This window comes from Passer montanus, unplaced genomic scaffold (assembly GCF_014805655.1).
Source record: "Passer montanus isolate IOZ18808 unplaced genomic scaffold, ASM1480565v1 scaffold8, whole genome shotgun sequence".
Lineage (NCBI taxonomy): Eukaryota > Metazoa > Chordata > Aves > Passeriformes > Passeridae > Passer > Passer montanus.
Genome location: NW_024373256.1, coordinates 9,675,218 through 9,784,878, shown reverse-complemented (window position 1 = coordinate 9,784,878; position 109,661 = coordinate 9,675,218). Strand labels below are relative to the sequence as shown.

The window sequence follows — 109,661 nt, the reverse complement described above, 5'->3', positions numbered from 1 at the left end:
TTCTCATAAGAATTGTACAACTATAGCAAAATATACTTTTATTTATTTTCTGTTGAGTAAAAAGAATAAAAATTCCTCAGTTCTACATGCATTGTATCCAGGCAATCCTGTTCCTCTGTGGAGTTCCATCACTGAATTATGTCCAGTGAAGATTACAGGGCTCCTTGAAAAAGCACAGTTTGCACAGGGAAGAATAAAACTTAATATATCATAAATAAAAACTACTTCTACAATGTTATATAGGTTTAGGATTTAGATTTTGGAGCCAAAGCCATTGCTATACTTATTGTCTCCTTTGTAATGGGTATTGCCACAATCCATTACTCAAAATTATAAAGGATTTCTTCATCATAGGAAATGGGCTGAACAACTCAATTTTACAAATACCTGGAAAACAGAGATTATGGTAAAAACAATGCTGCATTTTGCTGAGTTTTACCTTGCAGTATTTATTTTGACAACCTTTAAAAATTTGATGTAAGTAACTGAAACTCAGTCTTTATCAACATGTTAGGAATGCAGTGTATGGACTCTGTAAATTCCACCAGTGCCCTTAAATTCCACAGAGTGGGATTCCCTACAGAGTGCTCTGCAGCAGGCTTGTATCAGAGAACAGCTATTTGCTAAATCTTTTCTAAATATATGTAACTTGGGCATTTTTGTTAGCAGTAGTTGATTTGAACAATCTCATTGTAATGCGTCTTAATCAGGAGAAAACCCATTTTTGCAACTATAAGTCATTTTACATATCGAACCAATCCAGGTTTACAAAGCTCTCACATTAGGCTGAAATGCATTTTTCAAATGGAGCAGATTTCATTATTAAATCAAACCTTCCCACAAACAGAAGAGATAGGAGGAACACTAATAACACATCCATAAGTCTTTCATTAAAAGCTGACATAGATATAACAATGAGAATTAAAGCCATGTGGTTTTTTAAAAATACTTTTATTTTCAGAGTATAAATATTTTTGCAGTGAAATTATAGTCAATTATTCAGAAAACTGTTGTAAAGGTGATTTTCTTGTAAAAGCGAGAGAGATTTCTGCATTATTTATATACTCCTACGCATGATAAATGGTGTCAGGCTGTCTTTTTTATTAGCATGTCTTTCCTACAGTATTTATGATATGAGAGGATTAATAGTATTGGCTGCAGTCAAGTGCAGAGAGCACCATGAAGGCTTCTCCTATGTATTTTAGCTAAACTATTGCATTTTAGGACAGACTCTTAGGCTAACAACTGAGTTTGCCTTTTCCAGTAAATCCTTAAAAGATTTTCTATTGCAATTTGTCCATGCTGGTAAAGACTTGAATGCTGATGGAATTGTGTATGTGTATTTTGTTTTGGTGAATAAGTGGTTATCACAATTAATTAAAGGTAGTGAAGATTTTGCCAGAAAACTTCCATCCAAGAATTGAAAGATCTTACAGCAAACTATAATCACGTTGTTGTCTGTCACTAACCACTAGTGATTCATGTAGGTCATTGTTTGAAAATGTGATTTTTACATTATTCATCTAGTCAAGCAGTTTCTTATGGATAAACCTTATGCTACAGGTAAAAATCTATTCTACAATAGGGAGTAAGAATTACATTAATAATGGGTGTGTATGAAGAGTGTAAATACTGAGTGAAAATGTACACTTGTATAAATGAAACATATTTGTTGTGCAAAGTGTGAAATAACACCTACAAGCAATATTTTTGAATGGAAGTTTTAAAGACAAAATGCAGTTTTCCTAGATGATTTCTGGATTATGCTACTCATTTGAAAGTGTTCTGCAGCTCAAAGCAAGTACCTGAGATTTTTCTCTGAGATTACATCACAACAGCTCTTTATTTGGTCCAAGTACTGAAATAATGCAAAAATAATTTTCCAGTTATCATGCAACATGCTTTTTTATATGTTTCACTTTGGTAAATCATTAGGCATGAAAAGGTTAGAACGGATAATTCCTTCACTTTTGTATTGGTTTCACATACTTCAGACTTGCTAATTCTCCAGATTCTGCAAGAATCACGGCCAAAATCTCTCGAGTTTCATGTTATTGCCTGTCACCAGTACTATTTGCTGTGTTGAAATGAAACCAAAATCAGCTTAGGCACACTGAATGCGTTAAAGGGAATTCTGTCTGGGTTTCCAGTTGATTTAAAAGCAAAACAGCCTATTCAAATCAAGACTCTTATTATAGATTGAGATTTGGGTTTTAATTCACACTGATCTACGTGACACTTGTAATTTATAAAAGTGATTTTTAGGGTGAAATATAGAAATCGGGACTCCGAATAAAATGTTCTGTCAAAAGAATATTTTGCTGTATTTCATTAGAAGTAAAATGGTCTCACAAATCTACTTATTTAAAGGGATGCTAAACTTATGGTTGTGCAGATCAGTTTCTGATTTCAAAGCCTTGTAGGGATGTCAGGTTATAGAGACACCTGTTTCTGCTGGGGTTTTTTATGACTCATACCACAGGGATTTTTACAACACAAAATGTTTTGTGTATACTTTTATACTGTAGAAAGTTTTGCCAATATGATAATAATGACATAAAAATTTTACTGCCAGTAATTTTACGGAGACAATTACTGACTGTTTCGTCATTTAGACTTTATCTTTGATCATGTTACTTCCTGTGAGTTAAATGTCTAGTTGTTTTATTTTTTATGTGATATTAGCCTTGTCTAATTCAATTTAGAATATAGAATGTTTATAGGTGGAAATTATTTCTGCATGATAAATGCATTATGTTTTCTATATTCATGCTCAATTTTATTTTGTCATTTGGAGTATCTGTAGGTTGCAGGAATAGACTTGTGCAGTTTATAAAGTAGTGCCATATATAAAATAAGCAGCCACAATGAGACAATATTAGAATACCCCCTTTTTCAGGATTTCTTCTGATCTTGTATGTAAGAAAAATAATGTGCTGATTTTCTTTTTTTTAATCCTCTAAGGAACATAGTGACTTTAAGGATAATTAATCCCTCCTTACTCTGGGTGTCTGAAATCTAGGGACCATGATGAACAAGAGGACTATCAATCAGTGAAGAGTAATGGTACTGTCAAAGAGTTATTCAGCCTCTCACATGATAAGCCTCTAAGGTAGGTCGGACTCAAAGAGGAATTTACTGTGTTTTGAAAGATTCTACTCTGAATCTGGATTTTCCTACAAAACCAGACACCATCCTTAGGGATGTTAAGCTGTTAAGTCACCCTACAGACATTAAAATGTGTGTTTTATAGAAAAGAGGTATTTCCTTTGCACCTCCTAAAGCAAACCATAAGTGTATATATATATATATAGCTATATAGAACTGAATAGGTACTGGTTAGGCCTTGCTCCTTAAATGATCATTTGTTGCCATGAGGCAGAACCAGGTACAATGCATTACCTGCATTCTGAAATGTTTGCTCATTATTTTAATCACTTACATTTAGACCATGGCTAACAATCTATATGGCTGTAAATCTAAAAAATAAGTAGGAATAGATATTTCATTTATAGGACTACATATAATGCACTTCCCATATTATCAAAAATCACTTAACAAAGATTTATTAAATTTTTACAATTTGTCACTTCACTAAGAACTAAACTAGTCATGCTCTGTAGGAATGCTTTCTAATACTCTCCTCAGTTTATACTCTGTGAAGAACTTCCCAGCCAGCTCTGTAGTATTTTTTTCCATAGAGGAGGACTATATCCTTTCAGTTCCATTCATCGTTACATTCCATTTGCTGCTTTACTAGGATGTCCTGGTTTAGGGGACACAGGATTAACAGTGTTCCAAGTATTGTAACAGGAAAGTAATACATTCACAAAAATTCTCATTAAAGTCCTTATCTTCAAGTTACAAAAGACTGCACTTTTTAATGATTAAAAACCACATACTGAAGCAGCACATACTTAGAGAATGATTCTGACAGTACTTGGGTTGCATGGATTTAGGAAGATCCTCTTTTTGCTATCCCATTCTTGTGTCTTGGAGCTCTTTTACTGCAGTAATAGATACTGAACTATTACTCAGGAACATAATATGTGTTTAGCAATGCCTAACTAACACATCTCTTATTAAAACAATTTCAGTATGCAAATGTACAGTTTTAAATGCAGAAGATCAAATTATATTTGGGGTTGTACAAGGTGAGTAAGGCTACAAGTGCAACTTATTTCTTGCAATTTATATATTGCAAGATTTATGTCTGTTTCATAATAATCTGTGAGGATTCGTAATGCATACTACATTATTTTTAAAATTCAGAAGGAACTGTATGTAATTCTAATCACAACTGGAATACATGATGTAAGAGCAGACTAGGTGCATTATCTGACCTGAGATAAACATCAGAGCTTGTTGGGATGAATTCCTGTACAGTGCTCCTGGTGCACCACCTCAGAGCCATTACTTCAGAAGAGTTTCCCCTCCTCCAAGTTCCCTACAACACATTCTAAAATGAGGAGTTTCAGAATCAGGGCCTGCTTCCGATATTCATCCTCCAAAAAAACACACAAATAAACAAAAAAATCCCCTGCTGGCCTATTGTTTTAAATGAAGGGGTTCTTGAAGTGCCTTTGTAGATTACTTTTGCAATGATGTTTGACACCCAACCTAATCTAATAGAACCTGATTTAAAAAGTTAAAAAAAAATCTGCTTTAGGCAGGAAAATGAGTCTAAAGTACTAGATAAGTGATCTTTTATGATATATGTGCTTTATTCTACCCTAAACATTGAATCTGTCAGACCCAATATAAGACAAATATTATCAAACAATATTCTCTTCCATTTTATCTTCATTTTATTAGCTCCTTACAGCACAGACTAAGCAAAATATTCTTAAACCTCAGAAGACAAATCTATCTGTCTGTTTTCTGTGTTTGCCATATGTGATCTATTCATCTTAGGAAATATCCTCAGCTTGGTGTGAAGCTGAAAGAATGTTGATTCTTTAAGCAGTGTGATGCTCCTGTAGGCAGCCACTCAGCTCATCTGGGACATTTCTCCTTGTTCCTGCATTCTCACAGGCTGCTGTTTATGATGCAGGCCTGCATAAATTCCCATAACCATCCATTAGTATCCTGCTTTCTTCGTGCCACAGTCAAGGTGCAGTAGTGTCATAAGATGTGTTACCTGCTGATTATCACAATACAGACTTTGACAAAACAGATATCTGCTGATTGACACAACACAAACATCTACTGCTGTTACACACCCTTTGGAGGAATTTCATTGCACTGCAAGAAGCTTTTAACTTCACAAAAGACTTAAACTGAAATGTACACATTATAGACCATCTTCTCAGACTGCTCACATTCTGAATCTTAAAACTGCTCTTAGCACCAGTTGCTTAATAGTGGAACTGTCTCCTGTGTCAAGAGACCTCTAATTTCAGTGCCCTGTTTTATAAAGGCCATATCCCACCCCTGAATTTACATGTACATCACTGTCTGGTCTGTTGTCAAGTTTTAAAATTCTAGACTGGAGAATCAGAGGAAGCAGAATAAGCCACTAAATATGTGAATTTCATAAATAACTGAGGGAAAAATAATTAATTAAATTATTGAACTTATTTAGTTAATTGAAAATATCTAACATGCCAACAGCAATACTTCTGTGCTATTAGCCTCAGAGTAGCTCAACTTCAAAAATAGTAACCCCTAGTTGACTAACATTAATATGGTGAATTAATATGCTACCAAGAAAATTTAATATTTTCAGGGAAGCCAAGCATCTGCACATAAACAATGTCTGCCTTTTAGCAGAATGTGATTTAGTGTCTAATACAGAGGGGGGAAAAGCCCTTGCTCTTTCTCCTTCAAAACATACAGGAGTGTGTTTACTTTCACCAATACCTGCATGTGTGACACTCTGTCATAAGCATTCAGTTGCTGTAAAACTTTTTATTCTTTCCCATAAACATCCTGCACGTGCATCTCCCATGACAGTGCCCTCAGTAAAGGAGGAAGAAGTCCTAAAAGACTGTCAGGGTATTCAGTCATGAGCTCCCAGTGGGAAGCCAAGGCAAAGGACAATTCTTATACCACGGGCAAAGGTACCTACATTCCACAGTGCCAAGCAACCATCAAATCCAGAAGTTCCTAGTCCTTACCCTTGCCCTACTTCAAGCATCTGGGAATCATTGAAGTCTTGCAAATAACTGAAAATATTACCTGACTGGTCACTGATCACATCTTGCTAACATGTACATTTGATCTTATCCTAATTTCTTGTCCCTTTTACCCCATGTTGTGAGACAGGATATTAAAATAAGTTCTTATGCCTTTGACAAAGTGTAACAACATTTGCCAGACAAAATGTCAGAATTTTCTCCTAGATGTGTTATTATTATTTCTCTAGAGTCATAAAAATTGGCATACCACAAATGTCACTGGTGCCTTAAAGTCTGTCTTAGTGGGGAAAGGGACTGTAGAATAGTATGGCTACTTCTGTAAGGGAAAAAACTCAAAAAAATTTCTGAAATAATTGTTCAATAAAATAAATTATACAAAAAAGTCATTACAGTGTAGGATCTCTTCCTGCAATCTAGAAAGACCTTTTTGCTTATGTTTTTATCATCTGTGATTAATATACCCACATCCAGGTTTTGCTAGTAAACTCTGATCCTACATTGCTGTGTTATCTCTTTGTTTCTCCTTGTTTATATTATACTGCATTGCCTTACAAAAAGGAAACTAAAAGTGCCATTTGGGATGTATGGCAGGATTTTTAATATTTGTTTTGGCAGATCTTAGTTCAAATACAGATTTGGTGACAGCATCAAGAGTCAAACACTATCAGTTTGTTGTAAGGCATATATGCCCACATCAGAAAAATAATCAGGCAAGAATTTAATTAGGCAAGTGCTAAATCAAAGGATACTTTAATACACTGTATTTAGTTTTCAATAACTACAACAGACAAAAACATGGAGACAAGATCTCAACATCTACAGTTAATGTGAAAAGACACAAGCAGAAAAGACTACATCACTAAACCAAATTCTGCCTGTTGTGCCATGAATTTAACAGATTTTCTTGTGAGTGTAGAATTCATACTGCTATATCTGTACCACCTGAAAATACAGACCCACAGAGCAGTGGTGTAAGTTTACAAAGGAGGCAGACACATTGAGGAATTTACTACAAATAGAAAGAAAAATTGTCTATAGCAATGAAAGCTCCGGTCACTAAGAATAGAAACCCTTTTTTCAGCAGAACTGTTTTTGGCATTGACCAGTCATTTTTCATTTTTCAGCAGCACATCAGAACTTTCTACCATGTTTATCTCTTGCTCAAATGAACTAATAAACTCCTGATACCACTCATAATATCCCTTATCAAATTGTCACGCATAGCTGTGTTTGTTAACTTGCAACAAGAAAATGTTTATCTTTTTGCTACAGTCAAAGCAAGCGGCAGAATTGAAAGTTGATGTAAGGAGCAGCTGGCAAGTGGCCTGAAGTCTAGAAACTTTGCTTTGCTCTTCTATTTTTTTGTTCCCATGCCATTTCTCAGCCCAAATCTTTCTGTATTCCTGATGCTAAAGATTGGCAATAATTATTTACAGCCTAAAAAATATTCCAAAATCAGGTACAGGACCTTGAATTTATTATTTCTTCTTTCCAACCTTTTAACACCTGAGTGTTAAATGCATACATCAGGACTGGGAAATGCAGAATCATCATACAGAACAGAAGCAAAGTCCCTGTCTCCCAAATATATCTAAAACTCAATGTTTCTGCTGTAATACTGCAATACTCTGGTCCCTTAGCATAAAGTACTTAATTATCTTCAAGTGTTCTGTAGGCAGAATAGGAAAATATATTTTTCTGTTCTCCATAAAAAATATGAAAATATATAATAATGTCAATACCACCCAATATCATGGTTCATTAGAACTGTTTTTTGGGGTTTTTTTTGGTGCAATGAGATAAAACTGGCTATTCCAGGAATTGTAATATACCCTGTGGATTTGCTATTCAAGGATATATATAATATAGAATACTCTTTATATAATAAAGAGTATATACATAAAAGTATTATGAAGAACAATATATAATATTCTTATAATATATAATACTCTGCTGGTATTAACTCCTAGAGAAATCAGTTAAAACTGTGTCATTAAAGCATGACTGTTTTGTTTGCCAACCAGAGTTGTAGCAGTTTTTCATTATTCCATTATTAAAAGTTATAAAGGAAATTCTCTTTGGGAGTTGGTTGAGATGAAACTTAAGATGCCCAGGTTCACCATCTCTTGCTATCTTGTGGGTGACATCTGAGAAAAAATCAGTGAAACTCTAAAATAGCAACGACAGAAGCGCAGTGTGCTGTGCCCGCTGAGCCGCCGCAGCTGCAGCACAAAGGACAGAGGCGCAGGAGGGAGCGGGCTGCCCCAGCGCCGGGCCTGCGGCTTAGGGACAGCCCGGGAAAGGTGGCCTTTGGGGGGACACTGCCTCCAGCTGTGCTGGGACAGCCCGGGAAAGCTGGCCTTTGGGACACTTCCTGCACACTGGGGTGTGACAGCCTGGTAAAAGTGGCCTTTGGGACACTGCCTCCAGCTGTGGTGTGGTGTGACAGCCTGGTAAAGGTGGCCTTTGGGACACTGCCTGCACGCTGTGGTGGGACAGCCCGGTAAAGCTGGCCTTTGGGACACTGCCTGCACACTGTGGTGTGACAGCCCGGGAAAGGTGGCCTTTGGGACACTGCCTCCAGCTGTGGTGTGGGGGGACAGCCTAGGAAAGGTGGCCTTTGGGACACTGCCTCCAGCTGTGGTGTGGGGGGACAGCCTAGGAAAGGTGGCCTTTGGGACACTGCCTCCAGCTGTGGTGTGGGGGGACAGCCTAGGAAAGGTGGCCTTTGGGACACTGCCTCCAGCTGTGGTGTGGGGGGACAGCCTAGGAAAGGTGGCCTTTGGGACACTGCCTCCAGCTGTGGTGTGGGGGGACAGCCTAGGAAAGGTGGCCTTTGGGACACTGCCTCCAGCTGTGGTGTGGGGGGACAGCCTAGGAAAGGTGGCCTTTGGGACACTGCCTCCAGCTGTGGTGTGGGGGGACAGCCTAGGAAAGGTGGCCTTTGGGACACTGCCTCCAGCTGTGGTGTGGTGGGACAGCCTAGGAAAGGTGGCCTTTGGGACACTGCCTGCACACTGTGGTGTGACAGCCTGGGAAAGGTGGCCTTTGGGACACTGCAGGCACGGCCGGGTCCTGCTTTGCAGGAAAATCCAGAGGCTAGAGCAGCCTAATTGGTGTCATTTTCCCACTCACACAGCCCCCTCCGGGATGTTTGCAAGGCTCTTATCAGGAATTTGCAGCTGTGGCTCCATCTTTACTTACCTCTGCTTTTGGGTGGGTTTTTTGACTTCTTGGAACTTTCTGTTTATTAACTAGATAATCTGGAAAGGAGGAGGTAGGAATGGAGCTGGTACAGAAAGATACGGTGTTTAAGGCCAGAGCTGACTATTCCAGACCAAAACACATTTTGGAATCAGGTGGCAGCTGTATTGCTCCTTCTGACAGGTGAAGTGCTGGCACATGCCACCTGACCCCAGCTGGGCTCCAGTCAGGGCATTTGGCACCTCCCTGTCATTTGCCAGAGGGCAAATCAGGGCCCAGACCTTGAATCCAGGACCTCCTGCTGAAACATTCACCTCCTGATGCTCAGACTGGAACCAGAACTCTGGATATATTTTCATTTCAGATATGTTTGAAGAAGGAATTTGTTTCCTTTTTTGTTTTAGACACACCCAGAATTTTAAAATAATAAAATGGTGACATTCTTGTACAAGTTAGAATAAATCTATAAAATAAGATTTTATATGAATTATCAAAATACTAAAGTTATATTTGAGTATGAGCCCAGATTATATCACCAAGTCCACGTTTGATTCAGGCTACAGTCTGGGGATCCTGTGGGCTCCCTCAGTTCTCCATGTTGCCAGCTGCAGTCATGGGATAATTTTCTCATGGATTAGGTCAGCACTTCAAAAATGACAAGCACAGACTCCCTGGATTTACATAGGAAGATCTTATTGCTTCCTCTGAATCAAAATTAACCTGCCGCAATCTTGTTTGGTATTTACATTGTTCTCACAGCTGAGATCTCCAAAAGCCTCAGATGGTGGTCTAGCAAGGTCTACAGGAGGCTGTAGATTTTGTTTTTAAAGGAATATACAATCTGTCATTGGAAAAGTAAGGAAAACTTTGAAGTGGCTCCTCCTTAAAAAAAAAAACAACCCAAGACCCAGTAGTCAACAAAATTAATTTTGGTTAAGAATTCCAGTTTTTCAGTAAATTATTTATTGGGTAATCTCACCTGTTAAGTCTAACTACTGAATAAATTAATAATCTCCAAACATTTCAGCTTCTATTTTAATTTCTTAACTATAAAATAGGTCATATCTTGATGAAAGTATTATTATAAAATATGTGGTTTCTTTCAATGATTTTTATTCACTTTCATTGATTCCTTGTGTTGCTAAAGTGTATGTACACAGTTTTTTTCCAGCTATAGCTGAAATTATGTCAGCCATGGACTTCATAACTGACATTTGCACTTGTTGATAATACAATTATAAAGATCCACTTTAGTGAGAATCTTGGCACTAATTATTTGAGTATGGGAATAAAATTGTATACATTCAAAAGTTAAGGAAAAATGAAACCATTTACACATCTTTAATCAGCCATAAATAGCAACAAATTAACAAAGTCTGAAACTGTTTAATATAATTGAGAAATGCAGTAGTGACCATTTATTCCTGGAGCTTATTTTTGTATGCACTTCTGCTTCCATAACTAAGCATTCAATGAAAAGCTCCATTGCAGGCTGTGATGAGTCCTTCCTTCCCCTTTACTTCTGGCCACATTCTGCTGCTTTATTCTATATTTTATATATTTTTCTACATTTATATTTATTCTATTCTTTATTCTATAGACTTATTTACAGCATGTGAGTAGTGGCTTCTCTCTTGCAGTTGCTGCTCCCTTTGCTATAATTCTTCCCTTTCCCATCTTTTTCTCTAGCCCACTGTGGAATGAGGTGGCTTTATCTGAGCTTTCCTGAGCAGCCTCCTTGTGCCACAGCCCAGAGCTGCTGCCTGTGCTCAAAGCCTGGCTCTGGAGTCACCTCCCTCCAGGTGACAGCACAGGAGATGCACAGGGACCCCTCAGAACGGGCTGGAACAGAACTGACATTCTCTTAATTTGGTAACAAACTGGATCTAACACACTGGAAGTGAAATAACATAGCAAATAAATAAACACTATTTCAATGGATCAGCCAAGTTCTGTATTCTGCAATCATGTTTTAAATAGTGCACATACAGTTGAGGCAGTGTTCAAAACTTGAGATAAAAATGGGCTTGTTCAATACATAAATGAGATTAACGTCTCTTATTCAGTCTATTTAATAATTGCATGTCCTTTCTTCTATTTTTGTTTCTCTATTAGGAGACTGTTGGTAATCAAGAATTTTATATATAATACAAAACTAAAATGCTGTTAATACTCTTCCATTTTGTAAAAGAATCAAAATATTCTCATATTACTCATTTCTTGGCACATAACAAATACACTAATATCTTTTCCACTGTGGAAATTCTACTTGAAAAATTACCTACTTGCTACTGTTCTAAGTTTTAGAGCAATTTGTTTGGTCCTGTTAATGTCTCTTGGCCCTACAATTAAAAGAAACTAAAATTTCTAAGAAGAGGCTAATAGAAATTTGTGCTTTGCTAATATTTAAGAAAACAAACAGAGAAAAAATATTCTCTTTTACAAAATGTTTGACACTGAAACCTACTCACAGCCTATTCCCAATGCACTGTTTAGCTGCAGTGGACAGTTTTACAGATGGGTTTTGCAGTCCTTCCTCTGAGGCTATATCAGATCCAAAGATTTTTGTGACATACTGTTTCATACCAAAATGATTTAAATACTTTAAATAAACAATTTGAAGCAAGTATTTGAATTGAGAAATTTAAGTACACATCTCAAACTTTATGCTTGACTCTCATTTTCTAATGCTTATTCTTCAGTGATAAAAATGTGTGAAACAAAATGCCAGTTATATGCTATTTGCTGTTGCATGCTTTAAAAAAATAAATTTCTATTAGATACAGAGTATTTACCTAGGAGAGTCACTTGGAAAAAAAAAAGAATGCTGAACATACACCTTGGTACTTGGCATGTTTAGAATAAAAACATGCAAAACACTTCTATGATAATATTAATAGTTCTACTGGTTTCATGCCTTGTATGTAACTGTAATTATAAAGGCTACATAAGCCTCAAGCCAGGCTGTGTTACACCTTCCATTTATGTCAGAAGGTGCTAGGGATCATCTTGTGATCAGTAGTCCAAGTAGGAGCACTGAAATATTGATATGAAAATTTCATATTAATGTAATGACTGTTTTCTATTCTCTGTCTATACATTAATTTGAAATGCTGTTGCATCTTGCAGTGTTTTATGTTGAAGGACGTAATCCAGCGTGTTTTCACCCGTGAATACAAAATTGTTCAACACTGCTCATTCCCTCCTTCTAGAAAGGAGTTTTCTTGTTACTGTAGTATTTCTCTGGGCAACAAAAGTTCTGAGCCTCAGTCACATCAGCAAGCCTGCTTTGTGACCTGGAGGACGTGACTTGACCTGTAAGATTTTGCTGCGTGAAAAATGAGACCCATTCCTACAGCAGAATGAAGAAGAGCATCTCCCTGGAGATTAAACTTTCGTATTAAACTGCTATAGTGAATCCACCCAGTTAGTTTCTTTCCTATGTCACCAAAAATTTTGAAGGGTATTTAAAGATATTAGCAGACCCTGTCAGAGGGACCATGCGACACCATCTATAATTTCTGTTGAGCGAGTCAGTGAAGTCAAGAGTACATTTAACACAAAGCAGTGACAGCACTGTGTGTGCCCCACACTCAGCTACTGAAATAAATGTTACCAGCATTGCACATGTCAAACTGATGATGTATTGCTCTGCAAGACCAAGACAACAACAAACCATGTTTACATGTGTATGTTCTGCCTTCTCCTTCCAGAACTGGAGGATTGCAGGCTCCAGGGGAACCTGGCACCCAGCAGGAATAAACTGTGCCTGGGACATCCCTGGCCATCTCTCCCTTCACGGGAGGAGCCACAGGGCAGGACTGCATTCCCAATGGGCTGTGACTTCCTCAGAAGCCTCAGCAGCAGGTATGGCCACACAAAGACCTCCTGAGTTGAGTAAGCATAGAATACCTGACAATCCACAATGTCTTCTTCAGGTATTATCATAATTTTATTTTGAGACTGAATAAAAACATGATTTTAATATTTTGGGGCATTTAAATAAATGTACTGAACAGATCTATGAATTTAATAAATGGCCTGATGTGTGCTTCCAAAAGCAGTAAATATTCTGAGGCTCACTTACTAACTTGAGTTAGCTTGCAAAATATCTGTCATATTTTCAGCTACATAAATGCTAAATTCTTACGTAAAAAACAAGTTAGTTTTACCAAAAAAATGAAGCTCTCACTCTTAAGCCACACCAGACCCCTCTTCATAATCCCATGCAGTTATCAGCATGTCTCTTGGATTTATGACTTATGACATTTATTTACCAACAGGTGGTTGCATATCTTGCCATTTATATTTTAAGCAACAGTAAACACAACTAAAAATAATATAAGACAAACAAAATAAAACTCAGTGGTGTTTTTAAAGTGTTTTTAGAGAAAAGCTGTATTTATAAGCTAGGTCTTCAAGTAGTTCTCACCAGGCCCAGCAATACAGAAGAATACTGCAAGAGCAATAAGGATTTTTAGGGGCATTATGATAGTGTAATGGAAACACATCTGCCCCCAAAAGTCCCTCATTTTCCCTGCGGTTAAAAGCCATGCAGGATGTGGTGAATGCTGTGGAACATCAAGAATGAAACTATAAAGAAAAGATTTTTAAGTTAGAACAACTTTTCAACAATACCTCAGGATTTCATCATTTTCTGTTAGTCCACTGGAGAGTAAAACTGTAGTTATTCAAGGATCCTCTAATTCATTAATTCTGGATGTAGAAAATGGTTCTATCCATGCAATAAAGTGAATTTTGAGGCAGCTATCTTAGAAATACTATTATTGGGAAGCAAAATACATTTTGCATGAAGCCCAGAAAATACAGGACAATTTTCCTTCTTTCAGCTCTCCAAAAGGAAAAAAAAAATAACCAAAACAAAACCCCAGGATAACCATCATTGACCTGCATTTCTCATTTTTAAGGATATTTCAGTGACAGAATGAACATTAGTTTATAGGAGAAAATGATACATAATAGAATTATAGAACATCTTTCATTTTAAAGAATTTTACTATATTTTCCAATGAACAGTCTGGGCAGTTTTCCATATATACATAAGGACCAGTCAGAGTAAAAATACAAAGTGGAATCCCAATTTAGTAGGCTGAATTATCCATATTTATAAATATCATTAGTGAAACAGGTAGCACATTTGAACTTTAAGTTATGCCCATTCAATTGCCATGCCAAATGAAAAGTTGCTATTTTAAAACAATCCACACTGAATAGCACCTAACAGGCATGTTCTTCACAGATTCTTTTAGTACAAAGCATAAACTATAACAATAATATTGTTGAAAAAAAGCAATTTTTCACGTTACTTAATACTATGTTCTGGGTAATACATTTGCCCTTTGTTCGTGTTAAAATATGAAAAATTAAATAAATTATTTTCTCAGGTTCCAGAAATGTTAACATTATCTCACTTGCATTTTTTTATGGATGTAAATCCAGTGAATTCAGTGGAGATACTTCTGACTTAGAGCAGTGTCCAGGCACCTACTGACAGAGGTGTGTGTGCTTTGTGTGAATTGAAATGGGCCTTTGATTACAAAAAAAGCTTTAATACAAACAGCAGCAGCATCAAAGCAGAAAGCCAGATTTTGCTGACCATAAACCAGACATTTTTAACAACAGCAATGTGTAACATCCAGAAATGCCCTTTCAGTACAATTACTGCATTCACTTGTTTTTACTGATGCATGTGGGCCAGTCCTGAAACATCCTGAAATTATTTTTCTCACCTTGTCCTACAACCTTGCCTTGCCAATACATGCCTTGTTGTAGATGACAAAACACATTTTATACTTTTTGGGGGGATGTGTATGTGTGTGTGTGTTCTGTTTTAATTCTTGTCCTGACCTACAAATGAAAATCTTTACTTAAAAAATTAGTGTCTAGATACTATTTTATATTGATTCATATAGAAAGGCCATGATTGCAGTAAAAGATTTGGACTGACTGAAGCTGAGATATTTCAAATAGCAAAAATGCATCAATACTATATACTTTTGAATTGTAGTCTCCCCCAAGAACAGCTAAATTAAAATTAACAGTATTAACTGAAAATATCAAAATAGTTTTGTTTAAAAGTTTTTCATTTATATCAACAATGTAAGTATTCAACATACTAGGAATCAGATAGGACCCAAATTTTCAAGACTTATTTTGAGCTGAGCTAGGAGTAGGTATGCTCCAAACAGGAAAAAACCCCAACAAAACTCTGGAGCCTATCTGCAGAGAATTACGATTCCAATATTAAAAAAAAATGTTGGCAATTCAAGAGCCTTATATCCAGCAGGCAGTCAGAGATCAGGGGGAGCCTTCTGGAACCAACTGCTAACGTGTAGTCCTGTCAGCTACCTCACAAAGCCAGTTACCTCACTAATGCATGGGGCTTTATTGCTGCTCATATTATCTTTCTTTACTCTGTAGGTGTTTGTAAGAAAGGTCCTGAAAAAAATTCCCAAGCTGAATAAAGCCTATCCATTCACACTGGAATACAGAATCAATGCCCTTGCCCCAAACCTTGTGAACAGGAACTATTTGGGCATTTTGACAGCAGGCAAAACCCCCTGATTCTTTGTTTTTCCATGTTTATACCTTTACCAAATTCCCTACATGTTTGCACTGTTTGGGACTAGCATATGGCATTGCAGCAAGGGATTAGTGTAGTTATTAACTGATGTGCACTGTGAATTGGGCAAATGATGCTTTAAATGCATTGATTCCACCAGAAGCTCAAGCCACGTGGTCTGAACCACTTTTCTACCATGGCTTCCACTACAGGGGCAGCTTCCAGGTGACAGCAGTGTTTATTCCCCAAATCTTTTAAAACCATCTACAAAATTCCACTTTGTTTTGTTTTTGCTTCATAGGCTTCTAAATACAATTTCCAGGGCAGGTAAAATTATCTTTTGAGTGATGTCTTTAGAAAATATGCCTGAAGAGGCTGGTTTGTGTTTGCACAGACCTCCCTTGTGGCATGAGGTCCAGCTTCTCCACAGGGAAGCAGTGCTGGTGTGTAACACTGCAGCAGGGAGCCAAGGACAAGGCACAGTTTAAAAACCAGACCTTGGGGGTCTGTGTTCTTGCCCTGGAAAACTCTGGATAGCCTCCTACGAAAGGACAACTGATTCTGTAGCCTTTAGTAAGGCAGAATTTTAATTGTTCCAGGTCATGAGTTTCCAAACTCGGGGTCGTTATCTCTCTGTCTCTTTTTCTCTGGCTGGGTCAGAGGGGAGTCACAAAACTTTTCTGTTGCAACACGGGATCAGGAGGTGGCAAAGGTTGAGGCCTTGCTTCAGAAAATACAGGCCCCAGACCAACCTCCAAACCATGCCACGGGATCTGGTGGAGATCTGATCTTTTCACTGCTTTCTATAAAATTTCAAAAGTAAACAGATTAGGTCATTTAGTGGTCCTCTGCTGATTCAGTGCATTTGTGAGCTAGTTTTTAAAGGTTTGCTTAAAAATGCAGAAAAGTAATTCTAAAATGTAGTTTTAAATTTATTCTAAATAGAAAGATAGCTAGTAGGACTTTCAATTTTGTAAATTATAAATGTAATAAATAATTGGGGTTGATATTTCTAAATATTTTTTATTTCAATAATTAATTACATTTTTATCTGAAGAAAATGTAATTTTTATTACAAACAGACCATCTACATTTTATCTTCTGTAAATTTCTTTTTTCATATCAAATAGCAAGATAGATTGATCCCAGGTATTTAATTATTAATACTGTGGATACACAGTGCACTTCAGGAGTCTCAGCTCTGAGGCCAGCACCCCAAGCTGCATGCAAACCTGCTGGGAAAACCAGTGTGAGGGAAAGAGATCAAATTTTTATAACACAGATGTTTAGGAAATCTATCAATGTTTTGTCTAATCATCATTAATTTAAGTAAAGCATACAAAATGAACATACATTTAAAGTTTAAAAAATATGCATGATATCTAAAGCAGCAGAAAACTGTCGGTTGTACTGCACACCAGAGACAAACAGGAGCTCTTTCTGTAAGCTTATTGATGGGAAAAAAATGTGAATAAAAATAGTGCATGAGGAAGGCCTACAGAAGCGTAACTGTGTTCTTTAACACTGCTCATTAATCATTTAAATAGTGCATTAATTCTATAGCTAGGTTATTGGTGCTAGAAGCAATGCAAGTGAATTTTATATATTCTCAGTAGAGAGCCAGATAGAATCTATTTTAAAAAATAATCTAAAAATAGATGATTAACAAAGTGTGATCTTTACATCTTACTGGAAGTAGCTGCACAAAATTACGTTTTAATTTAAGAGCTTTTAAGTAACAGTTGGTAAGAAGCAACTGTGGTATTTCAGCAGAGCAGAGCTGATCTTTGCTGATGTTTGGATACGTTTCTCTTTTCCCTTAAAGCAAGATCCTCACATTGATCCACTTTCTCATCTCTGATTCTGTGCTCTTACATTCTCAGAATACTAGAGAAGCGACCACAGGAATTAAACCAATCCAAATCTGACAGCTAGGAAGACTGGACAAGTCTGGAATGTATTCACAAACTAAGTACTAATATACGCTAGTATAAGTAAAAAAAAAATATTTCTACAGTTACATTTTTAACTTAATTGGCTTATGAAAATTTAATCTTTCATAAATGCTGCTTCTGAACAGTATTATGTTCATGGAAAATAGTAACTGAAAAGCATATTAACACCACAGTTCTGACCTAAGCTCCTCCAAATCAGATTTCAGTCTTAAACAAGTGAGGAATTTGTTGCACTGATGTTTGGATACATCCTATTTCACTTTTGTTGCAATTATATTGCTAGAAAATGTAAAATGTGAGAATTCTATAGAAAAATTTTGATAACTCATCCTGGTATTCATTTGCATATATGTACAGATCCTGCATAAAGTCACCAGATAAATCACATGCCAACAACTTTGCTTTAACAGTGTGTCACTGTCTCACTTCAGGAGAATTTCCAGGCCTTTTTGAAACAGTCAAATTGATTCAGTCTGTATAGGTCAACTCTTAAAATTAACCTGACTGCAGTAACAATGTGATCACAATGTGAATGTCTGGATGTTTATGTGCAGCTGAAGCAGGTGATTAACTGGCATTAAATGTCAAAACTATGACAGACACCTTTACACCAGCTGAGCTCCCGCATGTATGTTATGTGAATATGCTGTATATGTGAAACATTGTATAAATTACAATTTGTATTATGTGTTCATTCACTGTTAAATATCTGTGCAGTATATTTGGAACCACGAGAAAGTTCAGTACCTCTAACAGTGTTTTCAACACTTTCTAGAATCCCATGAGAAAAGTACAGCTGTGTAACTTTTAAGTAAAAATAATACTTCAATTCTTTAGGATATTGATACCAAAATGTAAATAGTAACATGAACTTAAACAGGTTTACACTGCCTTACCCACAATAATATATTCCACAACTTTTACCTGTACAAAAATCAGCAGTCTTTAAATTGAATCACAGATGAAGACCGTGCACGTGTGGACACACATAGACACACAGAAAGCAACGTTCAAGAGATACATTATAATGAATATTTTGTGAACAAAAAAAGGAGGCGGGGATTGATAATACAAATGCTACCAGGGTTTAAAATTTTTTCAATGTTTAAACTGCCTCTCTTTTCTAGGAACCGTCTTTTCTCCCAATTCACCTGTATTGCATGACCACCCTTTGAAAGGTGACTTTTTCTTCAACTTTTGCTGTTTTTTTAAGAGAAATACACCACCAACAGTTAGAAAACTTTTCTGTTTAACTTTCAGAATTATTTTATTTTCTATCCACTTTTTTATTGCTGAAGACAACATTAAAGCTAGAACATGATTATTTATTTAAAGTGTATAATAGCCCTTTACTAAGTGCAGCAGAAGTTTACTACTAAGTTTACTGTCCAGTGTAAGAGCCATAATGTGCTGTTTTCTTTTGCAGAACAAAGTGACCACCAAAAGCGGGACTTTGTGGGCCAGTTGGATAAAACATAAGCTCATCTCGCCCCCAAAACCCCGACTCTGGAACCACAGCCTTCCAAGATTCAATTTGTAAGTAAAGTATCTTTGTAAGATATGCCAAATCAACTGATTCATTGCTTATAGAGTGGGTAATTTTCAGACTAATCAAAAGAGAACGTTATAGCCCAGTCACAATACATCCTCCTTCACTTTCTGGACAGCAGGAATTGCCAACAGATACGAATTGATTTTATTAATATTTTATGAACTATTTGTCAAGAAGGTAAGAAGCACCTTTTCTAAGTGTCTATAAAATGACACAGAATAACAGTTATTCGACCCAGCACTCAAAATATCTATTAAGATTTCTTCTCAAAGTATGTAACAAGTTATTATTTATCTGTTTCACTGTATTTCAGACTAAAGTTGACACATAGAGAAATTTCTGTCATTTTTCTAAATTTGTTATTTGTACAATATACTAGAAATTATTTTCACTTTACTTGAAAACAGGTATCTTCCTACTAACAATTATAGTCTCAAGTATTCAGCTCTACATCATCACCTTACTACCCTCAATATTATGTTTCATATGATCCTTCACAAATGAGAGGAAAAGTAGAAATTCGCAGACAAAAGGAACATATATTCTAAATCTTCACTTTATAATTCCAACAGAGCTTCTATATAAAATCCATGTTTAAAAGCATTATAGTTTACACTTGGATGGCTGAAGTAGGTTAATGCTGTCAGTTACTTTAAAAGATAGTAATTGCTGTCCTTGAAAAGCCACTATTATATTCATTCTATTTTCGATAATCAAAATGTGGAGCTGAAGAATGCTGTCCTAGCTGAACTGCCTTAAAATCACCAAATACATGCTGAAAGGAAAACGCAGAGAAGTTGATGGAAATTCTGGCTAAGTAGAAATGTTTAAATAATTCCTCTTTCTACAGACCATACATTTTATTTACTGACTTATTTACGGCTGTGATGATTTAGGAGGTTTTTCTGGCTTGCACACGACCTGATCAGACGGTTCGTATGGACACCCCTCCGCACGCGCATTTGTGTAGTTATTTGTGCCTGGCCAAAGTCGCCGCAGAAGCCACGCGGAGGCAGCGGGACGGGAGCGGTGGCCGGACCCCGCGGGGAGCGGACACCTGTAGCTCCCGAGGGTGCCGGGCGAGCCGCCCCTTCCCCGCGGGGCGCGGCGGGCCCGGCGCCCCGCTGCTCCCCGCGGGCGGGCGGGCGGCGCGGAGCGGGGACGCGGAGGGAGAGCGCAACTCACCACTTGTCAGTGCCCGCGGCGGTGCCCCGGCGAGCCGGGACCGGGAATGGATCAGCGCCCGCAGCGAGCGGGGATCCATCCCGCGCACAGGCAGCCGCTCGCCGGGCAGGTCCCCGTTCTTGAAAGGAGACAGCCCTCCGGTCCTCGCTCCAAGCCGGCTCCTTCCGTTGGCAAAATCCTGACTCATTACATAAAAAGATCACTCTGCCAGGCGCCCTGAAACATTTCTTCATCACGGTCACGCCACAAGCTAAACAAGAGGCCACATCAAGGGGAGGGGGAGAGGGGGGAAGCGGAGAGGAAAAAAAAAATCCCAGAGGGTTTTTTTTTTCTTTCATTAAGATCCTTTTCCTTGAAAAAAAGGGGGGGAAAAGTGCAGGGAGGAAAAAAACCCAAAAAACCAAAAACCAAAGAGCAGCCACTAGGAAAAAAAAAAATTAGGAAAAAAAAAAACTAGAGAGGATTCACTCATTGTTGCCACAAAGACACCTCTCCCCTTCCCACTCCTTCTCCATGCTCATTCCTCCAACAGTGCTACAAAGACGTGCCGTCTGCGCCGGGAGTTGTGAGCCCGAGCCGTGAGCTCCTCAACTCCGCGGGGGCCGTGCCAGGAGACCCGGGGCGCACAGTCCTCTGCGAGGAGGTGTGGTGAGTCCAAGACCGTCCGAAAATTATTTTTTTTCCTAGAAACTACCACCAAATATAGTAACAGGGAAGGGGTATTCCTAGAAATTCGGGAGACGTCAGAAAGGGAAGATTTGTGAAATTCAGCTTCACTTCCTGCAGAGGGCTCCTAGCACAGGGATAAAAAAAAAAAGGCAATAAAGTGCTTTTCATGCTTCTCTGATCAGATAATGGTTAAAAAAAAGAACGGTAAAACACTTAACTCACATTTCTCCGATACAATCTAATAGTTTTATATGGGAAGAATGCTAATCAGTAACCTCCTTTCCTCATTTTCTAATAATGTTTATTAGATATCTATCGCCTGTATTTATTTTCTCCACATCCTCGTATCAGACCTATGCACACAGCAAATAAAAGAAATATGCATATGAGTGAAAAACGGGCCAAATGATAACCCTCCCACATATCACAGAACACTGAGTGTCTGTGTGTTATTTTAAACAGGCTTTTGCCGTTTGCATCTTTCATGCTACACCGATGTGAATAATTCATGTCCCCACTGTAGATGTGTGCAATATTGTTACTCGCATGAATCGGAATTTGTGGGCTGGCTTTTATTTAAGGGCTGTAACACTGAGTACTGCTGAGCACTGTCAGTCCCCGTGGATTTAATGGTATCTTAGGCTCTTAATTAATTCAGTTCAGCAATTCACAGGATCAGGCCCTGACCGACAAACGCAGACCTGCACGCTGTCAGGAGCCACATTATTCCTCATGTGTCTCCTAAATCTCTGTTTGCTTTGTGCTAGTGTCTAACACCCAATGTGTCTTGACTCATATCTTCTTTAAAAACACTATTTGATATGTTTCATAGGAAGCAGAATTGAATGTTTGCAAAGCAGAAACAAATGAAGATGTTATTAAAATCTTAATTATATAAAGATGTCAGTGCATTTGTAATAAAGCATTATTTATCCAGGAATAGCAAAGGTTGCTATAAAAACCACAAAGCCAGCTTTTGGGGGAAGATAATAGATTTCAATGTGTGCAACTCTTGCAGGTTAATTGGATTTCCTTAATGAAATTCCCCTCAGCCACATGAAATCCTTGAGTTTGTTCTTTGAATTTCATTATGACTTGCAGTCTTCTCTGCCCCCAAATCAAATGCAATAAAAACAGTGGAGTTGGCTTCACTTCAGTGTTTTATGAACACTCACATTTAATCAAAACTTGGTTACAGACACCTTGTCTGTCTGCAGCTTTGAAGGAGAATTAGCTGAGTTCACCTGACACTCCTGAGTGTGCTTTTACTCCTAAGTGCGTTTTAACTGTTATTGCAGTGCTCAGTAAACAATTGTGTCAAAATACAGACATAGGTTTCACTGACATGCACCCACAGTGTTTCGTTAGTAATAATGCCTGGTTAGAAGTAGATTTACTTTAAGTAATCTTCTGGAATTCAAAACAGCTCTAGTTAATTGCAAAAAGGCCTTTTTAATCTGGCTGGCTTACTTATGGCACACTGCTCCACTCTGCCTGTCACTCTCATTTCCTGAGTGAAAAAGTGAAGGGCAGCTTCAAGCTCAGGATCTTTTAATCATTAAAAGAAATGGATGTGCTGTCCTCTGTTGGTCATACTGGTTGTCACAACTAAAATTGAATTTAAAAGGCAGCAAGACGCTGTTATAGTGAAAAAAAAAAAAGAAAGAAAGAAAAAGAAATTAAATTTGCTTCACCTTCTGCCTTCACCAATAACACTGCACAGTGCAAGGGATTTTTTTTTTAATTATGTAATGATAGAAACTGGGTTATGGAGAGGACTTATTTCACATGACTGTAGTACAAATTCTGCCCTGGCATTGCCCGGCCCCGGCTGCTGGTTCACCCTCTGTGCCCGGGGGCCCAGTGGGCTGCAGTGCCCTTGGGGCTGCAGGGCTGCCAAGCGCGTGGCCGCGGAGGAAGTTTGGGGGTTAAATTTCACATGCCCCGTCTGGTGTGGGGACAGGCCCGAGTGTGCCCGTCGGTGCTCAGGGTGCTGTGGTGCCCTGGCAGCCGGCCGGCCCCTCTGGGCACGGTGGCGAGGGCAGGAGTGGGTGCGGCACGTTCCGCTCGGCTCTGCGGGGTCCCGGGGAGCCCTGCTGTGGGAAATGCCCTCTCTGAGCGCGGCTGCAACAGCGATGTGCAGCGTCTGGAGAGGACTGGGGGATTGTAGCAAGGGAGATTAAAGGTGTACAAAACCTGGCCTAAAAGGAGAGATTTTTAAATTTGGGCATTGTGTTGTCTAAAAAGAAGAAAGTTGAAGGCAAATAGAGCAACAGTGAAAAAAGGTTTAACATCAAGTAAATGAATCCATTGTGGCAGTAGACCCGTGTTATATGTTAATTATTTCTGCCTCTTAACTGCTGCTGGAGTTACTATTTCTGGGCTGCACAAGTTTCTCCTAGGCTTTGAGTGCACAGATAGTTTTCTAATTACAAAATTAATTGCAAGTAGATAACCACAGGATGTGTCTTAAAATGTTACTTAGCAACATTGTTATCATGCTAAAAGTTCAGCAATGTTACTTAACAAAATCTAAATTCTGTCTGCAAACTGTGGAAAAGCAGGCTTTGTGTTATCTGTCATCTAACACAGGCTCACAGGCCTCAAACCATTGCTAAGAGGGTCAGACACAGCCACAGCTCTTATGCATACCTGGCTTTGTCCTACAAATATATTATTTCTAAAAAACAAGCATGAATTTATGAAAGCTTTACTCATCAGTGGCAAGGTGGCTCATCTTCACCCTCCCTGAGACTGTAGTAAACAGAAAGCAGTATTTATCAGATATGTGCTTTGTCCTTGAGTTTGATTTTTTGCATTTAGTTTTTACAACCCTCCTATGAAAGTAGTTTCAGGGACATGGATGTACCTCACTGTCCTTTGTATCCCTAAGTAAAAAACCTAAGAATATTTACAAAATCCAGTGTAAATAGTTAAGGACATTTATTTCTGTTCATACAGCAAATAGACAGTTTATAATCCTGACAACAATGGTGCAGAATATGAGAGGAAGATTTGTCAGGCAGAGAACAAAATTGATCGTGTGGACACAGTGGTCAGTAAAATTTCAAATGGTAAGTAAATGTCAACCATGAATCAATAAAGATTTCCTTCAATTAGTCATTATTTTCCTATTTACACTGTTAGTATGTGTTTCAGTGCTGTCAACCCTTAACTGTGTGGGCAGGTTTGGTGCCTGGTCCTGACAGTGTCACTGACTTGGACCTCCTGGCCACTTTCGGTGCTGCTGAATCAGCAAAGCACCCAGTGTTTGTTTCAGCTGGAGAAGGGAGCACTGCTGGGGCCCTCTGAGTGTAACCACTTTCAGTGTCACAGGGAGTTGTTTTCGATTAGAAAATAGAAAATGTAAAGTACACACTAATCAGATTGCAAATAATTCTTCCAAGTGGTTGGTGGTACAATGAAGAAACCTTATGGTTAACTACTCAGAAGAACGAAATTAATAAATACTTAATTGCATGGTGGCAGGGTGGGGGTAAACCAATGAAAGGGACCTGAAGGATTACACGATGGTCTTGATAGCTGCAGCCTCTGGAGAGGGTTCTCTTCAAACAAGAATTTGAAGGAGCTGGAGGATCTCTTCAAACAAGATGCTGCAGAGGCTCCACTTGTTCCTCCCAGGAATGACTGCATGATAAGGTAGGCACCAGCACTTGCCTCAATAGTGCTGTGTAGAAAAGGCGTTTGACATGATTTCCACTAGGCCTCAGCAGTCACCTTGGCCTTTCACATTTCAAACCGTGTTTTGTTTCTTCAGGCTGAGCTGAGCATCTCTTGAAAGCAGGATTAGGCTCCAAGAAAACACGAAGAAACACTGTTCTGTTCCTGCAGATGTCAGAAGGGCTGTCATGCAGCCGCTGAAGCACAAGAATGACCGAGGTGGAGGCAGGGCTGGCACGACATTCACCAAAACCCTTCGCTGGAGCGGGAGGAGCCGCTGCCGCCGGCGAGACCCGAGGCTGGGTACCTGCGCTGGGGGAGCCCGGGACCCGCCCGGGGGCGTGGCTCTGCTGGCTCCGGCTCTGCGGAGCCGCCATGCCCGGTGTCGGGCGGGTCGGGCCGGCCGCTCCGCCGAGGGTCCCGGCTGGGCCGCCGGGCCGGGGCTCCGCCTTCGCGTAAAAAGGAGGGGGAAAGCTCCCGCCTGCGCGGACCCGCCAAGGCACGGACGGGGTTCGAACCCGTGATCTTCGGTTTACGAGACCGACGCCTTACCACTTGGCCACCGCGCCTGCGTTAAGGGCTCTTCCTGACGCCCTTCTATCGCTGGCGCCACTCCCGCCGCCCGCCCACGGCCCGCCCTCGCGCGCGCCTGGGCTGCCACCTGCCGGGGCGCGCGGCCCTGAGGCGCTGAGGGCGCGGCTGAGGGGGCGGAACGGGAGCAGGGACAGACGGAGCGGGACTGCCGCCGCTCCCGCTCTCTTCTGGCTCTCGCTCTCCCTTCGTCTCCCTCTGTGCTGCCAGGAGCGTCCCCTCCGGCTATGGAGGCGTTCTGTGGGCAGAGCCCTCTGCAGCGTCCGCCCCGGGGCTGTGAGGGTGCGGTACCGGGAGACGGCACTCGAGAGGCTGCTTCACAGCGGGCCAGCACGGCTTGGAGAGGGAGAAAAAAACGGGATTAAAATTTTCCTCCTCCAAGAAGAGAAGCAGGAATGCAAAACGTTTGGATAACTAAATGGTAAATACTAAATTAAACACACTTGCTGCCTGGTAGCTGTTCCCTCAAAAAGCTCAGTGTTGTGAATTGCAGAAAAGATACTAGATATTCTCTAGACGGGATCTCCTAGATTTTTACAAGTGTGACGTGAAAACAAAGGTTTTAGTTTTCATTGAATGCGTCTGTTTAAAGTCTCCATGAAACTGTTGCTTGATATCCAAGTTTTATATTACTTTTGGTGTGGTTTTGGTTTCCTTGTGGAGGAAACGTGTGAACATATTACACAGGTGCCGTTCTAAAGGTTTAGATCAGAGTACTGATTTGGTAGTGCTGTAATGCAGGTGTATTACAAAGTTGATACAGAACCAAAATAACTTGGCTTGGAAGAGACCTTCAAAGGTCCTCTAGTAGAACCACCCTGCAGTGAGGAGGGAAATACTTACATATCCTTTTGGGATGTTCTTTGAACTGTCATCTTGGAAAGTCATGCTTCATGCCTTGAATGTATGAAAATATTTTAGTTCTTTAAAACTTATAATTTGTTAGTTTGTCTGTGATAACTCTATGCCTGCCTGTATTTGAACAGAGTGATTTGAATTAGCTTGCTCTGCAGTGAAAAGTGTTTAATTTAAGTTACCTTAATGGATAGTCAGCCCTTGTTAAGTGTGTTTGCTGCTGCCTTGGATAAGCTTTGCTGAAAGTGCCCTGGTTTTCTAGTCCCTGTGGGCAGAACTGATGGCCTGGCAATCTGAATGCTTGCTGGCATTTATCTGCCAGTCTTCTTCATCACATGCCCTCATCTGGACTATGGAAAGCTGGGAAATGAGAATAGCACTGTTGGATTCTGCTTTTGTCTTGTCAGTGTAAACACTGCAGCATTTCAAAGTGTGATGGTGAGTAGGAGTGGGAGCTGCCTCCCTCATCTCTCACACCTGTGATGTTTATGAACAGGGTGACCTCAGAGAGCCACTTCTCTCCCCTGGCTGAAGGAGTTAGTATTGTCAAGCTGGCAGCAGAAAGGAGTTCAGTTTTAATTATTCATGTTTGACTGATGAGATGCCATTTCTGGCCTACTTGCTTATTACAAAATACGCTCTTTTATGTGCCACACTTGCCAGTTGTAACTTGTCATCACAGTTCCTGTGCAGCTCACATCTGTGTTTATGAATGGTTTTGGATCCTTGTGAGCTGAGAGGTAATTTGGTGGTGAGTGGAAGGGCTGTTTGAATTGTTGTTGGAATTCATGTGGGTTTTATCTCTTCAAACACAGTACATTGTAATAAATGTATTTGCTTGGCATTGGGAATAGTATTTAATGGTAAATCAGCTTCTCTTGATCAGGTTCTTCCTTAACTGTATGGCGAGACAGAAACTTCAATTTGAATTCATAATGATCTTCTAACCAGATTAAGAGGAAATGCTTGATAAGGTTTAAAAAATTTGTCTACTCTGACCCTAACTTCCTTAGTGTGTCTGGATAAACTGTTTATGTCTAAACAAAGTGTTGTTTAACGGTGAGCTGATTTATCACAATAGTTGTTATAATTAAAAAAGTTAACTTGCTTTTAAAAAACTGTAATTGCCTTTTGGTGTCTGGATACTTTTGTTTGGAAGTGTCTTTTATGCTGGCCCTTACCCTTGTTTGAGCTGGGTGTTAAAGCCCTTCCTCCATGCTGAATCCTTGTGCATGAAGGGCTGTTCTCTTCTGACACAAGCTTCTTTTAAACACAGCGTGGCTTTGCAAAAGGGAAGTCTTAGAGGACTCTATTGCTGAAAAGATACTGTCAGTGATTTTGTTGGATGGAGAAATAATCACCAGGTTTTTTTTTCTTTCTTCCTTTCCTTAGCCTCACACATGAGATGGAGGTGTTTCTTTAGGAAAGACTTTGGTGTCTGTTTCCATGTGCAAAACAAGGCCTTTCAACATGTTCCTGACTCTTCTGAGATACATACAGGGGAACAATTCGATTCATGTAGATTTGGTGCAATTGAGTTTTATATAGACTTGCTATGGCATGCTGAGGAGCATTCCAGCTCCTCAGTTGCAGCTACTTGAGCTTTGACTTTGTCTTAGCTGTATGTAAGAATGTTTCTGTTCGCCATTTTAGTTTCTAATCCACAGCACTGGTCTTGGAAGGGGTTCAAGAATGATGGCAGAATGGCCCTGCAGTCCTATTTCTGCACCGAAGACTGGAGACTCACAGGTAATTTTTTTACATGAAGGGAAGTATTTATCTTAAGAATTTCTCATTTCATTTATGGATAAACACTTGAAGAAACAAAAGCCCAAGCCCTGCCTGTGGGCTCTCAGAAGCTCTAATTTGTTACTTTGGTTTTGCGTTAGGAATGTTTTGGTAAAGTTGCTATGAAGACTGTACTTTGAGGAGTGGGGAAATCCATGTGTCTTCTTTGCCATCAAAGAAACATCTCCTACTTGAGACACTACAAATACTCTAGGAAATATGTCCCTCTGGCAACATCTGTACAATAAATCCCAAGCCAGTAGGCAGGAGCAAATGGCATTGAAGAGTAAAGACAAATGTGCTGATGGCCATCTGTAGAGCATGTTTGAATAAACTGAGTTGTAATTGAAAGTCAAGGTTTAGTCTGTGGAAAAAGTTCACTCAGCATAATCTCAAGCTTTATCAAGCCTTGTTTTGTGTTTACATTAAATAGTAATATGAACACAGCTTGTGAAAGAAGGTTATGTGTTTATATTTTGTCACTGGAAAACAATCAAACCCCAGACTGTCAGCTGGCACCAAAACAAATGCTTTATCTCTGTTATACTCCAGCTGTATAATATCCAGCTGTAATTTCTTTAATGCACAAATATATGGTCAAAAAGTGCTGCACTTGTTTTGCAATATTTGTGTTTGGTGTATGATATCAAAAGTTTGTGGCACATACAGCCTACAAACTTTTACAATGGTTAAAGTTCACAGAGAAAAGGTATGATATGAAATTTAAAGTGTTTATTAGTAATTTTAAATTTTTTTTCAGTTTTACTCACTTAATTACTACTTACTACTTTATGGAGTTTTTAATATTTGGCCAAATATCAAAACTTCTGATGTCATCAGTGTAGAACAGACATCAATGAGGAAAGGGTGGGTGATTAGTACAGGACTGCCTTCACAAGGGGAAGTGTAACACTAAATATTTGAATGAAACAGCTTCATCTTTAAAAGAAGCTTGTGCCAACAGCTCGTAGCTCATACTCCTGAAAAAATTCATTCAGGTGTTCAGAAGCTGAGCAGAATGCAAATCAAAAATACAGAATCTCATACAATCTCAAATACAACCCAACACAACTTGAAAACCTTGGAAGAATTTGGGAAAGTCATGTATTAGAGTGCATTACAAGAGGTTTGCAGTGAGAAGACAAGGGGAAGGGATCCAAACTGAAAGACAGTAGCCTTGGGTTGGGTATTAGGAGGAAGTTCTTTACTGTGCTGAGATACTGCAGTGAGTCACTCAGAGAAGCTGTGGCTGCCCCACCCTGGCAGTGTCCAAGGCCAGGTTTGATGGGGCTTGGAGCAATCTGGGATGGTGGAAGGTGTCCCTGCCCAGGGCAGGGAACAAGGTGAACTTTAAGGTCCATTGCAACCCAGGCCATTCTATGAGTAAATGATGCTACATAAAAAAATTGCTAAAAATAATGGGAATCCAAACCTAAACTTCAAGGGTACAGAAGTCTCTGTTCTTACAGATTTTGGCTCTGATTTTCAAGGCAAACCATAATTCCTTGGGGGTGCAGATTCATTCTTACTCCTTTCTGTCAGTAAGAACATAGGCCAAATGTATCAGACTCATAAAAGTCAAAATTATATTTTCATTTTAAGCAGTAACCATGGACAAGTGAACACAGTTTTCCTTTTTTATTTGAGACACTTAGCAAAAATGCTGAAATATCAAACATTTCCTCAGTAGCTACAATATTGCCACTATGTACAAAATATTTGATAAATGTAGTACACATATAAAAATACAGTATGCATTACATATATACAGTACAATGTGCAAAACATATGGCATTCAAACATATGGAATTGATTTTAGGGGTGCAAACAGCAAATACAAAGGCATCATGGTTCTAGAAAGGCAATACATAAACTGACGCCCTGATTGCCATAATTTGCATTTAGTAAAGTAGTGCTTAAATGAAGAGGGCCCCAGAGACAGGTGTTTATCTTCTTCTTTTCACAAAATGAGATGCTAAGACATAATTATGAATAGGAAAATAAGAAGAGAAACACCTACTAGGGTTAGCGTTATTTCTACTGCAAGCAGTACTGTGAAGAAAATCCTATCTGGAAAAAAGCCTGTGCTATTAGTTACTACAAATTTCTCAAACAACAAAAACAAATCTGTACTGTTAAACATCAAAAACAGCTTTGAAAATATCTACATCCTTAATTTTAAAAAAGTATGGATAACACTTTTGGGGACTTAATTTCCTATGTTTTAAAATACAAAGTGCCTCCTTTGGCAATATAAATGGCAATGCTTTGGTTCCTATTTAAATTTTTATATTATTATAATTTATTTTAGCCTGTCTTTTGAATATCTGAGCTGTATAATTTTATAAAAATAGTGTGATTATATAGTTATTAACCATTCCCTGCTTTTTTTGAGAACTTGCTCTCATAGCTAGAATGGCTTTTTTTGGCTAGATTTCTACAAATACATTTATGCACTTTTAACTTAAAAACACTTTATATTCAGTATTGGACACTACAGAATGATGTAGGTGTCTCTTTTTTGCACTTTATTCCTAGCAAACTGGTATAAAAGGAATATTTGAGATTATTTCCGGTTTTATGGATGCTCTTTATTGGCCATGTGTGTACTATATGTAACTCAATTTCACGGATCTCACATGAAATTCCTTCTGGGGTGTGGTCTAGAAGTCACTGAAAGGTGATTTCATAGACCACAATACCAAGAGTTTCAACAAAACATTTACTAGAGATAAGTGGAAGATTTTTTTTTCCAGTTTTAATAGAGTTTGCTTTAAGTTTATAATACACTTAAGATGCCATCCAAATAATAATTGTTTACATCTGTGAACTTTCCTGTGTTTTGATTACATAATGCCCTTCCAGTTCAATGTATCCTGTGACTGCAGTTTCTCTGCCTTGTGTTCTGATTACAGTGCCTACGCTTTTGAGGCACCTGAATGTCTGAGATTATGTAGCAGAAAAGTTTAATGTTGACACTTCTGTTTGGATCACCATCTTCTCTGAACATGACTCTTGTTGGTGAATTTAGAAATACCTGGGAAATAAATGTCAGTATTAAGTTGTGATCATTTCTAAAAGCTGTGGCCTCAGCTTTTTGAAGTTCTGATTATGCAGGTCTGCAAGCCCACGTTGCTGGATTACATTTTAAATTTCTGTAGAGAACAACTGCCATAATTTAATTTTATTGTCAGAGAGAGTATGACAATGCTTTTTAAACTATTTTTAATGTTAAGCAAAATTTTGCCTGTGAACTTCCTTGCTGTGACTGATGCTGAAGGGCACTAAAAGTGCACAGTAAATTCTACTGAACACAGGATGTGACTCTTCTTGAGTAACAGGAGCCTAGTAAAACATTGTCTGAGCTCTCTCTGTCTAGATGTGTAAACAATCAACTTCTGATTTTCATACTGATTAAAAGGTATTCTTAATTACTTTGAAGGACCCACTAACACCACATTTGATAGGATGCATTCTGTTAGTATACTGCAGCCATTAAATGGCAAATTTAGTGCCAGTGCATTCCTTTGCAACTGTTCTCTTAATGAGAAAGATTCAGTTCTGTGCAGTCAAACTGCACAGTCATGATTAAATTTCTAAGATGTATTTGTGCTACAAAAATTTTCATGTAAAACATGCACACACAAAAGTCTAAGCAAAACCTATTTCTGCCATAAACAGGCATACACAACTATGGCAAACATATCACATTTCAGAACAAAGTCTAAAGCAAACCATTTTATATAAGGTTTAATACATAATTCTGAAATGTACAGAAAAGTAATCACACATTCCCTACACTAGAATATTTGTACTTCAGAAACTAAAATGATCCCTTAATTTTTATTTTTTTTTTCAAATAGACGTTCAGAGCAGAAAGCTATACCGTACTGATAACAAGACATCTCAACTGTTTGGATTTATTTCTGCACAAAGATTCCTATGGATTAATTAACATTCTACACTGCCAATAAGGGTAAATTTGTAGCAAGATGACTTTGCCAGTTTCAAGCTCTATTTACATGCACATCAAAAATGACAGTACAGTTGCTCTAGGTTAATTTGTCCTCTAAAAATTAATTTACTTGCCTCTCATTTAATCAGGAGGCAGGGTCAAAAAGGGATAACTCTAACCACACATATATTGTATGATGTCTGGTGTATCACACATAATAAACTGACAGTACTGCAGAACACTAAATTTCACTCAGAGTTGTTCCTATCAGACCAAGAGTCCTTGATTCTTATTCTCGTAACAGCTGAGGGCACTTCGTATCTGAAAGTATCAGCTCCCAAGATAGGATGATGAACAGGAATGCAAAAAGTTGAATGTTAAGTGTTCACTGTTACTGAAAAGTCCTATACCATCAAAGCTTAAGGCAGACAGTCCACATGTAATATTGTACTCAAGTATTGTAGGCACAGCAAGAGGGAATAAGGAATTATGTCTTTCAACTGCGTGTAGTGAAAATCTCCAAAGATTGTTTTCTTGTACTTAGTTTCATATTACAGTAATTCTTGGCCAGTAAAACCAGTGAAGTTACATAATGATTTAAAGTGCTGTAATTGATATGATGCAAACGTACGGTATCAGTTCAAACTCTGAATCAATGATGTCATCCATTATTTTATCTGAAGCCAATGGAATTCTGTCAAATCAGTAAACCAGACTGCGTTATATCTGGAGATGCAAATTTTCAGTTAATTCCATAACATTTTCTGACAAAAGTACTTGTTTGATGTTAGCATGATTGTGTTGTGTTTTTCTTTTTGAAAAATGTGGTGAAGGTTGCTAGGTGGATTAACAGCTACTTACTGTTTTCAGTATTTCTTTGATAGATATCATTATTCTAAGAAGTAGACAAAAGCTCTGGGGCATTTTTTCATTCAATCCTACAAAACTTTATTTTTGAAACTTGTTGGTGAGGAAAGAACCATGCAATGAAATCAGTTTTCAGACTAGAAAACATACAATATTTCCCCATTTCAGGAAACAGGGAGTGTTTCCTTTTATCTTAATTTAGGAATTCCCTAATAGGAAATTCCAATTTTGTGTTTGATTATTAGCCTCCATCATCTATGGCAACATTTAACAGCTATTACCTGAGAGACAATCACAGAATGTCAAAGTGTATTAGTTCTACTTGAATTTTTTGTTTTTCTAACTGCTTTCAAAATAGACTCTGAAAACAACAACTAAGGGCTTTAAAACAAACAAAAAAAAATCATGTGCTGTGCTGTGAGGTAAGACCTTATTTTTTGCTGTTCTTTGTTTCAGATATGCATATGCCTTCTGATCACAAACAGTACATTCTGATCCTGGTGTTCAGGATTCACACTGAGCAGCTGCTCTGTTGGTTTCCCTGATGTTATGTGGTGGCAGACAAAGCTGTTCAACAGACCAAGTGTTCATTATGAAATTATGGTTGTCCTGTCAGCACTGTCCCCTGCAGCTTGATCTCGTCCTACAAACATCTTTTACTGAGGGCATTGGGACTATTCTTGCATAGATGCTTGCAGGACTGCAGTATACAACACTATTAATTGAACTTTTCTACTTCCTCAAACTTTTCTAGTATGCTGAGATACTGGATTCAATGGTCTAACAAATATCCTCAAACACAAAGCAAAATAGGATATTTACTTCCATTATAATAATCTCTTATTTGAAGACCACTGTGTTCCCCTCTGTTCACAAAAATAAGCTATATAAAGTTAAAAGAGTATACAAATAACTGTCTGATATACACATTAAAACCTAGCTATTAAATCCAGAGCATTGCTATAGAAAATTCAGTGTTCTCAAAATTACCTGGCATTAGCTACAGTGGATTTCTTGCAGTTACACTTAATATCCCTTTGGATGCAGTTAAATTCCTCCCTCATGATTAAAGAATGGGGGAAGTGTTTTAAAATCCACAAAAGCAAAATATAAAAACAATTTGAACAAATTAAGAGACTAGATATATGAAATTTCACTGAACCAGCCAGTGCTTCTACTTGCCTTTGCCCTCACAATTAGTTCTGAACCTGGCTCAGGCTTTCCACAGGAACAATGAAGTGCAGTGATACCTCCCCTCCCCCAGACATTTGCTCACTGGGTCAATACAGAGAACTGACATCCCACTCTAAGTTTAGTCATGTTTTGCTCATTTAAGCATTACAAAGCCAGAGACATAACTTCTTTCTTAAATATTTGTGATACATTTACCTTGGGGTACTTTTAATCACGAAGTACAATCATCCTTTCTTGACTTGTGAAATACAGCTTTCAGAGGGCCCTGATCTGCATTACTGATAGGTGCATAAAGTGATTCACTGTTGTAAACTTGGAAATCAATAAGGAATTAGCTTCAAGCATTTGTTCTTCCAAACATTACTGTCTTAGTTTATGTTAACTGCAGTCAGAATGGTATAATAATGGACCTCTGCTGTAAAGAGACTTGCAGGTCGTGTTCTCATTGGCTACAGCTTAATCCCAGTGCAACTGTAGATCTTGTGGATCTAGAAAGTCAGTGGAAAACACGCTCGGGGCAGCAGAACTGAGAGGGGTGAGTCCAGATGAGGAGCTGGGCATTGTAATGTCCAGCCATTCCATATTGTCCAAATTTGTGTCGGGAAGGTCAAGAGACAGACAAGAATTATTAGTAGTAAACTGTGGGTCAGATGTTTCCATGGGTGAATGAGAGTGATCTAAAATGCTGGAGTGATTAAGCAGATCATTCTGGAGATCTTCAATTAAAGAAAATGACTCTCTGTCCTCATTACTGCTTGTCAGTTGAGGAATTTCATTACCTGATGGTAAAGTTCCATCCAAGAGGGCTTCAAGTTGGTTTTCCAAACTTATAGACAAGCTGGTTGTTGGTTCTAAGGACACAGGAGGAGGGGCCATCTGGATCTGCGGAGGTGGGCGGGATATCACTGTGTTCACTGGCATTGTAGTGATGTTGGCTGTCACTGGTCTCATTTTAGATATGGGAGATGGTTCTTCTTTTATTGGAAGGGAAATCTCTGTAATAAAAAAAAAACCCCACTGTTGAATTCAAACAGCTGATGACATAATATCCTCATACTTAGAAACTCCAGCCCACTTTGGGATGCATCCACAGTGAATTAAGTGCACTAACAGTCACTTTGCTATTCCACTCATATTTTTTTCAAAAAGATGATCATTAATTTAGCTTGAGTTGTTGAGTACTCAAGTTACTTATCTCAGTCTACCCACATTTTCTGCAGGTGACCTTGCAATTTGCTTTGAAAAAGAAAAAAATACTCTGATGTTTAGAATACAGCTGATCTTCCAGTTGCCTAGAACCAGTCCCTCTGCCCTGACATTCACTCCTGTCGAGATCATTCCATTAATTGAATCACTTGGCACCACAACATTTCTCACCATTGTAATGCCCTCTTAGGCTACTAAGCCTAATTATGGGAGAAAGCCTCCTTCTTTTATTGCTGAGCTACTCTGTTTATTACTTTAGTTGTATCAGTGCCTTTCTGATAGCTCCCTTATTTTAACTGACATAAAGTTGTTATTCATTAATGTCTCCGTGTAGTTCATGCACACTTTTCCCAGTAATGTATCTTTGCTGTTTATAGTTGATAAAACATGGTTATATTTAATAAAATTTTACTGTCAACATGCTTTAACTCTTACCTTATTCTATTCTTTCTATAATTTCAATAAACATGTTAAGGACTTGCTCAACTTTTCCAATTTTGATGAAGTATGTCTGTGCCAACCTAAGGTGTTATTTTAATAATTTGAATGCTGTTCAGAGATTATTGTAAAGGTCTGCCTGAGCTAATTTGCAAGCATGAAGTTCCACAGAAGGTTGACCATATGTGTTTTGGGAAGTGTTTTCTTTAATAAGGAACTAAGCAAACTTCCATAAATTTAGCTTCATTCAGGCTAGATAGATTCTAACTCCTGTTCCTAAAAGAATTCTCATTTGATTATAGCAGCGCGTTTTTATTACCAGGTTTAAAATCTTTACATCACACAGCTGTCAATGAGCTTACCTCCACTCTTGATAAGAATATCAAAAAGATCATCCATCTGCTGACTGTGTGCACTGGAAATCTGTAGTGCAGGAGAACAGGGTTATTCTCTTCCATGTGGTATTTTTTCCTACACTCATTGTTCCTAGTTTCTATCAACAGTATAAAGTATAGTTTAGTAAGTACTAAACTATAATAAAGACTGAAATCCTTAATATGAAATTGTCTATCTAGAAAACAGATACTTTGGAGAGATATTTGCAGTCTCTGTGGCTGGTTTCAGTACAAAGGAATAGGGAAAAAGTGTGACAAAGACTTCATGAAGGCAACCTAGAGAGTGGTGCAGGAAGCTACATAGTAGGAGAGTTACTAACCCCATTTTGTACCAGCATAATGATAACTGCAGCACTTTGGGGGTTGCAAACCCTGCTCCACTGTCTCTCAAAGACAGCCTGTGAATGTCCATCATGTAAGATGCATTTTATTAGGTGTCTCTGGGGTTTTTTCCCAATTTGCAGATTTATGTTCTTTTATTTTTTAAAGGGGGGAATAAGCTTTCAGGAAATGTTCATCTTTGTTTTAAACAGCCATCCCCTAAATAACTGAACCTTAAGCAAAAGGTAAGAAAACCTCCCACAAACCCACTCATTCAAAAAGTGGAGACTTTCATGAAGGTCTGAAGAAGTGTTTTAAACCATTGCTTATGCTCCAGGGATGGGAAGTTATTTGTCATCAGGAGATCTAGTGGTGAGGCCCTGGCTGACTGGTGGTGATAGAGTGACCTAAGACACCCTGTGTGCCCTCACTGTGGGATGTCCTGCACATGCCAAGGACACAGGGAAGGGCATTAGACACCCATAGCTGTGCCTGAGATCTGCCACCACAAAAACCCAACCAACACAAGGGGCTACAGGGTTTTATCTTCTGGGATAGTTCTGAAGCACACGAAATCAGGAAAAAAACCATTATTACTCATACTGACAAAGCACTACACAGGATTATTCAGCAAGATCACTCAATACAGACTCTTTTCAAGCAAGCACCTATGCTCATGTTTGCCTTTGTGTATAAACACATTCACACAAATTCTCCTCAAATTTACTCACTTTGGAAAATACAAACGTATTTCCTCTCTTAAGTGTGAGGTTTGTGTATCACACATTCTCAAAACAAGTAATCTGAAGGCTAGTTACTGTTAGTAGCAACAGCAGCATTATCCCAATTATCACCAACTGGGAACTGTAAGACTTATTTACATATATGCTGCTTCAATAAAAGAATAATGAAACAGGAGTCCTGTAGTTAAACACATGTAGTTATGAAACTAGTGACAGGGTATGTTAGAAAATCTTGACACCAAACAAAAAAAAAATCAAAATCTAAAACAAGCAATGGTTTTGGCAATTGTAGAGAAAAGCTTTGTTTATCAAGTACCTCGCGGTGCGACGGCTGGATGCTGCGCGTCTGTTTTATGGCCTCTTCGTAACGAGGAGGATCTTTTGTCTTGGACACTGTGTTGTTGAAGAGGGGTTGCTGAACAATGTAAGGCTGGGCTTGAGATGGAGACCCAGGCTGAGTGAAATAACAAAATAATGACTAAATAATGTGATTTAGTGAATTCAGGATCAAGCTGTACAGATTATGGTATTTTGTCACATCAATCCATGTATTAGCGTAATCAGAGGGATAAAATAATTTTCTTTCTCCCTCTCTAACACATATGCACATATCAGCATTATTAAAATCTACAGAACATTCTTCCTTGAGTGAACTGCAATATGTAAAGTCACATGTTATATAAGAAGAATAATATAAACCTGAACTTTATGGAAGAATGTTGGGATAGCCTTACCTTGTTGGGAGCAGCAGGTCCATTCTGCACAGAAGGGACCTGATTACCACCAGGGTGAATGTTAGAGTTTGACGTTTTATTAATAAAAGGTTGTGAAGGTGTTGAAACTGGTGCAGTCTGATAGGAAAATACTGCATTTGATGTGACAGGTGGAAAAACCTGAAAAGGATTAACAGATCAGTCTCAGATTGTGGGTTTTTTATTTAAAAAAAAAAAAAAGGTAACATTGGATATATTACATTAATGAAATATAAAACCTTTTTTTCTAAAATAGTTGCTTGCTTAAATTCCCTATTAATTGAATGTTATTTATACTGATTTTTCCTTTAAAATGAATAATTTCTAAATTCAAAACAGTTAGTTTCCGAAAGAAACTTTGTGCTCTGACACACTTTCATTCATCACTCATTACTAAAAACATTTTCCTGCAATTTTCCAGGAAGCACAAGGAAAGTGTATGGAACAGTTCAACAGCATATCCATGATGTCCCCATCTAGTGGACAGTCTAGACAAATGAGCTTATTTCTGACCTGATACAAACTGTACATATATCCACATTTGCCCTCTCCTGCCAGTTTTAAGACAGAATGGTTTGTCTCTGCCATATAATTCTAATTTTTTTTTTGAAAGTAACTACAGGTATCTATGAAGATTGCGGGAGAGGCAAAAGATAAAACTGATGAACACAGGTTATCAACTGTGAGTTTGGTTACTGGTATATGAAACTTTTTATTTCTTCAACTGGTAGTCCACATATTCACTGCAAACGATTCCCAGCAGTATCCTGTTTCTCATACTTCTGAGTTAAAGGGAGATGAAGAGAAGCTATGAATGCATGAGCACGTAAGGCTGTTTTAAATTCAGTATCACTCCCAAATACCTTTATAACAAAGGTGACAAATCTTAGGTCATGGATGGAGAGAGGTAGATCTAATGCTGAATGCATGAGGCGTGTCCTGATCTGGTGTATCACATCAATATTTTGATTTTGATGTAAAAACTAGGGCAGTAGCAGGCTGCAAACTCTGCTGGGAACTGTGGTCTTCATAACAACTGATCTGAATAGAGGGGAGGATTGGAGGGTACAGATCTTGGTTATGTCCTACAGACATTTTAAGGAACTTGGAGGCAGCAATGGCAGCAAGCTGCCAGTCTCTGGTACAAGTACATGCCTCAGGATGATTGGAAAATTTCTCTATAGGACCTGTTTCATTAACAAGGTAAGATTAGCCCCTCACTAAATACCAGAGAACCTGCACTAAATCTTCTTTTTGGATGTATGTCAGTTTTGACTTCTGGAGGATAACCTCAATGTCCATGGAATTAAACAGACTGAACAAGCAGTCTGAAGAGTATGGATGCTCTTTTAGCTGTGACCCCTTTATTACCCAGCTCTCCAGAGAATGGCAAAGCACAATCATACATCTTCTAAGGTACGTTCTTATCTGCAACAAGAGCCCAAGCAGAGGCAGATAAGGTTACATTGCTCAGGTACAATCCCCAATTCACAGCAGAACATGGGGCTAATGATGCACTTTTGTAAACTGAAATAAGAACTTCAAAGGCTGAGATATGACAGTTACATAACACACTGTAAAAAATGACCCTCTTCATCTTGGAATTTGAGTTGTTTCTGAATTATCTGTCCCTAGGGGCAGGTTGAAAAACCTTGCTGTCCACTGATAAGGATGCAATAAAGGTCCAAAACTAATCTCCACGTTCCTAATAATAGAGGTCAGTCTAGAAGAGGCTCAGAGGAGGAGAAAACCTTTTCTTCTGTGATGACTGGTGCTGATGGATTGGTATCAGTTCCCGTATGAACATGACTGGAGTGGCAGTCACAACTGTACATCCACTGCTGAGGAACATGTGCTGGAATGGGACATTACAGAGCTGATTTGTTTTGGTAGACAGGAAGAGAAGGATCTCTGAATCATACCCTGCATTCCTTAGGAAGAGGTATGGTAGGGTTTTGACTCACTGGAATTACCATCCTCAGGATCTGAGTCCATAGCTTTCTTCATAAGGGGGGATGAAATCAACAAGGAAAGTCAGAAAACCAGAATTAACTGGTTAATTGGAATTAACTGGTTATAAAGGAATAAATCTTTGAAGTTTTAAGTAAAAGCTTTCTCTTAAGAGATTCTACGAGAATCTCCCATTCAGAGCCAGTGGCAAATCAGAGAAACTGACTGGAATATACCTGGTACACACCACTTGTGCCAAGCATGAGGAAGGATGTAGTAAGAGTCATGCCTTAAGTGTACCACTGAGATAAAAAGTCTTTAGACAATGTATTTATTTGCAACTGAAAAATAAAGTCCTGCACGGACTAAAATTTTGGAAAAAGAAGGAGTTACAAGCCCATTGTATCACTTAGAAAAATATGGTACAGATGTTAGGTGACTTGATCATTTGTATATAACACAGATGACACATAAAAGATTCTAAAAGTACTGCCTAGAACTAGATTATACAAGTATTTATCTTAATGTTTATTGCTATCCACAAACCTTTCTGATTTGTTGGGTCTGATCAAGTGCGTGCTGCGTGATGGTATTTTGTTTTGATTGTGGAGCATGCATCTGAGGTGCTGTCTGCACCAGGCCAGAGGAAGAAATAGGAGCAGGTATTTGTGATGGGGTCTGTATTCCAGCTTGTGATTGAGCCTAAAGGATGAAGATAAAATATTTGAATTATTTGTACCTCACAGTAGTTACATAATGTAAAAATCTATTGCACCCCTTATGCAGAATAGCAGTAACATGTATTCTGGGAGGGATGAGTGGGAACTGTTACTATGTTTGGTACTGGGGAGTTCCCAGCTAAAAGGTGATGTTTATTTTGCCAACAGAGTTTAAGACAAAGACAAACTGGAGAGAGCCCAGCAGAAATGCTAAAAAAAAAGGGGACAGAGAGAGCAGATATCAGTAAGAAAGGACTGTAAGAACTGCCTTGAGTAATCAGAAGACAAAACTGATAATGCAAGAAAAAGGTTGCTTTTAAGACCATGGTAATTTTTAATGGCCAGTGAAAGGCAAGAAGTGTGTCTAACCTCATGAAAAACAATTTTAAGTGATAGTGGAAAACTTTCTGGAGTATAGGTGAAGTAAAATACCTGGACAAGCTGCTTAAGGTTGTTACAGAATTCTAGCAGGATTTTAGAACAATTCAGGTGGAGAGCTGGGTGTAGCTCCTAGGAACAGTTCTTGCACTGCAGACTGGGTGCAAATCCTCACCCGAACTTTCCACCCCTCATAAAGGCTGCTGGATGTGCTGCTGCACAGGCTTGCAGCAAGCCTAGGCCCACAGCATGCACAACAGCCAGGGACACACTGCAGCTGGAAGAACATTTGGCTGCCATGATGGGTGGCAGGGGATGTTCCAACAATGCCACTGGGAAGTGCATTACTGCTTCATTCTACCTCAGGCCAACAGGTTACACTGATTCAGCTTGGTCAGATTACTCCTACACCTCTGTATATACAGCCTGTCTTGGTTTATGCTGTATTTATTCACTACCTATAATCAGCCTAGAAATAATATTTGCATAACCATGGTTTCTTTTTCTAAGTCCACAGGAGAGTTTTACAACCTGGCATTCACATTTTTAAATATATTGAAGCACCACCACACAACGTAGTTCACATATGTTTTGCAAACAGGGCTATGTCAAAATAAAGTACTGAGACTGTAGCTCTCTATTACAATTTGGAGTTAACAAAATGATGGTATATGCTACTTTAAATCAAATTGTGCATGGAGGCAGTACATGGTAAGGCAATTGCTTTTCAGGAAAGAGTATCTAGGAACAGAAGTTGCAAAGAAACAAGTATCAGAAGCAGGTATTACAAGATCAGCTCAAGCTTTTCTACTGTTTCCCTTAAGCAGAAACTGGCTAAGCCTGATTTTTAAGTTAATCTTACAAGCAGTACATTTACCTATTTACACTAAGTTATGAAATACTGCCATGCAGGTTACGTGATAAAAAAATAGAAACACCCTTACCTGCAACTTGATATTTCCAACTGGTAACTGCACTGCAGCAGCAGCATTCGGTGCCTGGATGGACAGTGGGAGGAGCAGCTGGGCAGTTCCTTGGGTAGTTAATAAAGCTTGAGGCTGGGCAACAACTGCAGTTTGTGGCTGCCTCTGTGGACTAACATAAAACTGAGAAATGGCGTTCTGAGGTTCAGCTTTGGCCACAGGTATCTCCTGCTTGATAACAAGTGCCTTTTTGGCAACTGGATTCTGGCCAGCGGTGTACACTGACTGTCCTAAGGAATGGCTGGCTGCGGGTACAGACTGACTGGTACTTGAGCAGTCAGCAGGGGCAGTTTCATCTTTGACAGCAGCACTGAACTGCTTCTGTTCCAAAGCAGCTGAGTTACCAAAAGTCTGAGACTGTTGCTGTTGTCCCCTTTTTTCAACCTCAAGTTGCATTTTCAATACTTCCACAAGTTTTTGCTCTTGTTCCAGTTTTCTTTTGAGCTCTTCAATCTGTTTTTCTTTTTCTTGAAGCTTGCGGTCCTTTTCTGCTACATCAAACTCCACGGCTGAGATGCTTCCGCTGCTGCGATTCTGATTGTCCTCGTTTGTGCTTGCTCTCAGTGGTGAAGTACTGAGGAACTGGGATGGTGACATCATGGTCATTTCTGGGAAAGTGTCTGCCATACTCGTGTCGTCTGTGCTTAGACTCGACTGTTCAGAGGGAGAGGGAGATATAGGCAGGGGAGAGCTGATGATTTCAGTATTTACTGCTTTGCTGCCAGCTTCAGTAGATGCTTTTTCTGGAGGGAAGCTGGATGTCGTATTAGCCACTGGTTTATTTACTGTTGTAACAGGAAATGCCACAGTCACTTCCCCAGTGCTACCTGTGGCTCCACTAGAAGTGGTCACTGTCACAGTGGTACTTGTAGCAACCCCATTGTTGTTAAGATCTTGATAGGTTTTCAGACGTTCAATAAGATCTGTTTTTGTTCCAGACACTGGTAATCCCCTCAGTTTCAACTCCATTTTAAGCTCTGCTACCTGAAATAAAATAAAATAAAACAAAACACTACAATAAAAAAAGAAAACACAAAAACTTAGATGCATTCTTACTACATCTTAATAATGAAAATTATTTTCATTTGCCTATTTGCTAGTTATTAAACCTCTGGGTTCTGACAGCATGCATTATCTATGAACACATTTCCATGACCTCCTACTTACTTCAGTGTTTAAGTGGCCAAAATCGTAGCAGTGTTCAGTTGTACAGTGAATAGTAGCAAACTAATTATGTTTTTTCATAAATATTCAACATGGAAAAATGCACCTACAGCTCCAGATCTGAGCTAAAAACATCTGAAGCAAACCAGCAGACAATGGCAGCAGTGCAGATAAAAGCAGTGAACAGCAGCACGCTGAGCCCCTGTGTTACACCATCAGGACAGACAGATCTGTTTCTGAGAAACTTTATCAGGTCAGCTGATGATTTAATAGACCCATCGAACACAAAAGGCTCTCTTGCTAATTAGCAACCAAACAATCACCCTATGTGTCATCTGGTTTCCTTTTCAAAAACAGTATAAGCAGCCAAAATTACTTTCTGACAGAAAAATGTTCTCAGTTTTTTCCAATAAACTTACAGACAAAGTAAAGTGCAAATGTGTTGAGTGTAAATTGATTCTATGCTTCAAAATACCAGTTAAAGAAAAGCAGTCACAAAGAATGACTTCTGTTTATCATAAACATGCACCACAGCTAACTGCAGGGTTGGGGCTCCCTGCATATTAGAGCTACCTCTAACAGAACAAAAGGCCTCAGTAGTATTTCAGTACTCAGCCAGCCTAGAATTTCACTTGGAGGTATTTTGGATTTGGAAATGATGAAAAGTCACAGCAATACATTTTACATCTCTAAAACCCACAGCAATTTTATGTTAAATAACTCCCTAGCCAATGACTCAGCTATTTCCCCCTGTCTGGTACCCTTTGCACTTGAGAGTGTGTTCTAATTTTTCTCTTTTTCAACAATTCATTTCTGAACTCTTACTCAGAACAACTGATTTAGCTGATTCAGTGGTAAAACCACCACCAGCAGGTCTGCAAGGAAGGCTTACGTTAGTGTTACCACATCAGCAGGAATACCAACAAATTGTGCAGAAATAGGTAATTGAACAGTTTTAATCACTGCAAAGCACAATTCCAGGTATTAACTTAAATATCTTTGTAAGTTTTTAGTCAAACATTTAAAGACTGGAAAACTGATTTCAAATGCTGTTGTTTAAATTGCATTTTATAGACTTATTTCATATTAAAAGATTGGCTTTAACTTAGGATATATTATTGTCTTGAGAATCCAATCTTCTGAAATTTCTTCTATTTATCTCTTCGAATCTAAAAGAATCTTCCCTCCCACCACTCACAAACCTTGGTGAAGGCAGAGGGAAAGGAATTAATTGCCCACTAGATGTCCCTACGCTGCTGCTGAAGTTTGGCACATTCCTACAGCTGCTGAATCCTAAACCCCCACAAGCAGGTTCAGATTTGTCCCTCACAGTCTTTATTCCTTCTCATGTATTTCAGAAAGAAGAAGATCCTATGCAATGCCCTCATAGTGCAACCTGAACAGTCCACACAGTTAACTTCAGGAAACTTTGGAATGTAGTGTACATTTTCAGATGTGTTGAACTCCTGTAAGATCTTTTCTGTTCTCTCTTTTACAGTCTTATTTCTGTTTGTATTTTTAGCAGTGACCTCTCAGAGTATGCTTTTATTAGGGCATCTTTTAATTTATACTACTTAACTAAACCTTTTCACTGATACACTGAAATTGTCATGAGGAAATTACTGCTCCTGTGTTTAAATCTGCCTGAGCTGAAATTTCACATGAAGCGAACCTCACAGCTTACCCAAGGTGTCACAGTGAGGAACCAATACAATGTGTCTGAAATTCCTCCTTTACTAATTCTTTGGGAAGGAAATGTCAGCTCTGGAACATATGCATATGAGCAATCAAATATTTCCCGGAGAGTTGTGTATGAAAACTTTTGACAATCTTACTCTACCCAATTAGGAGGAAAGGACACTTTTCATTGGTACAAATCACCAGGCATAATCTCAACAGTAACAGTTCACAAGTTATGAATTACAGTAATGCACAAGAATGGACAAATCCCTCTTATCTTTTACCTTCAAGTCATCCAAGCTTGAAGGTAGAGGACCTGGTTTCCTGCTAGGAACATTACTGTTCTGTCTTGGTGAGCTGGCAGCTGATGTTGGTGTACTGTTGTTCAAAGTATTCAGTGGTGAATTCCCATTGTTGCTCTGTTTGTCATTCAGTGGCCTTCAAGTAATAGGAAAGAGGGACAAGAATGTCAATGCTAAATATATTATGTTTTCAATCAAGAGGCTGTGATTCTGAATCTTATGTCTGTGAAGCTAATGAACAAATTAACTTCTTTTACAAATCCATGCTTAACCTAACACATAACTGTTAAGTATTTTCAGTAAAACAAACCAGACAAGAAAAGAGAGTAGGATGTTGCTATTGTTTGGTTTTGCATTTAAGCATACCAATTTATGCTTCATAGTTTTGATTATTGTCATTGTATCTCTGAAGAACACTACGGACTGCAAACGGTTTACACAAATTAGTCACCAGCCGGGGCAATTAGTTAACTTTTTGTCTGGCATCAGTAACCACCCCCCAATACTGAACTCTGTGGTTCAACCCTTCCATAGATGTCCAATGGTCACACACAGTACGGACTGACATAAAGCAGTTCACTTTGAAGATGATGCATTTTCATCAGCTGTACTCAAGAATCTCATATAAAGATTCTGAAGTAATTGTAAAAAATTAAAAATGCCACCATTTACACTAGGTACCATAAGTCAGCTCTTTTATTTCGTTCAGCTGATTTATGAAGAAATGTTTCTGAAATGTCAGTAAATGGAACATAAGAAGCGTGGGCAAGCAGGCAGAAACATCGCCAGTCCAAATGTTAGGATACATGGTAATTAAAAATACAACCACAGATGGTAGCTTTAACTTTTCTAGCCTCACTTGCTGAAGAAAAAGAAGTCAGTGAAAACTCATTAAAAAAATAGCTGCAAGTCAATTTGAATTTAAGGTTGTGTGACTGTGGCATGATACACTTTAAGGACTTCTAGGAAAGGACAGGTCTTAGATGGTGATAGTGAAACTGCAGATAGTCAACTTCTTGTTTTGTTATAGGATGCTGGCAACTCTTTAAAGATTTATTTTTTTGACTGCTTCTACCTATAAATCAGTGAGTGAACTTCTCACTGTTTTAAGTGCTAAAGATCAGTACTAATGAGGAACTCATATAAGCATTAGAGATGAGGATATAAACAACACACATATCTTATCAAATTTAAAATGACTGTTATGTCTTATTTGTAAACTGCAAGAATGTGGTTTGTGAATTTGATGTAAAGAAAAATAAACAAATCCACAGGAATAGTGCATGTCTTTGTTAAAGACATAGTCTGCAAGCTTCTCTCCTGCTCTGCCTATCTCACATTTGAGTGAAAATGGTGTCAAAACTTTCTTGATTTTGCACAAATGCTTTTGATTTTCAAATATGCATTTGATCAGAAAAAACACATCTGACAGCTAAGATGTTCTGTTTCCATCTCACATAAAAATAACTAGGACCACCTCAAGGCTTTTCAGACTTCAGGATAATTTTAACAAGAGAACAACCTCACCACCTTGTTAAATAAGGTGAGTAATACCCACAGTGATGCATACCATGTAAAGTTTTCTTGGGTTCCAGCAGTCTCTTTAATGTTTGCAAACCATGTTTACTTCTAAAGCCCTAAGCCTATAACTGATGTATATGTTTTTTTTTCTTAAAAGGACACAAACAATGCTTCACATACTTCAGCAGTGCAGGTAGAATTGTCTGGTAGTTGTAGTGTTGTTGCTGTTGGCTCAGGATCTGCAGCTGCAAAAACAGTTGCTGCTGTTGTAGCAGACGAGCATAGTTGGAGTCCATCTGTGGCTCATTTTTCTCACCTTTCTGATCAGGTGGAATATACTGATGATACTTCAATTTTTTCACCCTTGGCTTAGGTTCTTTACATTTCTTGCTCCGATGTTTATCATTTGGGTTCTTTGGGTGGCTTTGCTGTTTATGGATGGAAAAGATTGAAACAAAACCATAAGAGATGTCACTTAAAGCAGTTATGCATGGCTCAGAGATGCAGCATACCAGAGCACTTTTACTGTAGAGAGCTGCTGAAAACAACTGCCCTTGAAAACACCCCCAAATGAACCATCCTTGGAAGGTTAACACACTCCACCTGGCTTATCTCCTACACAAGTAGGGGTCATCAAATTTTAGTTTGTGAATGTTTTTTTAAAGGTGGCACAGCTAAGGGATTCTACTAGTCATGACCTGTCATTGCAAAGAGGCATTTTTCTTAAGCAGGTAAGTACAAAGACACTTCAGCATTTTGTGGAAGTAAAGGCCAGTATTCTAAATTCCATCTGTAAACATCTGAGGTACTTAGAGGTCTAGATCAAAAGCATGGACAGACCCTTCTATAAATTACAGGCAGCAATATCTTCATTAGCAATGCTCAAGTGGTAAAACTCTCTTCCTTTACAAGCTCTTTGAAATTATTTTGAGGGAAAAATTGAAGGCAGTTACCTAATATACAGAAGGTATCAAAGCAGAAATGCTGTGTTGATCCAGCCTGTTCACTGCATAGATGGCCTCTTTTGGGGCACATCTGAATTAAGGTCCTGCATTAAGTAAGCTGGTACATATCCAGTGATTTCAAAGGATACAGCCAAATTTATATTAGAAAGTGACTGCCAAAGGTCATCCCTGTACATTTAACTGAGTTAATTTCATATAGGTAAGTAGAAGTCTACATACATATATTCATTAACACAGCTGAAGACAGTGAAGTTACTGAAATGAAACATTATGGACATCTAAAAGAAATCCCTGTCTAACTGTATTTGAAAGGGTTTTCAATGCTGCTGGCTAAGTCAGTGCAGAAAAGAGAATTGAGTATGTTCTTCTGATCTTCAACAAGGACACAGTAACTTCTCCCTCACAATGCATTCTGCTCATACATGAAACCAACTAAGAAAATAGTTGTGGAAAAGGAGCGATGCTGTTCATCACTTTGGTTACAGGCAGACTGTGAATGCAGTGACTCTCTCTGTTCAACTATCCTCCATACAAAACTACATTAGTCAGCAGATAGAAAGTAGAAACTCTGTATTGCAAAAGCCTATTGTCCTTATTCTTAAAAACTTCCATAGCTATGTAATGCACATTTCTGCCTGAAAACTTTAGTCAGCTGTACTGTGAGGACCTCTTGGAATAATGAGCTGGTCTCTGGGCTACTGGCTGACCTTAACACACAAAGGCTTTGAGTTACCAGCCCAGTATGCTCCCCTGAACAGCAGCAGAAGTTGTTCTTAGCTTCAGGCACTGTAAGCTGACTTGTGAGTTTTCCATTAAACACAGCACTGTGTGTTTGGGACACAGATGAAGAATGTTGTCCTCAGGGGCCACAGTTCCAGGTACCCACCTTCACTAACGTTGGCCCAGGCTTTGCTGCAGATACAGTGGTTGTGGTCAGGGTGGTTGCAGCAGTGGAACGAGTCACGTGCTGTTCAATTGTAGAGGGAGTTTTGAGGAATTCAGGAACTGGAGAGGTTAAAGGTGGATACTAGTATTAAAAAAATAGAAGGAAAAAGAGAAACATTAAAAACATCGACCTCCTGAGTAACTGGAAAAAATGTGAAAAAGTTAAGACAATTTACTATCATGTTAAATTCACAAAATACTTTTTTTGAGGAATGGTGAAAACCAAACTCCTGTACATGTGTACAAGTATTCTATAAGGGCACATTTTGGCACACTTCAAACACAGCAAATAAAATAAAATGGTTTCTTACTTGGCCTTCTTTGTTAGTTAAGAAAACATTACTTTATTACTATAAAATTGAGGCCTTCAATATTTTTTCTCTGTGGAGTCAGATTTTTGTGAATACAAGGAGAGTCTTACCACCCACCGTCAGAAAAGCATTGCTTTCATAAAGGTCAAACTTCAACACAGGCAAACAAACTTCTTGTTTCAGAATGACCACGCAGCAGGACAGCAGGTGTATTTTCACCCTTCCTATGGTATTTTCACAGAACCTCACCTCTGATCTTCCAGGAGGTGCATTTCTTCTGTATCTTATGCCAGCAGAAGTGTAAACCCAAACTTTGCTCAGCTTAATTTTTATTATGCTGAAATTGGTTTTTGATTTTAAGTCTTAAAGAAACCTTATTATTTCCTCCTGTGGTGAATATCCCTCTGATGGAATATAGGCTCTACATAAACCTATCTCAGTCCTTGTGGTCCTAGACACACAAAGAAATTTTTACTCTTTTCTCACAAACAGATTTTTCATTCTCTGATTATTTTTACCTGTTACAGTTAACTCTGCTAACAGTTTTCATTAAGTCTTTCTTGGATATAAGTAACTGAAAATGTACAGGATATTCCACGTAGGGTCTCTCTGCATCCTTACAGTGCATTAGCACTTCTACTGGAATCATCTCTTCTGACAGGTTTGCAATTTTACAGAGGATGTCCACAGCAGCTCCCTGACTCCACTGCTGAACACTGCATCCCAACTCTTCCTCCTCAATTTTCTCTTGAGTCAAGAGTCCCCAGGTTTCCACATTTCTTTGTCATGGGAAAGAGGGGCATTGTGTATTTTTCTTTCCAAGAACTACTCATTCTATTGGAATTGCATTTGTTTCCTGAAAGCCAAACCAACCAGTTCTTTTTGCATAATAACGATCCAACTGTGTGCTGACTATGCCTTCCTACTTTTGTTAGGTAACCTGTTCTTACGTCAAGGTAACAGTAACATGAAACCAGAATGTCCCAGATCAACTCCCACAGAGCACTGGTACCAGCTTCCTTTCAGCCCAGGACTTCCCTCTTTCTGTCTCATTTCTGGTAATCTCCATCCTCATTTTCCTAGTGTTTAACATCATCCAGTAATAAATCCAGCCAGATGACATCAGTTGCACTTCCATTGTTTAAGAAAGCAATTAGATCACCTAGTACAATTCTCCTTTTATAAAAGCCCTTTCTTTATATTCCTATCAATAAACATTCTTTTCCTTCCAAATGAATTCCAAGACTTGCATTATAATAAAGTCCGACGGGTACTTCTTTCTGTTTCATTTCTTCCTGTACCTTCCTTTCATATTTTTCTATGAGATTGTACCACAAAGGGCTTAACTTGATACTCATTTTGCAACTTATGTCCTGGTTCTTTGGTATTTCTAGGATAGCAGTTCCCAAGGTGCCAGTCTGCATGAACAAAGCTCTCAGATTTTTGCTTACAATTAATTTGTAATAGATTTCCATTTTATCTTTGCGTTTCATTTAGACATCCTGCTGTGTTCCCAACCATCAGCTGCCAAGAGGCAACTACAGCTGCCTTCCCATAACCCAGCAAAACGGAATAGTGGGTTTGATCCCTCTGTCTTGCAGCCACACAGAGGAACAGCCCTAATTGCTTTACTAAACAGCAGATTTACCATGCCCTGCTAGTCACTGTGCACATGCCTGTCCTGGGATCCTGTCAGTTTATGGTGGCAGGCTGAAGATACAAATGTCTCTATTTTTATGTCTAGGTTTCAAAGTGTTTGCTCTGGAAAGGATCTGAAATCTTACACAGTGTCTGTTATTTTCTGGACTTGCACAACAACAAAAAAAGGCACCACCAAAACCCCAAATTACCTCTTTCACATTGTGTGAAAATCATGGTGTTAAACACTTTCCTCTTGCCAGAGAGTAAATTGTTTTTCCTTACACTAGTCATTATCCTAACCTACACAAAAAGCTTTTTACAGACTTTCCAATTTTACCTGCAAGTGTTACATGAGGCAACGAACCATGCACATAATTTATTTTTAAATTCAAAAACTTAGATTTAAGGGGTCTTGACTTCTTCACTTGATTACTTCATAAACTAGTTGTTATTTAATTTGAACAGATCCCTCTTCCAAATAATATGATTTCTGTACCTTTTCTGCTAGATGCCAACAAGAATCTAGCAGGTGTACAAGCTACAGAGAATATATTAAGGAAACAGTCATTCTTGTGCTATCAAGCAAAATTCTTCAGCTGTTTTGAAGATAACTATATCATATCTTCTGAATTGTGAATACCCAAACTTGATCTGTTTAGAGCATGACTAAAATGCCTAATCCTTACCAGATGGAAGTAGACTGGGTTAAAGCAAGTTTCAGGTCATCAGTCAACAAGAGCTGAAGGTTCTCAAAATTATGTTACATCCTCTGATGTCTGGAAATGTGTGGAGGAGGAAGCCTTTAAAAGAACTCTGGCTGCACTCCGCTTCATTCAAAACTTTCTTTGTATTTTTTTGTTGTAATAAAATTTAAAATTTATCAGAGGAAATTAAAAGAATAAAGGAGCCATTCCCAGACACGTCTCCTGTAGAGACCTGCTGTGCTGTTATTCTTTAATTCAAAAGGAACAACAAGGTGAGCATCTGTTTTATTCTGCAGAAGAACAACTTCTCATTTTAGATGTGTGCACAGCAGTGGCTGTAATGTGACATGGAATCCATAAGCAAAGGCTTGAAGTTCTATCTGAAGCGCTTTTTCAATCAAGTTCAAGTGCCTTACTTTTTGTTTCTGCAATCACAGATCTCTCTTATGCTTCTTACTTGAAAAGCTTTTGGCATGTATTACTCTGAGTATTTTTATTTAACTCTTCATTAGGAAACTAATTCCTTACTCAGGAATCTAATTTAATGTGGTTTGTTTTCAATTTATTCAACACAAATTATGTCTTCTCTATGTGAAATCCAACTCGTATTTTAATCTGTATGTTAGAGTACAATGAAATAAAATGGATGTGCTGTACTTTGTGTCCAGCATTGTTCCTGCATATGAACTTTACAATACTTTTTCTATCTACTGTGGTAATAAGAAAACCAAGGAGAGTAATACCAGATCCTGAACCACTCAGCTGTCAAGTGTCCATGATCATAAAGACAATATAGTCTTTGGAGCATTAACAAGAGCTATCTCTTTTTTACTTTATTTCACAGTTGACTTCTACATTACTTTCTGCAGTAAAGAGCAAATCCACAGCTCTCTAAATCCTCACACATTTAAATGCTCTGCTATAAAGGTAACATTTTAACTGCCATGACACAGTTACTTTCCTTTCTTTGCAAGTACCTTGAGAAAATACTAAAAACCTCAGAAAAATCAACATAACTGTTATTTTGATTTCTTAAATAGTAAATTCCTCAGGCAGTATTTTAAAACTATAGGAAAGAATATTTAAATTATGTGGGAAACATTTTTTTATGGACTTTCTGAAGATAATGGAACTGACGTCAACTGTTGTTTCAGCTAAGTTTAATTCTAAATGAGTTCAAGACCTTGCCCAGAAGGAAGACAGACATTAAGTAATCAATAACAGCTGGAGTAAACCACGGCCATGACCTTTTAAACAACTTCTGGGAAAGCTGCAGATCTTCTGTGGGTCATAATGAATTTCAGGGAATTTATGGCTTCACTGCAGCCTATGGGAATTTCATCACTGCCACCAGCTAAGCCAGATAACCCTTTGTGGCAGCAGATGTATTCATTCCATGTGAAGCCATGCCCCACCTCTACAGTGCCAGACCAAAAACCATACTGTGAAGATCTTAACATTTAAAAACTGTACCTGTGTTGATGTAGCAGCATTTGGGGTTATAGGTGAGGGTGAGTCACTTGTTTTTGGCTCACCAGGGGAAGCTGCTGAACCCTGGGATTCTTGGCTGGCTGGTTGATCTGGTGACAAAGCATCACTGCTGTCTTCATCAAATGAAAAATCATCCAAAGCTTGAGGGTAATTCTCTTGTCCAACTGCTAAAATGTTTACAGAGAAAGAAACAATGTTTTTTTAAGTGTAAAAATTGAATTTAGACATTCATGCAGAATCAGCTAATTGCTGGACAATGATTAGTTTTCAGCAGTCTAAACATGGTACCTAAGTATTTATTGGGTTTTTTAATATGAAAGCCATATTAAATTATATTCAAGGAATCAATAAAACCAAGTGTGGAGCAGAAGTGGTTTTAGTAAGAGTTTTAAAGGTACGTTCAACAGATGTGGTGTGCACACAGACACCTACAACAGGCTGAGCAATAGCTACAGATGTTTGATTACTTTGTAATGATTTTTATTTTAAAAACTGTATTTTCAAAGTTTCATGTAAAAATAGGATTACTTTATTTAAATTATAACAAAGTTTAGGTCTCATAAGAGCTGAAAGAGTAAGTAGTAATAAACTTAGCATATGTTATCTTCTAGTGAACTTTACCCTCAAGAGTTAAGTTATTTATTTTCCACAAAGCCACGTAGATCACAAACAGAAGCTGTGGGACTTCTACTTGCCTATAATGGCTTCTTTAACACTGGAGTCTACAGGAAGAATATTTTTTTCTACCAGTTCCATAGGACCAGGTCTCTGAGCAATCTTCTCATTCAGATCATCTGCCAACCGAGCTCTCTTCAGTTTCATCTGAGTGGCCTGTAGTGAAGGCTCTGCAAAGGTCTCTAAAAGGATATATTGATTCAAATAATGTTCCAATTGGTCCCCGATTTTATGACAAACAACACTGTCTTGTCTTTGCAATAAGCATTCCACTTATATCAAAAGCAGCCAAGTGTAACAGGTAACAGGATAACAGTCACATTTGTTAAAGGTCCTTTAGGGCCAGGGCAGAGTACAAGGCTGTCAGGTCATTTTAGGGCATGAGTAGAAACTGAAGCAATAGAAACACTCCATGTACAGACCCTATGCTATAATTACCACTATAGGTCAAGAAAAATATGCAATAGCAAACAAATACACTGCTGAGAATACCTTCACTGCCACAGATTGTCTAATATACAGATTTAGAATACAGACAGCCACAGACATTGCAGAAGTAGAGAAATAGAGCAGATAACCCTTTAGAAATAATTCCCATCAGTGTCATTCAGGGAGATAAGTGGCAGCAGAGAGGTCCCTGCTGTGAGCACTCTGAGCAGGGCTGGCAGGTACCTTCCAGGATGTGCATTCTGACCAGCTCCGAGCGGTCCGGCCTGCTCCGGATCTTGTGCTTCAGGAAATTTTCAGTCTTAAAAGAAAGGAGGAAACACCATTAGCTGCTGTTCACTTAAAAACTCAAAGCAGTTTGACAAATCACCCACATCCACTCAATGAATAGTTGCAGTTTCACTCAGATGGGGGGTAGCACTGTCAGAACACAGGCAGTAGAGGGGTTCCTCTTGCTTTATTCTGTTTTCCTAGCAGTTAAGCAGGGCTGATGGATTTCCAACTTCTCCAAACAAGATGGGAAGTGGATCCCACACCACCACATAATCACTATAGTATAGATTTGCCACAGAAAAAACTGCACAAGCATAATTTCCCCAAGTATCCAATCCTTAACTGGAGGTTAACCCACCATGTTTTAACCCCCCATAAGTTTAATCCCCACTGATCTGTGAAGGCTCAGAGAAGTTCCTCTCAGATTTGATATTTTATTTTAATGAATTCTCCCAAAATAAAAGCACACATTTTTACTGTAATGGTAAGAATTTTTCCATGTACTCAGAGAATTCAGTATCACAAAAATGACTCTCCATTTCCAGATGTTAATCACAAGTTTACACAAAGTGGTTTACCCTGGCTCGCTCCAGGCTCTTTATCTGCTCATGGAATGCAGCTGGACTTTTCAAAGCTGTGAAGGGAGAGTAAGAGTTAAACAGACAGGAAGTCATTTTCAAAAGAAATATGCTAACCAGAATGTGTGTATGGGTGTTTAACACCACCTCAGAGCTGTGTTTGCAGGATTACAATTGATTTGTGCTCATTGTATACACCATATTTAGCAGAGATGAGCAATACTCCTATATAGAATACCTGGAATATTTGATTTTAACAGATTATTACTATGTAATGGTTAACTTTTCCACTATTTACAAAGGTGTTTGTTTACTTATCAAAACTGTCCCAAGAAATTTTGTGAGGTAAGGTTTAGCATGCCAAAATACCAATTCAATTTGATTTATTCCACTGAATTTTCTGGCTGTCTATACCTCATACTTGCTGTTATTAGAGAGAACTGGACCTTCCCTTAAGAACTATGTGTTGATTTTAAAATGAAATAGAAAAATGCAGAGGCCTTAAATGTTCATCTTAGAATGATGTCTAGCTTCTAAATAACCAAAAAGAGTAAAAAAAACCAACCAGTGTTCACCTAGCAATAACATAAATTGTAGAGTGCTCCATCTCAGTGCTAATCCACTTAGAGATTCTCCATGTTTTCTGTGCACCCCTCATTTGTTTGGCAACCTTTGTCATTCTACTCTTTAAAAACTGCTGCTTTTATTATTAATGTCAACTCATTTAAGTAATTCAGTTTATTTAGTAAACTAGTAATAATTATTTAAATAGAGAAAATAAGAGCAGAATCAGACTACAAATCCTTGCATTTTCATCACAATAGCTATTTGAACTGAAACATGGTGTAAGCACAGTGAATTCACTACATGCTCACTTAGGTTATCAAAAGGATCCCACAAGTCTTTTCAAATGCTGATCATTTTTTTAAGGATCTCACAGAAATGCTTATCTTCATCATTTTATATAGTCAATTCATAATTAACACTACAGAAATACAAATTCCTAGACAGAAGTCTTACGTGGCATGATGCCCTGGTCCACCAGCTGCTCTCGTGTCCGTCTCTGTTGCAGCCTCAGCTGAAGTACTGACAAAAGAAAACATTGATTGCTGTGTGAGCACGGATCCTCATGGAGTGCACACCCCCATTCCAATGACACCAATACTGCAAGCTCAGAAATACTTTCTGCTGTGTAACCCCAAGAGCCATCCTAGGAACAGCTGCTGTTAACAATTCCCAGGGATCACTTCCAGCCCCACTTTCATTGCAGTTTGCTGCTTCTCAGTCTCATCTGATGCCAGGCCTGTATTTCCCATGTGCATCCACTTTTCCTGTCAGCCAGGCCTCATGAGGAGTGTTGAGCTTACATCAAGAAAACAGTGAGGTAGGAGAGTTTAAACCACAAACTGGAGCCCATAATGGTTACAGAGCCTTGCTGCGTGCCCTAAGCCAATCTTGCATGACTTCACTGTGCTGAAACAGAAATGAACTGTGCAGAGCATTTTAGAAGAAAAGCTCTGTGTGTGTCTTGCTGATTGTTTCTTCTTAAAGTTTATTTTTAATATAAAGACTAATTTCTTAATTAGTCTTTATATTAAAAGGCTTTACAATATTTTTTTTAATATAAAGACTGATTTTCAGCAAGGTTTAACTAAACCTTGCTGAAACACAAGAAACTGAACAGAAGAAGAATTTTATCTGCGTTATTTAAGAACAACAAAAAAGTGTTACAATCAGGAACACACCTTATTCTCTCTCTGAACATCAGAAGGTGTTGGGTTTTTTTATTGAGATATGTGTTATCATAATTATTTAAAGGATAGAACAAATCCAGTATTCTCAAATGTAGAAAAACAGCTTATAAAACTTCAGAGGTAACTTCTTACATTTCATTACATTTAATAAAATGTTTCCCACACGTTCCTGTGTGTCAACCAATGTGACATATATTAAATACTACACCAGAAACCACAAAACCTGGGGGAAGAGGTAGACATAAAAGTTTTATATTTTCAAAGATTATGGCTTTTTGTTGCCGGGGGGAAAACAAGGGGGAAAAAAAAGTTGTTTCTTTCTTCTACTCCTCCCTTCCCCTGGTTTCTATATCAATTTATCACAGTGCTTCATTATCTCTTTGACACATATAGCTACTACCCCAAAGTGAAATTTCATCTTCTGAACAAGGGACAATTAAGAGACAATGTACATTAAAGATGTAATATTTACATGCTGAAATTCCAACTTGAGAGCTGATTATGGTGTATGATTATGGTATGCTGTTCCTGTTGTATTTCACAAGGAAGCAAAACAAGCTAATGCATTGTCCAAAACATCAAAATGAATGTAACTTCTAAAAAATTAAGCTAAGGACAAAGTTCATTGTTTCCAGAATTTAAAAGGAACCAGCTTATTTCCTGTTCTGCAGTACAGGAAGGATATTCCTCTGGCTAAAGCATTAAGACCGGGAATAGCAAGTCCTGAAAACAAGGACATTATTTTCTTGTATCACACAAATACTGAGAGTTCAAATACAAACATTTCAGGGCTGTGGCACAGACTTTACAATTTTCTTTTACAATTTTTTTTCACTAAGCTTTCTCATAAAGCCCATTTTGTAGGTGGAGCTGGTTCAGCTGTAACTACCTAAGCATTGCTAGGGATGTGTTTTCAATATCAGTGGTCACAAGTGGAAAAGAACATTATTACTGAAAATATTATACTGAACATTATTTCTAAATAGAAATTGTGGGAAGCCCTGCTGTATAGTTCAGGAATGTACCTATGATTTGTGGCTTCAATGATGGTCAGGTATTTGGCTTAAGCTTTACAGAAAGACTGAACCATATCCTAAACAATATACAGTGTAAAAAGAGAATATGCAGTGGGACTAGAGCAAAAGGGAGAGAAGAACAGTAAGAATGTACCTGCACATAAACATTACGTGGTCACATGTGAACCTTTAGCATTTTTTAAGAAAAACATGTAACAAACCTTTTTGTCTCTCATAACATTACTTGTCTGCCCATCATCTGTTCATCTACATTGGGAATTACAAAGCAATAAGGGAAGATTTTGAAGTTGTCCCATCTGTATCTGGACAAGTCATAGAAACAGTGAGAAAATTAGCGATATAGAAGATATAGAACATGTAGTTATTCACTCACTAAATAAATATCATGAACTGATATATTACATAATAAGGACAGGACAGCCTGTAGCATGACTAATAGGAAAGCACTGCAGGGGGAATACTAAAGAAGAGATGACTCATAGTTAGAAAGATGGTAAAAGATAATAACTGAAGATTTTGACTTGACCAGAGCAAGGAGGTTAAACAGAAACCAAGCTGGATGAAAACCAGATGTTTGCTTTTGCAATCAACTCCAAAACTAACGTTGAAGAAGTGTTTTATATCTACACTTTTTAAAAAAGATAAATATTGAGCAGTCAAATGCATTATTAAATAATAGAAAATTTTCAAATAGAAAGTGATCTTAAAACCCCTAAACATATTATTTTTTGAAGTTGGAAAGTTAAAAAGGTTTTGCTATTCCAAAGCAAATCCATCAGAAAAAAAAAAGCCAATATTGGTAATCTCAGTAAAAGAGATATAAGGATCTAGAGGATCTAAAATACTTTCAGCCCCTACAGTGACACAAAGTAAAAGGCAGAGCTGCTATAAGGATGAAACAGAAACACCTGTCTGTGAGAGTCAGAGCACACCTGGGTACAGGTGAGGGTGTCAGAGCAGCTGGCACACCACAGTCAGCAGTGACCCTTCCCTGTCTCTGCAGGTACAGACAGACGTGTCTCTGTTCTGGAGGGGAACCTGGTGTGGCTGTGAAGGAAGGAACAGGAGTGAGGGCTGTGAAAAGCTCACAAGCAAATGGGGGCTCACAAGAAGTGGCTCAAAGAACAGCCAGCCTGACAGGAGGATGGGAGTCATGGAAACTGAATCACACGTTTTCAATAAGGAAAATATAATAAAATCTTCAGAGACAAGGATGAACCATATGAGAACTCCACTTATGGCAAAAAATTGCTCATTTATTTCTGTGAGAAACTATCTAGAACAGAACGCAGGTTGGTTTAAATCTAATGTAATTAAAGCTAATACAGACTTATCATATGTATGGAAATCCATACAGCCAGAGATTTCCAGAACAGTGGTAAATCTAGTAAAGCTGGATGAGATAAGATGACACAGCCTAAAAAAAATAAATATATATATACATATATATATATATATATTTTTTTTTTTACTCTTGTTCTAGTGTGGGTCAGAGTTTGGCATTTTTTTCCTTTTTGTTTTTCCCCCTCCCCTTTATTTTAAAGAACCATTTACAGACAAACCATCATGGAATGTGGGGAAGGGAGAATTCAAAAGACAAGAGAAGGAGGTGCTACAAAGCAAAGTTGCCCTTGGAATGGTATTTACTCAAACATTGTGTTTTACAGATGTCCTTATCAGAGTAAATCCATTCAGCTTGCTGCCAGATAGTTTACCTTTCACTTTTACACTTTTAAAATCAGGGAGTTATCTACATAGCATCTAAAATCTTAAGTGATCTCCAAAGTGAAGGCACAACATTAACAAATATTAAAACGTGTTGATAAACTATTAATGTTGTTGATACTGTTCCTCCTATTTAAAGTACATGTGTAAGAGAAGGGTAATGTTAACACTATCGAGCAAATGTAGTTGCTAAAAGACAGTTCAAATATTTTGCACTTCACATTATCTGGCAGCAATCCTCCTTCACACCACTGCAACTCTAAAAATTGTCTGTGAACTGCTTCTGAATAAAAGCCATGCACAGAGAGGTCAGTCCAATTCTTGCTCTGACCGAGGGAGAAGGGAGGATATTCCTTTTTGTTTTCAACTAAGCATACAATTTTAACACTTGAACACCAGGTGGAGAGATTCCAAAATTTCCATGTGTTTTCTTAAGTCAATAAAATGATCATTAAAGCTTGAATAGCTTATTTAATACTAACTGACAAAACAAAACAGCATAATCCCTCCTCACAGTAAGAACATCTGGTTATCTGACTCTCGGAGTCAGCAGAAGTCTTGTGACTGCACTGGAGGTGGAGTGTTTAGCCAGCACAAAAGCTGAGTGCCAGAGGCTGGTGCTCCCTCTCTTCCAGCTCCTTTGAGTGTCAGCACACCAGGCCATCAACACTTCTGAGCCAGGCAATGGAGCACAAAGGGAAGCTCCTCTGTTAACCAGTGCACTTGGTTACGTGGAAGTGTATTTCTGTAAAGCAGCAACTTTTATAAAGGCATTGCCTCACACCAGGAGACCTGCTCAGGTTCAGGCACAGCGTGCCAAAGGGGCAGAGACTGAGGATAACCAGAAGCAGCAGCTCCTCAGCCCCTGCTGAAGGCGTGAGGGCAGAAGTGCCACAAACAGGCACTTGAGGAGACACAGCACGTTCTGTGCACCCTGGAAAGGCAGCAAACAGAGCGCCCTGGGCATGTCTTACTTGCTGTGAGTGGCAGAAGGAGTGAAATAAAGTGTACTATTAAATCACCCACAACAAACAGCTTTTATCAGAGCTAAGCAAGTGATTCCTGTTACGAATCTGTAATGTGTATCCTACAGAAGAGCAGTCTCAAAGTAGTACTACATAATCACAAGCACTGGAATGTAAAGAGGCCAAAAATAAATCAATAGTTGTCCTGCAGGAACAATGCTATCTATGCTGATTGACAAGCTTTCACCACTGCTTCTTGCCTTGAAAAAAAAACAGAACACATATTGTGCACAGTTCTGGCAGTTCCAGCACTAATAATTCCACATCTAACATAGTTCATTACATAGCCTATTAATTTAAGATCAAATTTTAATCTTTTTATAGAAGGTACTATGAAACAGCAAATAGTTGTTGCCATTTCCCAATTACACAGCTGAAACAAACATTTCACCATGGACACAGGGTCCAGCAGACACCACACAGTCCTCTGAAATGGCAGCAAGAGGAACAACACATTGAGATTTTTTTTAATGTTTTGTATGTAATAATCTCATTATTCTCTTGAAGTTAAAATCCAACAGACAGTACCTATTTAAACACTTAAAACTGCAGAAACAAATATTTCACCATGGACACAGGGTCCAGCAGACACCACACAGTCCTTTGAAATGGCAGCAAGAGGAACAACACATCGAGATTTTTTTAATGTTCTGTATCTAATAATCTCATTATTCTCTGAGATAATCCAACAGATAGTACCTATTTAAACACTTAAAACTGCGAATGGAAATGAGAGAATGTAATGTCCAGCATTCCTCCATAACCCCTTGGAAATTTCCAAGAGCAGCAGAAACTCCAGTGCAGGCTGCTAGGCTGGCTGCCATGGAAACAGACAGTGCTGGAAACTCGGCCGTTTCCTTGAGATGAAAAGCTGTTACACCAAAGGCTCCGCTTCTTTCTGCCAGCTGCCAACAGCTCTCCTGCAGCCGGTGCCCCTTGCAGCTGGGCACAGGGGGCAGAGGCAGCTGCACCCTTCACACAAGTGTCACCAGCGTGTCACCGGCGTGGGGCACTGCACTGAGCACAGAATCCTCCGGGCTCAGGCGAGCTCCAGGAGAGATCCCAGCACCTCTGCCCTGGAACTGCGGCCTCACAGGGCAGCAGCTGCACAGCTGCAGCACCTGAGCACGAGTGCTCAGTGCATCCTGCACTGCTGCCTGCACCCCACAGCCCCTCTGCTCCCAGCCTCAAGTCTCTGTTGCTAAACACCATAACTGTATGCCAGCTTAATCTTCCAGAGAGAGGTTTTGCTTTCTCCTGAGCTGAGATTGTTTCTCCCTCAACTCTATGATGAGGTATTGTACTCTATCTATTAGAAAAATGGTTGATTTTTCCCACTAATATTTGTTCTGCAAATTAAAAAAAATAGTAGAAAGAATATTTTGTGTAGTAAGTAAAAGAAAGAGCAGGTGATATGCAAGGTACATAATTCAGGAAGGTTATGAAATATGGTAGTTTGCACATGGTATTACACATTCCACCAGTCCAAAGTCAGAAATTTGTTAATATAATGTTCACTTCATTTATATGGCATGTCAAAGAAGGAGAGGTGAGAAAATCATGAAAATAGCTACCTTGAATTTTTTGGAAATTATTCTAAGTAAGTTGTATGGAATTTTAAGATAAAATACATTTTAAATTGTGGTACTCATTCCCCATCAGCCTGAAGATGGTAACAGAGCATGCTAAATCCTCTTAGTTTTAAAACAAAAATAATTTATCACCAATTCCTCTTGTAAAAAGTATTCATCATCTAATCATGGGTGAATGTCTTCAAAACTTCCACGTATGCCAGGATATAATTTTAAAAAGTAACTATTTTACTTAGTTTAGCTTGCTTTTGTTAAAAAAAACCCTTACTTGCTTGTTATATAATTTTTATGTTCTTTTTTCCATTATTGTATAAGTGATTTTTCTGCTATTACTATATCCAAAATAATTAAGAAAAGCTGAAGCAGCTCTTTTGCATATTCATTTTAAACAATTATTCAGTCATACTTCCATTTCAGCTTATAAATGTACTGTGTAAGTGTAAAGTACATGTGAGGAGACTGCTGAGGGCCATTTCAGATCATCTCTCCAGAATTCTGGAGGGAAGCCCTGCAGGACCTCCAAATCTCTCAAATGATACCACTGTGATTTAAAGCTTTTGTCTGCAGCCAGAGCTGATGCTCAGATGAGTGTTCCAGCAATAACAGCATCCACTGAAAGCAGAAAATGAAAACCTAGATGGCAAAGAGAGCTGCATGTAAACTCAACATCTCAAACAAATATATGAACTGTAACAATATCATTAGCTGAGAGGCTTAAATGACTAGGATATAGGACAATCTGTATTGTATCCTATTGCTATGGAACATGTTGCTTAGAAACCAGCCAGAACATACACAAACCTTCAAACAAATTACTGGGATGTCTGCTGGGATTAATATATATATATATATATATGTATGTGTGTGTGTGTGTGTGTGTGTGTGTGTGCATACAGATATGGAAAAAGCAAAATCAATACTCTTCATGATTCTGTTTACATCTTTAAAATGAGAAAAATCATTACTACTCTCTTGGGTGAGAAGTCTCAACAAACTAAAGCTTATATTTCCATTTTCTGTACAATTGTGTAACCTAAGTATATTAACAATAACATTTTCTAAATCTGCAAGTATTACTCTGCTTAGTGCAAACCTCTGATTTTTAAAAAAATAATCTGCATTTCCTCAAATACTACTATTAGCCAAAAAGTGTACTGTCAAGGGACTCATGAAACTTGGGTTTAAATTGTACATCTATTACAACTTTGTGATAATTTGGAGTGTATTACACAGAATGAGGACAGATGATTTCCAGCCAAACCCCCTCCACTGTCCATGCTATTCCGAGGCACAGCAAACAAAATGCACAGCCAAGCAGATGCTCCAGCTCAGGAGACCACACATGAATCAAAGCAGGAGAAGGTGGATTGCCACTGAGCTGCCTGATTGCAAAGGGGATGTGAGCAATGGAACTGAGTCAGCTCTGCTGCAGACAGCTCCAGACTCTGCAGATGCTCAGTGGGTGAGTCCAGCTGATCCCAGGCATGGGGAAGTTGCTGCATTAGGGAGGATCCACGCTGGAGGCTGAGGCTCCCACGTGTTGTGCTGGATGTGACAGGACAGAAGAATGCCCCAGCAGAGCAGCAAAGCAGACGGTGTTTCAGAGTGTGGTTTCATAACTCACTGTGATCTAACACAGGATTACCAAGGAACAGGCAATGGCCTGTGCCTCCCTCCACCCCCAGCAGCTTCTGCTGCCTTCACACTGGCAGAGGTGCCTCCTGTCAGCTCTGTGCTCGGGCCTGGCAGCACCATGGCAGAAGTGCTCCTCAGCAATCCCCACCCACCTCGGGCTGTGCGACCCCCAATGCCAACACGAGAAACAGGCTGGCAGCAAGCAGGGTGGGAATACACCTGGCTCTTGGCAGCAGCACTCCTAATCCTTTTGTAAAATTTTCAAGAAATCTTATAGATGCCATAGCAAGTTTTTTTAAAAGCTCTTGGTTAGCCACCATCATCTTCTAACTGCATCCAGATTACATACAAAATCAAATTAGTACATGGTAGTCTTGGTTTACTGAAGTAGTTAAGCATGTGTTTATTATAATGGTCTTACAATGTATTTATTATTAATTTAAGTGCTACATTGAAGAAGAAAATTCTGCAGAGTAAGTGCTGATTTACAACATACAATTATGGCACAACATTAAAGAGACTGTTTATGGTAGAGTTTAGCACAGCCCTGCAGGATCAGTACACAGATTTTACAGTGCTTCCTTTATTAACAAAGGAGAAACACTTTTTTTGACAGTATTTTTCTCATTGTCTGTGTCTCAAGGAATATACCTGATGGACTACCACTGATAAGGGGTCATAAAAACACTTCTAAACACCAGATAACACAACTTAGAGCTTTTTCTTTATAAAAACCAACCAACCCAAATAAACCAAGAGCAGAATCTTTATCATGCCAGGGCAGGAGAGGAGAAGAGGTCAAGAGAATCATCAATACTCAACATGCAGCAACAGCAGGAAGTCTGTTGAATAAACAATTCTCATGCAACCTGGATTTGATTGCAAGGGATGAGGGGAAGAAATCCTTCCTGACTACACCTGGTAATCTGTTACTCAGGCAGCATGAAGACAATTCCAGTGCACACCTGAGAAATCCACTCATTCCACCCTGTATCCTGTTTCCAGCACTTGCCAGTCTCCAGTTCCTCACAAACCAGTAAACTTAAAAAGCATAACAAATCCCGGAAAGAAATTGTGTTTCAAGGTGGAAATAAAATTTCCTTCCTGGCTAGTTTTTTTAATTAGAGTAGCCTGCAGGCAACTGGTAACTTTGAAACTCAGATTATGATATGAAAAACATGGTGCAAACAAACTGGGATTCAGCCTCCTTTCAAACCCCACCTAAGCACCAGCCTGATCTGTTTCACCAATTTAATACCGTGTCTTCAAGAGTGTCAACAGCTCATCCATCTTGATACTGAAACAACTCAGGCTATAAAACAAGACCTCCTCAGCTCTCTCCAATGCTGTTGGAAACCTTTCCATCTGCAGTCCAGATATATTCCCAGGTCCTAATACATGCACTGTTTGATGACACTGAATATTCCTTAGTAACTGTAGGCACATTGAAGGCTTTTCACTTGAATTTTCCAAATGTTTTGGTTGCTTACTTGACAGTGCTACAAGATGCTGCAGGAGGTACAGTCAATGGTACAGGAATTTCTGAAAAAGCTGTTTAGTTAGCACTGTGTGGTTGACCTCAGAGACAGAAAATATCTTTGTTCCTTGCTCATACAAAAGGCAATTTTGATCAGACAGGTAAAAATAAGAACTTTTTCACAAAAAAGGCAATATGCAACAATAGTATCTGAGCTGTTTACAAGAAAGGGTAATTAAGAGGATTTCCTCCCATGCTCCAGGATGCTATAATGTGTATCAATAGCCTAAGGAAAGAAAAAAATTCAACTCTGCAGTCTAAACTGCTAATGTCCTTAATTTGCTGAAGACAGTTTTATTGTTTTTGTTTCCATCGAAAATCCCTTTTCTTATAAAGAAATACTAAGTAAAAAAAATTGCACCCTGCAGTTCTCTTAAGGTACTCATCGCTGAAAAAAGCACTGCACTATCTCAGGATTTTTAGATTTATCAAACCTGTGCAATGTAGCTTATGAAACAAAGGCACCTTTTGAATTACTGGATCACCACACAATTACATTTTTAATTTTTGCAAGTTTTATCATTCACAGATTGTATTTTTAAGTATATTGTGTCCTAAGGAAAAAAACATTTGAGAATTCACGTGGCAAAACCAGCCACATCATTTTAGGAAAGAAGAAAGGAGGAGAAAAGAGGAGGGCAAAAAAAAGAGAAACAGAATGGCATGAGCTAATTTAGAAGATACTGTTCTGTAAAATAAGTTGTCGTACAATTTATGTTTTTAAAAAGTAAAATGTGTTACCTGTAGTATTGTTTAAATAGGATTAAACTAATAGCTGCAACTGATTTTAAAAAATATATATAAAATATCTGAACTACTTATTTCATAACATTATAAACGGGAAACCTGGAGCTCTGTTTTAGTCCCTCTAGATGTAAATCAAGATGATTTGGAGTGTTTTCAATAATCCATTCCATATACCACAAGAAAGAAAATTACTGTTTTTCTAAGCTTTAGAAGGAGGAAAGGCTGGAAGAGGAGATCCTGTAGTCAATCAAACTCTCAAGAAGAGGTTCATTATTTTAATCATTACACTGCCAAACTTGGGAGAGATAAAAGAATAAGCAATATTCACTGGGGAAGTGAAAATGGAGAACAGGTACTAAAACACAGAAAAGGAAGCAAAGGTAGTGATTATGGAAAACATATCTTCTTGTATGCACTGAATAATTTAAGCTCTAAAACATTAATGAATTTAGACTGGCAGAGTATCCCATAATTGCAGGTTTTTTGCTACTCTGACAGACCATCATTACTGTAACGTACATTCTTTCATCCACTTTCCCCATAACTGACGGGCTTGAAGAGGCCTGAGGATAATCATTACTGTGGTTACTCATCAGCCCACCTACACTACCCACCGTGCTGCGTTTTGCCATGTTTTGCCATGTTTTTCTGGCCTTCATTTCTTGGTAGCTTACCCCAGATGGGTTTTGTTTCCTACAGCACTGCCCCCCCTGACCCTCTGACCCCCTGGCTCCTTGTCTCTCGCTGCTGTGCCCAGAGCCTCAGCAGCAGCAGCAGGGCTGTAACTGGTTCTGAGCTGTGAGACAAAACCACCCGGGCCAGAGGCCACTGCTGGCCCTGTCCTGCAGTCACGGTCTCCCAGTCAGTGCTTTCCTGCCAAGGAAGCAGAACTGCTCTGCTCCCAGCCACGGCCACAGGCAGCAACACTGAACCTCTCGGTACCTTCCCAATCCCTGTCACACCTTCAGTACCAGAACCCTGCACAGAGATCAGTGCTCTCTCTAGCTCCAACTTAAAGCTAAGTAACAGGGCTTTTAAACTGACCTGTCAGGTAATGAATTTAATACTGAATATGACCTAGCTTTTTGCCATTCTAAACATTATTAAGGTCCAAATTTAAAAAAGAAATGAACAAAACCCCCAAACAAACCCAGCATTTAAATTCTGAGAAAGGCAGGATCTCATCTAGAACTCTTGCCACCACACCAAGGGAGAAATCTCTGAATCACAGACAATCCAGAGATATCTGGAAGAAAAAAGCAGAGTGCTGCAAAAGGAAAGCAGGAATTCTGTCAACTGCAAATACAGTTTGTGTGCTATTGATCAAGCAGCTGGAGTTGAGGCCAGAGCTCTCCTCCTTCAGCCAGGCCAGCGGGAAGAATCCTGCCCACCACGAGTAAGACAATTCCCAGTCTCAGCAGCATTATTGTCTCAGCCTAACAAAGATTACTTTAAGTGAATCTCGTATAGTTCTATTTGTCAGCTTTAAATGACTCCAAATATTCTCAGACTACTGCTATTTTAGAAACGAATGTATTTTATCAATTTAATGCCCAGTTGAAATCCAATAATTTAAAAAGAAATAATGTGGTATGAAAAGTGCACTTCTCAAAACCAGAATAAAATATAATTTAAAGTATGAGGGGAGAACAGAATTCCAAAGGAAAAAAAGACCTGAGAAAAGCACTGTTGAAAATGAGGTAGCAATATGTCTAATACTGAAGGTGTGTGGGGTTTTATTTTGACATGCCATATTTCATGATGTTTATTTCATTATATTTATTTCAATAGAGACATTTTGAAGCACTGTGTGCAATATTTACAGGACAACTTCAGAGTCCTTCATTAATTCAGCACTAAATGATACCCTGAAAAGACTACTTGATTGCTCATTTCTCTTCATACTACAATTCCTATCAAGCTATCATCATCGTTATTTTAATAGTCTCAGGTAAAATTTCAATTCAGCTTTTAGAGGGTTTTTTTCACAGGGAAAACAGTACCTCATTTAATGTACAAAAACTCTTCCTGACCTAGAGCATTACACGAGGCACGCTGTGAACTGACTGTGCCCAGGACTCCTGCATTCTCTGTCCCCCAACCAGCAAGTGACTGACCTTCCTTGAGACTTTTCTGGCTGTTCACCTCAAGGCATTCCTTCTCCTTCAGCGGCTTGAGATCCCCTGCAGGTAAGATCTCGGAAAAGCCCTGCTGCTGTTTCTTGGAGCTATCGATCATGGTGGGAATCCTTTAGAATGGCAACATCCAGCACCGAAAAAAGGCAGGCCGCAGTGGGCAGCGGTGCAGCGCGCTCCGCGCGGGGCCCCGCGGACCCTACGGCAGCAGCCGGGGCATTGCCGCGCCGCCCATGCCGCTGCCCCGACCGCTCCCCTCGGCTCGGCTCGGCTCAGCCCGGCTCGGCTCAGCCCACCCCGGCCCCGCTCGGTTGGCTGTGCCGCTCCCAGCCCGCAGCCCACTGCCGGCGCGGGCACCCAGCATGTGAAGCACAAGTGGCAGAGCCCGCCTCTCCTCCCCGGCAGACACTCCCCCCGCGCCTGCAGTTACGCTCGCTTCCTCTGCACATTGGTGTTTCAGTGTGCAGCTCGGTGGTCAATCATCTGACAAAGAATGAGTCAAGCGGTTAAAAATAAATCCAGCAGTTGCTGGAGAGCATTCGCTGATACCTAAGACAAACTGCTGCCGAGGTCTCGCTCCCTTTGCCCCCTTCCTTCTCCCTGCCCCCACTCCTCGGAACACTGCTGCAGGCAGCAGAAATATTTCATCTTTGCCTGACCGGCACATTCATTCCTCATTAAGTTTCACCAGTAAACAAAGCTGCCCAGCGGCATTTGAAAAAGTTATAGTTATGTTAAGGAATCTTCCCACCCACCCAACCCCAGGTCTGGTTCCAGAGACATTCATCTAGCAGAGGTAACTGGGAAAACCAGTGATTATTTCCATGCCTTTCCCTGCAGTATGAGAGCCTCTGTTCCTTGTTGTAAATATGTGAGCCCCGAGTACTTTATTATTTTCCTTTTTGCATTAGTTACACATCTCATTATTCCCAACAGTTTCAGGAGTATTTCCTCCCACAGCTTCTGATCTGCCATTCTCTGCAGCATATCCCATTTATCTTACATGAGTCATCAACTTCAGTGTCAACCTGGAAGATTTCAGGGAAATGGATCCCCTCTAATTACCTGGCATTGGCCGTAAGGGAACAGCAGACGAGTCTGCATTTAATTTCCTGTACTTAGAGAAAAGAAACTATACATAATGTTAAAGAGTCTCTACATGTCAACTAGGAACTCTGGCAGGTGTATTTTCCCTTCCCTTTGGCCTAAAGATGCTATCATTGCACACATTTTGCACGCCTCTACTTTGTATTTTAAATCCTTCAACCTGAAATTCTAAAGGACACCTCCATTCAGATAAAGTGTTTCACTTCCACAGAATCAGATTTGAAAATATCTATATTTTCTATCTATATACAGAATTTTTAAAATCTTTTCCTCTTTGGATCTTTCAACAAGACAGTCCCTGGGCACTTCTGTTCACCGTGACAGCGCGCTCGCAGGGCAGGTGCCAGCTCAGGGTGAGGCTGCCTGGCCCTGCCAGCAGGATTTGGAAACCTCTCCTGTTTCCCTGCTGCTGGGAGAAGGGAGACCTAGATCTGCTCAGAGCTGCAGACTCCAAGGAGGTGTGAGCTCACCAGGCTTCAGCAACCTCTTGACATGTAAGGAGCTGACAATACAGGCAAAAAACTCTTTGCAGCATGAATGATTTGAGGCCACTCTCCCAGCCTAAAAATCAGTTGTCTGCACATCATTTGTACAAAAATTATCAGCTTAAATTATGTTCTGCTTAAATACAAGTTGCAGACTATTCCAATACATTTCCTTTTGCAGTGATTTTTACTGAACACAAGGAAAAAATACTGTGGAAAAGCTCCTTCATAAATCAAGTTAACTTCCTCACTGCCTGCAGCTGAACACTTACTGTGCATAAGAAACAAAACTACTGTTGAGAAAGTCCACACATTCAGAAAATAAAAGCTGAGACAAGCAGAATACAAACACATACTGCTTAAACTTAAACACACATTAACTCTGACACAGTCAATAAACAGAATATTACACACATTTTTCTTGTACCAAGAGAGAATTGTTTGGATGGATGGATGGATGAATTATATTCTAACAGTGTAACAATACATAACAGCACAAATTGTTTTATGAAAAGGGTACAGTGCACTTCACACACTCTGATTTCCCAATTATTCAGAAAACAGTATTTTGAAATTTAAAAAATTTCATGCTCTAATGAGGAAATGTGTAATTAAAGAAGCCAGAGTAAGGCATTTTTCTTCAAACACCATATTTCTGAAGGAAGTTCTATCCATTCCTATCCCTTTATAGTGCTTTATATAAATTGAGAGTGCCCAGTGCTCAGGTGAAAGCTGACCACAGTAACAGCAGCTGGGGGGAGCAGCTCAAGCCTTCAGGAGCATTTCTCTGGTTCAGAGAGATGAGTTTAGCCAGGAGTGCAATCCACTCCTCCCCCTTTCCAAGGGTAGCCACCCCACAGCACATCAATGTGCTTATGCTTCAGCTACTTGAACTTATACCTCACATTTTGCTTCAATTTCACCTCTTAGTTCAATACAAGCTTAACACAGAGATGACAATTTTAGATCTTTAAGAAGTCTGATCAAAATCTAAACAGTAACATGTAAAATCTTTAGTAAGAAAAGCAGGAATTATAGAATTTATGAAAAATAAGAATGAGGAAATTCTTGTACAGATTAGGAGAGATGAAAGGTCAAAATGATGCTGTGTATTTTTCATGTAACCAAATACTGCCATTGCCAATAAATGCTACACAATATGGAATAGCTGGGTGAGGGCAGACATAACAAATGAAGACAAAGAAAAGATGCATTTGAAGAAGGAAATAGTTCTGCTCCAGACTCAATTATACTATGAATATGGAGATTATCTGGATATTCTGCTCAGGACTAAGTTTCTCTTAAATCCTTGCATGAAGAATAACATTTATCTCCCACATCATAAAAGAATATTCCTATTCCAACAACCTTTTCTTTTCCCAGCAGTCTTGAATATACCTTAATCCAAGCTCAACTGATACCTTGGTTTTGCTGGTTATTCGAGTGTGCAACAATATAGCTCTTTTGTAATTTGTAACTCCTCTACAACAGTTTACATCCCTTCTTACCTGTGACTGCTAAAGCACCACAAGGACTCCTCAGATTTACTCATGCACTTTCAAATCTGATGGTAATTTTTAAAGCTCTTATGAAATAGTAGAAATTCTGTCATTATTAGAACCACTACCCCCACACTGATACATTGAACACACTGCCTATGTTTGGGCAGCATCTGCCTTGAAGATTGTTTTGACAGATAAAAACTGCTTTGTATTTCAGTTACTTTTGTTGTTGGTTTTAAAGGACCCTAATTCCACATTTCTCTGAAAGAAATTGTGACTTTACAGGTGGGAACTTAATACCTTCCCATTCAAATCACCCATTTTGGCCTACCCCAAAAATCCTCTAGAGTAAGTATTAGTGAAACAATAGCAATGTGTTTGTTCCTTGATGACTCTTCATTTCAGCAGTAATACAGTTAATAGAACAACCCCTAAATTACACAATATAGATTAGGGGCAGAAAAAGCTTGGGATCTTACAACTCCACTCAGAGTTTGAAATGATTTTGTGATCAGTGTTTGAAAGTGAGCTGGAATTTGGATTGTCATTTGAAATTGACAGCATTGTTAAAAACAGGCAGAAAACTTTTTCAAATTGCAAATTTTTCATCTTCTCTTTCTGCTGCTGACTATTTAAATAGAGATTGTTTAGTAATAGAGAGAACTATTCATTTCCAAACTAAACATTGGACATAAAACCTCTGCAATTTGAGCATGTACCTGTTTCAAATGAGCTGTTTTTAACATTACAAATAGCAAAATGAAACTGAGAATCACAGAGAAACCTATAATGACCTAGAAACAAAACTTGAGGCTGAGAGACTGGTTTCCATCAAACAACAAAACCAAAGTATCTCTCTCAGCTGAAAGAAAATCTTAAATCCTGAATGCTGTATTTTTCAGTTACAGGTTTGAACTCTGTTACAAACAGCATTAGTGTGTCCAAATCAGAAGATGAAGTAAAAGACACACAACAAGCTCCTGGTTTCAGTGAAAATGAAATCTGTTAGAACTTGCATTATTTTCAGAGGGCAGAAGTACCTCTCATTTGAATTTCAATTAAAGTTGAATATATTGCATAAGAGTGGCTGAAATGAATAAAAAGGCCTCAGAATGGAACATTTCTGTCTGTTTCACAAACCAGAATCTCATTTTAAGAGCAACGTATTGCACAAGTTTTTCACAAATGTTTGCTTTACATTTAAGGTCATCAGTGCTTGTTCCTTCCATTCTTCTGCAGCAGACTCCAAGTGTTCTGCCAACCTTCAGCCCACAGCAGAAGTGTTATTTAAAAAGTGGAAGTGTCTAGTAGATATTAACCAAAATTCCAAAGTACAGGAGTACATGCAGCCCCACGGTACCTCCCCAGTGCCTGCCTGCCCATCACAACAAACCCTTATCAGGGTGAGCATCAGGGATGTGCTGAGTGACATCACTGACTGGGAGCTGCTTCACAACCTTATTAAACACCAAGTAACTAAGCAACAATTGCTTTAACAGTACATTCCAACTCTTCCCATCATATGGAACTCATTCCTTTGCAATCCCATCAAAAAGAAAAACAAAACCTAACCAAATGCCCTGGGGTGTTTAAACTCTTTCACTACCACAATAACATTTTCAAGTGGGAAAAAAGCCTAATTACTCAAATATCTATTTCACCTTGGCTTTACATACACCTTGATGAATATCTCAGTGCTTTATACTGTATTAGGATAATCTAGCTCTCGATCTCAATAATAATTTCTTCACATAGGAAAATAGTGCTCTAACTACACAAACTAAGGCTTCAGTTTACATAACCCCAATTATAATATATTCTATTACTTCTATAAACATGAAGAACATTACTTCAAATTATTAATGAAGGGGAATTGTTTTGGGGGTGTTCTGTTCTGCATATATTCTCCACCACTGTGGCAAAAAAGACCCAAACAAGACAAATAATGGTCACCATCTACCTCAGTCACCCTTCCCAGAAAAATACCAAATGCTTACAGTGATGTCAAATTTATAAGTCTGCATGTTCTTCTACTCCCACTAAAACCCACACAAACTCCTTTTAAGGGAGGACATATGTTGGCAGTGTTCACTGCTTAAATGAAAACTATCTTCCATTTGGTCTTACCCGTATAGACATCTAAATTAATACATGTTTTTAAATGTGTATATAGAGTACATAAAAATGTGCATTTTTGTGTATGTTTAACTATACAAATCTACGTTTAACTGCATATATATATATCCTGTAGAGGACAATATTTAGTCATCCACTGTGGTACCTCTGATTTGCAAAAGTTGCATATAATAAGTGCTGCATACCAATTACCAGTTCTGTTTGCTCCATGTTACCTTCTTGTAGTGACTCTGTCACAAACTGACACTTCAACGACAACATTTGCAGTTAGGACTTAGTTCTAACAAATTTAAACAATTATACAGTGGAATTTAAAATTAACATTCTTTTCTAGCTATGCATTTAGTTGTGCACAAGGAATTTCAAGAGAAAAGGTCAGAATAAGACAGTTTGATCAAGTGATCTCTTTAAAGGAAAACATGCTTTCTGTATCTCCTGTAATCACTCAAATGCCAGGCCCTCAAACAGGATTTCACATATACCAGATGCCTTCAATTGAGTCAGTCACAGGTCATGTCTCCTGCGTTAATCTCTTCACAATAAGCAGATAATTAAAAAAATAATATCTATAAATCAAACTAAAATGATGGAATGTTTGTTTAGAAGTTTACCAGATGGAATGACCCTGCTGGAATTCTTTCATGTAGCCTGTGAAAATGTCAGAATATATTCCATTTAAGAGGTCACAGTCCCTAGAGATCTCTGAGTTTTGGCTTCTATGTCTTTTCACATGCTTTAATATTTGAAAATTGTTCCTTGTAGACACTGACTGATGGCCTGGGAATGCTAGGATTGTGGGAACTGGCAGTACCAATGACAGAGACAGACTTACTGGGAAATCAGTACCTACTCAGTTTGCGCTCTCCTCTCGAACAGATAGGATGGCATTCAAATATTTACAGGGAGACCGAGGGACTTCTGGTTTTTCTACTGACATGTTAAAAAACCAAACAAAACCCCAAAAACAAACTCCCCCCAAAAACAGAGCACCACCAAAAAACCGAAGCATAAAGACAAATATATATTAATTACAATATGCTGCATGTTTTTAGAAAATATTATTTAATAGAATATTTGCAATGGATGTTCCATGGGCTATTAAAACCTTAAGGGAAAGACAAGCCCCAGAATCACTGAAGCTGGCAGCAGCCTCTTGAGATCCCCTGGCCCAAGTCCTGCTGGAGCAGGGTCAGCTGGAACAGGCTTGCCCAGAACAGTGCCCGGTCTGATTTTTAGTATTTCCATGGGTGGAGATTGCACAGCCTCTCTGGACCACCACACACACATTATTTATGACTACACTATAAATGCACACACACATTTCAACTGTAAGCTTACAGAAATTGTGCACTTCTTTATCTAGATAGGCCTTTCAGGATACACTTCCTTTGAGGTCTGGTTTGTGGGGGATTTTTATGTTTGGTTTGTTGATGTTATTGTTGGTGGTGGTGCTGTTAATAAGAATATCTGCATGCTGTTTTCCAGATCTCATTGCTTTCAGTGATTATGAAACTGCTGAATTTAAGATGATTTTCAATTATATCCCATGCCAAGCTATTACTTTAATCAGAACTAAGTTTTCCATTTGTTGTTCTCTAGTCTTTCCACTAGCCATCTCTTCTACACTGTGTCTCTCCAACTTCTCTCAAGAAAATAAATTCTAAGCACAGTGATCTACCTATGTATCATTACAAAAGGAAAAAACACACCTAATCACTGATCTTAGAGCAGTGGAGAAAAACTTGTCATAGAGAGATGCAAGAACAATGTCCCAAATCTCACCTGATTCCCTAATATCCAATTTGCAGTTCAAATCTATTAATTGCACAGAGGATTGAGAATTTGTTCAGAGGCCATAAAACCATGCCAAGAATGCACGTTACCAGTGCTACATACTGAGGGAGTGGAAGATAAGAGATAACAGGCAAACTAATATACCACAACTCTTAGATGCCAGAAAAAATCCCTTGGATCATCAAATTTATTTAAATAATACCATTAGGTTAAGTGGGATGTGGATTTCATTCAGTTATTTTAAGAACTGTGTCTCCCAGCTGACTCGACTGGTCCCTTAGGAGGACTCAATATACACATTTGGAGTATTTGTTTTTGTTTGGGTTTGTGTTGGGTTTTGTGTGTGTGTGCATGTGTGTGTGCTCCATCTTCCCCTGAATTCTCCACAGTATCCCACAAGCTCTCCAACTCCACAGGAAGCTGCAAATCTCACCTGACCTTTGGTGCCTCAGGGTCCCTGCTCCTGAGTGTCCCTGTTCTCACACAGCCAGAGGCACTGCTTTCTCCTAATTGAGATTTTACCAGTCCTGCTTTTACTTTAAGATGTTTATTGTCCCAAGGCTTTTTTCCTACAAAATATCCAAGACTCTTGGTTGTTCTCCCAGAATTAGCTCAATTCTGGTGGAGAACAGTTGCTGCCAGCCATGGGAGGCACAGCACCACCTTCTCTGTCCTCCTCCAGTTCATGATGCACAGGCAGAGGCAATCCCATTCTTGTGCTGGCTGTGAGTTTGGAGGAGCAGACACCTCAGAGCCCCCACTGCCTGGAACAGAACTGCCTCTCACACCACACAGAGGGCAGGGAATGGGCACATTCCCCTTCTGACGGGATTTATGGCCAAATGCAGAGCTGAAGGGCAGTCAATGGCCCAGACAGGTGCCAGCCACTTATCCACTCATTTTACAAGAATATAACCAGGCTCCCACCCTGTGGATGACAACTGCACAAGAGCAACTTACATGTCTCTTTTTCAGAAACTAGCGGCCACTGTCACAAGAAGAGTTTGGCACAATGAGATAGTCCAGGAAGCCACTGCAGAGCCAAGAGAGGCTGCTGTAACACACAAGCTAGGAGCTTTCTGTTTTACATGTTCCTGGAAATAATGACTGCATGGCTCCTCAGACCCAGCCCTTCAGAGCTCCCTCTTCCAGCCAAAGTGGCATGCTCACCGGTTCTGGAAAAGTATTAATTCAGCATGCAAAAAGCTCTGGTCATGCACTCCCTCCTTTTATTGATGGTATCTACATCGCAATCCCTTCCCATCACTTGGCTCTGAAACAGCAGGTTGGAAAGCTGCAGGCAGCATCATTCCCATCCACCCTCCTGCTGTCAGCAGCAGACAGCCTATCCTTCCCTCCCTTGCCACCTCCTGGCTCTCAGACAGAAGCTCATGAAACTGTGGCGCAGTGTGTGGGCAGCACATTGTTCTGACTGGTACTTGGGCCGTGCCACGCTGCTGCTACTCTTGTCTGCCTTCCTCCACCACAGCCCAACTCAACACCCAGGCATCAGTCTCCTCCCTCCTGCTTCCAAAGAGCCTCATCCATGTCACTTTTCCCTCAAGCTGTCCTTCCTAAGGACACAGCATCTTGCCTAAAAAGCACATACTGGACCCAACCTGGCATCCTTCAGGCAGGGATGCAAATGCAGAGCCTGTTTCCCAAACTCCATGTATGTGAGCAGGCCCACTGCCCATGACAGGGACTGTACAGCCACGGCTGTCAGGAGACTGCCAGAACCACAGACACATCTCTGTCATCACTCAGGAGGTGACAAGTGTGAAGAGCAGAACCAATGAAATAAGAACTTTTGCTGCTTTTTAGCAAGTGGAGCAAGAGTTGGCCTCCAGAGAACAGGCATGGAAAACCACTGCAATACACAGGGCACATGCTTACATGATCAACGCAATGTATGTACTGCCTAATTTAATTATCCAGAAAGATGCAGACTAATGAGAACCTGAAATTAGTTTCATTAGCAATACAGTATTGCCCACAGCCATGAACTTGAAAACAGCTCAAATGAAATAGGAGAGCCTTAAAATTATGACAGTCCAGGAGACTGACATACAACATCCACCTCCCAAAATTATCCACTTGTCTTTGTTCAGGGAGTAAATATATGCATGTAATAAGTGACTAGAAAATCTTAAGCTCCTAATGCACTCCAACTGTTTTGTTATTGATCCTCTGCTGGAAGTTAAAACCTCTTTGACAGAGTTGGCACAGCATATAAATGTTCCTTTGTAAACTCAAGGGACAATAATTCCACTGGAGCTTAAGCTAACCATGAGAATTTGCAGCAAACCCACCGAGCTCTGCCCACCCCAACTCTTACTCCTGCTTTGCTCTGTGACTGGGATCCCTGGGGCAGAGGGCAGGGGAGAGGAGGAAAATGTGAAAAAGGAGAAGGTAGTAACAGCTCCAGTGACTGCTGGCTCACGCAGGCATGCTGTGATTACCTCCATGGTAAACAAAACCAAACCAGAGCAGAAGCCTCCTACCCTTGCAGTGACATTGGAAAAGCTGGAAACACAATTTCTGTACTAACTTGTGCAAGTCAGCTTAACAACACTGCAGAACAACACTAGAACAGTTCAGCCTCCTAATGGACTACTGCCAAAAGAGTCATTCAAGTAAACAAAAGGTTTAAAGGATCACTACCAGAGCTCACAGTAAGCATAATGCTTCCTGCATAAAAATATCCTACCAAAAAAATACCCTTAAACATTTCAGAATTTTTTTAAGTGCCACTGTATTTCTGTGACTGACATATCTTATTGTTATAGATTTTATAAAGTAGTGACATGCTAAAATACTCTTGCAAATACCCAATTTTTGATAAAAAGTAAAAATATTAAATTACTACAACTACTTTAAATGCAAATCCATCAAGTTCAAAGTTCACTTTTACAAATTTGCTTCTTTCATCATTTCTACAAAAAATTGTTCCTAAACCAAATTAAGCAAACTTACTAAATCTGAACTTAGAGATGAGCAATAGTTTGGCTGCTCCTGGAGGTTTGACAGGACACAGATACCTACCTCATCCATTTTACAGGAAACTAAGAAACAACATATTTTCCAGAAGTATTCTAATATTGAATTAAAATTTGTAGGCTAGAACGCAAAACATTAATTATGTATTATTTATACAGCAAAACCCCATTATTGAAAATTATCCCTTTTTGTCTGATAATAATACAACTCTCAAAAATATTTCATCAATACTTGTAGTATACGCCAGCTGCAGTTTTAAAACGAAAACTTAGCTTTTAAACTAAAACTTAAAAATCTCCTCAACTCCATCCTAGGTTCCAGAGTGCCTGCTCTGCTCCAAGAGCTGCCCTGGCGGCTGAAGCTCCCGGGACCGACTTCCCAACATCCCGCAGCACCTGGACGTGGCAGGAGCGGCCAGGAGAGTCCCTGGCGGCCGCGGCCCGGTCCCCCCCGCTCCCCGGTCACGGTGTCACTCACCATTCTTGCGCTCGGTGAGGGGCGGCAGGCAGGGCCCGGGCTGCAGCGACAGCCCCCGCAGCTCGTGCGCCACGGCCTCGCTGTGCGGGCTGGGCGCCAGCCGCGCCGGGGGCCCGGGCTCGTCCTCGCCGTCCGCCGGCCCCGCGGGCTCCATCCTGGGCACGCCTCGGCGCTCTGCGGAAACAACGCGGCTCCGGTCACTCTGTGCTCCCGCAACACCGACAGACATCACACACGGGCCTGCCCCCGCAGCTGGGCTCTGGGCACATCCTTCGCACGAACAATTCAGCTTTAGAGTTACGGACACTACCTACTGATTTCCCACAAATATTACGGGGTTGGCAAAAATATGGTCAGGGAATGGATTCAGAGGCAATTTAACAGAAAGCAGGGCGGTTTCCCCGCTCACACTGACAAACATCACCCAGTGTAAGCCCCCACGGTGGATGTCCAGGTGTGCCCCACCCTGTGTTCCCACCCGCATATCAGCACAACATCCCTTTTTACAATGGCTTCCATTAGAGAATGCTGAATTAATTTATTGTGCTAACATACAAATTGCTTTTAATATTTTGAAGCCCTGCACAACGCTCCTTCAGATCACAAGTCATTGTCAGTATTTGTACAGGACTTCACACCACCAAAGGACTATATCAGAACTAGTTAATCCTCAGTCTCTCCAGCAAGGAAGACTTTTGGACATGAATACTTTTAAATTAATTTAACTTCACACTAGCTACTTATTGAATAGCTGAAGAAAAGTCCCAATTTACTATGTCCTTCCTTTCTATCATTAGTGTAGTACTTAATCTACAGTAAAGACAGAAGTATGAATTACTGGTACATGCTTTTTATACCTCACAGAACTATCAAGTCTTTAAATGTCAGTAAATCAATATGGACGACAATTAAGTCCTATTCCTGGATTCTTGGAAACTTGAATGATATGAAATATTAACAACTCAAAGATCCACAAAAATGAGGAAATGTCTTATTATTGTGAGATTTTTTGTTAATTTTTAATCATTTTTCTTAAGAAACACAACTGCTTACCATACTCAGCCTTAAACTTTATATTTTCAGGGTGTGTATTCAGAATTTTGAAAGTGCAATATATGTTTCAATGATCAATACCAAATACTTCAAGTGTTAACATGATATTTAAAAAACCAAGATGACAAAAATTATCATGACCATTGAAGAATGGCCTACACAAGGGTAGAGAATGATGTTCTGCAAGTGTGAATTGAAAAATAAGAAATATAAGCAAGTACTGTTTGACTTGATATGCACCTAAATAGAACAATTATCGTTGTTAAGTGCATATTTTTTATTGTTTTCCCTAGTTACCAACTGGAGCTTTAACATTAAATGAAGACATTAACTTACTGTTATGCAAGATTTTTCTTCTTTGTTCTTAGCTTCTAGAAGCATAATTTACTCAGCTCTCACTCGATTTCCTGACATTACACTCTCCTCAAACTCCCACTCACTCATACAAATTAAGTACATTATTAACCAGGCAGGTCTCTTCAGAGCAGAATTTAACTGAAAATTTAGCTGCTTTTCTGTTCATATTCACAGCATTTTATCCACAATTTACTAGCTATGAGTTGCCTTGGAGTCACTTTTCAAAGAGATTAAGCCACGTGAGCTGTATTCATGCTTTCCAACCAGATGAAATTAAAAGAAACACCTACTTTTTCTAAGGCTTAGCATTTGTTATGTGGCAGGTTAGCTTTGACTAATTTTTTTCCCCGTGACAGATAAGTAAACATGCTTTGAATGGAACCAGCTTGACTTTCACCACATCTACAATGCACTGAGGAATTGCTAACATGTCCGTCTCTTAATTTTTGTTTCAGGCATGTACAGAAATGTGGATTTATTGTCCAGATCCAACTGAGAACACAGCATGCAATTAAATGATGTTGATTGCAGCACAGCAGCACAACTCAAAACAAGTTTGACTTCCCACACAAAATGTGCTTGATCTGTGGTTTGAACATTAATAGATCAGGTTGGAAGGGACCTTCTGGAGGTCATCTAGTCCATCCCCCTGCCTCATGGGATTACCAGCTCTCAGGAACTTGCCTTGTCAGCTTCTGAAAATCTCCAAAGCAGCTGATTTCACCACCTCTGGGTAGCCTCAGTATGAATGCTCTGCCCGCCTGGCTCACACAGAATTTCTTCTCCTGCTGACCATGACTCTCAGGACCCCATTTTCACTGTGGTTTCACACAGTATGTGAATGTCATCATTAGGAAACCTCTAAATCCAAAGTTCTCCAGTGCAGAACTCTAACCCTGATTTTAAACTTTCCAATTCACAGTAAAGTCCCAGATACTGCATCTCCCTTTTCCTAAATCTTTTAGATAGGCTGCTAAAAACCCGGGTATGTTCTCAAATGATCCTTTAACTCTAGAACAACCCTACTGCTATGCTGCTACATAATCTTTGAACAAAAGACACTCTAGAATTCCCAGAAAGTTTGAATTCCTCGAATTCTTTACCCATATCTCAAATCACATTTTGCTCTCATTTCTTTTTGTTATTACTTATGAACTGCTGCTGTATCAGACTACAGAAATATTTCTGAGCTAAGAACAACAAATTCTCTTAACCTTCCCCAAAAAGGAAAACACACATCCCCACCCAACATTTCCAGGGTTTTTTTGTAGGGGGAAAAAAAAATCAATGACCTACATCATGAACATCTGGCATAGATACACCAGGATTCTTACAGCTCCTTACTGAATAAATGAACAGAACTTCTAAAAAGTATTATAAAGATGACAAATTGAAGACTTGCAGTAATAAAGTATAAACAATTAATTTGATTCTTATATCTTGTTTTATTAGAATCTAATAAAGAATTCATTCAGCTGTTCAACTTTCTGAAGACAACTCCTGAACTTGGCATCCATGATATTAATAGTTTGTCTTTGGCATAAGGTTTTCCTTATAGCTTGAGAAAATTAATTTAGGAATTTAAAAATAACTTGAATAAATATATTGACAAACACACAATAAATAAATTAGGACAAAAGACATCTGCAAACATCTCTGTAAACGTATTTTCACACTGCTGCATGTCTGATAATAAACCATTACCATTTTCTAGCACATTCATTTTAACTGCTCCAGATGAATACAACTGCTTTAGCACCAGGTGCAGCAGCATTTACTTCACATAAAACTCAATTAAAGATATGCAGAATGTCTCCCATCTATTTTCAATCATCAAAAGCCATTTCATTCTGATGTTTCTAATATAACCAATTGTTTGTACATCAACAATTCAAACACTAAAATGAGCAGTAGAAAACATTTGTTCACCTTGTTCAAAATCAAACCCTGTACAATAAACACTTTATCCAGTAACCATGTGCAAAACTGAGAAACCTCTGATTTAGAATATAAAGCCCATTATACTCTCACATTTCATACTAAAGATAATTTGCCTCCCCTTCTCATTTGTTTGAAGCTTCCTGAATTCCAAAGAATTATTCCAGATTTGCCATCTGCACTTACAGAGGGTAATCATTATCTGTGTAACCCTGAATTGAAGCAGACCTATACACAAAGTATATTAATAACATAACTGAAACTCAACAGTTAAAACGTGTACAGCAAAACACAATTTAAAAAAATCCATTCTGCTAAAGTTTCAATATTCTACTTAACATAATCCTTTTATAGCAGGCTGATCTGACAAAAATCAGTTGTCACTCAGGGGGTTTCTGCTTCCTTCCTTGCAAGTAAGACACCTGAAGTTAAAGTTGTGTGAGCCATCACTCTGCTAGGTATGAAAACAATTTCTGCTTATGAACTGTTGGAAAGCATAATACCAACTTACTTCCAAAAACTAAAAATCACATTATTCAATTGTTCCAATAGTCCTAAATGATTACAGGTAGCTGGTTTAGTTCTTTTTTAACACAGAATTCAGCAAAATGTTTAAGAGTAGTAAAGTGAAAACTAGAAAAAAAATTATTTTCCTACTTAGCCTTTAGAATACATTATCAAAATAGAATCTGCACCAGCACTGCTAGGAGCTTCGGTTCACATTTCCCTGACAAGTACACAGGAACAGTGTTCCAGCACTGCCAAACCAGAACTCCTGTACAATGTATGAGCCTTATGTAAGTGTTCTCACAGATTGTAGGTGGTTGCTATCTTCTTTACTGCTGAAGACAAACGCTCCTTTTATTTTTAAACATTTTATCTTCAAAAGACAAAATGCATTTCCTTGGAAAAATCTTATAATCTTATACTTCCCTGCTACTTGAGACACCAGAACTGGTATTTTATTTGGCACAAGCTCTGAAATTTGGATGACGCTTCAGTAGTAAACCAGCTTTTATTTTAGCAATCTGCTGCAAAATAACAGTTCAAGAACGACAATGCATTCAAGCTTTGGCCAAGTCAACTGGCTGACATTAACACTGCTCACTCACCCACACCTTCAAGAAACCTGGGTCACTGTACCCAGTACATTATTGAATTAACATATCATCAGATATTAGCAATATCAGCTCCAGGATTTACAGAATCATGGTGTGAACATGAGCACTCAGTTTCTCCATTTATAAAACTCAGCAAAATTTAAAACTCTAGCAGTTTGTAATACACCAGAATCTTTAGTGAGGAGAATACCCGAAATGTAAAATTTTGGGTTTGCTTCGTTTTTCTTACCTTTTTCTTCAATGTATAAGAAAACACTAAAAAAGATCCTTTAAAAGTGTGAGATCCAGCAGGTTAGCTATCAGCTGCCAAGGCAGGCCATTCCATTAAGCTTTTTGGTCTCCCTGTTAGTGCCTGGAAAGACTTGGTGATCTGTGCAGTGGGAACAGTGGTTTCTGACACTGAGACCAATAAGCACTTTGGGGGCTGTTATAGTTTTAAATATTCCTTCTATTTGAGCAGTGGGCACTAATGACCTGAGAGAATGTGAGCTGTCACAATTTGAGGCTGACCTGGCAATTCCCCTTCCCTTCTCATGAAGAAGGGCAAGGACTGTGCTTTCAGAATGCAGCAGACCCTACCTATGCCTACACAAGCCTACAGCAACCTTCCTTCCTAAGCTACAAATTAGTCCAGTCCAGTGGTCAGACCCTTGGAATGCTCAGTCTCTCCTTTCTCCCAAGGATCAACACACGTCAGGGCTGAACATAAACAAAGTAGTTGGGAACATTCAGCTCACTGAACAGTCCGGGAATTGGAAGCTACGGGAGTCACTTCCCGGAGACAAGCCCCGGGGATGGAACACCCACTCCAAGGAGAGGAAGAGATGCTGGGTTTTAAAGGATGGCTGCTCTCAGCATGCTGCCTATCAGCAAGGGGTAAAGAGAAATACAGAAACAAATCATGGCTTGGCTGCAGTCTCCATCTCCACCAGCTCCTGGAGCAGCCCCAGAGAGGCTGGGCTCCAGAGGGTGACGCTGCTCAGCCCAGCCCAGCAGCAAGGGCTGGGGGCACGAGCCCCGATGGGACAGGCACAGCCTCACCTCTGCTGGGCTGACACCCTTCGTGCAGACACCACCTTACTGCAGCACGGGAACTTCGACATGAAAACTGACATTGAACTACCATACCGAAAGAGAAACTGCAATCTTAGAGTTAAAACACAGTGTCGATAAACTTAATTAATTAAGTTTTGTGATCAAACACAGGGCAATAAGGATTTAAATCATACAGCTATTTTTATGAAGGTAATTATACAAAAGCAGAAAAAGATGAGAAATATCAGCAGCTGACTAACCATGAGTAATCACCTTGGATTATGCATTATGAAAAACTCACTATTCATTTCTTTAAAAAACAGTGTGCAGAAGTATCTGACAAAACTGAAGTCCTGTCACGCTTCTCACTGTTCCAGTACCTGGAATAATGTTTCTTCCAGGAGCACAGAGTCCTCCTGGACTGGGCTGGTCAATACTGCAGAAAAATGTCCACTTTTATTAAATAACTGAGATTGAATTTTTGTCACTGTCTACTCTAGGTAAATTAATACCACTGAACAGACACCCAAAAGACCTCCAGAAACTCATTTTACACTTCTGCATATTTTGATGATAATGGTACATTGAGATTCTCTTACTAATTCTTCAGAGGAAGTCTTTAAATCTTAAATCTTTGGACTGATCCAAAAATGAAAAATGAATAAGCTACAGTGGCATTGTCCATGAGGTAACGTATAGATAATTACTTGTACCTGGACAGAGGCTGGGGATGAGTCAGGAGAATCCTGATGATACATTCCCTCCACTGCTACCTCCAGGCAGGAAAAAAAAATCACAGTAATTGGTAATGGGAGCTGAGCCCTGCTAAGTGCAAATCAATTACCCTGCAGTGTGGGGCTGTGAGGAATAAAGGCAGCCTCCCACAGCTCCATTAAAGTGTGGGGAAACTAAAGCCTACCCTGTCGCTGTGCGGGGCCATAGAGATGATTTATCTATTCTTTTCTCACATTACTGCCTTCTCAAACCAACCTGTTCAAACAAGAGTTCGTGAAATCCGGGCTACACATAAACCTTCACTGGAAAGAATCTACCTCACAGCAATGTTGTGAAACTTAGTGTTTAAATACCTTAAGGTTTCATACAAATGTTTTAAGTAGTTGTAAATATTACAACTATCTTCTGTATTCACATTTCGAGGGCTTTAAAATTATAATAATAGAACTTATTCAAAACGCTAAACTTTTTACAAATATTTCAAACATAGAAAGCAAAGGTTCAATATGCACAATAATCATGACTGAAACACAGCCCATATCTTCAGACAGAAGTGATGTTTAAATTGTTTACTGATTATACAAAACTGTCAACTATGCCACCTTCCTTTAAAAAACAGCTGAGAAATTCTGCAGTGTGCACCAAAATCAATAAATCAGTCTGAGGGACTAAACAAAAAGTAAAGTCTAAAATTAGATGCCTCCTAAAGGTAACACTCAGTCAACAACCTCCATTTTTAAGGAGAAGTCTGAACCCCTCTGCTATTCCACCCTGCAAAGAGATGCTCGTCTCCAGAGAACTGTTTAAGACCCAGCATGGAAGCAAACATCCATTAACAAGCCTGATAACCCAGGACAACTTTCAATTTACCTTCTACTGACACAAGGCTTCATAAACAGAAGCCATGCTGTGTTGACCTGCAGTGTTTGCAGCAGAGTTCACAAAGATTTGTGCTGAAAACTCTGAAATCATGAGAGTACAATGATTCATTTCATCTACAACTAAGTCCATGTTCCCTAAGAGCTGCTGCTGAGCACTCAGCAGCAACCAGAATTCTGGCCACAATACCTGAAGTGTAGAAAACATTGACCCATAACTTGTTGTAAGTGAAGGACTTCAGGCAGTCCTCAACAACTTTTTACTTTTAATCACCATATGAGCAGACATAATTTGATTTAATCTCATCTTTTCTGTGGACATTCTTAATAAACAATGCTCCTCTTAAGGCAACGTTAAGTGGTTCAGCTGGTTCCACTTGATTAAATAAATACAAAGCTGTCATAGGACATATCCTCACTAGTTCTATTAAAATAAAGAGCTTCATAAAAATACTTAAAACTAGATAGGCAAAACATGAAGTAGTATCTTGATTACATGTTACTGTACATATGGAAATATGTTATGTGCAAATGGTCAGAAAATCTAAACGTGACATTCCTATTTTTCAGTCTGTGAAGATGATGTTGATTGTCAATATTCTAAATTTGCTTTAATACTCTAATTCAAAAAGCTGACATTAACACTGGCAACAAATGCATTTAGGCTGAGTTTACAAAGCAACACAAGGTTAGTTTTACACCTAAATTTAGCAAGACAAAGAAACCAACCAAACAGGAGCTATCTGCACTAGTGTGGTGTGCAAACTAATGAGGCTCCTAGTTTCTCACCCTCATAAATATCCACATATTTAAAGAATACTTTTTCCAATGAAACATAGTGACATATAACTTCCAAAGCAACTTAACTGAATTCCAATTAGCAAAAATCCCAAAGTTCTTAATTTCAGTTTTAATATGAAGTGATTTGCAGGAGTGTTTGAGTAATTGTGACATCAACTCAGATTAACCTGCTCAAAAGCAAGTTCAGTTCTTCTGGTCTATGACAGAACTTTGTGAAAGGAATTAGTAAGGTCCCATGTGCTCCATGATTTTCTGTGGCCAGCAAACATAACGTGTAGCCAGAAGAATGTAATTGAAGTTTCCAATATAGAAAAAATCAAAACCCAAGTGTTTGTTTTTGTATAATAAACGTATTGGATAGCTCAGACAATAATTAGTAACTTTAATCAATGATTTGGATCATAATCTTTCCCAATTCCTCCATGTGTTCAGAGACCTTGGATAGCCAAAATAGCGGTCCATCTTAAAAATGAATGTTGGTAAAGCTCTTAAGGCACTTCAGGAAAGGTTAGATGACTCCATGATTTCATTTGTTTGCTTGGATACTGCGAGATGTTCCCATTTATGACTAAGCTGCAGGTGCTACTCTGTTTATTTTACTGCCTGCAAACCAAGCCCTTGAATTGAACAAAGCAAGGAAAGCACAAGGATTCAAATCAAAGGAAGGAACTGCAGGACTGCCTCCCATTGAATGTGCTGCTTTCTACATCCTATCAGAAGCAGGACTGAACATTGCACAATCATTTCTAGTAGATAAGATTTCTTGAAAAATCTATATTTTTCTTCTTTTTATATCTACACACTTTACAAAGATTAGCAAAGTTTTATTATTGTAATTATTTTATTATTGTAATATTTGGTGTTAAATTTGTCGTTAAAAATACAATCAACTTCTTTGGACAGAATTTAACATACTATTTACATTCAGCAATAAACTAAGTGCTAATTAGACATTAATTCAAAATAATCTACGTGTAATTAGGGATTACCAGCAACTTCAATTCAGGGGATCTTGCAAAAATCAGAATGATTATGTTTGAGCTGAAATTCAGTGACATGTACAGAAGGTCCTCAATTAAGCAGTCCCTACACACAACCTTAGGAGAGCTAAGAAAATCTCTCTCTCTCAAACCTTCTGCTGCATATTGACTTGGACCAACACAGCTACTTTGAGGTATTAACAATGCAAACAGTAACTTGAATTAGCTCCCATGGAAACCAGTCAACTTGTTAGTCCCAACTTCTGAAAATGAAACTTTTAATATTTAATCTGCTAATGGACAACAGGAAAACTTAGAAGGTGACACATTAATGTTTAATTTAAAAAATATATAAATCAACTTGCAGTACATCTCAAGCAGCAGCTATTTACTGTGCATTCTTTATGTGATTAACACCAAGTGCTTAGAGTTCACCTACGCTATTCTTTCCCGTTTCTTACTTCTCATTCCACATTGTGTTACATGGCCTCATTTTTATACAGCAGTGACAACAGGCCACAATCTGAATGCAATTATATCACTTCTACTAGATTTACACCTTACAGCATCTTCCTAAGAATTAAAGCCGGGGGTTTTTTTAATAGAGACAACAAGGATGCAGACTGAAAGAATGCTGAATTCCATACAGTTCAGCAGGCTTCCAGGAAGAAAAATCCCACAACAAACCACAAAATCCCAGCCCTGAGACTCCTAAACACTGGAAATTAAGCACGAAGATATACCACACACATAGTATTATGACTAACAGCATAATAAATAATTTGATAAAGACAAAAATTACACTCTTCACTTAACAGAAGCCAAATTTTTACTTTTCAAATCAAACACATTTCTTCTAACAAGGAACAGGGTAAGACCACAGGAAGGAATATAACTTATTGCTTCTTTATAAATACAGATCCAAGATCACAACTGATGAAGCCTAATCTCCAGATCAACACCCATATTCTAAAATAATCAGAGAAAGTATGTTATTAGTATGGTGCCTGAAAACTCTGATGTTCCAAACAGTTAATGCTATAATCCACAGTCCATGCCCTCAGTACTTTAAGAACCAATTTCTCACGATCTCCAAAGCTAAAACGAACTTGAATTCCATTTTCCCTACTGAAATGAGCTAAAGACTAATAGGGCAGAAACTCTGGGTCAGGAGAGTTTATGTTGCCTAAGGCCAATTTCAAAGAAGTCTTATCTGTTAAACTATTGTGTTCCAATATTTCATACCACACAAAGCTGCTTGTTTAAAAATAAGTAAGAAATAGATGGTAACATAAAATTGTTTACAGTAGATTACAAATTTCTGCACTTAGCAGCTGTCACACATTTACTTTCTGTAGTTCTTGTAGTTTGAGCAGCACTCAAAATATTTTAAAAAGATACTACAAAGCTTTATTAGAAACTGTTGGAAAATACTGATAATGTGATAAAAAAAAGATATTCATTAAATATAATCTGGTATCAGATATAAATACTGTAGCCAAGGAGTTTTTTCTATTGGTTTATTTTCATTGTTTGTTTTCTAGTGTCAGACCATAGTTAATTTTTCCCCAGATCACTTCAATACCCACTTTCCTAATTTCTATTCCTGTATTCTCTATTTTTTCTATCCTCCATCTACCACTAAATCACCTCAACTGAGCTTTCCCCATCAAAAATGCTCTGTATACCATCCCTCCTTGATAACCTTTTCTTGACCATGTTCCTCAGCCAGCACAAGGCTTGGCTTAGGCTTTCCAAAGTCTACTGCCGACGCCAAGAAGCCAAAGGCAGATGGGAGATGCTGTGGAATTCTCTTCTGCACCACCTGCAGGCCCCAACTGCCCCAGGCATTTGAGGAACAGCTGGTGTAGAACTGTGTCCAAGGGTGTCCTGTGAGTGTGGTTTACTCTGCAGCAAAGGGGAGCAGTCCCAGTGTTTTACCCATCCCCCAGGTCCAGCTGGGGCTGGCTCCACATTCCCACCTGTGCTCCTGCCCACAGCATTCCCAGGACAGCAAAGATGAACTATGGGCCAGAGCAGGTTCTCACCACCTGCATTTCCCCCTTTCCAAGAGATTCCACTTTTCTCTTTTACCAATTTTGCGTGACAAGTTTTTACAATTAGGCTTGTGATGCAGGACCTGGTAAAAGAGTCATCAAATGGTTTAACTGGCAGAACAGAGGAAGGGTGGAACATCTGGCAGAGGAGGGAGGATCTGATTCCAGAAGAAATCAAAAATTACACTCTGTTATTCAAAGAAGCAAAGAAAGTTGGTTAAAACTGTCTAAAGATATAGAGAGAATTATTTAGGGCTTGATTCACATTGGAAGACTTATAATTCCCATAACCATAGAGACAGTTTATATTTTGCAAAAACTGACAGTATTTGCTCAGTACTTTGTAATTGAGCGCTGCTGTATTAGACATTAACACAAAGAAGCATTACTGTAATTAACCCATACAAATTCAGAAATAATAAAGACTGCAAAATAAAGCAGTAACTTCTCTTTAATTATTTACTAGAAAGACCATAAGTGAGCTCTACCCTCATAAACTGGGTATTAAAAACCTTCTGCAGTCCAGACACTGAAAATTAAATTAATGTTGAAAACATTAAGTAGAAAATGGTGAGGTTTCCAGTTGTTCCTATAAACTCCTAACTCATACAGGTTACAAGTCTTTAACAAAAACCTTAAAAATATACTAAGTACAGTTACAAAGAGTATAGCTGTACAAAGAGTACAAATAATATACTGAAAAACATTATCAAAAACATGAGCCAAACATTAACGCTTTTCTTTTTTGGTACCTGACTTAGTTGTACTTTCCATGGACAAATATGTTTAAAATTTTATTTTTAAAGAGGAAATCGTAAAAGAAAATAGTGTACCAAGTGATTTATGATGAAAAAATACACTCGCAAATAGTTTAGAGAGATTTATTAGTCCATTCAAAAACTCCTTAAAAAACACACAAATGGTAGAATTCAGGCCAACCTTAATGAACAGGGAGATCCCCATTAGTTTCTGTATAACCATCTCAGTATATTCAGCAAGTTCCATTCTCAAAATACACCAGTCCTGAGACCTCACCTGCCTGAGCTCCAAGGGAAGATTATAAAAGTACAAACACTCCTTTGCTCTCACACCTCCAGCCACCCATGTACAAGGGAACATGCCTTGTTGGCCAATGCACAATGTACAAGAAGACTGGTAATGCACTTTGCAGCATTCTAAAAACACAACGTGAGATTAAGGGTGACATCAGGTGCTCCCTTAGACAACAGCCAAGTACAACCCCTAATTCCCATCTTCCACTGAACCCCTGCCAATGCAGGACAGCACCTGCACACAGAACTGGGCCTGCAGCAGTGCAGTTCTGTGTGCAGGGGCAGTGAGGACCAGAACTGTAAGGAGACAGCCATCACAGACACTGTCACACACACTGCTCTGCCCGTGTCCCAACACTACTTTCTAAAGCTTTACTAACACGTGGTCCTAAATCATGAAAAGCCTTAAGCATGTGTTTGACTTTGTGCAACCTATTCAGTGTCAGAAACACATGCTTAAAGCTTTGCTGGATTGCAGCTTTACCAAGCTATACATTTTCAATTTTAACAATATGGGGAACAAAATTAAGCATTGCAGCAATGTAATTAAACAGAACTTCACTAGCTGGAATTCTGTGTCTCTTCTACCTTTTTTGTGTAGGAAATATTGAGAAATTTGTCTCTACATGAGATGTAAGAACCATTTCTGGGTATTAACTGGACTTAATACACTAACAATTTGAACTCATTTTAATGAGTTTCTCTGCTGAATTTTTATGAGCTACCTCTTTTACATTTAAAGAATGACTAAGAAACTAATTTTAATGTCTCTAGAATTCGTAAACAAGTTTTCAGCAACTGTTCCCTAGCCTTCCAGCAGGCTTCCAGGATTAGACACAAAATGTGGAAACATGAACACAACTGCATGTCCTTCTCAGGTTTGTAACTAGGACTACCTATGTCATAAATTCACTTACAAAACCAGTGGGTTTCCTTTTTGTCTTTATTTTTTGTCTTGTTAATTTGTGCTTCACTAGTTGGTGTAAAGATCAAAACTGAGCATAACTAGGACTTCTCTCTCACTTTGTTGCTCTTGGCACTATGCCCAGGTAAAAGCCCCTTTTCAAACATTTAATTAATGTTTAAGCCAAGTACCAAATATGAAATCTTAAAATACTCTCTACTGAGTCAACAATCAGAGAGATCTAGTTTATTGCCCAAGTGCAAAACTGTTACATTAACATCTGGATTTAATAACAGTAATCTGAACACTTCAATAAATTCTGTAATGTGCATTTGCTTTGGAGTTTCAGGATATGGAAGATTTTTGTGGTAGACATCAATCTCTGCCACAGAAGGAAAGTTTGAAAAAAGCTGTATTCTGTAACTAACACTGGGAAATTCTGGCTCTTGAACTTCAGGTGCTAAAAATGTTTAAAAACAATGCTAGGAATACAGCACAACATGGAATAAGAAGCAGCATTTCTTCATTTGAAGAAGTAAACATAAACATTTATGGCTGTCAAGTGCAAATAGTCTTAATTTCAGTGGTTCATCTCCTTTATTTTTTGGACATGCAGCTAAAAAAGCAGCAGATTTATTCACAGCAAGAACCAAAGGCTGCAGATGTACTAAAGGAGGACACAAAGTGAACTGGTTTACCAAGTCTAATCAAACCTGCTCCTCATAGATCCTGCACACAACCCTAAACACACCTTGCCTCCAGGTCAGGGGAAGCTCCCCTGCCTTTAAGTGTTTCTAGTTGGGATTTTTTGCCTAACACAGTTCTGGGGTTTGTTGGAATACATCAATGCTACAGATACATACCCCCTTCTGTGTATATCCAGTTCTGTACATCTTGTTCTTCCAGTCTCTGGAGCAGCCATGACAGTCGTGTGCAGTGTCTGCTTTTTCTGTAGAGCTGGAACCAATGCTCTGGTTCATCTAGGAGGCCTCAGTGGAAACTATCAAGAGGCTTTAAGTCTTGGTTATCCTGAAAATCAGGCAACCTGTCCCACCCTCTTTTTCCCACACTGAAGATGAGGAGGGAAGGGCAGAATCAGAATTTTCACCATTTAGGGAACCAGCTAAACTCCAGAAGCACACAGTTCCAGAACTGAGAATGTGTCAGTCAATATAACCCAACTTCCTTGTTTTACTAAACTGCTTGACTTCCCTTCCTAACACCTCCTGAAACAGCACTATCAGCAACCATTCAACACCCTTGGTGATTCCCTCTGAGAGAGAATTTTCCTCATCTGTAAGTGGATTGATTTAACCAAACCACACAGGGTCTGGAGTCCCTCTGGATGTGCTGTGCTGGTACAAGCCTGAGTCACTGCAGAAAAACTGTTAAAAGTAAACAAAATGTTCTACAGGCCAAAGTTTTAATATCAAAACTATTCACATTTGGAAAACAGCTAACATTGTGAAGGCTTGCAAGCATGACAGTCCTTTAAAAAGAGGAAATATTGTTTAATCAGCATACGAGTATTTAAGTAATAATCTTAAGAGGTGATTAAAACCTACTCATATCAAAGGCCAAAGCATAAAATTACAATAACTTGCTCTTAAGTTTATGTAATACAAGTACTACATATAACCAAATTTCTGTTTGTATAGGAACAGATCTCCTGGAAAAGCTTCCATTTTAACATGATTATAAAACCGTAAGCACAACTTAAAGGGATACACTGCTCACTAAAAAAATAGCACAGCAGCTTTATTTAAAAAAAAACTTGTTTAAAAAGTTTAAATTTTTTAAGATACAGCACTTACCTTGTATCTCTAGCACCTTTCTAGAGCGTCTGTTTCAGCACATTCCTGGTTGGTTGGAAAGCAAAAAGGAAAAACAAAAATCACAAAGATGTCTTAAGGATTCGTAATTTTAAAAGTTACATATTTTGTTCTACCTGAGAAATTAAAGCCTTAAGAATACTAGTTCAGCTTTCTCAATTTCTGCAGTTTTCAGATGTAAAAGTCTGTTATTAGGTTAAAATCCTGAGAGTAAAGTGATTTCAATACACTTTATGTGCATCTTTTAACACCTTTCATATTCCTGCTCAAATTCTAAGATGATATTTGTCTTTCCAATTACCTCTGGCAAGAACAGCAGTACCAGAGGTGCATCATCTGCTCCTTTTAACTCAACTGCCATACACAAACTCAGCCCTAGTTCCTTCAAGTCTTCACACTTGGAAGTGCCAATTATATAAGAGAAATACATTTTTGTTTTCTATAGATTCCAATACAATGGAATGTTTACCAAAAAAAGGAAACTGTTCACATCCACATTTTGTCTTTTTGCTATGTCACCAACTCAAATGGACTTGTTCCAACATCAACATTTCATTTTTTAGAATATTTTAGACTGTGTGTGTACATATATATATATACAGACACATATTATTAAATCAATAGAAACCTACTGCTCAGTGTTTTTAGAAAAGTTTAAAAATCAGTTATTTTAAAGTCTGGCATTTATCAAATGCAGTTTCATACAGTAACACTAATGGAGTTCTCCAGTTTTGGCTTTGAACCCACAGGTATCAGACTCAGAACGTCCCTGACACGGCCCAGCCACACAATTTTACTTTTGATCCCACAGACAAATCCTAACAGACTACTTTTAATTCTTTTAAAGGCTGAAGCTGATGTTATGGTTTCTGTACATGTCACTGACAGAGGTTAAAAGCTGTGCATGTAAAAAACCAAAAGGAAAATACACGAGAGGAAGAGGTTACAAGACGGAAATGCCAAAAAGGCCCACAAAAATAAATGGCCTATGATAAAATATATTCCCTCTTCCTTCCAATAATCATTTCATGAGTAATCTAAACGCTGTTTACAAAACCCCAAACCTCAACTAAGCATATTCCCCATCCAATATTACATTAATCCATTGTGTCATCAATTATCTAATTTCATTGCTAGGCTAACAAGTAAAAGTTCCAATTTTTAAGTATTTTATGCATAGAAACCACTGAATTTGTCTGAATATCCACGTACTAACCCTCTCTATTAAAGCTGTTTGATACTACCTTATAATTCAACAGAATCTGACAAACAAAAGGTAAATATAAAGGCGATTGCCATGTTATTGTATGACTGCTTCTAAAAACTCATTTGCATCATTAAGTTCAGTTTTCCATACTTCTCTAAATACTGCCAAATCCTGAAAGATATTCTGTACTCCCAATAATGTACTAAGGCTGTTCAGCTTCCAGCTGTTTTTATTTGCTTAATAACTGGTGTCATTACCAGACAAGTTTTAAAAGCAAGTTACACCACAAAGTCACATCTGCCCTAAGCAATTACACAGGAACAAAAACTTTAGGAAGGAACAACATAAAATGTCACACATTAAAAGAATAATTTTATGAAATGCCAGCTGTGCCTTTGCTGAAAGCTTTAAAACCTCAATTAATTCAAAACCTGGGCATTTTTTTCTCATAGAGGAAAAGATGCAGTGTGAGGAAGTGTGAACACCTTCCCATAAACAAGAACTTCAGAACATGCTGTACTCACAGGACAGTGTAGTCTTGGCCTTTTTCCTTAAAAAGTGAGTGATGTTTAAGCTTTATGTATTTTAGACATATTGACATACCAGACTTTATGGAGGTGTTTTTGAAACACCTCCATTCATAAAAAGATACTTGTTTAGCTATGAAGTAAATATCAGGAAAATTAATTCACTTTAAATCCTGTAGTCTTTATTTCAGGCAATTGCCTGCAGCAGGCAGAAGCCCTGGTATCCCCTGACTGCACTGAGACTGAATAACTGCAGTTTGCTGCACTGCACGCTTGCACACCAATACAAAACCCACATAAATGGAACAAAGGCAAATATATTTGCTGGCAGAAAGGCTCGGCACGGCAGCACAGCTCTCCACCTGCCCCCCGCGTCCCAAAGAATGTCACTGCCAAGTGTCGCCAAGTGACCTGCACCCGCGATGTGGATCTGTGCATACAGGTGCTGTGGATACACTTGTTAACAACGCTGATTCTGGAATCATGGAATCATCAGGCTCGGAAGGGACCTTTTATATCGTCCAGCCCAACCATCAAACCAGGACGGCCACTGGTTTAAAGCACATCACCCAGGGCCACATCGTCTTTCAAACGCCTTAGGGATGGTGACACCACCACCTTCTCGGGCAACCTATTCCAATGCCTGACCACGCTAAAAAGGATTGACCAAGTGCCACCTAAATCCACGCGTGTCGCAGAAGAAGAGCTGAACCCGTTAACAGCCCTGGTCTAAGGGTTCTTCTCGCAGCCCAGCGAGCCCCGCCGCAGCTGCACGGTTGGGTCCCGGCGGGCTCAGCTCTCCCCGGGCGAGGCGCTCCCATCCCAACGCCGCAGGGCTCGGGCCGGGCCCGCAGCGCCGCCCTGCTGCCCGCAGCCCCGCTCCTCCCCCGGGAGCGAGTGTTCCTTACTGCAAATAACAACACAGCACACATCCTCCAGCGGCCGGCGCGGTGCGAGCCGCGTCCCAGGGCGCGGTGCGGGCACCGGCACCTCCACCTGCTCAGGGCCCAGAGCGGCCCGGCGGGGCAGCCCCGCCGAGCGCCCGGCTGCGGCCTGGCGGGGACCCTGCCCGCCCCCGGCAGAGAGGGGGCGGTCGCCGCTCTCGGCACTCCCGCCCCCTCACCCTCCTTCAGAGGGCTCTGCGGGCGGGGCGGCGCGCAGCCCACCCCGGGGCCGGGCGGCGATGGCTGCGGGAGCCGCGCGCGCTGGCGCCGCGCACGTGCGGGAGGCGGGGCGGGGCGGCACATCCGGGCACTCGCGCCCTCAGAGGGCGAGGCTGAGGGGAGCCGCTCCTGGGTGCTCCGGGATGGGGTTACTGAGCCTTTGAGGCTGGAAAAGAACTCAGATCGTCGAGTCTAACCTAAGACCGAGCCACCACCGTGTCAACCAGACCATGGCACTAAAGGCCACGTTCAGCCTGTCCTTAAACACCTCCAGGGAGGTAGTGGTGACTCTACTACCTCCCTGGGCAGCCCATTCCAATGTCTAATCACCCTTTCTGGGAAGAACTTACTCCTGTGTCCAACCTAAGCCTCCACTGGCGTAGTTTAAGACTGTGTACTCACTGGTTGCCTAGGAGAAGAATTCGACCCCTACAAGTTCCTTTCAGCATTATGGTCCCCCCTTGAGCCTGCTTTTCTCCAGGCTGAGCCCCCTCATCAGCTCCTCATAGGGGTTGTGCTCCAGACCCTTCCCAAACTTTGTTGCCTTTTTCCGGACCTTTTTCTCAAGGTCCTTCCTGAGCTGAGGGGTCCAGAACTGGAGGCAACACCTAAGGCATGCCCTCACCAGTGCCAAGTACAGGACAATCATTTCCCTGGTCCTGCTGGCCACACTATTCCTGCTGCAAGTATCTTTGAAAGTTCTCTGGGATCACTCCCCAGGCCCAGGCAAATTGCCCTGTCCCCCACAGTGGTGCCTTGGCCACGGTGGCCCTGCCCTTCCTGGGGCACTGGCGGGAGGGCCAGACCGACCCGTCCCCAGGGCTTTGTCCCAGGGCAGGCAGGGCTGGGGGTGCCAGTCTCTCTTCTCAGGGTGCTGCAGTCACAGCAGAGTGAATTTGAAATTCAAAGAAAGTTGATTGGGTATGGCTTCAAATGTTGGCTGTGCAAACATTCACAAACAAGATGGGACTCATACCTTGAGTATTTCACCTTCAGGCTTAGCTGTCAGTGTCTGAGGTGACTGAACTTGATTCAACATCAAACCAATCACGAGGGAAAAAAAATTCTTCAAAGAAGTCTTGGAAACCTGATGATTTATACTTGAGAATGTGCAATAGAGAACACAGGCATTTATTCTGTGATCAGAATATGATCATGCATGCACAGAGTAATTTATTGCATGAATTGTGCAACACGTTGCTCACAGTGAATATCTAACAAATTGACTTTTACTAATACCGAGCCAGTCCTGTTCTGTAAGTACATACTGCATCAGGCCCAGTATTATGCAACCGTGCTTTTGAGTTGTATTTTTTTTAGCTCACAGATTAAGTACTAAGCTGCCACTTAGTGCAATGGTCTAATACAGCTTTTTTTATTATTTGCAATTTGCTGATGTCCAGGAGCTTGCTAAGAGACTGCATTGAGCTTATGCTATGTGCTGACCAAGCAAAACGTGGTTCCCTGCTCTAAAAGAGTTTTTCAGTGCACTTGTTCAGCAGTGATACTACAGGCACAAAAAAACCCCAAAACAGTTATAATTCCTTATGATTTTAAGACAACATTCCAATACATTTCACTACTAGTGGATACTTTGACATTGAAAGAATTACTTGTTCAAATTTTTTAGATGGAATTGAAGGTTATTTTTTTGTTAAGCTTTGTAAAACAGGGTAAATGTCTCTTATATTTCACTAGATTACAGTTAGCTAATCAGATTTTATCGAATTCCAGAAGCAAACTAAAAACAACAATGTACAAGAGCATTGTGCAAGAGATGGAAATCTCTTTAATATTGCAGTGCAGCCTAGATCATTCTAGTTGTCCCAATGGCTGCATTCATGGGACATTCATTGCCCATGCATTGATGAGAAGGGTATAGACATGGATCATATTGCAGAACACATAGAGTATTCCTTGCTAAAGAATACTATAGAACTTGAAAAGCCTGGAAAAAAGATGTCTGAGACAAAGCGTGTTAAAAGGTTTGACATTAAACACAGATGGTGGTCATTTCTTGAAGGTATTTGTGCTTTATGAAACCACATGGTGATAGGAGTCAATGAAAAAGACACATTTAAAGTGGCAATTAACTACTTATAAACAGTTTCTTCCATAAAATCACTCTATGGAAATTGTCCAGCTGCACACAATTGATCTTAACTTTTGAGCACCACCTTTCCTGTCTCGGGCACGGACATGTACTACACTTCCTTCTTCTTACAGAATAGTTCAACAAGAGCCCTTGGCATATGCCTCCAAGAATAACAATGGATTCTATATTCCCTTTTTTATAACAGTATGAGGATAAGCACTGGTACAGTGGTTGAAGCTGGCAGAGCAACGCAATGCTCTGAAGTGAAAGGATGGACTCACCTCTCCCTCTCTCACTTTCAAACCAGTGTTCTGCTGTTAGAAACTGCTGAACGTGAAAAGCAGATAAATTACACAATATCAGCATTTTAATATTCCAATTACTGCATAAATAAAAACATTTGTTGTGATTTGTAGGAATATGTATTTAATCATGCAATTGTAAGCTGCATATTTTAGTTTGTTTAATGAAACAAAGCAAATATCTTTTAGGAATTATTCAGAAATAGCAGATAAATTACACAATAGCAGCATTTTAATATTCCAATTAATGCATAAATAAAAACATTTCTTGTGATTTGTATGAATATGTATTTAATCATGCAATTGTAAGCTGCATATTTTAGGGAAGGATTGTTTGTTTAATGAAACAATGCAAATATTTTTTAGGAATTATTCAGAAACAACCTATGCTTTCAATTCTAGTATAGGCTTTATATAAAGAATTTGAGTATTCTAGAGATGTAAACACTGTGCTTGGATTTCTTAATAAAGACTTAATTATTTAAAACATACAATAATATATCTGTAGTAGTGTCAACTACATATTCAATGTGAATATGAAATTTCTATATAAAATTAATTGAATGAAGACCACCATTTTGCCACCTAACTTGCAGGATTACAGAATAGTAATGCAGTTGGCTTGCAGTTGAGCAAGCTGCTTTGAAAGTAGGGCAAGAACTACTACAGCTTCTCCTAGAGTCATATAATTTGTAATTATTATGTTTCAATACGTTCCTTAAAGGCCTGAGATCAAAAGATTAGCAAAGCATGTTTTACGAGGAAGAAATGACTACTTTCTCCACAGAGCTTTCTCCAAAGAGCTGTAAGTGAGGGGGAAGTGGATGAGTTGTTGATACAGCGTTATTTGCACTTGTGTAGCTTTTAACGCTCTAGTTACAAAATGGCAGGATGGTTAACAAGGGTTGGTTCTCCCACAGGGGAGCAACTCCTTGAGTTCCATAGAAATCAAAGGACAGGGATGTCTTTGTGAAGTATCCTCTTGTGGCTGCTCTTCCAGGGGACGTGATGGACTAGATGGACTTCCAGTGTAAACCACAGAACCAGTTCTTATTTGACAAGGAAATTGAAAGAGGAAAAGGCAGCATTTATCAACATCATAGCTAAAAACAAAACCAAAAAACATGAAAACCTCTCACCAGCTTGCAGGTTAAATTAGTAGGTTAAATAAGCATTATAAATCATTATGATATTGAAACAGCCATGTTACAGAAACATGAGGCTGGCCTTATCTCTGCTATAATGTTTTTGGTATTCCCCAGAGAAACTTGCAAACATCTGAACCCAGTGAATCTAAGAAGTGACTCAATATCTGAGAGCAGCATTCCTGCAGTTTTGGTTTCCATTGCCAACTGTAATCATGCTGACCTTACTGAATAGAGCTCACTGCAGGTCATCAGTGGCTTCTCATAAAAGAAAACAGTATTGCACTTCAGGTTACATCTGAGAAAATAATATAACTGATCACCATTGGCTGTTATTGCATTAGGTTTGAACACCGCCAAACCGCGGTTATTTGTACTAATTGTAAAATCAGTCTTGCACTGAAGCTTTAATAGTCTGTCACAAGAAATGGATATTTATTAATGACATTTAAGTTCCATTTTTTTTTTAATATTTTGTTTGGTCTTTCCATTAGTTTCTTTCCTCTAATTCTCCTAATAAGTTCTTTTTGGTTGTTATTTTCTCCTATGGGGTACATGTGTCCCCTCTATCAGTCCATTTTGCCTGCATCAGACCTTTCTGCCTGTTTTTCCTCTTGTGTAGATGCAGCCTCACCTCTGAATATGTGTATATTCCATCTCTGCAGCCTCCTCATGCCTCTTTTCTCCTCATTTGCCTGTTCCTTTAAGCAATAGGACACATACCAGAGACTGCTCTTCTTTCATAGCTCAGCCATAGTCCTGCAGTTTTGCAGAAATTGGAGGCTTACAGGGAGGAGATTGAGTTGGCAACAGGAGTCTGCCTACCTACCCCTAGGCTGCAGGTTTTGTTACCTGCTCCCTGTCCTTTTACTTAACAGCTGGTGGAGACAAAAAGAGATTAACAAAGAAAAAAAAAACCCAAAAAACCCCCCACTCTCTATTTCTCTTTCCTACTGTCAACTGGAGCTAGTGGAACAAATTTGGCTTGGGACATATCCTTGTGTAGATGTGAAGTGCAGATCCCCAGCTACTCCTGGGCAGTAGGTGAATATAAATGCCTAGGTCATTAAAGCTATTCAGTTTATATCTGAATTTATGTGAAACAAAAATCTTCTTCAATAGGCAATACTCATTGCCAAAACAGTGATGGCTTAATCAGTGGCAGAACAGTGCAGCTACTTCAAATTGGGGGGTTATAACTAGGAGTGTGACCAGGTAGAATTGTTGCTTTGGGGAGTGCTGGAACATCTGGGAGGATATGAAAAGTCATAGACCAATGAGTGTGGATTTGGGCCAGTGTCTGTGTGAGAAGCTTTCGTTGGCTGTGGGGCTCTAAAGGCTGCTACAGTTAGCCAAGGAGACTTGGGAAACTTTTGGGCTATCCCTTTGGGAAATGTTTTTCTAGAGCTGAGCATACTCCACAGGATCATCTAGGTTATTCAGCTTTATGATTTGTTCATTTCATGAATATTGAAAATGGAACTGATGGTCATTTTGCACCTTAAAATGATTGCTCATTTTGTGTAACTGAGCTAACAGTGTAGAGTGGTTAAACTGCAGACATGTGGGATCTAAGCGTGAGTAATTAATTCCCCACAGTTGCTGAAAGATCCTGAACTCTTTGTCACTTACTTCTCTTGGTCTTCAAGAATGAGGATTTCTGAAATTTTGGTGTGAATAATTTGTGGAGAGGGTGTTTGCAGTGGGCATGTTTGGTATTAGTTTTGGAACACTGGCAGCCAGCCCTTTCCTTCTAATTAAATGAGAGAGAAAATTTCTAACAGAGAGATCTCCTTGATTTAATTTTACTTTTTGTCAGAATGCCCAGAGCATTGAATGTGTGTCTGGTCATTGGAACAACATCCTTAGCACAGATCAAATGAATAAATACAATTAATTTAATACCACCACAGGAAAAATTCTAAGATTTTATTTATACAGATTGAGACTGATAATGAATATACAACCCCAAATATATGATACTCTTGCCTTTTCCATGATGCAAGTTCAGTTTCTCATGTAAAGCTGAGGGATGAGAGGCAGAAAGCAATTCCTTTGGTACATGTGAGATGGAAGTTTTCTAACTCCTCTTTGGGGACTGGTGAGTCCATGGGCTGCTAGTCCCAGGTAGTAACTGAAACCTTTTCCCAAAGATTGCAGCTATATTAGCGCTCATCTTTGTTTTAAAGTATTTTGAAATACAGTTAAAATGCAAGCTTGGCAAAAGAACAGTGTAAAATGGAAAAATGTGAGGAGACTGCTGTTCATTTTGTAAGGCAAAGCTTGCGACTTAAGAATGCTGCTTAGCAACAGATGGGGAAAATCTGAAGGTGATCACATCATCTTGCAGTCCCTGAAAATTAATAATGCATGTTCATTCTGCCTTTTAAGTCCTCTTCCATTCTGCTTGTTCCTTGGGTCGAGGACCGAGATGGCTCAGCCATGTAACCCAGTTTTGTCATCCCCCATCCTCATGCTGACGCAGCGGGGATTCAGCTGCAGAGCTCTGGCTCAGCTTCTCCCGTTCTCTGCGGCACTGGGCTGGTGCTGCACACAATGCCTGCTGATCCTCGGGAACGGGACCCAGAGGGGAGGGAAGGAAGGGAGCATGGGCACCCCAGGCTGAGGGGTTTCTGTGGATGGCTCTCACTAAGCACACACATCTGTCTCTGTTTGCACCATTCACCACCAACCCTTGGTGCATCTCCTCCTCTGCAACTTCTTCTCACGCATTGTTCTCCAACAGTTTGACTTCACATGTCTTTTTTCATATTTTCAAAGAGCATGGGATGGCTTTTCTTTTCAAAGTTTGATTTCCTTAGGAAATTCCCCAGATTTCAAAATTTGTTTTATGGCATTGCTAATGAAATTGGCAGATTGTGGCATTTGAGAAGCTGTAAAGTACCCATTTGATTCATGTGCCACTGCCATCATTCAGCATGCACAGAGCAGAAGTATAAATACAATATTATAAATTGGCAAGTAGTGTTTGATTTATTTATCTACAGATGCCTTCCCTGTGAACCAAGGCTTATGTTGACCAAGTCATTAATCAACTTGGTAGGCTTAAAGTATAAACATCTCATGCCCAACTGAAAGATTCATTTGCATAAATAGTTAAGGGAGCAGTGATTTGCATTCATATTTAACAGGTATATGCCACCAGGGATGTTTTTACTTTTCCCTGGGGGGAGCTTCAACTTTTCAAATGCAGTTCTGACACAACGTAGCATGCGAATTACCTAGAACAGTTACATTTTTTTGTTGTTGTTTTCGTTTGGTTTGGTTTTTTATTAGCGGAATAGCTAGGCACTTTCAAGGAAGGGTACTGGTTTTCTCTACAGAGAGTGCTGAGAAAACTTCAGGGTAAATTATTCAAGATATTGACTAGGGATAAGACAGCAGACTAGAAGAAGTTTTGTTTTGTAACAACTGTCACTATATATAGATTATTCTTATTAATTAATAAAACCGCATTTAAAGACTTGATCAGATGCCTAGATCCTCTAGTTGGCATCTACACACAACCTGAGAAAAAACTATGACCATATAGCTGCTAATTTGAGCTTCCAAATTGAAGGTTTCAGTGTTCAGTTAAGATGCAATTAGTTGAAAATGAGGCATTATGTACCAAAATCCCTGTGTCAGCTTTGAAACTTAAGCTTATGATGAAGTAAGACATTCCCAAATTGAAGTTATGGCTGCATTCTCTCTTCCTCTCTATGCCAAACATGTGTTCATAATCCTTTCTACTTACTCATTATTTCTTAACACAAAATAGCAAATTAGGTCCGTATGAGACTTTTGGATAAATAAAACCAGATCATAACTGATTTGGCCCTCAGCCTATTTTGATATCTGCCAGTTTAAGCAGTGTGACCCTAAAAATAAGGGTCAAGCTAATTACTGTTGCTCAGAAATCCAGATTTTCCAGGTCTGAACTGGCTCCTGCCTGCCAGCTTGAATTTCTTGGTATACTTGAGTATTTAAAACCCACTCTTAGAAAAAGGATTTGAACTGAAAAACTCTAGCAGCAAACAGCAACTCCTTGGTTCTTGACTCCGTGCTACCACTTAATCCCCAGCTTTCCTGTCTTACAGGGTAGTTAGACACAACCCAGAAGGTAAGATTCAGCTGGCTTCTAGACAGGTTTTTTGGTGAGCTCATGCCATGGAATAGGTGTCATATTTGCTCCCAAAGCTATACTGGAGGTGGCAGAGTGTTTTTGCATGTGACAGAATGAATTGGTGCATCAGTGCTAGGAATCAAGAGAAACTTCAGTATAAGCTGCTCAGAGTATCACTACACTCCTACGGAAATAAGGATTTCATCTGAAACTGGTAATAAACAACATCATATGAGAGCTAAGAAAGCATATGGAAACAAGATTTTAGGGTTTTAAGGTTTAACTGACCTATGAGTCAGTGGTGAGTTTCGATTTCACACTTCATCATGGACTTGCTTTATCAGCTTGGGCATAAGCCTTTGCCTTTAGTTTTTCTGGCTCCTTATTTGTGAGATAAAATGAATACAACACCAAGTGCATGACAGAATTAAGTTCTTTATTTTATAACCTAGCAAAGAGACACAGTACTCTTCTCACAGTGCCTGGTTGGTATTTGACTAAAGCTTGTATTCTTTCAACCACAGTAAGTCAAGTTAAATGTGATCCACTTATGTCCATAGTCATTAAAAAGGACAATTGCTGTATAAATATTATTAATCATCAAGTCCATGAGCAAGCCTATTCTGTTACTGGACAGTCATTTCACTGCACTCTGAACTTTCTATGTTACTTTGTACCTCATCTCTCTGCCTGTGCACTCACTGAGACAGAGACCCATGGATGCTGCTGGTGCATTAACAAAGCAAAATATAAGAGAAGATTTAAAAAAAAAATATTATCAAACCTTTATAACCCATTACAGCTAAAAAGTTAATTAAAAATTTGAAAAAGAAATTTCTGTATCTGTTTAAGTCTTTTTAAGTTATTTTCTGAGATAAAATTTGTAGTTAAGCTCCTTGGTTTTAACTGTTGCTGAGAAAAGTAAAGAAGGTCCATAAAATACATTGGAAAAACTCTGGTGGTAATATTCTGTAATTGACTTTTGTTTTGGTTTGCTGTTATCTCCAATCTGGTTAGAATCTTTGATCCAGTTTTAGAATTTGAACTTTTAACTATTTTTGTACTCAGTAAACAAACAGTGCAAAACCTCACTCATGTGCAGAATGCTTCATGCTTGAAATATTGTGATGTTCCTACAATTGCATTTAGATCAAGCTGTTCACCTTCAGATAATGAAACCTTTAAAAACATCAAAATCCAGAAAACCCAAACAAAGGAGAGGAGAGAGTTCCGACTAGCAGAAAAAAAATCTGAGCTGGCTGTTCTGGGAATGATTTTCAGAATTAGCTCATTATTTATTCTTGGTGCACTCCACCAATTAAACAAACAGTTTTAAATATAGAAGCGGGGATGGCCTTAGCTGGCTTTTTCAGGGTCATTGCAGAGCCACGGCCAGTGCAGAGGTGCAGGCTGTGCCCCCCTGCAGGTACTCCTGTGTGCACGTGCAGGGGTGACGTGTGACAGCACAGGCTGAGCTGGTAACGGCCAAGGGAAGTCAGACATTCCTGGTGGACACCAGCTGAAATTCCTCTGTTTGGGTAATAACTCAAGAGTTATTCAAGACACTAGAAATATGTCAGAGATCCCTAAGGAGCTGGTGGGGCTGACCAAAAAATCCCAAATCTCATTTCAATAGCAATAGTACTTTGTGGAAAAGAACTCAGATAACTTAGTATGTGATTCCGACCTTCTGTCAAGTAAAGTGAAAAAGAAGAACTTGGTTATGACTTCTGTCAGCTAGTGATGTGCAGTATAATGCAAATATTTAAGAAAAAAACAACTTACTTTAATAGTTATAAGAACTGTAGTACACCAGATTTATTGCTGCAGTTCAAGGCTTGGCTGAGACATCTTCATTTTTGGAAAGACTGCCTGTATAGACAGAACTTCATGCACCAAGATTTGTACAGGACATGTCTTGAAGATTTTAGGTATTTTTTCATATTTAGTATGGGCAGAACTTTTCTTGAAGGATCTCTAGATTTTGCTGTTGTGCTATAGTTGTGGGTGATCTGAACATTTACATCCTGGCCAGCTTTTGTTAAGAGTGTCTGCTCCCCTTGCTGTCACACTGCAAGTGTTGGAAGGACATTGTGTAAGCTGTAACGATAGTGGATTGATAGATTTCCAAATGCTTCTGTAACAAATTAACAAGAGCATTACAGAGAGTTCAGAAGTTAGAATCGTGATAATTTAACACCAGTACATGTTGATTTTAAAGACTGTAGTTCTTCCCAACACTCAACATTCAGAAATTTAAGATGATGCAGAAATAAAGTATATTTTGACAATAGGAGGAGTTAGAGAGGGGGATGAAGAAAAATTAGACAAAAGTAGAAGACATGCAGTTAATATTTTTGATGTTGCAGATCTCCCAAATCCTTAAGCATGGAATGAGAGTTTTTGCAGGACCTGAGAACCTGCCAGTTGTAGTACTGCAATATGTAAAAATGGTCGTGGGATATAAATGCCACAAGAAAATTTCCAAATTCTGCTATCTATGCATAAGATACCAAGACTTTTGTGACACATAAAAAATACTTCAACATTTTGCCAGGGTGGGAAAAATTTATAAAATCAACTGATTATGGTTTTATTGTGTCTGTTATTTGGACTGCTTTTAATCTGTTTCAAAGGAAATGTAAGACAAAGCCGAGAATTTAATGTTGCAAGAACTGCCAACCTGCTGCTCTCTTTCCTCCGAGTGTCAGCTTTCCAAGTGTGACACGCCTCAAGTCTGGGACCAAAATGAAAGCAAAGTACAACACTTTTTTTAGGTAATCCCCTTGATAGTAAGTACTGGACAAGGCTCAGTGCAACCAGTCTTGCAAAGAATTCAGTGTTATTTGTGCTCAACAGACATCACAAATTGCCGCAATATTTAAACAGCATTCTTGAAGGGAAACAAAAGGACAGGAATACAGACAGTCATGGTTAGGATAAGAGACGTGAAAAAGAAATAAATCAGAAAATTCCAGAGGAAAAATAGAAGAAAGATAAAAGTTGAATAGAGAATCTGAGAATAAAGTAAATTCACAAAAGTTTACATTTTCACAAGAAGAAAGTGATGAAGAAGCTGTAAAATGTTACTTAATTCAGTGCTAAATGGTGCTGTGAGTACAGCACACACAGATCTCCACTGCAGCTGCACAGCTGGGACATTGCTGGGACATTCCATCCACCCAGAGATGTTCAGAGCAGGGATAATGCACATGGATAATGCACTGTGTACCCTCATGGAACTGCAGGGCTCTACGCAAAGAGCTCAGATTAGAACTGTGCTGCCTGTTTTTAGGGGGCTGAAATGCAGACTTGTCAAGTTTAGGCTTCATGTGCCAATTTCACTGGGAAAACTCCTGGGCTTTGAATCACTTGGGAGATGGTTTTTATGTGCTTGAAATTTGAAGGTTAGCATGTTTCTGTGGACAACAGCTAATAGCCACTAAGAAGACAGAAACCAGAGCTATTTTTTTGAATGCAATTTTTAAATTGCACTGAATTTACGGGTGGGAATTTGTTTCTCTTCTTGCTAATTCAATTATGTAAAATTCCAAGTTTTCTGAGTTTGGATAGATGAAATTTGAATTCATTGAACTATTTACCAAAGTGAAGTTAAATATATGAATGGTATTTTAAAATAAATCCCTTATATATTTATTATACAAATATGATAGATTTAGTAGTGATTATGAAAATTCTACCCTCAAAATTATAAACATACTCTCTGGCTCCTGGCTAAAATAATTTAATCAGTAGTCCCAGCTTAATAGTTTCTGAAACTCTGGGCCTAGCTCATGGTAAACCTTAGCATCTCATAAACAGGAAGACTTAACATGTGGTTTTACTTTGACTATGGATTGTGATCTGAACTTACATGAGAAAGGTTACATTTAAAAAGGCAAGTCAATTCCAAAAAGTTTTGACACACAGCTGCTGTGTTTTCCGAAACAAGAAAGAATAAAAATAAGAATGGTCTAAGTGCCATTCTGAGAGCTGAGGAAGAAGCTGAGAATGCAGGACCAAGATTGCACTGCTGACTAATAATGGCAGCTTGGAAACTGTGTTAGCTGTTTAATAATGCCAGGCTCCTGGTCTTTGAGAGAGGATCAACGTGAAATAAAAAAGTAACAATGAGGAACTGAGGACCTCAGAAATGAAAGCTATAATTTACGGAGGGAAGCTCTCACAGACAGAACTAGGGTAAAAGATACAATGGTATCTATTTAGCCCTGATTAAATGTTCCTAGGAAGACTGCTTTAGAGCAGTTGTGGATTAAGATAACTTTGTCATGCTTTAAAAAAAATGACACTAAAATTAGTATATACACAGGCCCATTTTGACATATTGCAGCAACATCTTCTGTTTAGACAACAAATCACCATAGCAGTGTAGCAGCCCTGGTTACCCTCACTAACTTCAGTAAGAATTCATCTCTCAGCTAAGTCTTGGCCAGCCAAGCTACTGAACAGTTCTTCCCTGTTTCCAAGACTGTGACAGAGGTTATTTCTTCCCTTTAATTTGTTGAGGAGAAGCTTTCAAAATACAGATCAAGACTCAAATTAAAAAATGGTCAGCTTCTTTGTATTGAAAAGTCTGGGAGATGAGTTCCTAACATTTTGTACTCAAAATAAAAAAAAACGGCACTGAAACATAACATTTGAGTATTTCCTTGTAAAACTTTATCAAGACATTCAAATTAAGAAGGTGAAGATACTATTGGTAAGTGTATTTTCAATGCAAGAAGGTACCTAAGGGTTAATTCTTAGTTTGATTCTGCAAATATCCAAAATTCTTGCTACTAGATGAAGAATGAACATATGAAAAGAGTTATAATGACAAAGTATTACAAAATGCTGGAGCAATGGTTTCTGACCCTCTTTGCATTTCTTAAAATCACATATTTTACAAAACAGATCAACTGAATATTAATTTAATTTTGGTTATCTTGGAGTAAGGGCTAAGGAGAACTTTATCCTAAAATGGTCCTTAGGAAAGGATTGTAAACCCAGCTCATGGAGCCTAAAATATTGGAAACAGGACAAGTGTCTTTAATGATACTCAGTTACATTTCTTTATGCTGTTTGGCATATAAGTAATGTATCAATTTAATAATTATTTTTGGCAGATGTTTGCTTTTGGATTCTATTCTACAGTCAGAATGGGAAACCTGACTAAGGAAATCTTTAGCAACAAATATCTTAATTATGAAAAATTAAGTTATTTGTGGTTGCACTATCACTCTGCAAATGAGGAATCACAATGACAACAATCCTCCCACCTAAATTTTTTCCACTTTCCAAAAGAGTCACTGTTTTTAACAGCATAGCTACATATTTTATAAACTGTGTGGATTTCTGGTCAACTAGCTTACATTTCAATTTTGAAAGCAATCAATCTAGCTGCTCCCAGAAAAGCCCTACTTTATGTGTTCATGCAGAACAAGTAAGGTTTGCTTTGGTTAGGGACTGCACAGTGACAACAGAGGCCAGCAAAGCCTCCTTTTGCAGCTGTAGCTGGAGACTGCACATGCAGAACAAGTAAGGTTTGCTTTGGTTAGGGACTGCACAGTGACAACAAAGGCCAGCAGCCTCCTTTTGCAGCTGTAGCTCGAAACTGCAAAAGTGTCCCCATGAGCAGGAATAGTAACCAGGTAACTGAACACAGGGGCTGCAGCTTCATCTATCCTGTGCTAAATAGATTTGCTAATATAAGCTGCATTTGCTCCTAAGAGGTTGTGTGGTTATTCCAGAAGGACTGTCAGTGATCAAAGCCCAGGAGAAGTTGTAGAAAGGAGCAACTTGGCAACTCTATAGCATGTGAACCCCTCAGAGGGGGCTTTCACCTACGGAGGGACCTGGGAACA

At 39.1% G+C, this 109,661-nt stretch overlaps 1 protein-coding gene, 1 long non-coding RNA gene and 1 other non-coding gene across 12 annotated transcripts; 1 reads left to right on the top strand and 2 right to left on the bottom strand.

Moving 5' to 3' along the window:
- The first annotated feature begins 21,158 nt into the window (after positions 1-21,158).
- LOC120512976 lies at positions 21,159-42,714 on the top strand. Of its 8 annotated transcripts, XR_005630174.1 has the most exons (7): positions 21,159-21,267; positions 24,250-24,362; positions 24,832-24,948; positions 25,067-25,981; positions 26,678-26,853; positions 27,808-28,164; positions 42,579-42,714. It is a non-coding gene; the product is annotated as an uncharacterized LOC120512976 (long non-coding RNA). The 8 variants fall into 8 exon arrangements; XR_005630172.1 differs by having other exon boundaries at positions 24,832-25,981; XR_005630170.1 differs by having other exon boundaries at positions 24,778-25,981.
- Positions 25,467-25,538, bottom strand: TRNAT-CGU. Its single transcript has one exon. It is a non-coding gene; the product is annotated as a tRNA-Thr (tRNA).
- On the bottom strand, positions 29,827-95,971 carry MRTFB (myocardin related transcription factor B). Of its 3 annotated transcripts, XM_039731861.1 has the most exons (17): positions 95,875-95,971; positions 93,215-93,259; positions 78,490-78,663; positions 55,822-55,887; positions 54,802-54,857; positions 54,176-54,251; positions 53,524-53,685; positions 52,811-52,995; positions 48,623-48,763; positions 46,952-47,199; positions 45,233-45,386; positions 42,066-43,088; positions 40,571-40,726; positions 38,057-38,215; positions 37,639-37,776; positions 36,226-36,286; positions 29,827-35,214 (listed from the first exon to the last, which is right to left on the bottom strand). In XM_039731861.1, the coding sequence occupies exons 3-17, from the start codon at positions 78,641-78,643 to the stop codon at positions 34,676-34,678; spliced, it is 3,318 nt and encodes a 1,105-aa protein (XP_039587795.1). In that variant the 5' UTR covers positions 78,644-78,663; positions 93,215-93,259; positions 95,875-95,971; the 3' UTR covers positions 29,827-34,675. The 3 variants fall into 3 exon arrangements, with proteins under 3 accessions (XP_039587795.1, XP_039587797.1, XP_039587796.1); XM_039731863.1 differs by lacking the exon at positions 40,571-40,726; XM_039731862.1 differs by lacking the exons at positions 78,490-78,663; positions 93,215-93,259; positions 95,875-95,971 and adding an exon at positions 67,971-68,125.
- Positions 95,972-109,661: the final 13,690 nt, after the last annotated feature.

What these genes read in the sequence shown, in the direction of transcription:
- MRTFB (XM_039731861.1), bottom strand. Translation starts at nt 78,643, where the DNA reads ATGGAGCCCGCGGGGCCGGCGGACGGCGAGGACGAGCCCGGGCCCCCG. An exon ending in CAAGCTTGGATGACTTGAAG is followed by an intron (nt 43,089 to 45,232) that starts GTAAAAGATAAG and finishes ATTTTATTTCAG; the next exon opens with GTAGCAGAGCTTAAAATGGA. An exon ending in GACCTGCTGCTCCCAACAAG is followed by an intron (nt 37,777 to 38,056) that starts GTAAGGCTATCC and finishes TATTTCACTCAG; the next exon opens with CCTGGGTCTCCATCTCAAGC.